This window comes from Sturnira hondurensis, unplaced genomic scaffold (assembly GCF_014824575.4).
Source record: "Sturnira hondurensis isolate 20B ecotype Veracruz unplaced genomic scaffold, ASM1482457v3 Scaffold0021214, whole genome shotgun sequence".
NCBI classification, from domain to species: domain Eukaryota; kingdom Metazoa; phylum Chordata; class Mammalia; order Chiroptera; family Phyllostomidae; genus Sturnira; species Sturnira hondurensis.
Window position 1 is genome coordinate 3,196,150 of NW_028093845.1, and position 144,179 is coordinate 3,340,328.

The 144,179-nt window shown below is 42.2% G+C and overlaps 2 protein-coding genes across 5 annotated transcripts; one reads left to right on the forward strand and one right to left on the reverse strand.

Annotated features, from left to right (window-relative positions):
* The first annotated feature begins 8,818 nt into the window (after positions 1 to 8,818).
* Positions 8,819 to 88,494, forward strand: LARP4B (La ribonucleoprotein 4B). Of its 4 annotated transcripts, none has more exons than XM_037031952.1 (19): positions 8,819 to 9,092; positions 24,722 to 24,851; positions 40,475 to 40,609; positions 41,454 to 41,513; positions 53,799 to 53,949; positions 54,247 to 54,387; positions 61,465 to 61,543; positions 62,711 to 62,847; positions 64,648 to 64,751; positions 66,290 to 66,400; positions 67,403 to 67,456; positions 67,540 to 67,749; positions 70,260 to 70,366; positions 71,054 to 71,305; positions 75,644 to 75,689; positions 80,514 to 80,675; positions 83,357 to 83,481; positions 83,564 to 83,663; positions 84,769 to 88,494. In XM_037031952.1, exons 2-19 carry the CDS (start codon positions 24,774 to 24,776, stop codon positions 85,039 to 85,041), a joined length of 2,325 nt encoding a protein of 774 aa, XP_036887847.1. In that variant the 5' UTR covers positions 8,819 to 9,092; positions 24,722 to 24,773; the 3' UTR covers positions 85,042 to 88,494. The 4 variants fall into 4 exon arrangements, with proteins under 4 accessions (XP_036887847.1, XP_036887851.1, XP_036887849.1 ...); XM_037031953.1 differs by lacking the exon at positions 8,819 to 9,092 and adding an exon at positions 25,221 to 25,370 and having other exon boundaries at positions 24,774 to 24,851; XM_037031956.1 differs by lacking the exon at positions 71,054 to 71,305.
* Positions 35,326 to 36,082, reverse strand: LOC118977171 (COMM domain-containing protein 6-like). Its single transcript, XM_037031957.1, has one exon. It carries the CDS (start codon positions 35,581 to 35,583, stop codon positions 35,326 to 35,328), a length of 258 nt encoding a protein of 85 aa, XP_036887852.1. The 5' UTR covers positions 35,584 to 36,082.
* Positions 88,495 to 144,179: the final 55,685 nt, after the last annotated feature.

Below are 144,179 nucleotides of genomic sequence, written 5' to 3' on the forward strand. Positions count from 1 at the left end.
TATCAATTAATGTAATCTACCACATTAACAGGTTAAAGAAGAAAGAGCATAGCAGCTGATGCAGAAAAAGCATTTAATAAAATTAACACACATTCATGATAAAAAGAAAACAGAGAACTCTCAGAAAAATAGGAATAGAGTAGATCTTCCTCAACCTAATTAAATGCACGAACCTGTAGCTAACAGTATATTTACTGGTAAAGACAATGCTTTCCCCCTTAGATCAGGAACAAGGTAAGGAGGTCTGCTCTATTCTTTTCAACATGGTGCTGGAAGTCCTATCCAGTGCAATAAGCAAAGAAAAGGAAAGAAAAGTAAATAAAAGAAAGGAAACTGTTATTTGTAGATAACATGATTCTCTGTATAGGAAATCCCAAGTCATCAACCAAAAAACTTCTAGAATGAGTTCAGCAGGATCACAGGATACACAGTAAACATACAAAATTAACTTTACAGTATTTGTATATAGACACCAAAATAAAAAAATACAATGTAATTTATAATCACCACAAAAATGAAATACTTAGGTGTAAATACAATAAATCATGTATGAAATTTGTGTGCTAACAAATACAAAATACCAATGAGAGATATCAAAAGGATTGAAACACCTGGTTGCTGTAGTTCAGTGGATTGAGCATGGGCCTGCAAACCAAAGGGTGGCTGGTTCAATTCCCAGTCAGGGCACATGCCTGGGTTGTGCGCCAGGTCCCCAGTAGGGGGTATGCAAGAAGCAAACACGCATTGATGTGTCTCTCCCTCTCTTTCTCCTTCCCTTCCCCTTGCTCTAGAAATAAATAAATAAAATCATTTTTTAAAAAAGACCAAAATAAATGGAGAAATATAGAGATTTCATGGATTGGAAGACTAAACATAGTAAAGATCTAATTCTCCCTTCATAGATATAATACAGATTCAATGTAATTCTTGTCAAAATGCCAAGAAGACATTTTATAGATATAAAAAAATCTTAGAATATATATAGAAAGGCAAGGAATCTAGAATTGCTAAACCAATTTTGAAAATGAAGAATAAAGTGAAGAAATCAGTCTACCTCATTTCAAGATGGATCACAGACTTAAATGTAAAATAGAAAGCCATAAACCTTTCAGAAAAAAAAGAAAATATTTGAGATCTATGATTAAACAAAGAGTTCTTAGATACCACACAATCAACATGACACATAAAAGAATAAACTAATTAATTGGTATTCATAAAAATAAAACCTTTTGCATGGTTTTACAAAAAAAAACATGTTTGGAAGGTGGAAGACATATTACAAAATGGGATAAAATGTTTAAAAAAACACATTACCAACAAAGGACTAGTATCTCAACTATATTATAAACTTTCAAAATTCAACTCGATGGTAAGAAACAAATAATCCAAGTAGAAAATGGATAAAATATCTGAAAAGACATTTCACCAAAGAGGATATACAGATAGCAAATAAGCTAATGAAAACATGATCAACATAATGACACTCCACATAATGAGCCATTAGGGAAATGCAAATTAAAACAACAGTGGCCAGCCCAGATGGAGGTGTAGGCAGATACGCTTTGTTGCTTCCTCACACAACCAAAAGAAGGACAACAATAAATTTGAAAACAAAAAACAACCAGAACTGCCAGGAAATGTAACTGTGTGGAAGTCTGACAACCAAGGAGTTGAAGAAGAAACATTCATCCAGACTGGTAGGAGGGGCAGAGATGGGTAGCTGTGGTGGAGAAGTGTACTGCAAGGCACCAGCTGGTGGACCAGGCAGGTGAGGCAGTGGCTGGTGGACCAGATGGTCCCACATTCACATTCAGATAAGCTGGGGGGAACAACGGGGGAACGAGACAGACCATGCAACCCAGGGTTCCAGTGTGGAGAAATGAAGCCTCAAAACTTTTGACTGTAAAAACCTGTGGATGTTACAATGGCAGGAGAAATTCCCGGCCTCACAGGAGAGTTTGTTGGAGAGATCCACAGGGTCCTAGAACATACATAAACCCACCCATCTGGGAATCAGCACCAAAGGGCCCAATTTGCTTGTGAGTAGCATGAGAAGTGACTGAAAGGGGGTGAGAGCCAAGCAAGAGGCATTGTTCCCTCTCTCTCCCCTCCCCCATACACAGCACCACAACACAGGGAAGTGGGCTGCCCCACCCCGGCGAATACCTAAGGCTCTGCCCCTGATAATGTAACAGGCACATCGAGACAAACAAATATGGCCCAAATGAAATAACAGATCAAAACTCCAGAAAAAATACTAAGTCTTGAGATGATAGCCAACCTATCAGATGTGGAATTCAAAATACTAGTAATCAGGATGCTCACAGAAATGATTGAATACACATGCAAAGTAGAGAAAGAAGTGAAGACTATGCAAAATGAAATAAAGAAACGTATACAGGGAACCAACAGTGAAATAAAGGAAATGGGGACTCAAATCAATGATTTGGAACAGAAGAAAGAAATAAACATTTAACCAGAACAAAATGAAGAAACAAGAATTCAAAAAAAAAAAAAAAAAGAGGAGAGGCTTAGAAACCTCTGGGACAATTTTAAACATTCCAACACCCAAATCATAGGGATTCTAAAAGGAGAAGAGAAAGAGAAATAAATTGAAAACTTATTTGAAAAAACAATGAAAGAAAACTTCCCCAATCTGGCAAAGAAAATAGACTTCCAGGAAATCCATGAAGCTGAGAGAGTCCCAAAGAAATTGGACCCAAGGAGGAACACACCAAGACACATCATAACAACATTACCAAAGATTAAAGATAAGGAGAGTATGTTAAAAGCAGCAAGAGAAAAGGAGACACTTACCTACAAAGGAGTTCCGTAAGATTATCAGCTGCTTTCTCAAAAGAAACCTTGCTGGCAAGAAGGGTCTGGGAAGAAGTATTCCAAGTCATGAAAAGCAAGGACCTCCATCCAAGATAACTCTATCCAGCAAAAATCTCATTTATACTGAAGGACAAATAAAGTGCTTTCCAGACAAGGTAAAACTAAAGGAGTTCATCATCACCAAGCCCTTATTATATGAAGTGTTAAAGGAACTTATCTAAGAAATAAGAAGATCAAAACTATGAACAGTAAAATGTCAACAAACTCCCAACTATCAACAACTGAACCTGAACCTCCCCCAACCCCCGATCCCCCGCCAAAACCCCCCAAAACAAACTAAGGAAACAACTAGAACAGGAACAGAATCACAGAAATGGAGATCACATGGATCAGCGGGGAGGGGGATGGGGAGAGAGAGAATGGGGGAAAATGTACAGGGAATAAGAAGCGTAATTGGTAGGCATGAAATAGAGGGAAGTTAAGAATAATATAGGGGCCCTGGCTGGCGTAGCTCAGTGGATTGAACGCGGGCCTGCGAACCGGACGATCGAGGTTCGATTCCCAGTCAGGGCACATGCCTGGGTTGCAGGCTGGTTCCTTGCAGGCTAACTCCCAGCAGGGGACGCACGAAAGGCAACCATACATTGATGTTTCTCTCCCTCTCTAAAGATAAATAAATAAATAAAATCTTTAAAAAAAAGAATAATATAGGAATGGAGAAGCTAAAGAAATTGTATGTGCAATCCAGGGACATGAAGTAAGAGGGGGCAGGAGGAATGCTGGAGGGTGGGGGGTTGCAGGGCAGAGGGGGCTAGAGGGGAGGAAAAATTGGGACAACTGTAATAGCATAATCAATAACATATACTTTAAAAAACAAAAACAGATTATTTCAACCTTTTTCTGCATAAAGTTACCAAAATATCTCTTGTGCACAATTCCTTTTTTTTGTATAACTTCGATTACTTGAAATAAATTAAAAAGCTGAAAAAGGAGAATGACCTATGGATAAACATGCACAACCTGAGTTACTCTCAAGAGAATTGTGCTGAAGAAGCCAAAGGAGAGATGAGATATCGGGAAGGAGACAGTGTGTAACAAAATACTAAATCAGAAGACAAAATGTGTTACTCTGAAACTAAGTTCTCTGGCCACAGGGGTAGGGAGGCAACTCAGCTAGCAGTGTTGGAGCTTCAGGGACTGATGAATTTCTGCCCTTCTCAGATGGAGGCAGGAGAAGGACTCCCATCAATCAGATATGTGACAACCAACAACCTTAGAGAGGAGAGAAAAGCGGGCTGAGACCCTAAATTCCGTAAAAGTGACTTAGCAGTAAAGAGGCCATCTCCATCACTCATTTTCTCCCGAGTACATTCCTTCCAGCCACTTTTACAGACTTTGTCACTTCTCCAACCTGCTAAGCAACCTCATTTTTAGCAAAGGACCTGACCTGAAAGTCCAGGGTCTGAGCTCCCTTCACCTTAGAGGAATAGGGTTCCGCTCCTCTGCCCCCACTAACCTCACCACCCGAGCCAATGATTTTCTCTATTTAAGATCTCAAGGCCCAACTTTTCACCCAACATTAATACTTTATAGTATTTAAAGCAACCTCTAGTTTCACCTGAACTAAACAACTTCTGCGTGAAACTTTATCTTTTCAAAGTTTTCTACTTCCGTACAGGATGCAGTCAAATCTTGATCTGGTGCCAATACTGACAACCTGGGGCTAGCCTGCACTTCTTGTTTCTCATATTGCCTCTCGCTACCTTCCCATCATGCATTCTCTGATACACACTCCAGTTTTCTCACTGTTCACCGTAAAAGTGAAGCTCATACTGTCTTCTCAGTCCAGAAATTCATCAGTCCTTGAAGCTCCAACACTGCTAGCTAAGTTGCCTCCCTACCCCTGTGGCCAGAGAACTTAGTTTCAGAGTAACACATTTTGTCTTCTGATTTAGTATTTTGTTATACATTGTCTCGTTCCCGATATCTCATATCTCCTCAAACATTGTAATATCTTTGAGAACACAGCCTATATCATATGTAGCACTTCTTTAGTACACTTATGAAAGAAAATAAGCACTTTGTTGCCTACCCCTTAGCAAATAACATGATGCTCAAGATCGAAACAGGGACTTTACAGTGTTCACTGAGGAATCCTGTTTTGGGGGGTGTTAGAGGAGTATACGAAGCAGAGCCACGCACACCTACATTTCGGCAAACACACTAGGATATGGTAATAGGATCAAGACCTCAAGACAGAAAGAATTCTAATTTCAGGTAGACTTAAAATAACTCCTATCTTCATTCAGATACATTATATAACCAGAGCTGAACCCATAGAACACACTGATGTCTTCAGGGATAATTGAAGCTGTTCTTTTCTGAGCACAAATGTCAGTCTTACTGGATTTTATCAGAGAGCAATAGATTAAATCTGGTTAAATCTTTATATAGAAGGCTATTTGTTTTCCACTTTGCTATGTTAAGCAACATGTAGCAAAAAAATTTCCACTGAGTGAAGTGTGAGGTTTCCACAAAGGGACTTCCATTCTGCTGACAGAAAATGGAAAACATTATGGTACAGTGGGAAGCGCACCCTATCTGGCGTTCTAGTCTGGCTTTTTACTCACTAGCTTGGAAATCTTGGGCAGATTGTTGTTTTATATGTCTGAAGTTCACTTTGCTAATATATAAAATGGAAATGATGATAACTTATATGTATCATTTGCCCTTTTTATATTTATATTTCTTAGTATGGACTGATGTACTCTTTTTTTTAAAGTGTTCTAATATTTACTGTCACTATCCACTTCAATATTTTCACCTAATTTTGACTAAGCCAGTTCCATATTGTATTTCTATTTGGGTGGCTTTTGAGGGCCAGAGATCCTCCAGAGTTTATAACTTTTTATGAATCCCTTCTTACCTTGTCACAAAGTCTTGAATCATTATCAAGTTCAAACATTTGAAGTGACTCACAAGCACCTTGGGGTTCTTGCCTTATTTACCCCTCTGAGTTGCTGTGCCCACCCACATTCTCATCAACTTCACTTTATGCTTTGCCATGTTCAAACCCTTCTGTTCCCTGACCAGGACTGGTCCCTCCCTCCTTGCTGGGAGGTTTGCTGGCAACCCCTTCACTCCTGTCTCTCCAGACTTGGCTTAGTTATCACTTTCCCTGATTCCTTGCCAAGCTGGCTTCAGCACCTGCCTTGTGTTTGCTACCTGGGCACTCTGTGCACACTCCATAGTCATCCTTATTCTTCATGATCCCTCTCTACTCCCCTTCTTCTGGTCTGTGCTGCTGTGTGTCTCCCCAGCACTTAGCACGGCTCCCTGGGGCAGAGTAGGGACTTGCTGAGTATTGAAATCATGGGGAAATGGATAGTTCTAGATCATTAGGAATATAGTTTGAGTGCTGCAAATGAGTTTGCTAATATATAGGTAAACTAATTTCCAATGATGATACACACATGGAGAAAAGGTGTTTTTTTAAAGAGGAAATCAAAGAATGTTCTCACACACTAGCTGAAATTTAGGCTTTTACTAAGAGAATAATATTTTGCTTTTTTCATTGGTTAAGTCAACAGTCATTTTTAAGGAGGTCCTACGTCCCTACCTTCCACCTGGTGCTAGATATCACACTTACTGGTCTCTTCCCTTGTTCTACAGACTGTCATGTAAATATCATTATAATATTTTTAACAGAGCTATGAACAGACTGCTAAGAGCACCCAGAAGGGAAATGGACTATGTAAAAGCAAAAGATTTATGGTTGACATTTGAGCTGAAGCTTCAGAAATTAGCCAGATTTTAGCAGAAGTGGAAGCAGAGGAAGGATGCTTCCGGCAGAGGGAAAAGCACCAGTGAAGGACACTAAAGGATCACAGTGCTCAGGAATGAAAAGACACCCTATGCTCAACTTCAGGAGCAGCAAACATCTGGGAACCCACAATCCTGTTTTGTTCTGGTCTTTAATAGGATTCACCACACACTATGGCTATTGTCAGTTGATATGCCCTTCAGTAACCAGTAAGGTCCCATAGTGTAAATGGGACCTGCGTGTTGATCCCATTTGCACCCAATAATTACAGCACTGGCTTTGAAATGCTTGTTGCTTGAGTGTGATCGCAAGGTTAGGGTGTCTGACCCAAGCACTGAAAAGAAGATGGACAGGACAGGCTGAAGTAGGCTAGGACCTTCTAGTTTGTGGAACACAGTGTGGACTTTGCCCTTTGGGGCACACAACAGGTCTTGACTCTCAGGTGGATAATGAGGAAGCTTTGAAAGGAAATCTCTGTTGGCATGGTGAGTGATAGGGTGAGAAGACCAGGAAGCAGAGACCAGCCGCCATGCTATGAAAACAATTGGGAGAGAGTAAATTCACCCTTAGGGGGAGAAGTAAAGAGTTTTTAGATAGAATAGGTGGGTAGGAGTTGTAACTGCTTGCTGTAGTTTGATAAGTTCATGTTAAAATGGTTTTTCAAACTTGATCCTATTTTTTAAGTAGAAATGCCATAAAATGTGTTTTATGTTATATCTGCACATCTCAAGGTGAAAACAGATGTTTGATTTGAAACATAGGTAAAAAAAAAAGTCATAGGGGAACAAAAACCCCAGTGTCAATTGTTCAGGAAGGATCACATGACATGGACAGAAAGTAAGAGATACCATTAAAATATAATGTATACTCCTATCATTTGGGTTTTTGGTCTTTTTCATAATTGAGGAACTTGTCTGTATAGCAAATGACAAAAATCTGATTTACCAACTTTGGAGAATTACTGATATTTCACGGGTAGACCACATCACTGGGCCCAGGGATGATGTCAGGGCCCCACAGTGGAGGCCCTGGTTTGAAAGGTTACAAGTGGACATAAGTATAAATGAGGAACCTGAGACGGGCTGTGCAACATATCCAACAGGTAGGTTCTCTTGGAAAGTGAGTTTCAATGCTGTTTTTTCCTCCCTCTAAAATATGTACATGATTTCAGTACATATCTTAGTTAGAGATGTACTAAGTTAGAAGAAATCTTAGTCTTACGTGATTATTCTCCTTAAGGACAGTGTTATGAATGTCATTATTTAACTTACACGTTAAGTCTTAGAGCCAGGATGTGACAATATATCACAAAGCAGGGAGCACCCACACTGAGGACAATATTGTGACCCTACGGATAGGAACACGGAAGTCCGGAATGCAGAATACATTAGGAGGAACAAATAAGAAGTACAGGTGCACCATAAGTCTGGACTGAGTGACCCAGAAAACCTTTATAACAGTGGTTAAATCCTGCAATTTGGCCTGATTCATATATATATACATGTCTATACCATCAACAATCGATTAGGACAGGTATACAGGGAGTCGGGCAGCAAGCTTAAGGAGGTGTACCTGCTTTTCTTTTGTTTCTTTCTCCCCATACAATGAGTCAGAGGTGGGCGAAGTATTGTTGTGTTTGGGAAGATACCCGAATTTTCAGCACTCCCCCTGAAATCTTTGAGAAAGTTGCTGACCGGCGGAGGAGCGAGAGGCTGAAGGTACTTGCGACCCGACCGCCTTCTCCTTAGCACGCTCATGGGGCGCCCAGACCTCCACCAGACTTTCAGACCGCCAGGACAAGTCTAGGGGAGGAGGGGCACGGGGGTACGGTGCCATGGTTATAAGGCCAAGGTTTGTGGTCTCTCGAACCACATCTACTCAGCTGGGAACGGCGGGGCGGGGTCGGGAAATGTGCAAGGGGCGGGGCCTGGCTGCTTGCTCTCAGGTGCCAATCACAGGCGCCGGGACGGTGCGCGGGGGGAGGGGGGCGGTACGCGCGCGTGGAGGACGGGAGGAGGGGGCGGGTTGAACTTCGCGCGCGGCCAATTGGACCGCCGCGCTTCCCTGACAAGAGGCTTTCCTGGGTTCAGAGCGCCAGTGGAGCCCCGGCGGGAGAGTGCGCGAGCGCGCGGGCGCGCGGGCGCTCGGGGCGGGATTTCCGCCGAGTCCCGGAAGCGGGAGCTGTGTGTTCTCATGCGAACGGGAAGGAGCGTTGGGGCGCCGGAGTCGCGAGGTTGAGGCATTTTTGGGCCCGAAACGGGAAGTAGCTGCCGCCGCCCGCCGCCAGCCCGTGCCGCGCCGACCCCCGCCGCTCGCCCGGGCCGGCCGCGCCCCTGCTCCCGCCCCTCCCTCACGGCCCGTCCGCGTGTGGCGCGGTCACCGGGCACCGGGGCTGCGGCGGTCGGCGGCCGGGCGGCGGCGGCGCTGACAGGTGAGCGCGGCGGCCGTGCTGGTCTCGGGCCCCATCTCTCCCTCCGCTCCACCCCCTCCGCGACCCGCCGTCTCGGACCCGCGCCGCGCCCGCCTGTCACGGGCCGCCATCTTCCCGGAGGACGCGGCCGGCAGGGCGGCGGGCAGGACCGGGCCGGACAGAGCACGGTGGCGGGCAGGGCGGCGGCGGCTTGCAGGGCCAGAGTCCAGACTGGGGTCGGGGTCTGTGCATGGTCCGGGCAGGGCAGGGGTCTGGGAAGGTCTGGGGTCCAGGTAGAACCTGGACGGGGGCCGTCAAGGCTGGGGCTGGGCAGGGGCAGGGCCGGGATCGCAGCTCGGGGGCCCTGCAAGTATGAAGTCACAACCTAGGGTCCGAGCGGGGCTGAGGCCCCGGCAGGAGCAGGTTATGGAGTCCGAGCAGGACAGGGTAGGGTCCGGGCCCTGCTGCGGGTCTGGCCCGCACTGCGACGGCCTCGCCCTGCCCTCCGCCCCGGAGCCCGGGGCCGCCGGCCTGCTGGGCGGGGAGGGGACAGGGTCATTCGGACCAGGAAGTGGGGATCCTGTTGCTTGGTGTGTTTGTTTGGGAAGCTTCCATTCTCTTGATAGGCCTGAGCAGAGGCAGATTTTGAAAGAATTACAAGAAAAAAGAAAATTCAAATCTGAGTATGTCTCGTGTTGGATATAGGGCCAGAGACAGTCGAGAGAAAAGGACAGGTCAGGAATCTCTTATCCACCTGCTTCTCGGTCGTGTCCAATCAGAACGTAAACTTGAGAGTTAAGACTTCAGTGTAACTTTGTATTGCAATCCTTTATGCACTTAATATTACTTTCCCCCTCTTTTTTTTGTTTAATAGTGTTTAATTTTGGCTGACCTGAAACTCGTGGAAATTATCTGTAGGGTGGGTCTTATGCTTTAGAGAGCCCCTCCCTGCAATGTCCTAATCTTAAGTGAAGTTTGAAGTTTCACATAACTGAAGGAACGGAAGGATTTCCCTGGACTGTGCTGGGAATTTAGTTTTTAAATGTGAGGGTTTGTAGACAAGATAATGCTAACTTGAAGGCGAATATGGTAAAGTAAGCCTACAAGTTATTTTTCCCTTTTAAAGGCCTTTTTAATCTTTTGGTATTTAGCTGGTCTCTTAAGTTGCATTAAGTATTTAAAACGCACTTGAAATAGGTGCTAAGTTGTAGTTTGCAAAGACCAAGGGGTGGGGTGGGGTAAGAGTGATGTTCACTTCTCTGTGGTAGTCAGATAGTATGTGCAATCTGCAATTTCCATGCTTCCCCACCTGCCTGGCTCCCTCTAATTTGCAGTCCTGGTAATTTACAGAAGTTGAATGGTTGTGACTCTTCAACTTCTCTCTGTGTTTAATATACTGAAAGGCAGTTTTATAATCAAGCTATAAGAATTTGCTTGACTGAAGTTTGCTTGAATTGCTTAAAGTGAAATAATTTCTGAAAGGCATCAGATTAGAAAGTTTATTCAACCATAAATTCGATTTGTGTACCTCCTTTGAAACTTATGTTTAGTTAGGAATAAGTTTCATCCTTCATTTTGAAAAGTTAGTGTGAGATGATTTATTTAAATGAAATAATGGCATGACTTCTTATTTACTAGAAATTATCCTCTTGGTGTTTCACTTTCTTCTTCTCTAAAAGGGAAATGGATAATAGCCTGATACAGCTGTTGTAACATGTTGATGTTGGCTGTTTTTACTATTTTTCTTAATTACTGAGACTCTTAATAAGAATTTTTTAAATGGTGCTTATTACTATTGTCAGTATTCTTTCTGTGATTGTCAGTTTTAAATTACTAACAGAGGTGTTTTTTTTCTCTTCCCATCACATGTATCTAGGTAGAGAAATCAGGTTCTGAGGATAGAATGTATATTTGGAGAAAAGAGTCACACTATATTTGAGTAGGAACCAGAGTGAAAATAGATGATAATATAGGTACAAAAGTATCTAGCACTCACTGTAACATGTTTTAGAGAACAGTAGCTGAAATTAAAGGGCGGTGCATTCGGGAAAAAAATTGATTTTATTAATTGTTCCTAGGGATTGAGTTTTTTAAGGTAAATTGAGATTTGGAGATTTTATTGAATTTAATGTGATTTCCACAAATAAGCACAAATCTTGACAATTACATAGTTAAACTTCATGGAAACAAATATTTACTTTGTAACTTGTTTTTATGAAGCAACTGAAACATTCTAAAATATTTATCTGCAAGTTGGCAACATCAAGTTGTTAATGGTAGTAACATTGTCTGCAAGTAGCCCTGCTACTCCATAGATTTGCAACAATATTTACAATTTTTGTAGTAGTACACCCTGGTTGATGTTACTAACTAAGAAGTGGCTAAAAAACTCCCTTCACTCTTATTTCAGAGTCATGCTGGAGTTTATACTTTTTGTATAATTATAATCTGGGTCTAATTTTAGTGACATGTTATCTTTATAATGCTCCCTTGAGATTGCAAAAAGTATATAGATATGTTATTTTAAATACATTTGCTGTTGTCCTATCGTTTAAGGCACAAGTTTTACATATGTTTTCATTAACACATGCTTGTACTCTTGCAGAGTTCTCATGTTTAAGGACTTCTTTTTTCCAGATTGATAATTGCAAGAAAATCTCTTGAGTATATTCTTGTAATTCTTGTAAGGCTATTGACTTAACCTTTTGCTAATAGAAGAAAACAAACAGTGATGTTGTGTTTATGAAAAATACATTGTTAAAAAGCACACTGCTGCAGAGGTTTTGTTGGTTATGCTCTTTGCGAAACTATTCCTGTAAAGAGTTCTCCTTTTTCTTTAAAGCTAATTTTAGAGTACACAGTGAATGAGGGCCTCCTGAAAGGGTTAAACTCAACAGAGTTGATGTTAGTTTAATTCAATTTGAACTTTTTGCTCCTAATGGTTGCACTGGCTGATGTCTTTGGAGCTCCTCTACTTCTGCAGTTATCCTGATTAGAAAATGAATTTCTTTATTGCAACCTGGAATTGTAAGGTAAAAAGCCACTAGGCTCTCTCATTAAAAGAAAATTGATAATTCCATCATGGACAGGTTTTTTTCCTAGTGTTCTAATGATTTATTTTTCCTGAGTGTAACATGTCTTCCTGAGGAACAGGGAAAATTAACTTATGTTTCCTTCTCCCTTCAACTCCTTAAGTCCCCATAACTTTTATCCTTTCAATGTCTTTATAGACACTCTCTTTTCATAATTTTTATGGTGAAGCTGTTGTGGCTCCTGTTTAATTAGGAAGGGTTACAGGTGGACGAAGCCACTACTTTTGCTTCTCTGTCAGGGTCTGGTTCCTTCTTTAGTGTCAGCCCTACATGCCTCGTAGTGAGACCTGGGCCACAGAGGGCACTGTGTAACATGGAGGACATTTGATATTTACTTGAGTTTGAAAGCATACAACTTAATTTGGGTGGGGGGGGGAGCGGGATTGATAATCATCAAGACAGACGACCTTCCATGAAAATGTTCTTTATGAAATCTGATATGCAAAAGTTTTGGATTGTAAACTGATAAATTATGATGGTATTTATTTGCATGATAAAGATAAAATGCTCTCTTTTATTTATGCACACCATGTTACTCAACTACAGCCAGAGGTTTCTTTAAAAGGTATATCCTGACTGTTAGGTTAAAAAACTTCTTAATGACTAGCCCCTGCCTGAATAAGAAGTGCCTAGGCTTAGCACAGCAGGCCTGGTCCCATGGGGCCTTTCATCTCTGTATCCTCCTTGCCCGCAGGGCCACCTTGGTCAACATACACTGACCACTGCCTCCTGCCACCCTGCCCCCCCCCCCCCCCCCCCCCCAGTTCATGGTGTTGCCTTTGGTCTCCATAGTTTCTTTGCCTGAAACTGAATGTCTTTCTTTAACCTATCTATAAAAGTATTTCAGCGGTCCTTTAGGAACCCTTTTCTTCATTTCTAAGGTGGTGCTGAGTGCTTCTCCACTTCCATAGTATCCTAGGCATGGCACCTAATTCGTTAATGGAAGTTCTTTGTGGGTAAGATCCTTTTATGTATATAATCTCTTTGCTCAGCCCAGAGCCAGGTACACTACAATGTTTAGTAAGCTTTGTTCAACTAGAGGGATCAAGGTGTATCTGAAGATACCTCCCACCTCAGTTTTAGAGAAATTATTTGCAGATCATGCATTTCCCTACTTCAGTAAACAAACATGAAGATCTTCACCAGAAAAGGGTGCAGTAGAAGGTGCATAAAAATCATATTTATAAGATGTAGCCCTGACTGGTGTAGCTCAGTGGATTGAGTGTGGGCTGCGAACCAGAGGGTCACCAGTTCGGTTCCCGGTCGGGGCACATGCCTGGATTGTGGGCCAGGTCCCCAGTATGGGGTGCTCAAGAGGCAACTACACATTGATATTTCTCTCCCTCTCTTCCCCTCTCTCTAAAAATGAATAAATAAAATCTTTAAAAAAAAAAAAGATGTAACTGACTTGATAGCTGCATGTAGTGCAAACAGCACTGTTTCAGGTGGAGTAATTTATGTGATCCAGATTATACTTTTTCAGTTTTAAAAAATGTACCCCCTTTTAATAACAAATATTTCTTTATTTTGCTTTAAGGTTAAAACAAATTTTATTAACCCCAAACAAAGCAACTCCAATAGTGAAAATGTAGTTTTAAACTTAAGTGGATCCCCTCTTGAGAATCATTGCTACAGGGCCTTATAGGAGGAGGGCCACTGACAAAAGAAAGGATTCATTCCTTCTTTGGGCAGATGTTTTTTATCAGACACTAGCAATACAGTGTTGAATGGTACCAGAACTTTTTTCCCTAAGGCTGTGGTCTAGAAGAAATTAGTAAAGTGAATTGTTTTATTTAAAGGAAGGTAAACTGGCATTTGGACTCTCAAAGCTTCCGTATGTGAAACTTCTTGATCACTTTCAGCTCCACACTTCCTTGAGCCAGCCCTATTATGACAGGCACATTTATTGTAGCATATCCTGTGGAAGGCACCCCACATCTCCCTTCCTTGCTTTATTTTTCTGTGTAGCACCTGTTACATTAAAACATGCCATGTAATTTCCATATTTTATGTATGTCTTCTCATACTTAATTGTAAACTTCAAAGTCAGGGGTTTCTGTTTTATTTACTGATAGGAAACCTGATCTTAATAGAATGGCACACAATATGAACTAAATACTTTATGAATAAATCTCAGGGTTATAATGGTGAACAAAAGGGATATATTTCCCACCTTTTGGGAGCATGCTGTCTACTGGGCCAGGTAGATAGTGAAACAATTGGATACTAGAGTAGACTGTGTCGAGATCATCCAGTAAGGCCTAAAGGGATCTGGAGCCTTCTTTCCCTGAGGAGGGATGGGGTGAGGTTGAAGAGAGAGCCTTCTAGGCAAAGAGGGTAAGTGTGCAAACACTCAGAGCCGAGGAGGGGCAGAGCAATTTGGAGGAACTAATTTAAGTAAGGCCGAGTCAGGGGGAAGGACTGGGAGAGGTTGCAGCTACATCCTACTGGGTCTGGGAGGTCCTGGCATAGATGAGAATTTTGCTCTCTATGTATCTCAAGAACCATTGGGAGAGTTTTAAACCAGAATTGCCCTTTTAAAGCGATCATTCTGCTTTGTGGAGAGTGGTGTGGAGGGGGAAGAACGGGCACACACAAGTATTACCTGGCCCCAAGGTGGAGAGCCCTCTTGTTTTCACTATGTTTATTATTACAGTGGAAAAGGCCAAGCCCTGCTTAATTTGAGGACTAGCTTGCTCAGAACCCCTTTCATTTGTATTACATGTAATAATGTATGTTTAAAAAAATACTTGAAAGTTATGCCTTAAATTTGCTAGCATTTTTCAGTTTTTAAAGTATATTGTTATTTCACCTTTTATTAAGGCAGACTAATTAACAAGATTCCTTTTTTGGAAACATCTTCAAAAAATGAGAACATTCTGTTTTAGGGATTCAAAAAGCTTTGTTTTGTTGTCAAAACTCAAGATACAGAGATAAAAACACAATGACCAATTTGATATAGGTTTACAAGTTGCATTAAACATTTCCTTGTAAAATATTTTTTCTGAATATATCAAATCTTAAAATCTGTTCTTTAAAGACTTTATACTTTCAGAACATAATTTTTCTTTTTGTTGATTATATTATAGTATCTCTGTTTTGTTGAGATTTTACCATCTGTATAATTTCTGCCTTATCATATACATATACTCCCCACACATACTGTATGTAATACTGTCATCCATTACTGCCTAGCTTATTGCAACTTTGTGTGGTCGGAGTATACCAGAAACCTTTAAAAGTAGACTTGAAGTTCCAGTGGAAAGTTACCTTTTAAAAATCCAGATATTTCGAAGTCAAAAGAATTTTCTCATGTTTTTAGTAAGTACACAAATACGTTCCAACAATTGATGGTATATGCTGCTGTCATTTAGTGTGGAAGCTTAATTTGAAAACCATTTTGGATACAACTTTCCCTGCCATTATTGTAAGGTCCATGTTCCTTTTTTATTAATATCTGAATTTTGAACGATACTTGTTATTGGACTAGAATCTGTTTCTAGTTTCCTTTCAGTGGGTCATTTGGAGTATAGATCATTGTACAAATGAGTAACTGATGAGTCAGCAGTATTTGCTTCCTCAAACCTTAGGTACATAGGGAAGGGAAGGGTGATCACTGAAGACCAAAGGGCAATGTGAATGAGGCAGTTGACAGAAGTTGCTCTCTACCTGTGTCTTTCACTGTTCCTCCTGTTTCTTTTATGCTTTGGAAGGAGAACATAGAGTTGCCAAGTAAAACTGCAGGGCATTCAGGCACATAGCATTTAAGTCTCTGTGACTTGTGGAATTCCAGTCACAGAGTGAAATGCTTTCTGGCAGAGAGTGCTTTGATCCTAAATGACCATCAGTTTTAGTGTTGAAGTCATGCCCACTTTGAGCACACTCTTCCTTTCGAGTTCAGAATATTGAGAGTGCATTTGCTTGTCATTGTGGGGGGTTTTAATTGTAATAGTACAAGTTTTTATGAAATCACAATATTACAGCTCAAGATAAAAACATAGATCAGATGTTTTCCAAAAGTCATTATATTGCCACAAATTATATTTATTACTAGGTAATTGTATGAGCAGGTGAATAAAAGCTGGATTATGAACTCCCGCTCTACAATTTGCTCTGTGGAGGTGAGATTAGAGAAGTTTATTGATAATTTGTAAAGAATATGTTTATCAGATGTTTAATAATAATAAACAGTACTTTTAATCAGTTTTAGTCCAGTAGTGTGGAGTGTTTTGTTTTTATCTGTGCCATTGCCATCTCTCTGGAATTATAGGACTGAGAGAGAAATCTTTAATTCTTTTTGAGTAGTCATGTAGTATTTAGTGCGAATAAAAAAACATGTTGAAGTAGGACAGTCTGAAACTTTGTGTTTTGGTCTGTATTATTTTAATTTTTTTAAAATTTTATTTATTTATTTTAAATTTTATTTATTTATTTATTTATCGATAGAGGGGAAGGGAAGGTGAGAGGAAGGAAACATCAATGTATGGTTGCTTCTGGTGCATCCCCTGCAGGGAACTGACCCCTGCCGGAAACTGGCCTGCAACCCAAGCATGTGCCCTGACTGGGAATCGAACCGCGATTGTCTGGTTCGCAGTAAAGATTTTATTTATTTTTTTTAGAGAGAGGGGGAGGGAGGGAGAAAGAGGGAGCGAAAGATCAGTGTGTGGTTGCCACTCTAATACCTTCAACTGGGGACCTGGCCTGGCAACCCAGGCATGTGCTCTGACTGGGAATCGGATCGTCGACCTTTGGCTTCGCAGACCCGTGCTCAGTTCACTGAGCCACACCAGCCAGGGCTGGTCTATATTATTTTATAACTGAGATTTGATAACTAGTTTCTGAAGATAACATCCAGAAAATACTGTAACATTGCAGTAGCAGTCTTAAGATTTTAGAACTCTGAAGACTCAGAAACTGAAGCCCACAGAGGTAAAATTAATTAGAAATACAGCTAGTTAGTTGGTAGCAGAGTAAAGATTATAATGTTGGTGTCTTCTCTAAGTTCAGTTTTCCATTGGACTATAATTATGGACCTCACATAAGATACTTCTCCAGGTATAGTCCTAACAATGCTATTTCAAAATAAAAATTGGAATTGGAGAAAGCATTAACTTTATACATATGCTGTAGGTTTTAGGTAGGCATTTTTTTAAAAGCAAATTCTTAAAGCAGCTCTTAAACTGTGATTTTTAAAACATTGAAATAAAGTATTTATTTCAGGAAAATTAAGGGTTTTGTTTGTCATTTTAGATAACCTATTAGCTTTAGTCCATTTAGGAAGGTGCTAATAGGTCTTCCAGTTTGTCTCATATATTCAAACTACAGTTTACATGTTTTCTTTGAGAAATAGTCTAAGAGACATTTATATAAATTCAGTGCTTTCTTTCCTGAAGGATTCAGACTGTTGTAAACCTTCATGTCCACACTGCTGGCTTAGGGCGCAGTGTTCAGGCTTTGGCGATGTTAGCACCTCTATCCTTACCATACCTGTCACCTCCCTGTAAAGAGAGAAGTGACTTGCTGCGGGCGCCATGTCACTTCTCTTCGTAAAGTTTACTATCCTCAAAAATCATTACTTAATAGCTGCTGATTTCAAATTTAACAGCCTGCAGCTCTCCTACAGAATTGAGGAATGAAGAAAGATTGCCCTAGTTCCCCCCAACCCCCAAACTATATTTGGTGATAATTCAAAGGATCCAGAGCCCTTATTTTTTTTTAATTCTCACCCAAGGTTATGTTTTTATTGATTTGAGAGAGAGAGGAAGGCGGGGGGAGAGAGAGAGAGGGAGAGAGAAACATCGCTGTGAGAAAGAAACATCTATTGGTTGCCTCCTGCATGCATCCTGACTGCGATTGAACACGCAACCTAGTTATGTGCCCTGACTGGGAATCAAACCAGCAACCATTTCGTATATGGAACACTGTTCCAATGAACTGAGCCGTCGTCCAGCGCCTAAGACCTTGCTTCCCACCCTACCCCACCCCATTTGTTTTTCAGAACATCTATTTTGCTATTTGGGAAATAGATCTGGAGACAGTTCACCAAATGAGGAAAGAGCAGAAAATGGGATCTGTCTAGCGTCTTCTAAGTCCACTACAGATTCCAACATTGAAAATGTGTGTCTGTCCTGTATAGTACTTTAGGTCCAAATAACTTGATAGAGGTGGGGGCTAGCCACACAGCACTAAGCATCAGATGTGTTGGCCTTGACTAGAAAGTTTTTTTTTACTTAAGAATATATTTTTTAGAGAAAGGGGATGGAAGAGAGAAAGAGGGAGAGAAACATTGATATGCAGGAGAAACATGATTGGTTGCCTCTCATATGCCCCTACCTGGGACCCAGCCCGCGACCCTGGCATATGCCGTGATTGGGAATTGAACTGGTGACCTTTCGGTTTGCAGGCCAGCACTCCATCTACTGAGCCACACCAGTCATGGTTAGAAGTTTTAATAGTAGTTTTTATAGTTACAATCATTGAGGTTAGGGGTATCCCACACCTTAAGGCTGAACAGTAATTCAGGATTATTGGACCTGATTCTGATATTTTCCTCAGAACTTTTATTGTGATGTTATTTGGTACATTGTTGAACTGTAATTGTAATTGGCGTAGGAATTGTGATCCAGTTATTCATAAGGTGGAAATGTATTATGACCTTAAAATATCAAACTGAGATTTTCAAAAGTTGCATATATTTTTGAATTTATTATTCTAGAACTTAAATTCGTTTTTTAAATGTATCGCTTTTGTAAGGAACATTTCACATTAGGGGTGTTCATTATATTTTGATGGTAACTGTTTTGCACTGTCATCTTGGACAAATGAAAGCATATTCAGTTGTCACTTCTAATATTTAAGGAATGGGGTTGGATTTGTTGCTTGGACAGAGCGGCTTCCTGCATACAGTGTGCTATTTCATAGCTGCCCGGGTCTGACCTCTGGCTCTCTAGTAACAGTAATGACTACTTTTTAAATTTTTATTTTATATTTAATTAATTAATTTGTTAAAGATTTTATTTATATACTTTTTTGGGAGGGAAGGGAAGGAGAAAGAGAGAGAGAAACATCAGTATGTTGTTGCCTTTCATGCGCCCCCTACTGGGGACCTGGCCTGCAACCCAGGCATGTGCTTTGGCTAGGAATCAAATCAGCCACCTTTTGGTTCACAGGCCTGTGCTCAATCCACTGATGCACACCAGCCAGGGCTATATTTTAGTTTTTTAAATTGAGTTTAGAGGAGGTAGGTGGAGAGAGAGAGAGAAAGAGAAAGAGAAGGAGAAACATTGATGTGAGAGAAAAACACTGCTCAATTACATCTTGTATGTTCCCCGACTGGTCATTGAACCCACAACCTAAGGTATGTTTTCTGACTGGAAATCAAACCACCATCCTTCTGTTGTATGGGACAGTGCTCCAACCAACTGAGTCATCTGGCTAGGAGGTACATGCATTTTTTTTTAAAAAGCATGTGCTCTGTGCTATACATGTCTTAAAAATGCTTACAGCAGGTAAAATGGGAGCACCTAGCATCACCACCTGCAGAGTGGGGAGTTTGGGTTAATTTCTTCCTCAGACGCTCAGCCTATCGTTCATAGATGGAGAGGGGAAATGTCCTTGTGCTTCTGAGTCTGTTTTTAACATATCTCTGTGTCTGTTTTTCTAGTGGGAGGGCTCATAGCTTTCAGCAGATTTCAGAAAAATCTTTGACCGCTTCCTTCAATACAAGTAACAATTTTAGTGTGTTTGCTACTTAGAAACCTCTTCAGTGATTTGTTATTTTGGTAATGTAATCTTTTATTATAACCTTTACTTTGTATTTAATTGTTCTATGTGTTTAGATCCCAAGTGCACAGTTACATATATACATACATGTATACATATACAAAATCTAGAGAATATCAAAAATAAGATGAAAATGAATTCAAGTAATTTTAATTTTACCCTAACCTAAAAATACTGCCTTTTTCCCAATTACCGCATCATTCGGAATATGTAGCAAAAGGGGCTTTCACCTGGATTTATCCCATTTTCTGAGCTTTATATTTTAAATACTAGGAATTTCTTCCCACAGGTTTATTGTACAAAAGATGAAACTACTGAATATGTGTTTCCTGAGAATCTGCTCTCTTAGGTACATGTCAGGAATACAACAGTTGAGAAAGTAGACATAGTCCTGCCCTCCAGTTCTGGAACAACAGGACTCATTTGATGTGCTGTGTCACTGTATATAAAGGGTTTTCGACTGATGGGGTGATGGGGAGTGACATCTCAGCTGGCCTTGCTTGTTTTCAGTGTAAGCTGAGAGGTGGGAGAGGAGTCTTATGTTCAGGAGGGTGGTTCTATAGAATTGGGGTTAGGGAAGACTTGAAAAGTTGGGATAGTAATTCGGAGATGACAGATATCTGAACTGTGTAGACAGTACAGATAGGGAGACATAGGCTTATCTGAGAGTAAGAGGTTAGAAATATATTTGTAGGTTTCTGTTTTGGGGCAGCTGGGTAGATGATATTCTGTCTTTCCTTGAGATTAAGGGATAATAGTCAGTTTTGGCTTGTTTATTTGTTTTAAATGGGGGGGGGCGTGGTTTGTGGGGTCTGTAGGTCAAAATAATTTTTGCAAGAAATTTGCTTACTTTCATTGAAATTCAGCATATTTTGTTAACTGAAGCCCTGGAAAGCTGAGAGTAGAAGAGCTGCACTGGGGCACAGTGAGGAAGGTAGGAGCTTCAGTGTGATGCTTTTCTGGTGAGACTATTTATCTGTGGGCAGCGAAGTGCTGGGGCTACCTGGCCACTCTCTACTTTGTCTGTTTCTCTCTTCCTACCCATTGAGTTGTGCTTACAAAGTCAGTTCTGCTTGTCCCTAAACTTCTGCTTGTCCCTAAACTTGTTTAGGGCTGTTGTACTCATTAGTGCAATTACACTATTAAACTAATATAAACTGATAAAAATAGTGCAAAAACAGTTACTCATAGGAAGAGTAATTTGATGAGTTTGGAGTGTCTCGATAACAAGAAAATCACTAAGAAGACTGCAGTTAAATTAAGTTTATGGATAAGACAACTATGAAAAATTGGGGAATGAGGGTGATGGAGGTGATGTGCAGGAGGGAAGATGGAAGACTACTGGGGGGCCCAAGAGACTCTCTCTTGTTGATGAAGGGATCACACTGTGAAAGGGGCCACAGAAACTGCAACTGGTGGCAATGCCTTGTCAGCACAGTGAAGTGAATCAGTGGTCACAAATTGTCACAAATGCAGTAGAGCAAACTTTAGGCCAACTCACCATGCTGGGGAAAACATTTAAATACACGGACCTTTGTAATTACTCAGAAGAATGGAGTGGGATTACACCCAGGAAGTTCTTGCTTCTGGGGCAACTCTGCTAGTGGGGAGCAAGACCATGTACTGCATTAGCAGCGCCTGTGGCCTAGCTATGTGACCTCTTTCTACAGCCTGCCATCTTTCTCCTTTTATCTCAACATTTTTCTTCCACCTTCTAACCACCAGTTCTGAACTCAGTGAACACCTTTCTCATTTTCTTTGTGTTTTTTTAGTGTGTTTTATTGATTATGCCAGGATACAGTTGTCCCACTTTTTGCATTCCTCTGTCCTCCTCCACCCTGTGCCCCCTTCCATCCAGCATTCCCCACCTTAGTTCATGTCCATGGGTTGTACATATAACTTCTTTGGCTTCTCCATTTCCTGTACTATTCTTAACCTCCCCCTGTCTATTTTGTGCCTCCCATTTATGCTTCTTATTCCCTGTACCTTATCCCCTATTCTTCCTGTTTCCTGTGATCTCCGTTTCTATGATTCTGTTCCTGTTCTAGTTTCCTTAATTTTTGTTTTAATTTTTTAGGATCGGTTGTTGATAGTTGTGAGTTTATTGTCATTTTAGTGTTCATATTTTTTGTCTTCTTTTTCTTAGATGAGCCCCTTTAACATTTCATATAATAAGGGCTTGGTGATGATGTACTCCTTTAACTTGACTTTATCTGGGAAACATTTTGCCTGCCTTTCCATTCTAAATGAGAGCTTTGCTGGATAGAGCATTCTTGGATGGAGGTCCTTGCTTTTCATGACTTTGAGTACTTCTTGCCAGCCTCTTCTTGCCTATAAGGTTTCTGTTGAGAAATCAGCTGATAGTCTTATGGGAACTCCTTTGTAGGAGAGTGTCTCCTATTCTCTTTCTGCTTTTAAGATTTTCTCCTTATCTTTAATCCTGGGTAATGTAATTATTGATGTGCCTTGTTGTGTTCCTTCTTGGGTCCAACTTCTTTGGTACTCTTGAGTCCCTTGGAGCTTCTTTGAAGCTTCTTTGAGTTTCCTGGACTTCCTGGAAGTCTATTTCCTTTGCCAGATTGGGGAAGTTCTCCTTTATTATTTGTTCAAATAAGTTTTCAATGTCTTGCTTTTCCTCTTTCCCTTCTGGCACCCCTATGATTTGAATATTGGAATGTTTAAAGTTGTCCCATAGGTTCCTAAGCCTCTCCTCACTATTTTGAATTCTTATTTCTGCATTCTGTTCTTGTTGAATGTTATTTCTTTTTTGTGTTCCAAACCGTTGATATGAGTTCACTGTTGGTTCCCTGTGCATTTTCCTTTAACACTTTTCACAGCCTTCACTCTTTCCTCTATTTTATGATCATACTCAGCTATTTCTGTGATCAGCCTGATTACCAGTGTTTTGAACTCTGCATTTTATAGGTTGGCTATCTTTTCATTGCTTAGTTGTATTTTTCTGGAGCTTTGATCTGTTCTTCCCTTTGGGCCATATTGGTTTTTTCTCAGTGTTCCTGTTGTGTAGTAAGGGGCAGAGTCTTAGGTATTCACCAGGGTGGGCAACCTGGGCAGGGCAACCCAGGTCACTGCTTTGTGGCACTGTATGTGGGGAGGGGTCAGGGTCAGAGAGGGGCTTGCTCTGCTCTTGGCTGGCTTTCAGTGACTACCTTTGTTATACACAAGCAAATTGGACTCTTCTGGTACTGATTCCCAGGTGGGTGGTTTTGTGTACTTTCTAGGACCTTGTGGGTCTCTCCAACAAACTCTCCTGTGAGCCTGGGAATTTTTTGTTTTTAGAGAGAGAGGAAAGGAGGGAGAAAGGGAGAGAAACAGCGATCGGTTGCCTTGCTCACACCCCGAACTAGGGACCTGGCTCGCAACCTATGTGTGTGCTCTGCCTGAGAATTGAACCAGCAACCTTTCAGTCTACAGGCTGGCAGCACTCAGTCCACTGAGTCACACCAGCCAGGGCATGAGGCATATTTTATCATCATTTATAAAGCTGTTCAATGGCTTTGAATTTTTTAGAAAGGTGGTTTACATGTTGATTATTAACAAGATCTTAGGAGCTCTGTGGGCTTTGGTCAGGACAGGAGGAAGACAGGTTGGGCGTTTCACAACCATGTGTTGCTTCAAACAGTTTACTCTGTCAGAACTCTGCAGATCCTTTGCAATTTCTCCATGACTTGCTGAATTTCATTGTCCTTTATTTGAGGAAATGTTACACATTCTTGCTGTTTGATTAACATAGATCAGAAGTACCTTTTCCCAACAGCAAAGTTCTTACTTCAGTGTACTTGAAAACTGTGTCTTGATAGTACTTTAGAAATTGCTTTAAAGAAAAAAAAAAGGAATTGCTTTGTTACAGGATGCAGTAAAATATTCTATCAGTATCAAGTGTGCACAGCTATCTGTCTGTCTATCTACATATGTGTTTAGAGGAGAAAGGGCGGGGGTAGAGAAATGTTGATGTGGGAGAGAAACAGCAATTGGTTGTTTCTTATATGTGCCCTGACTAGAGACTGAACCTGCAACCCTAGCAGGTACCTTGACTGAGAATTGAACCACTGATCTTTAGCCTTGTAGGACAATGCCCAACCAAGTCAGCCACACCAGTCAGGGTGGGGGCTTTTTTTGTATTTTTTTTTCTAAATCAATCTATATAGAGTTCTGGGATGTCACAGTTTTACCACCTCTACTTCTGGTTCTTCAGTGCCCTCCTAGGGGTAAGCATGTCCCAGTCTCAGCAGCACAGGGTTAAAACAGCTCCAAGTTGCTTTCCAGCTCTGACATTGTCATTCTTTAAACTGTTGAGGTCTAAGTAGGTTTGCCACCCTATGTTATTCTTTAAGTATTAGGTACTTTCAATTGAAAATCTGTAGTTATGTGGTAATAAATTATAAAGTGTAGTAGAATGTGACTAGTAGTCTTTGAAGAAAAGCAGAATTCTTTAGAAGGTTGAGGTGAATGAGACTGAGATATTCCATTGAAGAGCTGAATAAGGCACTATCCAGAATTCATTTAAAAAAAATTCTTCACTTGACATTTTTTTTCACCGTTCTTAGAGGAAACAGGGAAGGGGGGAGAGAAACATCAATTAGTTGCCCCCTCATATGCACCCCAAGTGGGGATTGAACCTATAATCTTTTGGTCTACATATAGGACAATGCTCCAACCGACTAAGCCACACTGGCCAGAGCCAGTGTTCATTTTTAAAGAGGATTTCAGGTCTCTTTAGACTTTTGTGGTACTGATTCTGACTTTTCCTTGATATAGGTGAATACTAATGGTAGATTTGGCCATCAGTATTTTTTGTTTTCAAACATGAATGAAAGAAAGTGAAGCTCCTGAACCAGGCAGTTCTGCTCATTGTCTAAAAGGTGATACTACATCTGAAATATCAGCAGTAAGTTGTTTTTTTCCCTTCTCTGGACTCTAGATACATTTTGTTTGCCATTGAGGAAGGTTAGTGTGTGAGGCTAATAAAAGAGAAACAGAGAAGTTCAGTGGAAAGTGCCTGGACAGCCAATGAGAAAACTTGGGGGTGGGAGTGAGGGGACCTGAATAAGGCAAGAAAAATGGGACTCTCAGTGCAGTATGCTGCAAATCTGGTGTGGCAGGCATTATTATTTTCAAATGGGAAATAGTTTTAAATGAACAGTTTAGGATTAGAATGTATCCTAAACAGACTGGACAGAGGACACTTAGCTTTTCACCTATGGAATTGAACATTTTTGTTAAAAGTATTTCTTATATTTTACTCCTTCCATTTTAGGATAAATGAATTAGATGTGCTGCATTGTATCCCTGATAAAGAGCAAGAAATTATACTTTGAGGGCAGAAAGACTGTGTCTCTAAGGATGTGATTCCCTACATCAACTTTACACTTAGTTTCACAGAATAACCGTTACAACCACAAGCAAAGTAAGAGATAGGATTTTTTTTTTAAATTAAAAAAAATTTATTTGTGCCTTGGCTGGTGTAGCTCAGTGGATTGAGTGCGGGCCTGCAAACTAGATGATCACGGTTCGATTCCCAGTCGGGGCACATGCCTGGGTTGCAGGCCAAGTTCCCAGCAGGAGACACACGAGAGGCAACCATACATTGAGGTTTCTCTTCCTCTTTCCTTCCCTTCCCCTCTAAAGATAAATAAAATATTTTTAAAAATTATTTGTTATTCAACTACATTTTTCCCGCCCGCTCGTTCTTTTTTTTTAGATTTTATTTATTTATCTTTAGAGGGGAAGGGAAGGAGAGAAGGAGAGAAATATCAATGTATGGTTGCCTCTCGTGTGTCCCCTGCTGGGAACTTGGCCTGCAACCCAGGCATATGCCCTGACTGGGAATCGAACCCTGATAGTGTGGTTCGCAGGCCTGTGCTCAATCCATTGAGCTACATCAGCCAGGGCCCATCTGTTCTTTATACTTGTTCCTGTAAATCCTTCGCCATTTCCTCTGCAATTCACTCCCCTCTGCTCACTGTCCGCCTGTTCTCTATTTCAATGTTTTTGGTTATATTTTGCTTGCTTGTTTGTTTTGTTGTTTAGCTTCCTGTTAAAGGTGAGATCATACAGTATTTGTCTTTCACCACCTGGCTTATTTCACTCAGCATAATGCTTTCCAGTTCCATCCGTGCTGTTGTAAGGGGTAGGAGCTCCTTCTTTCTTTCTGCTGCATAGAATTCCATTGTGTATATGTACCATCATTTTTGGATCCATTCATTTATCGATGGGCACCTAGGTTGCTTCCAACTCTTGGCTATTGTAAATTATGCTGCTGTGAACATTGGGGTGCATAAGTTCGTTGGGATTGGTGTTTTAGGGTTCTTAGGATATAATCCTAGCAGTGGAATTGCTGGGTGAAAAGGCAAGTCCATTTTTAGTTTTCTGAGAAAAATTCTGTACTGTTTTCCATAGTGGTTGCACCAGTTCACATTCCCACCAACAGTGCACTAGGGTCCCTTTTTCTCCACAACCTCTCCAGCACTTGTTTGTTGCTTTGTTTATGATGGCCATTTTGACCAGTGTAAAGTGGTATCTCATTGTGGTTTTAATTTGCAAGAGATAGGATTTTTAATCTTTATATTGTTACACCTAAAATTTTATTTAGGCTTCTTTAGAACCAAGTATTGGAGTGGCTGTTTCAAGTTCTCAGAGACTTAATGGATGAAATACTAATTTCCTAGAAGAGGGTTAATGAGGTGATGTAAACTCTTTGTTTTGTTTGGGATTTTAATAAGAATCCTAACTAAAAAGACCTTTTTCTTTTTTTGTTTTTTTTTGCTGTAGAATTTCTAGGTAAGTTCTGAATTAAAATTAATTAGTGGAAAAGTATATTTGACAAGTAAGTTTTTCATCTTGTGCCTGATTTATACCCTCCCTAGGAGCAGAACCAGATCAAGGTATAAAAATAAATTCCCCTTACCCACTACTATCCTTTTCAGTAGAAGAACAGGTGAACATGTATAAAAGGCAATTAAAAAATAATCTTGAAATTTATTGGCAGCATCTGCTTAGGAGTATTTCCATTCAGGGTGCCAATTAAACGTGTAAATAAACAACACCTCTACTGAGATTGAATTCATTTCTTTCATTTGTCAGTGTCTTTGAGTGATACATTTACTGTGAAACGAGACAAGAAAGAAAGGACTGTTGTAAAGATATTGCATTAAAAAAAACACAAAAAGCTAAAATGATACCTATTAGAAACAGCCATCTGTTGCTGTATAAATTTGTAGCTTACAAATTCAGTTGAGTATACAGGTGACTCTTGAACAAGGTTTGAACTATATGAGTCTACTTATGCATAGAATTTTTCAATAAACACAGCCCTTTACCTAAACTTGATAAATACAGTCATCAAGTTTAAACATCCTTGGATCAAAAACAGTATTTTCACATTCCCAACAGCAACAGCCACTGATGGAAAATATTGTTTTTGATTCTCGGTTGAGTGTGCAGGTGTGAAGGGCTGACTGTAGAGTTAAGAATTACGCTTGAGTTTAAGAACCCAGGGGTCTGTGCTCCTCACCCCAGCATTGTTTAAGGCTCAATTTGTGTAATCTGTGGAAGGTGTAACACCTAAGATACAAATTATTTGGCTGTAAAACAGGAACATGCAGTTTAGATATTTTACTAATGCCAGCGGCTGTGAGATACACAGTATAACCCAACCAGCAGCACAAGGCAGATGAACAAGGAACTATAATTCCTATTTCGGTATTTTATTTTCTTATGCTCCTCTAGCGATAGGCATACCATATTCAGTAAAGAAAGTTAACAAATATCTTTCCAATCCAAAAATGCTATCATTGTGCTTTAATGATTTGATTTTGCCTCTTTGATCATTTTTTTTTTTTCTAATAGATTTAGTTAGTTTCAAAGGTTTAGAAGGTAAACTGCTTTTTACAGAGTTATGTTTATACATCGAAAGTAACAAAATTTGACTTTTCTAATTGATTCTCAAAGGAGATCATGCAGTACTTAATTAGGGCAGTCTGTAAAGTTTCTAAACTCATTTTCCCTCTTTAGTCAAATAGTGTTTACTTATCTAGCTGACTGTTTGTTCGTTTACTGTTTTTTTTATGTTTGTGTTTGTTTTTGTAAAGTGATCCTAGTAGTTATACTGGAGTTCTTATGCTGTGTAGTGGTGTCTCATACTACCCATCTCTTCCATCTCCTTTGCTTATGCTCTCTTCTGTAACTCAAAGATCTAATTTTGATCTTTTCTGATTCAGAGACAAATCATGTTTCCACATCACCCTTATGTGCAAAAAGAAAGAATTTTATGTTCTTTAGGAGAATACCTTTTTGTTTTAGAAATCATCAGGTTCTCAAACTATGAGTCTGTCACTGTTATTTGAAAATTCACTGAAGTAAACTAGGCACATGTATGAAAATAAAGCTCCTAAATTCTAGTAACCTCTAATAGTTTATAGTCCTGTATGACAGGGATACATTGTTCTGAGAAGTGCAGTGACATATGGAGTACAAGGTTTAGCCTACTACATACATAGACTGTGTGACATAGCCTATTATACTATACTGGATAATGTAGGCTGTTGTAACCCAATGGTAAGTGTGTGTATCTAAACATAGAAAAGATTCAGTGAAAATACAGCATAAAAAAATAACAGTGTGTGTGTGCTTGAGTTAGACTGAGAGACAAGCTGTGGAGGTAAGCACCCTTGGAGGGAGAATAGATGTCAGGGACAATAGATGTCAGAGGAGTGAGGGAAGGTAGAGAAAGGGAGAAAAAGGAGCTCAGAGACCAGAAGAGACCCAGAGAGATAAACCTTGAGATGAGAAATAATAAAAGGGAGAGAGAGAGTGTGCGTTGGAGGGAGAGGGGAAGAGGAGAGGGAGAGAGAAAGAGTTGGACTGGGAGGGAAGGAAAGTGAGTATGTGCACCCCAGTGTATATGTTCAGGAGTAGGAGTGGGCGGGCTCCTCGTTCCTCTTCTCCCCAGTCTCTCCCTTCACTCCCTTGACACCTCTGGGCCCCAGCCAGTGGGTGGGCACAGGATGAGTAGGCACTATGCTGAGCTTCCTTGTCTAGATAAATATTTTGAAACTGTTTACCAAAATGGCTATGCCATTTTACACTCCCACGGGCAATGTAAGAAGGCTCCAATTTCTCTACATTGTTGCCAACACTTGTTCTTACTGTGTTTTTGATTGTAGCCATCTCAGTGAGTGTGAAGATACCATCTCAGTGGTATCTTGTGTTTTGATTTACATTTCCCCTATGATGATGAGCATCATTTCATGTGTTTATCTACCATTTTTAACTTGTCTCTTATACTGAGTTTGAGGAATTCTTTATTCTAGATGTATAGGGTCTGTCACAAATATCCTTTTTTTGTTTTAAAGTCATAAGCATGCATATTCTGTAACTTAACAATATCATACTCAAGCATACCATATGACATTTTAGGCGAAATGTTCAAATTAAAACTATAAATTACTACACCCATGTTATTACTCTACCAAGCACACTCAAGCAGGCCTTACTTCTGCCAGACCCTGTATGCTCCTTATCAGATATATAATTTGAAGATATTTTCTCTCATTCTATTGGTTATTTTTTCCCTTTCTTGATGGTGTACTTTGAAGCACAAAAGTTACTAATTTTGATGAAGACCAATTAATTTTTTTCTTTTGCTACTTGAGTTTTTGGTGTCCCAAGAAACCATTGCTTGATTCAACTCACAAAGATTAACTCCAGTGTCTTCTGAGTTTTGTAGTTTTAGCTGTTAAATATATATTTTTAATTGATTTTGCTATTACAGTTGTCCCAGTATTTCCCTCTTTGTCCCCATGCACCCAGTATCCACCACTCCCTCAAGCCTTCCACACACCATTGTTCATGCCCATGGGTCATGCATATAACTTCTTTAGCTAATCCATTTCCTATCTGTACTATACATCCTCATGGCTATTCTGTAACTACCTATTTGTGCTTCTTAATCACTTCACATCTTCACCCATTTCTCCATACCCCCTTATGTCTGGCAACCATCAAAACGCTCTCCATATCCATGACTGTCTCTGTTCTTGTTTGCTTAGTTTGTTTTTTAGATTAAATTTTTGATAGATACACCATTGCCATTTTATTGTTCATAGTTTTAACTTTCTTTTTCTTAAATAAGTCCCTTTAACATTCGTATAACAATGGTTTGTGATGATGAACCCCTTCTTTATTTTTCTTGTCTGGGAAGTACTTTATCTGCCCTTCAATTCTAAATGGTAGCTTTGCTGGGTAGAGCAATCTTGGCTTTAGGTCCCTGCTTTTCATGACTTTGAATATTTGTCAATCCCTTCTAGCCTACAAAGTTCCTTTTGAGAAATCAGCTGACAGTCGTATGGAAATTCCCTTGTAGGTAACTAACTTTTCTCTTAATGCATTTAAGATTCTCTCTTTATCTTACCTATGGCATTTCGATTATGATGTGTCTTGGAGAGGGCCTCTTTGCATACCTCTTGTTTGGGATTCTCTGTGCTTCCTGGACTTGCATGTGTGTTTCCTTCACCAAATTAGGGAAGTTTTTCTTCACTATTTTTCCAGATAGGTATCCAATTTCTTGGTCTTTCTCTTCTTCTGGCATCCCTATGATGTGAATGTTGGACTTCTTCAAGTTGTCCCAGAGGCTGTTTATTATTACTTATTTTTTTAAGTTCTTTTTTCTTCTTGTTCTGATTGATTGTTTTGTTTTGGTTTTTTTTGTTTGTTTGTTTTTGCTTCCTTGTGTTCCCAATTATTGATGTGATTCTTGGCTTCATCCACTCCACTGGTGTTTACCTATACATTGTTTTTTATTTCAATTAATGAATCCTTTGTTTCTGACTAGATCTTTTTTATAATGTTGAGGTTCTTACTAAGTTTCTCATTCTTTTTTAAAAATAATTTTAAAAATAATTTTATTTATTTTTTTATATTTTATTTATTTATCTTTAGAGGGGAAGGGAAGGAGAGAGGGAGAGATACCAGTGTGTGGTTGCTTCTTGTGTGTCCCCTGCTGGGAACTGGCCTGCAACCCAGGCATGTGCCCCGACTGGGAATCCAACCGCAATTCTTTGGTTTACAGGCCTGAGCTCAATCCACTGAGTTATACCAGCCAGGGCAATTCCTCATTCTTTTGCATGTTGTGGCACCATTTGTTTGAAAAGAGTATTCTTTCCCCATTGAATGGTCTTGGCAGTCTTTTGAAAATTAATTGACCATAAAGGTAAGGGTTTATTTCTGAATTCTCAATTCTATTCCATTGATCTGTGTGTCTGTACCATTACCACACCACTGATTGCTGTAGTTTTGTGGTAGTTTTGAAATTAGAAGCTAGACTTTTCCAACTTTGTTCTTTTCAAGATTATTTTGGCTGTTCTGGGTACCCTGTGCTTCCATAGGTCTTTTGGATTAATTTCCATCAATTTTTGCAAAAAGGGCAGGTGGGATTTTGGTAGGGATTGCATTGACTCTGTAGATTGCTTTGGAGAGTGTTGCTGTTTTAAGAGCAGCATGTTTTCCTATATGTGAACATGAGATGTCTTCCATCCATGAACACCAGGTTTCTGTCCAATAGAGCTACTTTCTTTTTTTTTTTTTTAAAGATTTTTATATATTTATCTTTAGAGGGGAAGGAGAGAGGGAGAGAAACATCAATGTATGGTTGCCTTTCATGCATCCCCTGCTGGGAACTGGCCTGCAGGGAACCGGCCTGCAACCTAGGCATGTGCCCTGACTGGAAATCAAACCGCGATCCTCTGGTTTGCAGGCTCGTGCTCAATCCACTGAGCTACACCAGCCAGGGCCCAACAGAGCTACTTTCTTATGGCAGTGGTTCTCAAACATTTTGATCTCAGGGCCTTTTATACTTTTCAACATTGAAGATCTCTCTCTCTCAAAGTTAAGGCTAACAAATTTTAAAAATATCTTTTTTTTATTATAATAAAAACCCCATTATATATAAATGGCATTGCTTATGAAAAGATAGAAATCCTTTCCAAAACAGACACTGTTTTAATAGGGAGAGTGGCGTTGTTTTTGTAAGTCTTCTTAATGTCTGATTTAATAGAATCTCAGTTGGATTCTGATCTGCCTCTGCATTTGTTCTCTTACAATGTGCTATTTTGATTGAAATATGAGAAGGAAATCTGGCTTCACACAAATGCATAGTTGGGAAAGTGAATAGAATTTTAAATGTCTTTTTATATAACTTTGAATATTGTTTGATACTACACCAAAACTCTGCGGCACTTTTGTGAGGAGAGAATGAAATAGGTAAATGAAAGTCGTTTTAACTTTGTGGAGCCACAGAAAGAGTCTTTTGGATCCCCAACAGCCCAAGACACACTTTGAGATCCGCTGCCTTAAAGAACAAAACTGAATAGTGCACTTTCACAACAAAATGGCATGATGATTGAATACCAGTTTTTTGTTTTGTTTTGTTTTTTAAGATTGTATTTATTCATTTTTAGAGAGAGGGGTAGAGGAGAAAGAAAGAGAAATTTCAATGTATGGTTGACTCTCATGCACCCCATACTGGGGACCTGGCCTGCAACCCAGGCCTGTGCCCTGACTGGGAATCGAACCTGCAACCCTTTAGTTCATAGCCCATGCTCAGTCCACTGAGGTACGCCAGCCAGGCCTGAATAACAGTTTTTTAAAAATGATTTTATTTGTTTATTTTTAGAGAGAGGGGAAGGGATTAAGAAGGAGAGGGAGAGAAACCTCAATGCGTAGTTGCTTCTTGTCTGCCACTAGTGGGGCCTGGCCTGCAACCCAGGCTTGTGCCCTGACTGGGAATTGAACCAGTGACCCTTTGGTCTGCAGATCGACACTCAGTCCACTAAGCCACACCAGTCAGGTCTGAATGACAGTTTTATTATGTGTATTGACAAACAGTTAGGAAGGGATTTTGATACATTTCCTCCTAGGTCAGTACTTGCTCTTCTCTATGAAAGACACTGCTAGACCTAAAGGGTAAACACGGACTCAGGAAGCTGGATGAGTTTTTTTTAAGTATTTGTGATTATAAAAATAAGTATTGTAAAAATTGAAACTACAGGAATGCAACCAAGTAAAACACTGTTTTTTGAGTTTTCACACTTATATATTGTTAGTTGTCTGGTGTATTTCCTTCAAGTTTCATTTGCTTTTTAAAAAAGATTCAGTTTTAGTTTGGTGAATTTTTTAAACATTGTTGTAATTATGTTGTCTACCATTTTATATCCAGCTTTTTAAATTTTATATTATTTTTGTGAATATTTTAAATAATTTAATATAAATGCATTAGTTTCTGCTTTTCTGTAGTTTTCCTTTTTGTGTGTGCTAGAGCTGCTCTGAACATTGTTTATAAAATGGTTTACGTGGTTTTCAATTATTTATTCAGATTTTAAATAGATGTAAATATATGAAGTTTTAGAAGTATATTCATACTGTATCCTAGTGGGATTTTATTTTTTATTATGGAAGATTTTAACAAAAAAAGAGAAACTAGTACAGCAGTTCTCAATGTACCCACCATTTAGTTTCAGCTATTGTCAACTTACTGCATTCTTGTATTTTTGTTTTTTCTTTTCTTAAATTTACAAAAAATTATTAGCACATTTTAAAGCAAATTCCAGATGTATAATTTTACCTGTGGTCTTTTAGTTTGTATCTCTCACAGGTAATACCATTTAAAACAAATAGCCACAGCACCTTGATTGCACTCAATGAAATTGATAATTATTCCATAATATCCTTTATTACCTAGGCAACATTCCATTTTTCTGGTCAAAGACTTCATTTTAATTTATTTGATTTTGAATGCAGGTACAGTTCTCATTACATAAGGTTATTGTGATTAAATCTTTTGTATTTCGTAGCAATACAAATCTCCCATTTTTTTATGTCTTAAATTTGCTATAGAAATGAGGTCATCTGATTTGTAGCATGCCCTACATTTTGGATTTAGCTAATGTCTTTCTGTTGGTATTATTTAACATGTGTTGCCCCAGAATTTCCTTTAAGTTGGGAGTCAGATCTAGAGGTTTGATTAAATAAGGCTTTTTTATTGTTGTTGTTGCAAGAATACTTTATAGATGGTGTTCTTTCACAACATCAAGAAGAATGTAATATTTCATTTGATTTTTAGTGAGAAGATTGAAAAGTAGCTTCAGTCAACGTCCATCTGATCCACCCATTATAAAATTCCTTGTCAGCCCCTCACTTAGTTTTAGCAGATGTTAATGATCAGTGCCTTGGTTATTTCATTAGATGTTGCAGTGTTTTGATTTTCCAATTCTCTCATTCACTCTCTACTTACTAATTGTGGTTCCTGTATAGGGAGCAACTTGCCCTGATCAGCTATTTGGTTATGCTGAAACAGTCATCCAGGAAAAGGCAGGCTACTCATTGTTTCCCTTTAGTAATACTTAGAAAAATGATATGGTGTCATAACAGCCTCCAGAGGTGACCAGTGTGGTGGTAGAGCTTTGAACTATCATGGATTTTTATGTTTGTCCATTGATGCTTTCTGATCCCCATATTGTCCATCTGTTATTATCAGGAGTCCTCCTTTATTGTTGCTCCCGTGACGTGACCACAGGAGTCTTTCTTTAACAGCTTCCTTGCTTTCATGGTAAGGTGTCCCAAGTATTCACCTCAAATCATGCAACATTCTACAAAATAATTAACCAGAACTCTTATAAAGTGTAAAGTGTAGATGAAAGATGAAGGAATCTGGAGGAACTGTCACAATGTGAAGGAAATGGAAGAGAAGTGACAACCTAATGCAGTGTGGGAGGCTAAATTGGATCCTGAAGTACAAAGAGGACATTAGTAAAAAAAATGGTGAAAGCTAAAGAAAGAGGAATCTGTAGCTTAGTTAAAAAGTTATATATCCTGTTTCCCAAAAAAACTTCTAAATAACAGATTACATATATTCTATCTACTCAGTTTATTTAAGTTTGTATCTCTTTTTTTTGCTGATAATCTAAGTACTTAAAATTAATGGAATTTGTACTTTATCCTATGATACTATGTATAATATATAAAATAAACTAGTTTCAAGATAATACCAACATTTACCCCAAGGAAAGAGCCAGTTGAGTGCTTTTTAAGATTTCTTGGTGAATTTTTAGGCTCTTGTGTTCAAATACCATCTTTTTTTTTCTAGCTTTTGTCTGACTTATGTTTTTATTGAGATATAATTCACATACCACTGAGTTCACCCTTTAAAGTGTCAATTCAGTGGCTTTTAGTATTCCCAAACTTGTGCATTGATCACCACTTATCTAATTCCTGTTTGTTTGATTTTTTAATTTAATAATGGAAAAGCAAAAATGTAATTTTGTTACAGAAAATGGATGGTGGCAATTTATTAACCAAGTAATCAATATTCACACAGGCTTAGTAATTATAGCAATTTTCTTGAACTGTCTGTGGAAATTCAGAAGCTGTAGAATTGTCATTTCAAAAGACTTGTTCTTTATGTGGCCTGAATGAACTGCCATTTTTTGCGTTACTGCAACATAAGGATATTTAAGTGATCTGCAGCTGTCTGACTTCACAGCCATACCCAGTTTCCATTGAATATCTAGAAGCTTGTTGGTGACCTTGGCCTTACCTTTCCACCTTGACTCCATAGACTTCTCCATAGCAATTGTCCAGGGCTTGTACCACCAACTCAGGTGGATGCTTCCTGGGCCACCTGTCTTAAAATCACTTAGAATAATGCTCTGAATGGTTATACCACCAACTCGATATTTGGTAAAATTTGAGATTGATTTATTGCTTTGAGTGTTTTATGAAACAGGTGTTTCTGGTATATGTGAAAGGAATTTAGAAACAGAGCTAAGAGAACTATATTCTCCCAAGAATTTAATAAGGTTGATAAAACTTTTCCAGTGTAGCTTTGACACTGAGATGAAAAATGTATTGCTAGGATAGAGTCCACCAAATGGGAGGAGGGCCCTTTGCTTTGTCTCTGCTTTTTCTTGTACAGAGTGTGAAATAAAATCAGAGAAATAACCCCTCTTGTTCAATTCATTAAGGCTATGTTGAGGCTGTCTCTGAACACTCATGGTTCCAGACTACTGCGTCTTCAGCCAGAAAGTACTTTGGTTTGGCGGTAGGTTTTCCCTCTTGCATATTTCTCTTTACAACGTAGAGACCTGCTTTTTAGCCATACCAGGAGCAGTAGTTATAGTCTGTCTTAAAATGGTTTTGCTTTCTTGAACAAGTAAAAGTTACTGTTACTTATTGGAGGGGTTCTCAGTACTTGCATCATCATTGTATTTTAAATCTTATTCTAGATTCAGACATTTGATAGTAAAATCTAATTTTAATGCTTTGTATCTGTTGTAATGCTTAAAGATGTCCCTATTAATAACACCTTCTATTGGCAAACTTGGTAGGGTAGTAGTTGGACTTTTAAAAACCTGTATGCATGTCAGGTCAGGAATTGAGAGCCATAGTGGCATGATGTGAAGATTATTTGTTTATGGGTAGAATGCAGGGGTTAAATCAGGACCACTGCTTTTGTTGGGCCGAGATGCTACCCTGTTTACTTTGTATTAAAGAACAAACATACCAAAGTAGACAGTACCATAACATGAATCCTATACCCTTCCTTCTCCAGGAGAAGTAATGGTGAAGCCCCATATCTCTGCCACACGTACTACTTTAAGGAAAATTCTAGACATTGTGTTATTTCCCCAGTAAATATTTCAACATGCTTCTCAAAAAGGCAGGGTCTCTTCCCCCCCCCCCCNCTGGGTTTTTTCCCCCCCCCCCCCCCCCAATTTTTAGATTTTATTTATTTACTTTTAGAGAGAAGGAAAGGGAGTGAGGAAGACAGGAGAGAAACATTTGAGAGATACATCAATCGGTTGCCTCTCACGTGCCCCCAGCTGGAGACCTGGCCCACAACCCAGGCATGTGCCCTGACTGAAAATCGAACCAACAACCTTTCCATTCGCAGGCTGTTGCTCAGTCCACTAAACCACACCAGCCAGAGCAGGATTTCTTTATTAAACATAACTATAACATCATAATCACATCTAAGAAAATAGAGTAATTCTTGTAATAACATGAAATATCCCATCAGGATTACATCCCTGGTTGTTTTTTAAGTATATTTTATTGATTATACTATTACAGTGGTCTCATTCCTTTTTCTTCCCTTTATCCTCCTCTGCCCAGTGCCCCCATTCCCTCCAGCACTATCCCCCCCTTAGTTCATCTCCATGGGTCACATATATAAGGTCTTTAGTTTCTCCATTTCTATACTATTCTTACCCTTCCTGTCTATTTTGTACCTACCAATTATGCTTCTTTTTAAAATAATAATTTATTGATTATGCTATTACAGGTATCCCACTTTTTTTCTCCCCTATATTACCCTCTGTCCTACAACCCTCCTCCCACTAGCATTCCTCCCCTCAGTTCACATCCATGGGTTGTACATAAAACTTTTTTGGCTTGTCCATTTCCTATACTTTTCTTAACTTCTCCCCATTAGTACTTACCATTAATGCTTTTTATTTCCTGTACCTAGTCCCCCATTCTCTGCTCCTCCTCCCCGCTGATAATCTTCCATGTGATGTCCATTTCTGTGATTCTGTTCCTGTTCTAGTTGTTTCCTTAGTTTTTGTTTTTATTTTTTTAGGATTGATTGTTGATAGTTGTAAGTTTGTTGTCATTTTAGTGTTCATATTTTTTCTTTTTCTTAGATAAGTCCTTTTAACATTTCATATAATAAGGGCTGGGTAATGATGAACTCCTTTAACTTGACCTTATCTGGGAAGCATTTTATCTGCCCTTTCATTCTAAATGAGAGCTTTGCTGGATAGAGTAATCTTGGGTGGAAGTTCTTGCTTTTCATGATTTTGAATATTTCTTGCCAGCCCCTTCTTGCCTATAAGGTTTCGTATGAGAAATCAGCTGATAGTCTTATGAGAACTCCTTTGTAAGAGAGTGTCTCCTTTTCTTTTTCTGCTTTTAAGATTTTCTTATCTTTAATCTTGGGTAATGTTGTTATGTTGTGCCTTGATATGTGCTTCCTTGGGTCCAACTTTTTTAGGACTGTCTGAACATCCTGGACTTGTATGTCTCTTTCCTTAGCCAGATTGGGGAAGTAAGAAATTGAAAACTTTCAAATAAGTTTTCAATTTCTTACTCTTCCTCTTATTATTCTGGCACCCCTATGATTTGGATGTTGTAGCATTTAAAGTTGTCCTGGAGGTTCCTAAGCCTATCCTCACTTTTTGAATTCTTGTTTCTTCATTCTGTTCTGGTTGAACGTTTATTTTTTCCTTCTGTCTAAATCATTGGCTCATGTCCCATTTTCCTTCCCTTCACTGTTGGTTCCCTGTATACTTTTCTTTATTTCACTTTATATAATCTTCACTTCTGCCTTTATTTTTCGGCTATACTCAGTCATTCCTGTGAGCATCCTTATTAGCAGTGTTTTGAATTCTGCATCTGATAGGTTGGCTGTCCCCTCATCACTTAGTTCTTTCTGGAGTTTTGATCTTTTATTTCATTTGGGCCATATTTCTTTGTCTCAGCTCACCTATTATGTTGTGAGTGGTGGAGCCTTTGGTATTCCCTAGATTGGGGCAACCCACTTCACTTGTGTGGAGCTGTATGTGGGGGAGGGGTCTGAAGGGGAATAGTGCTGGTTGCTTTCTCCTGCTGCCACAACCCCCACAGCTTTTTATAGCCAGAGGTTCTGAGTCTTTATTTTGTCCACACTGGCATCTTGGGCCATGAGGTCTGTTTCACTCCCCAGTTGTTTCTCTTGCTTTATCCTCATGCAAATGTGGGACCACCTGGTCTGCCAGCTGCTGCCTTGCCACACATCCTCTCCATTCCAGCTGCCCGCCTCCACCCCTCCTGCCAGGCAGGAGTTTGTTTCTTCTTCAACTCCTTGGTTGTTGGGCTTCCATACAGTTCGATTTTTCTGGCAGTTCTGGTTGTTTTTGTTCTTATCTTGGTTGTTGTTTTTGTTTTGGTTGTGTGAGGAGGTGACGCATTTACCTACGTCTCCATCTTGGCCAGAACTTTTTATTCCCTCTTGCTTTTTGTTTTAATAAATAAAGCCATAGTTTGGCCAATGTGTGCCTTGTCTCCTTTTGTGTGGAAGAAAGCAGGCTGCTTGTCCAGTAATTGCCAACTTTGTGAAAACTTTTCTACTTCTTTTTTTCCCTTTCTGCTATAATATATTGTGTTCAGCCAAATATTTTTTTTTCCTTTGAGAAGCTTAAAAGTCTAGAATTTAATAGTGGTAACAGCATCTATAGTACCACCTTCTGTGACCTGTCATTCTGAGTGCCAATCTACATCTTTGTGAGAATTAATGTCAGTTTCTATTACAATTTAACATACTAGTCATTTGTCTTACATTTTGGAAAACACTGACCTCTTGTTACTGATTTAATATGTCTTATGCATTTCTTTATGCATAAGAAGAGTCGTTTCCATTTCTAAATCTATCTTACAGCATTTAAGGGATTTTTTTGTATGTGTGATTGATGATACTCATGGCAATTGGATGAGATTGCCTTTGATCATCAGATTATTTCATTAACCAGAGTTTTGAGCATTAATCGTGAGCAGGTTATTAAGAATAAGGAGCACCATCATGAACAAAAAGCTACATGACTAACCGGGGATACAAAAATTAGTTTTTAAATTTCTTTATCAAGTACTCAGAAGAGCCCAAAAAGATAATGTGTGTTAAATCAAGGTGTTTATCTTGTGAAGCAGTGTAGCCTGAAGTCAGGCCTGGGTGTCCAAGAATCCTGGTTCTGATGCTCATAATAGGAAGTCAAGAAAACTCTCATCCCTTTGGAACCACAGTTGTTTTATAAGCCATGTGGGAAAATCAGAGGCATTATATATGAAGTTAAGCGAATACTTTGTAGCAAAGGCACCTTTGCAGTCCTGTAGTTCAGAATTATGAGGGGTTCTTTTTAACTCATTACTGCTTATTTCTTCTGACAACTTGTCTTGGAATAAAGGAAATTAATGAAGCTATTCAAAAGTACTATATATATATGTGTATATGTGTGTGTGTATATATATATATATATGTGGGTGTGTCTTATATATATGTATATATGTGTATATATGTGTGTGTGTGTATGTGGGTGTGTATTATATATATATGTATATGTGTGTGTGTGTGTGTTAGGGTTAGGGGAATTTAACAAATTCCAGCTTGGAGTTTTATTAATTTTGTAATTTTTCTGTTTTTAAAATATGAGTTACGAGCATGAATGAGTTTAGTTTCTAAGTCTTAGAACATTATCATGGTCACCAAATTATTGTGAAGAAGAAGCTTATTTTTTTAAAAAGCCAAGTTATTTCTTAAGTAAGTAAGGTGCAATTTAATATACAGATTTCTCCGAACTACTTAAACTCCAGGGGGATAAACATGTATTGGACAACTTGAGGATTTTAAAATTTCTTAGTAATTTCATTTCAAGAATCAATTCTGCTCTGCACTTCAAGTTAGAATTTACTGTTTTTGTCATTTTACAGTATCCTACAGTTAACATTAGACTTCTCCCAGTGGAGCCTCAAAGTAAACAGCTCATGACTTCTGATCAGGACGCTAAGGTCGTGGCTGAACCGCAGGGCCAGCGAGTCCAGGAAGGGAAAGACAGCGATCATCTGGTGAGTGCGTGCCCCAGGCCGAGATGGCCATGTGCATCTCCCTTTTTTCTGGTAACAGATTTTATATGGATTTCATGTGTAAATCAAAACAGTAACACTGGCATGTCTTACTACCTAAATGTAGGTGTTACATTCTGAATAAATGTATGAGTAGCTTAGTAGAGGCAACTTAACCACTAGGAAATAGGAAAAACAAATAGCAATTAATAGCGCCAGGTACTTAAATCTTTGGGTTTTTAAAAATTTATTTATTGATTTTAGAGAAAGAGAAACATCAGTATCAATTTATTGTTTCACTTATTTATGCGTATATCAGTTGCTTCTTGTACGTGCTCTTACCCAGAATTGAACCCACAATCTTGGCATACTGAGATGGTGCTCTAACCAAATGAGCTGTCCAGCCAGGGCAAAGCCTTAGATTTTAAATCACCAAGAAAACACAGTGATTTAGAAATACTTTTATAACATAGCCATTGCACTGGTATGTTGTGAAAGAATTAATTAAGATTGTAATATAAACTTTTTTTGACTGCCTTCATTTATTGTAAGATATTATCATGTGAAGTAGTAATATTTAAGGTTTCTGAATGGCTTTGGGAAAAGTAGAATTTAAAATTTGTTCCTCATTGAAACTACAAAGAATTTTACTTATAGTGTTCAGTCAGAATTTCAACATACTTTAAATTTCAAGGCTCCTACGTTGCTCTGAATATCTCACTGCATTTCCTTTGTTACATAAAAATGTGCTTTTCTCAGTGGGTTTTGTTTTGCTCAATTATTGTGGTTTGAAAATATGTTTCTTTACATTGTAGTGATGGTGTGTTTGATGTTTTCAATTTTACAGATGAATGGTCCCATACCTCAAACCACTTCTCAGACAAGCTCCATCCCAGCTTTGAGTCAGGTAATTCAGTCTTGAGATATGAGGGGAATCAAAAAAAACCCAGGAATTTATTTATGAAAAATTATGTATTCTTACATGTTTAAACTGCAGTCACCTTCAAAGTACTCTCAATTTGATGTCGAATACCTATTAAGAGGTTTTTTTTTACACTGCCTGAAAGAGGTTTTTGAACTTGTCGATTTTGGTGCTTTTTAGTGCTTCTGCCATTTTTTGTTTCACCTCTTCCACCTTGGCAAAATGTTTCCCTTTGAGGACTTTCTCCATTGGGGAAACAAAAAAAAGTCACTCAGGGCAAGATCAGATGAATGGGGATGGTGGGGCACATGGTTATGCCATTTTTGCTCAAAAACTGCTGAGCACTCAGGTGTGGGGCAGACAGGTGTGCTCGTAAATCACCTATCATGAAATGGGCAAATGCACTGAACAAGTCTTCCAAAAAAATTCCCTGAAGTCGAACACAACCTCTCACAAACAACGCCAGCTGGTACACTGATACAGATAGGTTTCTAAAACACTCGCCTAGTGGGCGAAGTCTGTACTACAAGGGCCTGTCCTCCCAAAGATAATCCCATGTTTTGGGAGTCCTCCCTCAGATATCACAGTGGAGGCTCACAGATATTTCCTTATAACAAATATTTATTGTAAAATAACTAGAAAATGTTGATGTTTTCCCAAAAGGGTAGAGAAGACCCAGATGGGTATAGTAGATGTCAATATTTTATATTCTCTTCTGGCTTCTTTGTGTATTATGTATATAGTTCTACTGTGCCTTGTGTATTAATTTGATATCATGATATTTATTATGATGTTTTTAATGGATCACGGATAACCTATTGTATAGATATGATTACTTTACATATTGATATCCTGTGTTTTTAAAGCATACAAGTCATAGAAAGGTTGTACTGTAAGAAAAGTGGTCCACATTTCAGCTGTGATTAATCAGAGGTTGTGGAAATGGACTTCTCTTGTTGTTTAAATCCTGCTTTGTGCCATTTGCATCTGCACATNCTTTGTGTGTTATGTATATAGTTCTACTGTGCCTTGTGTATTAATTTGATATCATGATATTTATTATGATGTTTTTAATGGATCACGGATAACCTATTGTATAGATATGATTACTTTACATATTGATATCCTGTGTTTTTAAAGCATACAAGTCATAGAAAGGTTGTACTCTAAGAAAAGTGGTCCACATTTCAGCTGTGATTAATCAGAGGTTGTGGAAATGGACTTCTTTTGTTGTTTAAATCCTGCTTTGTGCCATTTGCATCTGCACATATCAGGTACATTTGGACCAGTTCCAGATTGAGCTTGGTAATCTCGTAAATGATCTTAATACATCTTATACAGAATTGAACAAGTAATTCTTTTATTAAAAGTAAAAAATTTAAAAGTAATCTCGCAAAATTTATAGTAAACCGTCTCTATTTCTCCATATTATAAGTAATTCATGTAGAAATTAGAGATTACATTGTTTATCTTCTTTTAATAAGGAAGACTTAAAAAATAGAGGACCACCCCCATCTAAACTATTGTATTTCACTGTTGTTGTTGTTCCATGATGTGTGTAGGATTTTTTTGCATATTATATTTTACATTGATTTTATTAAAAATGAATTTTGTAATATTTTAAGTAATTGAAAACCCAAATGTAAGTCTTCTAGTGGTGTAAGAGGGAAATTATACAGGAATCATTGAAGGATTTAAATTTTTTTTCCTTTTTTTTTTTTTAAGAACAAATCTTCTTCCCAGTGGTTGATTTGAAGTACAGCTTAATATTCACATGTCTTTAAAACCTGTTGCTGGACATAAAACCAGATTTTGGATTCTGTGAGGGCATTTGTTTGCTTCTTTTGTTTCTTTAAATTACTTGTGGGTGAGAACTGTTGAAATAAGACCTCTCTAGAACAGAATTTAATATTTCATTTTTGTGGAGAAATAATTTGCAACTAGTAGTACTTGCAGTGCTTTCTTTGTTATTTTTAAGAGTTAATGGCCATAACAGAATATCATGTGGTGAGTTCTTGGTCCAGTCCCGCTACCCAGCACCCCTGGCATTCCTTGCGTAGATCATATCTCTGACACCAGATTTGGTAAATTGCACATATACTATTTACCAGTTTTAGAGTGTGGTACACACTTCAGGTTTTCATAGGATTGTTAAATACTTAAGTTGGAAGGTACCCTAAGAGACCATCCTGGTTCACAGCATGTGTGTCCTTTAAAACATTATAACAAACTTAAGCATCTTTACAGAAAATAAAAGTCTTATTAAAGTATACACCCATTTTTAAAAGATTTGTAATCAGTACATATATACTTCACCTCATTTTTCCCACATAGCATGAGTTCATTTATGTATCTCTTTGTACTTGGCCTACAGTGCTTTCTTTATATCAACAAGCCTTCATTTCTTTAGCCATTTGTTTTGGGGGACATTTGCATTGTTTATTTTTTCTTGCTATTATCAATGGCATTACTCTGACCATTTTTCTAAATGGCGTTACTTATGGCACACTGAATCTGTAGACATCTTAGTTCGTGTTGTGGCTCTGAGTATTGATGCTCAGTAGTATGCAATTATGATTGGCAATGAGTATGCTTAGCATTCCTGAAGACTGATTTAAGAACCAGTCTTTAAGATTTAGTTTTTCCCTGAATTGAATGTGGTGTGAGTCAGAGGAGAATCACCATAGTGATGGCCAAATAAATGCGTAATTCAGGACCAGATATGCATTTATTTGGTGGTAGTATCAATCATATTGATCATACTGCCCTCTGTTCTCTTCCCCCCTCCCCAAATTTTTGAGTAATAACTGTAATCGTAGCCAATTAGTGAGCACCAAAAAGTGATCCTAACTAGAGGAACTGAGACCTGAGGATGCTTAAGTAATTTCCTCAAGATTACTCAGCTAGAACTTGGCAGAACCAGGGTCTGATCCTAGGTAACCTGGCTTCAGAATCCAAAACTCAAGATAAGATACTTCCTCTTTGGCATCTGATATTTCATTGAAAAGCAGAAACAAGTAGAAAGCAATACCAAAAACAAAACCCAGCTCTTGTCATCTGTTTGGCAACTATTTGCATTGTCTAAGTGTTGAAATTAATTTGGAGTAAAGCTGGAGGATGTTAGGGGGGGAGTAGTATGAGATACTATAAGAACATTATTTTGACCTCATTATATTAAGAAAATGGATTATAGTGAGTCAAGAATGGAAGCAAAGAAACCAAATTTAAAAACTAGTATGTCATGAAGTTGAGAGAAATGGTGGTGGCTTAGACTAAGAATGAATGGAGTTCAGATTTACTTTGGAGGTAGATTCAACCAAACTACTTCGTGGATTGGATGTTGGAGATGTTGGGGTTGGGGGGGAAGATAAATAAGGTTAGTGAAGCAATTTGATGGATAATGGTTTCATTTATTATAAGATGGAAAAAACTGGAGAAGTAAAGGTGTGTGAAGGGAAAATCTACCTGGCAGAAATTCAAGCGAACAATGAAGTGGGCAGGTGAGGCCAGTTGGACTGCAGTAGAGAAGTTGGAGCCTGAGATGTAAATTTGAAATAAACAAATAGATGTTTCACTATATTTTTGATATAGAAAAAAACTATTATATATATGTTTATATATATGTTTATATATATATATAAACATATATATATATGTTTTGCTACTTTGTTACATCTTTTTCTCCCATCTACAAACATACTTCAAAAAAGTTATGTATTTACTTCTTGAAATAAAGTAAATCCTAGAAAACATGCCATTTACCATAAACACTTCAACATCCACCTCTGACAGACACCATTACAATTTTGTGCCTAGCAGTTTTATTTCTTAATACCTACAGCTGTTATTTCTTGCAGAAAATTAGGTATAAGTACCTCTAACTTTTAAAGAGCAAATTTTTATTTTTGTTTTCCCTTGTGTACTATATAAGCTAACCAAGCTTCTTTGGTTGCTTTCATCTCATGAAATTCAGTTCAGAGAATGCTGAAACACTAGAAAAAGCAGAGTTCTGAACTTCCTTCTTCAGGCTGGGATAATAATATAAATTACTTTTTAATTGAGTTTATGAGAGTAAGAAGAATAATATGAAAATTTTTGTTGCTGTTAAGAGTCTTTGGGTTCCATGTATTGTTTGCGTTTTAGTGCATGGAGTAAGTAGGATTGTGTTAGGCAGGGACTGTTGTAATTAGGATTTTGGATTTGAGTGGCGGGGACATGTGACTGCTGTGCAAGGGGCTATTTTTGGTGTCTGGGTGTTGGCATCTCATCAGAAACCATGGAGAGTTAGTATGAGGCGCACTTGTGGAGTTAGACAGTGACAGGCATTGTGATGTGAGTGTTTGAACTTTTGAACATGGGCTGTTGTTTCAGCAAAGAATTAAGTGGTGACAATGACAATGAAAAAACTGGCCTGTTACAAAAATCTGTGGAAGAGAAGGAACCGGAGAATAAGATAAGTAATACTTTATCTGCATTATTTGATACGTTGGGAGGTGAGGAGCTGTACAGTGTTGAACATGGAGCCAGCAGGGCAGCTGCTCAGACTGATACGTGGCCGAGGGTATTTGTGAGATCTGGGCACAAACGGGCTCACAGGCCGAGACAGTTGTTCAACTCTATTTCTTCTTTAATGTATAAGTTTCTAGCTAGGTATGAAAATTTGGATGAGACTGACAAGAATTCAGGTACTGCTGCCGTTGAGCAGGCCTGTGAGACTGTCTGCAAGGGTATGCGTGTGGACACCGCCGATAGCACATGGGGTTTCTCTGCAGGTGTTGGCTCTAAAGAGGACGGGTGTCTTTCACATGTCCTGGAGACTTCTGACCAGGGTGTTCAGGACGGAGCCCTTGTAAATAATCATCTGTGCCATCACTTCACCACTTGTAAAAGCTCTGTTGTAGAGAAAGAAATTGCAGAAAATGTTCACATCAGTTGTGATAGTGAGAATAATGCTTTAGGTGTGTTTGGTAGGGAGATGAAGGGTGCTAACCCCATTTGTGTGGATCAAAAGCAATGCTGGAATTCGAGAGAGAACGAGTTTTACAGTATCTCTGTTGTAGATCCTGGCAGTCTGGAGAGTAACGGCAGGCCGTGTGCACGCAGGTGTGGAGCAGCTGCAACAGAAGAGAGCCGCTCAGCTGTCACTTTTGAGGGGGTTTGCAGAGGGGCCTGGCCTTCAGATAACATTGCCCAAGGTCTGGGCAACTTAGAGACACCGCAGGAAAAGCTATCTTCTCATGGCCTGCAGGGTCCTACTGAAATGAAGGAAGTCTCTAATGAGAAAATGAAGCCTAGTTCTGAACTTTCAACTGACAGTGACCTATCATGTAAAGTAGACACTGGTGACATGCAGGCTGAGTCGTTAAGGGCAGACACTTACACTGGCTTCTCTAAAGATTACGCAGAAAGTGGTGCCTCACTTAATGTTGGCAGAATACCTGAATCAAATACTAACATAGACACTGACTCACTAGAATGCATGTGTGCCATCCCTGAAGAAGAGAGCCATCGCTCAGCACTAGTCAGTCCAATAGGTGACTTACATGTTAATTTAATTAATGACACTTCCAATGTTGAACAAAATGGTGAATTTGGGACTGTAAAAGCTAGTGTAGATCAGAGTTTAAGCTCTGAAAAAGTAGGAGAAAAGAACTTTATAAAATCTGTGAAAGACAGTGATTGTTCCAATTTAGATGTTAACAGATCAGACAACTCAAAAAGATGTATCACTTCAGTGAGCTTTGGAAATGAGTGTCTTCCTGTTCACCCAATTTTCCAAGAAGCAGCAGCTAACAGATGTGGTGATCCCAAACCTGAACACCTGGGGCCAGCGATGATGGAGAGGCAGTACAGTGGTGATCAAAACCTAAGAACTAGGAGCACCCAGCTTGTGAGTGAAGGAGAATTGGCTTTGCAGCCTGAAAATAGTTCATCTTACCAAGATGAGGATCATGGTACAAGGGTTTTTGAAAGGAGATCTTTGAGTCAAGAGGATCAGTGTGCAGATACTGGGGCCAGCATGGCCCATGCTCAGATCTGTGATTTAACCTGTGCAGTGCGAACAACAAACGTGGAGGGCTTATGTCAAAGAACAAACACCTCAGACCTCAGGAGTTCACAGGAAATGCCCCTGAACAGTGAGACTTTGGATGGCCCCAAATGTATTCAGAGTAACTTTATGTCCTCTGCATTTATTTTCACCTTCAGTGAAGAAGAAGAGAGTGAAACAGGCCTGAATCATAAAATGGAAGATGAACTGTGTGTGAAGAGTTTAGGACATGGCCCTCACAAAGTAGGAAATGGTGAAAAACAACCGCTAAAGGCTAATCAGAGAGAGACAAGTAAAAATGATACAGAAAATGTCAAGTTAGACTCTAAAACAATCTTTTACTGGGAAACAAATAAATTAAAGTGCAAAGTAGTGCCCCATCAGGGTGTATTGGCTTGTGTTAGTTCTAGTATAACAACCCCCCCTGATTTTGAAACAAATCAAATAGACAAACATGAAACCTGCAGAGTGAATAACTGCAGACATGAAGATCTTCATCTTGTACCATCTGCAAGTTCAGGTACGCAGTTGTCAGGAGCAGAGGAGACTAGCTCTTGTGAATGTGATGAAGGTCCAGAACAGGAGCAGGTTTCCTGCACATCCACTGAAGTCTCTGATGCCTTAGGTACTGGTGCAGTGACAGGGCACAAACCAAAACTCATAGGGAAGGAGGTGGAGGAGGGGCCTTACAGGGAAAGAGACAACAGTGACTCCAGCAGTAGCTACTGCAGAAGTCCATGTGGGACAAGCATATGTGCACAAAGGAATGCCACAGCTGCAGTTAATAGACCTACATTAAACAGTGAAGTGGTTTTTGTGGGAAGTTCGAGGGCAAATTTTGGAGAAATGGAATTATGTGACACTCCTGCTGGTTATTCTTGCTTGGCTGTTGTGGATCCTGCCCAAGTGGACAGACATACAGCTATTCCTCATGAAGTACTGCAGGCAGTTCCTGTCAACCCAGGTGACAGCAAAGAAATAGTAGTACCAACTAGTGAGGACCATGTTTTATCATTCTCAGAAGACCCTATAAATATATTTGAAAATCCCTTAAAGGGGGATTTGCAGAGCTTCCCAGAGGAACTGTACTCCCCGTTTTTGAATGAATTTTCCTATTACCCTGTAGGAGGGTTGGCAAATCAGATGTTTTCTGAAAGCCTGGCAGGTGGTTGTAGATATCCGGTGGGCTGTCTGTGGACTAACACAGTTGTGAACGGTGCACTAGAAGATGAACAAATACTTAGTGGGGACCTGCACAGTCAGCCACAAGACTTTGAGATCTCTTCCTTTTGGATGGAAAAGCTCCCTTATCAGCTACCAGTGGCAGAAGATGGTATTATTTGGGGATGGCAAAATAGAGGTGCACAGTTAGTAAGTATGAGTTTTTATCAGTTTTTATTATTGTGCTGTGATACACTAATTTTTTTATTGCTTTTAACTTAAAATTAACAAAGATTTGTTCTAAACAATGGGCAGTTGTTTGAATCTTTATGTAAAGCTTTGGTTGTATTTTCGTATTGGAGACTGTGAATTCAGTTCAGTGTTTGGTGTGTTATAGTCAGACTTTGTGTCAACTCTTGTTAGCACTAACGCTGGACTGCTGGTGGTCAGATGCAGCTTTGTGCAGATCATCTTTTGTTTGTGGACTTTGCATGTGTGTACTTGTGAAGGCTGACATGCCCAGTCCTTCCTTGTCACCAGCCTCTTGCTGGAACAACAAGCATTTGACCCAGTGGATGTTTAAAGTTGTTTGCACTTACAGTGTGTATATGAATTAAATCTGTGCTTTCTGCTACTTTGTATGGTAACTGTTTAACTCGGGTATAATTTGCTCTGGAATCTTGCTCTGTCTCCCTTCTGTCAGAAACATCTGCAGTGCTCTTCAGGCCAAGGTGCTCAGGCTCTGCTCATTTGGAAGAACCTTCACAGATGATTCTGCAATAGGTAGCTAATTGGATCACCTTTGTAGAAATTCTGTAATAAATGCAAAATCAATAAATGGAAAGTTAGTCTTGCTTTTAAAGCAGTCCTTTTTTGGACATGTATGATTGAAAGGGCGTACTTGTAACAAAATCTCATTTATGTAAACAATAGTTTATTATTAGTGTTTTTGTTGCATTAGGCAATAAAAATGTTTGGTAATAGGCACTGTAATGTTAAAGAGTGTAAATGTTAATGCCTATTATAGGGAAATAAACATGCAGAAATTAAGTCCTATAATTTAGATAATTATCCATTAACCTCCTTTTTTTCCTTTTTCATGCCCATATATTTGGGAGTTTTACCAGAGTTATGTTCCAGTTAGTTTTGTTTCTTAAATAATTATAGAGTCAAACACTATAAAACTAGGCCTTTAGCCCTGGCTGGTGTAGCTCAGTGGAGTGAGCGCGGCCTGTGAACCAAAGGATTGCTGGTTCAATTCCCAGTCAGGGCACATGCCAGGGTTGCAGGCCAGGTCCTAAGTAGGGGGCACACTGGAGGCAACCACACATTGATGTTTCTCTCACTCTCTTTCTCCTTTCCTTCCCCTCTGTCTAAAAATAAATAAATAAATAAAATCTAAAAAAAAACCCACTAGGCCTTTAAATTATATGCATGTAATTGTTTACATAAACTGGCATAATTAACAATTGGCTGCTAATTTCAGTGTTTGGAACATTAATGTAGAATGCACATGGGTCCTGTTGCTGTCCTGCTCTTCTACCTCTAAGTGAGGTACATGTGGACTGTTCTGAATCAGCTTTTCCATTATGAGGTACACCCAAAGAACATTCTAATTTAACATACTACATTTAAGGGTAGTTACTTGTTTTTCAGAGCTACAGTTTTCATAGTGCTTGTACTGATATTTTTTAATAGTAATCTATATATATAGCAGTTGTTACTCCATTTTATAAATCAAGAACCAGAGGTACAGGGGCTGCATGACTCTAATGCCAGTGAATTGCTTTGAATTATTAAGCCTACTTAATGGCAAATCCAGGAAATCTGAGCTAATTTGAAATAAATGTACATGTTTTTCTTTCCTCTTATTATCTTACTTATCTTATGTTTTCCACCTGCCTTTCCCTTCCTCTGATACTAGTTAGTCTGATTTCTACTTGGTAATTTGTGAATGGGACCATTCTGTCTCCTGTTGAGAAAAAAACTAATTTATGAACTGCTAGGTTATTTTTTTAATGGAGCATTGTTTTTAGGGGGTAAAAGAAATTTTTTAGTATCAGATTTAGGGATGCTGTACTCTCCAAGGAATAACATTGGTCATTTATGTGAAATTCTTCAAAACATGCTTTTTAAGGTCACCTCACTTCTGGTTGTAATGATCATTGCTTAGCCATGATTTTCAGTGGAAAAATAAGAGTCAGGTGGCTAAGTCTTAGTTGGCCAAGCAGGTGAAACTTGAGTTGTCGATAATCACTTGGCATTCCATTGATTGTAAGAGAATTGTAAGAGAATAACCACATTTCAAAGAAATAAGTTCAATAAGTTATTTCTTATGTAAATGACAGAAAGTTAATGAATTCTTGGTAGGTGTTTTCTTTTTTTTTTTTGCTAATATTACACCACTGTTTTCTGATTACCATCATTTTGGGGGTCAGGTTACTTAACCTGTCTCTGCCTTGGTTTTCTTATTTGTGAATTGGAGGTAGTGGTTGCTACTACCTGATAGGTTTGTCATGATTAAATACAGGTAAATACATAGAATATCTTGGCACCTAGCACACTCTCCAGCGTTAGTTGTCATGTCATTAGGTCTTAATTATAAGTCTCCCTCTTTTCATTCTTTGTCACATCTCAGAGTATCTTTGGAATACTGATTAATTGCTTATAATTGTGAAGTCCCTAATAATTGATTTGGATTTGCATGTCTACTACTTATAAAGTAGTCAGTTACATGAGGGTATATGGTTCTATTTGGATGTGGCAAAAAAAACTTGCACAGATTGTCAAATAGTGGAAAATATAATTTTCTATATTATTACTTTATTAAACATTCAACATATTTCTCAAGCACCTGTGTACTGAATTCAGAACTGCTAGGTGTTAGCAATGCATTGGTGAACCAAATGGACATCGCAGAATTTGTGGGCTTGTGGAAAAGACGGACCAGGCACATTCTAGCAGTGCGAGCTCTGTGGGAGACAAGCCTCCCGTGGGCCTGAGGCTCTCAGAGTGTTGTTCACCTCTAGAATAAAGTGATCTGTACTGGGGAACTTCAAAATGTACATTGGTGATGTAGTACAGGCAGCTGCAAAAAGTGCTAAAAATGGAAAAGACCTGCGTTGGTTGGTATTAGGAGTTAAGAGAATATATAGTATGTGCCAGAGGTCAGGGGAGTCAGCTCCTTGAATGGAAGAGTACTCACCTAGGGGAACTTGGTGTGTGTTGTTGCATGGTGGAAAGAGAGCAGTTATAATTAGAAAGAGGGGTATACACAAGTGCTAGAAAAGGAAAGAGTAGAGGAATGAGTTATTTGAAAGAGCAAATGGTAAAGGTGTGAATGCTGATGCAGGTAGTACTGGTGTCTTAGATGCGAATACCTGCTACATTGCTCTTTGCTTATGAAGGCTGTGTCTGCTTTGTTCCATCCTGTTGGCTTCCTGCTATACCTGGCACTTATTGAGCATTTGGAAGTGTTTATTGGAGACATAGGGGGATGAGAGAGACAAATAGAAAAATACCCTGTACAGAAGCAGAGGCCAACATGAACTGAAAGTTGTAGGCACCGTGTAAGAAAGGGGATTAAAGACTTAGTGCTTCTTGAGTATAGAATGCTTAAAGGAAAGGGGAGGCCCAGTTCTTTGCGCTTTCACCAATACCTAAAACATAAAAAAGAGTTCCAGGTAGGCACTCACTGAGGCATCTGGTTTTGTGGGCATGATGTTCATTGTCCTTGCCTCCTATGTATGAATAAAATAGATATCATGGTTTTAACCACATCAGCCTCTGCTATCAATTTCCAAAATACTTGTGTTTCACTGCAAACTTTAATTACCTTAGTCAGAATAAATTTGTTTTGTCTTTTTAAGATTGTTAATTCAGCACTGGCTGGTGTGGCTCAGTGGATTGAGTGCCAGCCTGCAAACCAAAGAGTCATTGGTTCAATTCCCAGTCAGGGTACATGCCTAAGTTGTGGGCCAGGTCCCCAGAAGGGGGTTGTCGAGAGGCCACCACACATTGATGTTTCCCTCATTCTCCCTCCCTTCCCCTCTCTAAAAATAAATTTTAAAAATCTTTAAAAAATTGTTAATTCACATGTGGTTTCTTTGATTGCTTATCTTGACCATGTGCACACTAGGAGAACTCGTTGGGTGATATGTGTACCTCTATGGGCCTGTGCAGTGAGGCTACATCCAGCTCAGAGCTCTTGCTAGGGCACTGTTTGAAGGCTCCTAGGACCAGGACCCTGGTCCTCCCTTTAGAAGCTCTGACCCCTATACAGTGGGGTCACCTCTGGTAGCTGGGAAAAGGTGTATAATTTGGCTGGGATTCCTGAGTGATTGTGGCAGCAGAACTGCAGTTAGTTTGGGGAACAGCTGTCCTTGAGATGACATTAACTTTTCCTTTTCCTTAGACTTGTGGAGCTGCTCAAGGTTTGTGAGCAGAAGAAAAGTTAGGGTGGTTATAGGTTTGATAAGGTGCCCTGGAAAAGGTCTCACCAGTCCCTAAAGGAGGTGAAGGTGGGAGGCATGTGAGTATCAGGGGGAGTGTTCTGGACAAATGGAGTGGAAGTGTCGGGTGTGTCTGGACAGTAGGAGGCCAGTGATCCTGGGAATGAGCAGGGTCCCAGAGGTGCCACATTAGGCCCCCCTCTGACAGACCTTTGTTTATGGAGGAACTTTCATTTTCTACATCCTTTGCTTATGTGAACTTTATCTTCAAATTTTATCCATCTGTGTTCTGTTTAAATTTGCAATTCTGGAAATTGTGTTGGGTAGTCTAGGGCAGAGATGATAACTGGATCAGCAGTTATTTTTCTGTTACATGTCTCTAGAGAGCCTTGCACAGTAGGAACTTAGACTGTAATGATAAATTGAGTTGAGTTCTGAGTGCATCCACTTCTGTTACTGTTACCCCTGATTTCATCCCCCAAGTATGTGTAGATAGGCTCAGCCTTTTCAGCATAAATTCTCTTACATAGATATGTTTTAACTCTGAATAAGTACAATTGTGTTTTATTAGAATTTGGATAGAAATGTATGTATCAATTTTTTTCTTAGGTACCAACAGCCAAGGTTTCGGAACTAAACCCCAATGCAAAAGTATGGGGGACGCCAGTGTTACATTTGGAGGCAGGTAGCTCAGCGGATGGTAGTGTGAGTGCAGCCTGGGAGGACACGCCTGACCAGTGCCCCAGCTATGGCCAGGAGGGTGAGTGGTGAGCCCAACGCCATGAGAAGCAGCTTTGCTCTTTAGGCTTGGTCTTTGTTTTCCTTTTAATCCATCTTGAAGAAATTGTATTTGAACAACAACTAAAATAAAATAAAATTTAAAAAAAGAAATTGTTAATTACATTTGTATCCTGGTTTGTGACACTATTTAAGAGCCGTGTGATCTTTCACCACCAACTTAAAAAATTGAAGTAACTGCAAATATAAATTTTTGTTTTGTTTTAAGAGAAGGTTACTCTTTTAACCTTTCCTTTTGGGGTAAAATTCCTAATTACAGAATTGGATGTCAGTGGTGATGGTGACAAAAGTCATGAGAATGCAGCACTGTCAGAGTTACAGGAGCCGGATCAAACAGCCATGAACACTTTGGCTTTGGATCACTCAGAATATGAACCTCTGCCTGAAAACAGCGAGACAGGTAAAGATACTTTATGAAATCATTGTCATCTAGAGTAAGGGCTTATTTTATGTTGCTTTTTTTTTTTAAATCTTCACTGGAGGGTTTTTTTCCCCCACTGCTTTTTTAGAGAGAGGAATGGGGGGGGGAGAAAGAAACATCAATGTGGGTAAGAAACATTAATTGGCTGCCTCTTGAACATGCCCCAACCAGGGATTGAACCCACGATCTGGGCGTGTGCCCTAACCAGGAGTCAAACCCACGACCTTTTGGTCTATAGGACAATGCTCCAACCACCTGGGCCGCCAGCTAGGGCTTATGTTGCTTTTAAAAATTCAGCTTGTTAAATATTTCTCTGCACAATATGCTTGTCATTACTTCCTTTGATCCTACTTTAAACTCATTCCATTGTGGACAGAGATGAGGTGTTTTGGTCGGGGAAGACATCACAGAAAGAGTGTGAGACCTGAGCACTTTCTATAATGCGAGTCCCATTGAACTGAGAGAAGCAGTAGATCTACCATGGGGCAAAATGTGAGAGCACAGACAGGGAATATTAATGTGAAATTGAGAGTCAAGTCCAAAAGAAGTTGTTTTTTTTAAAGGGCCATTTAAAGCTATTTTCGGAAGAAGAGAAGAACAAGGAGAAGAGCAATTCTCTTTTGGGGGCCTAGATGGGGACGGTATAGAAATGCCTGTAGATTATGGGGCACCAAAGTTCACCTCCAGGTTTGTCTCTGACATAATCTAAACCCCCCCGCCCCCGAACTAAGAGGTAGGCTGCATTCTCATTGACAGTTGAATGGGGCAACTTGAGTGAAAGGAATGACTCACCGAGGTTGGCTAGCCAGAGCTGATGCAGGTGAAGTGTGCTTAGTCTTTCAGGTGATTCTGTCTAAAGATACACTTAATTTAGACATGGTATGTGAATAGAAAGTACCCTCCCTTTCTGTGTGTTACATTTTCACCCCCAAATGTTATGTTACATACAAGAGGTACACAGTAAGCGCCATCTAAGTGTTTGGCATGACGTATTTGTTTGTTTTTCCCCTTAAAGGGTGACATTCATGAAGACTTTGCACTGTTGCTAATTTGGCTAGCACTGGCTGAATGCCTCCACTGACCACCTCTGTAATCTCCTATGGCCACTTTGTGCCTCATTTCCCTCCTCACTGTTCCTGATCACCCCAATTATAATTTAATTACTTCCTTCGTAGTTGCTTAGCAAATGCTTCAAACTTGTTTAAATATAATTCTCTACATACCGTGTTCCTATTCCTGAGTGAATAGATACGTGTGGCTGAGCAAAACTAATTAGCAGTATGCAGTGGTGTTGCTTTAAGTTGTGATCACAAACTTCCACTGGGTCCTTAGCATGGCCCACAGTTGCCCAGGGAAGTCACCCTTCTGGACATCTGTTTCACAACTTCTGGTCTCACCTCAGACCCAGTGCTCTCTTCTTTGTTATTTTTGGGTGTAGAGCCTCTTGAAACATAATGGTTATAAAATAAACATTATATAGTTAGAGTGTATCCCAGCTTCTGTATAAATTTTATTTTTCCTAGATTAAAGCAAAATATTCATTGCATTATAAAATTGATTTGTTAACTCTTCCATTCCTCATTGATTTTTCTATCAAATTTGATATATACCTGTAAAACAATTACCACCATCAAGACCAGTGCTTCTTTTACTTGGCTTGCTAACTTTAACGTTCATGATATAATGCTTACAAATTGTTCGTTTTTTTGTTGCTGAAGAGTATTCCATTATTAACCAGTATTTTTTTCCATTTATCTGTTGATGAATATTTGGATTTGTGTCCAGGTTGTGGCTATTGCAAATAAAGCTACTGTGCATATTTATAAGCAAGACTTTGTATGAACACATGTTTCTGTTTCTCTTGGGTAAATATGTAGACATGGAATAGATGGTCATCTAGTAGGGATATATTTATCTGCTTAGGGAATGGTGAAGCTGCCCTGACCAGGTGGCTCAGTAGGTTGGAGCATCGTCATGCACACAAGTGGTCCCCAACCCTTTTGTCACCAGGGACTGATTTTATAGAAGATAATTTTTCCACAGACTGGTTTGGGGAGGGGCATGATGGTTTTGGGTGATTCGAGTGTATTACATTCAAGCTCACCTCCTGCTTTGTGGCCCAGTTCCTAACAGGCTACAGACCTGTACTGGTCCATGGCCTGGAGGTTGGGGACCTCTGCAAAAGAAATGGTGAAGCTGTGTCCCATAGTGGCTCCCTTTGTGTTCCTACCAGCAATGGATCAGAGATCCAGCTGCTCCATACCCTCGCCAACACTTATATGGTCATTCTTTTTAATTTTAGCCATTCTAAAAGGTAGGTAATAAAGCCCTGGCTGATGTAGCTCAGGCCTGGATTGAGTACAGGCCTGTGAACCAAACAACTGCGGTTCGATTCCCAGTCAGGGCACATGCCTGGGTTGCAGGCCAGTTCCCAGCAGGGGACGCACAAGAGGCAACCATACATTGATATTTCTTTCCCTCTCTCCTTCCCTTCCCCTCTAAAGATAAATAAATAAATAAAATAAAAATAAAAGGCAGGTCTTACTGTGTTCTTAATTTGTATTTTCCTTTTGCCCAGTGGTGAAAAGCACACTCTCATAAGCATCTGTCTTTTAGTGAAGGGCCCATTCAAGTCTTACCCATTCTCTCTCTTTTTTTTTTAAGAAGCTTTTTTTTTAAAGATTTTATTTATTTGTCTTTTAGAGAGGAAGGGAAGGAGAGAAGGAGAGAAATATCAATGTGTGGTTGCTTCTTGTGAGTCCCCTGCTGGGAACTGGCCTGCAACCCAGGCATGTGGCCTGACTGGGAATCAAACCATGATCGTGTGGTTCGCAGGCCCATGCTCATTCCACTGAGCTAAACTAACCAGGCCAAGTCTTACCCATTCTCTTATTGGGCCTCTTTATTACTGCATTTTGAGAATTTTTTATATGTTTTGGACACAAGTCCTTATCAGATATATGATTTGCAAATACAGTCTCCTAGTCTGTTGCTTGCCTTTTTGTTTTCCTAATAGTTTCAGCTTTTGAAAAGCAGAAGTTTGTGATTTTTTAATATAGTCCAGTGTATCAGTTTTTTTCTTTCATGGAACTTGCTTTTGGTGTTGTACCTAAGAAATCTTTGCTTAATGCTAGTCACAGAGGTTTTCTCCTAGAAGTCGTGTGACTTTAAGTTTTATATTTTTTTAGGCCTATGGACAATTTCAAGTTAATTTTTGTGTATATTGTGAAGTATGGAGCAAAGTTTTTTTTCCCCCACATGTGGAAATGCACCATTTGCCAGAAAGGTTCTCCTTTCTTCACTGCTCTACATTTGTACCATTGTCAGAACCATCTGTCCACACATGTGTGGGTTTATCTCTAGCCTGTCTCTTCTGTTCCATTGATCTGTTAGTCTGTTTTGACAGCAGTGCCGCAGTGTTTTGATTACTGTAAGTAACTCTTAAAAACACGTAGTGTTAGCCTTCTCATTTTGTTCATTTTCAGAGTTATTTTGGCTTTTCTAGTTCCTTTCCATTTTCATACAAATTAGAATAAGCTGGTAACTGTCTGTAAAATACTGAGATTTTTATTGAGAGTGCATTAAACTTCTAGCAAAATTGCAGAAAATCAACATCTTTAAATATAGTATTCATGAGCAAGGCTTCCACTTGTTTAGGTCTTCTTTGATTTCTCTTGGCTGTGGTTTTTTTTGTTTATTTGTTTTTTTAGTCTTTCACATCTTTATTCTTAAGTATTTGTATATTTTTGGTGCTATTGTGATTTTTAAAAGTTTAATTTGCAATTGTTTGTTATCAGTAGATAGAAATATAATTTTTACAAATACATATTATATTTGCAAACTTGCTAAATTGACTTCTTTGTTTTAGGAACTTTTTGTAGATTATACTGACTGGATTTTCAACATAGATGTGAATTTTATCTGTGAATAAATTCAGTGTAATTCCCTATCCAGTCTGGTATCTTTTATTCTTTACCTTGCATGATGTACTGGATAGATCCTTCATTAAAAGGGGAGCAAATCTAGTGAGTGCAAACATATCACTGATCTTAGTGGGAAAACAGTCTTCATGTTGAGTGTAATGTTAGTTATTTTTTTAAAGATTTTATTTGTTTATTTTAGACAGAGGGGAAGGGCGGGAGAAAGAGAGGGAAAGAAACATCAGTATGTAGTTGCCTCTCATGTGCCCTCACTGGGGACCTGACTTGGCCCGCAACCCAGGCATGTGTCCATACAGGGAATCAAGCCAGTGACCTTTGGTTCACAGGCCAGTGCTCCGCCCACTAAGCCACACCAGCCCAGGCAATGTTAGTTATTTTTACATGCATGTTAATGAGGTATCTTTTGTTACTATTTGCTGGGCAGTTTTATGATAAATGGTTCTTGCAATGTGTCTTTTTTCCCTCCATCTGTGGCGATGGTCATATATTTTTTCTTTCTTAGTGTGTTAAAGGTGAATTTTACTGATTGGTTTTTCAAACGTTTAACCAAATTTAAATTCCTGGGATAAGCCTCACTAGGTCATGATGTAATACGCTTGATAGATTATTGGATTAGATTACAAAACTATGCTTAGAATTTTTACATCTGTGTTCATGAGTAATATTGGTCGATAGTTTTCTTTTTGAGATATTCTTTCCTGTTCAGTTTTTGGATGATTTTATTATTTTTTCCTTAAATTAAAAAATGAAGTCACATGGGCCTAGAATTTTATTAGTAGGAAACTTTTAAGCTACAACTTTTGGGGGTGTATTTATTTACTTATTTATTTACATAGGGCTTCTCCAGTTATCTATTTCTTTTTCAAGGGGCTTTGGTTACTTATATCTACCAAAGATTTGGACCAGTTCATTTACTTGCCCAAGTTATTGCATATGAGCTGCTCACATTACTCTGTTTATCTTTTTAATCTGTAGAATCTATCACATCACTCATTTCTGTTATTGGTCATTTGTGTCTCCTCTTTTTCCCCCTTAAACTAGTAGAGGTTTGTCAATTTTGTTGATCTTCTCAAAAAAAATCAGTGTTTGGTTTCATTAATTTTCCTCAAGTGTTTCATTTTCTTCATTTCTTTGATTCTCTCCCCCCCCCCCAATTTTTATGATATACTTTATTCTGGTAACTTTGGGTTTAATTTGTTCTCTTTTTCTTTAGTATCTGATAAGACAAAAGCCATTTTTTATTTAGTAATACATAGCCATCTAGTTCTATAAATTTCCTCTTCAGTACTACTTTAGCACAATCTTACAGATTGTGATATGTCTTTCTTTTAAAATTCAGTTGCAAATTCTTAATTTTTTTTCATTCTGCAGGTACTTTAGAAGTATTTTGTTTAGTTTCTAAATATTGGGATTTTCCAGTGAACTTTCTTTTTTTGATTTCTAATTTAATCTCATTGTGGTCAAAGGACATACTTTGTATGACTTGAATCTCTTTGAATTTAGTTAAATATTCTGTGGTCCAAAGTATAGGCAATCTAAATGTTCCTTTTGCACTAAAGAAGAATGCATTTTGCTGTTGTTATGGGGGTGCTCTGTAAGTATCAATCAGGTCTAGTTGGGTGATGGTGTTGTTCAAGTCTACTATATTTCTAGTTTCTATGTACTTGTTGTATCAGTTACTAAGAGAGGTAGATATTCCATCAGTTCTTAGATTTGTCTGTTTATCCTTTTAGTTATTCCAGTTTTTGCTTCATGTATTTAGGAACCCTGTTTTAAGATTACTATGGCCTCTTGATAAGTTGACGCCTCTGTCATTATGAAATGATCTTCTTTATCCCTGGTAATGGTATATCTTTTTCCATCCTTTTACTTTTAACCTATTTGGGTATTTATATTTAGTAAAGTACATTTCTTGTAGGTAATGTAACAGTTGATCTTGTGTTCTTTTTATTTCACAGGCCAGCGTTCAATCCATTAAGCCACACCAACCAGGGCTCTTGTGTTCTTCTTTTTAATAAAAAGTCATATATAGTGATCTCTGCCTTTAATTCCAGTGTTTAGAACATTAACATTTACTGTGGTAATTGATATAGTTCGGTTTGAGTCTCTCATCTTGCTATTTGTTTTAGAACAGTTTTAAACTTACAGAAAATTTGAGAAAATTGAGTACAGAGTGTTCCCATAGACCAGGCATTCAGTTCCTTATATTCTTAACATCTTACATTATTAGTATGATACATTTGCCACACTATTGGTATATATTACCTATTTCAAGATACCACATTACATTTAGTTTTCATGTCTTCTTAGGTTCCTCTTGGCTGTAACAGTTTCTTAGACTTCACTTGTGTTTGATGACCTTGATAGTCTAGAGGAGGACTGGTCAATTATTGTATATGCTACTCTTCTGTTCTACTGGAACCTGTTTAATGTTTTTCTGTGATCAGGGGCAGGAAGACCACTGAGGTCTTGTGGTCCTTATCCTATCGTGTTAAGGTTACATAGTATCAGTATGATTTGTTACTGTGATGTTGACCATGACCACCTGGCTGAAGTAGGTTTATTAGGTTTCTCAATTGTAAAGTTCCCTCTTGAGGATCTGTATATTTATTGTTCTCAGTAGCATTCCTGTGACTCCGCAATTTCTTACTTGTGACTTTACGTCTCTGGAACTTCAAAGGCTTGTTTATAAGGCTCTTGTGTAGAAATTGTGGTCCTTACAGTGTGTGTGTTTATTATCCCCATCCTTGATTTTGTGGCCTGTGTTTATCTTTTCCTTATTCTGATTCTTTCCTTTGTATTTTATCATTGCTTTGGTATCTGTGTTTTTGTACACTACCTGAAATTCTTTTTGGAATTAAGACAAAGCATTAAATAAACTTGTACATATTGTATGATAAAAAGCACCTGCTAATCTTATACTCTGATTATTTTTCAAAACTGTGTTTCTGTTTGGGGGAGAGGGGATTTTTTTTGTAGGTAGAATGGCATTGTTCTTATAATCTATACACTAGATGAATTAATATATACCGAAAACATTAGAATTGCTGTACTGAATCATCTGTCTGGTAAATTTTAAGACATTTTTCCTGAGTTGATTATTACTTTTATGTAGGAGGAAATGATTCTCAACCAGAAAACCAGGAAGACCCCCGAGAAGTACTTAAAAAAACATTGGAATTCTGCTTATCCAGGTAAGGATGATGGTGGTTTTCCTAGTACCTAATACCTGTGATGTTGTCCATTGATTATTATATACGGATGTGACATTTTACATAGAAGGAGTATATATCTGTTATTGTCCATGTCTGTGTAGTAGGAAATCTAGAATAATGAGTAAGTAACCCTTGACCTATTGGAGAACTGAACATAATTTCTAGGTCAGAGTTCCCCAGAGTTGTCCACAAATTCATCTTGATGGTCATTATCCGAGTTGCTTTTTGAAATTTGGATTCCTAGGCCCTGCCCATGCCTTAGGTTTTCAGCACATTAAAGTTTGAGAACAAATTCCTGATACTAGTTCTCAAAATATGCCAAACATTGCTATAGTAGATTGTTTTATTTATATAGCAGTCATATTTTTAGGTGTATTTTTTCTCCCCTGGATAATACCTTTTCCATTCAAAAGTAGATTAGGACCTTTAGAGTTCAAATGAAAGAACTGGACAAATAAGAAGATGGGATTAACTGTAATTTTTTTTTTTTTTGAGTGAGAAGATAACCAGTTGGCACATGTAAAATTTTCTGTCAGTATGGGTGATTTTTCAGGTTTTTCTCTGGGCCTGCTTTAATACTTGAAAGTGTTCACCATAGGCCAAAATACCAGGAAGTAGCTCATCTTCACTCAGACTTACTGGTAATCTGTGACTTACTTTGTGACCTGTAGGTCATGCTATGATCAAGTTTCCTTCTTTTTAATCCTGGTTGCTAGAAAGTGCTGGGAAGCCAGAATTGGATCTGCTGCTTTTCTGGCAAGTGTTCTAGACTGAGCAGCAAACACTCTGGGCACCCACCTTTCCTAGTCTTTTCATATTTTTCTTATTTTATTGTCCTTTCAGGTATATTTCCTTACTTCAAGAAATCGTATTTTGAATAAGCTACTTAAAACTCTTTAGAACAGATAAAGTGTAAATACATTTTGTAAAGATTTACTTTCTCATTAGTTTTGACTCTATAAAGTGCAGTATACTTTTAGTTTTGCTCTTTCTGCCTCCCCAAATATCTCTGACCCAAGGCAAATAAGAGGTGGGATTAGAACTCAGATTTAACTAGCTCTGAAGCAACATCATGCCACAATCATATTCTTGCAAGGCTTCCACTTAAAAAAGTGTTAATTAAGAGAGACTGTCTTCTTTCTGCAGGGAGAACCTTGCTAGTGACATGTACCTTATATCACAGATGGACAGTGATCAGTACGTGCCAATCACCACAGTGGCTAATCTGGACCACATCAAGAAGCTCAGCACTGACTTGGACTTGATTGTTGAAGTGCTGAGATGTAAGTGAACAACAATCTAGGCAGCATTGTACCTGGTCTTCGCAGCGTTTTTCTCACCGGTGTGACAGTTACATCTACAGCCATTCAGTGCTAAGGTCTTTCATGGCAAGTGGAGTCTTCCCTGCCATCTGGGCCTTTCTGACGAGCCCCCAGGTTTGGTGGAGTGCCCGTGGCACTGGGTGTTGATAGGCTCCATAACTGATCATAAGTCCAGGGTGTGGAAAAGGCCAGGGGAAAGATAACAGAAGCTGTGACATGAATGAGAAGTTAAATAATGGTATTTAGGGTAAAGGAATACCACTAAAATAGTTACTTACAAATTTTACCTTGCTGCTTAAGTTTTGCTGAAAGTTTTTTTTTTTTTTCATAAAAGGATTTTGTGAATGAGGTTGTTACCTAGGCATTTGGCAACATCAAAGGAGGGTTTAAACAGGTACATCAGAGACCCACAGTGATTCAGGAAATGTGGATATTTAAAGAGTCATCTACCGTGTCACAGGTGTAGTTTGCTGGTGCCCTGGTTTGCTTTGCATATCAAATTTTGTACAACCTAACCATTTTATATATTTCTAAAAACCATTTTCCTGAAGTACAATTTACATAGCAAACTGTGTGTATTTAAATTGTGCAGTTGGATCAGTTTAGACATACGTATGCATCAGTGAAACCTTTACTGTGGTCAAGATTACAAACACGTCCACCACTATCCAAAGTTTCCTTTTGCCCTTTGTAACATTTTTGTCCCTTCCCTGCTACTCAGCATGGCTTCAGCGGGAATTAGTTTCATATTAAATGTATGATATTTTAGATTTTTTAAGTGGGATTATTTTTAGTTATACAAGTTTACTTGTTATAATATGGTTTACAAGTACCAGATGAATAATTTCTGTCTCCCTCCTCAGGACTGCACTACTGAGCAGTTCCCATGCTATTCTTCACAAAGAACACAGTGTGATGTATGCCCTCTGCCCCACCTAAATATTTCTTAATGATAAGACATCACCATGCCCATTTCTCTAGGTTACTGCCATGACTTTTCGTCTGAATCTTCAGCAAAAGTGTTTTCATTTTCTCCCTGACTAAGTTATACTGCAGGCAATCAGTGAAGGTTTTTTTCTTGTATTTGACCTAATAGTAGTAGCAAAAGATGAGTATCTCACCTTGCAAACAGAGTTGGGTTTTCTATTTGCAAATTGAAAGTTTTCCTCTTATTTTTCTTTTCCTCTTATTTCTCTGTTCATAAGATCATTAAATTATTGAAACACATAATGAAGAAACTGGCAAACATAATCCATGAAGTTTGAATTCTAAAAACTATGCCACTCTTTCTTGAGTTGTGCTTTCCAGTGTTTTTTGAGGGGTGGAGGGTGTGGTTGACTTACAACAGAAACGTATTTTATGTGTTAGTTGAGTTTCGTTCCATCTGACCTACTTGCATCTTAATCTAAAACCACTTTGCTTCTTGTGAATTCAAGATGAAAAGTTATAGTAAGAAAATTATTTTATTTTGGGGACTTGCAGAAAAGCCATTAACCCTGAATTGTAAAATTGTAATTGTTAGTTACTTGAGCTCTTTAGAACCTTATATGACTTTTGAAATTCCCATCTTCTGTAGTTTTGAGAAATGTAACATGCAAGATTAGCTTAAAACCTTTTACTAGTTTACAGTTGTATACAGGTTTCTTTGATGTGTTTAGTTACATAGTATAACATTTCATTGGAGTATTTATATTTTAATAGAATGTAAATGATTGGTTTGTTTTAATATTTTTTTACTATTCATTTTTCTTCTCTTTGTAGCTTTACCTTTAGTTCAAGTGGATGAGAAGGGAGAAAAAGTAAGGCCAAATCAAAATCGTTGCATAGTAATATTACGTGAAATCTCTGAATCCACCCCTGTAGAAGTAAGTCATTCCTCCCCAGAAAGCTACTTGGATTTTTATTGTGGGTTCTTTGTTTACTTCTGTGTTTTTTGTAGAGTTTATTTTAAAGAACACGTATGTGCAGTAGCACTTCTTTTCTAGGATTTACACACTGATAGTTATAGTGTGATTCATATATGAGAGTGGTTCTCAAAAGTTTTGGTCTCAGAACTCTACTACACGCTTTATAGACATTTTAAGAAATACTGGTGATTTTAGTATTTAGCAATGAAAAGATTTAAATATTCATTTATTTAAAAAGAATAATAATAAACCACAGTGAGGATAAAGATTATAACTTTTCAAAGCAAGTATTTTCATGACAAGAGGGACACTGAAAAGAGTGCAGTGAACACTAGAGTAGCTTGTTCTTCATCTGAGCTGATAGGACTGCATCAGTGCAGATGTTGTCATAGTAAAATGGTAAAGGCACCTTTTATGTAAATGGAGTCTGTGGATCATAATTTGAAAACTATTAACTTAGGCAATAATTTTAGGAAACCACAGTATTTGATAGTTTGAGTTGTGAAAAGTAACAGAATTGCTCTAAAATATGTGACTTGTCCAATTGTTTGAACCGAGTTGCATTGTGTAGTAGAACACACTGATGGTCATGCCTTGAGAGAATGAAGAAAAGTCTTCCTATAGAGCATTGTAAGAATCTTTTTATTTGATTGTTTGAGTTTTCTCATTATAGGTCACTTTGGGTGGGGGGCATTCCTGGTAAACTTTGAATGAATGCCAGGCATTTGGGACTTTATTGGGTGCTGAATATTTCGTAGTCTTTCCTCTGAATATTCTTGAGCTTTGTTCAGAGGTTCAGTTGATGGACTTGGAAGCAGTTTGATCCTTAGTGTTTGTTAGCTGGGAGCAAAGCCGCTTTTTCACTGGAGCTGATTTCCCTTTGCAAACTGAGGCACGGCCCTCTGCTTGCCTTGCAGAAGGCCCTGGAGGGGCTGGGCTGCTCTGGTCTTGCCTTGTCTTGGTTCTTGGCTCTGCTCACCCTCCTAGCACTGCCACCTAGAAACTCCAGGTGTGAGGTTTGTTCTCCCAAGCTCACCTGTGCTGGACAGCCTGAGGTCCCCTGAGAACTGTTATTCCATGTGTTTTGTCTTTTGTTTTTAATTGTTTCATGTTGGAAGGTAAATCTGGCTAATCTTGGCCAGAAGCAAAAGTCCGGCTAATTTTTAAATTTCTTAAATTACAACTACCCCTCCACCATCCTATCCCTGTCTGTGCTCACCCCCCCACTCCACCCCCGCCCACAGCTATTAGCCTATTGGTAAAATGAGATGGTATTTTCACATTAATGTATCTTGGTAGTAGAGAAAGCTGTCAGTAAGTTGTGGACTTATTTTCCTGAAAGCCACACTGAGCCATTTTCAAGAAAAGATTTACTGGATATCAATATGTTAGACTTTGTCTAAGAATCTATCTTAAAAGCATGCAACATTTTTATTTGTTGAGGACCAAGGGTGGCATGGTTGAGAATTAATTCCTAACTTTTCTGTTTCCTGTAGGAAGTAGAAGCACTATTTAAAGGAGATAATTTACCAAAATTTATAAACTGTGAATTTGCCTATAATGATAATTGGTTTATTACATTTGAAACTGAAGCTGATGCGCAACAGGTAAGCTCCTCTCCTCCAAGAAGTACAGTGTACCAGTACTTAACAATTAGCACATAGTGGGACTAAATTTTGGAATTGAGATTACTATTACATCACAGGATTAAGTTTGAGTATAAAGTGCAGAGGAAATCAAGTTGTAGAAACTTAATTAGGTATGTGTGTGTGGACAGTTTTTCTAGCAATATTAAAAGCATGTGACATGATAGTCTAAGGACATATAAGCACAGGTACCCTAGGACAGTTAGTTCTGTTCTTGTATTGGGGCAGAGAAAGGTTTTAACCTGAATTTAATTTTCACTTGGCATCACATGTGTTACAAGATACTTGAAAGGGCACCAATGCTCTGGGAGAAGACATAGGAGTTAGGATCATCTCTCTACCCTTAAAGGAAGGCTTTTCTCTGCAGAAACAGTAGCGTGTGTGAAGGAGACCTGCAGATTGTTCAGTGTTAAATGGTGTGGATGCAGGGTAAAAAGAGAATCTGAAAGATGGGTTTTAATTGGATGGGGGCACTACTCAGCAGGTAGTTAGGTGGGTCAAAGCCTCTAGTGTTATGGAGAGGGGTGCGGAGAAGAATAAGGACTTTGGAACATTGAGATTCTAGTCTTTTCCTTTCCTAAACTATAATCTGAGTTTCAAATTAGGGTTAACACTAGTAACTCAACTCCTGTTTTTTTTTTCCCTATGTCAAAATTCTTAGCCTGTGGTCTCTGGTAGGCTTTTATGGTTACCTATTAATACTTATAAAATATATACAGATGTTGTCTATGAGAATTTTAGGTAGAGAATCCATACCTCTTAGCAGGGTTTTTTTGTTTGTTTGTTTTTGTTTTTTAAGGAATCTGTAACCCAGAGAAGGTTAAGAATCACAGTTCTGGGTCTTGTCCAATCAAAGTACTAGTATAGTATTTTAACTATATAATTCCTTATTTGATGTATTAACTGTCAGTTCATCTTGTTTATAAGATTGACACAATGGTACTTGGGATGATTTTTCCTCAGGCTTACAAATATCTGCGAGAAGAAGTCAAAACTTTTCAAGGAAAACCAATTAAGGTAAGCAAGACCACTGGTAATACTTTATTTGTATATCAGTATTCTAAAGTATTCTAATAGATACTTACTATATTTTCACACAGGCACGGATAAAAGCAAAGGCAATAGCTATAAACACATTTTTGCCAAAGAATGGATTTAGGCCCCTGGACATGAGCCTTTATACACAGCACCGTTACACAGCATCCTTTTACTTACCTCCCATCTATAGCCCCCAGCAGCAGTTCCCTCTGTACAGCCTGATTGCTCCCCAGACATGGTCAGCAACACACGGCTATCTCGATCCACCCTTGGTGAGTCCTGTCTTGTCTTGTCTTGTCCCTTTTGTAACAGAAAGTTGTGTTATGGACACTGTACTAGATGCTTTGAAGGATAAAGATCTTCATCTGATATGTGGACCAGATAGGTCTACAGTTTACTGTAGAAAAACAGACCTTCTGGTTCTGTGGTAGGTTTTTAATTTAATTGAGAGATAAATAAGGAGCCATGTTCATTAAAAAGCCTTGAAGCACTATACTCTCAGTCCTTTGCCCAGTTCGCCTGCCCTCCTATCTAACATATCCTTTTCTAAATGTAAGGATATGTATCCCTAACAAAACAAAGTGTGATGCAAGTTCTGGGGTAGGTAGCAGGGGAACTGTGAGTACGGGGTGGTAGGGTGGGGGTGATGCCTTTAAGGAAAACAGTGTTCTAATAGGCTTCTAACAGTCAAGAATGAGTAGAAGATGTGCCATCTTATAAGTTTTATTTCTCACACCAGTCTTATAGTTGGTTGGCATGAATAATTTTTGTATATTTTGGGCTCAGTTAATGCCTGTGGTTGGAATCTATAGATTTGTAATGGATTCAGTCCTTTTTCTCCAACTCTGCTGGTGTAGATGTTAGAAAGATTGGGTAGGCCCTGGGCGTGAGTTAGATGCAATGGATGTATCAGCGCTGATCAATGGCAGGAAAAGAAGTGATCCTTTGGCTCCCGGCTGGGAGTGAGGTGGGTTGATTTGTATGGGAGGTTTATATTGGGTTGCCAGCAGGACTCATTGGAACTGTAGCAGTGGAAGGGTGGAGTATGCAGAAGGCTGTGGTTAGAAAACAGGGATCAAGTTAGAAATTTTGAAAATATGTCTGTGGACCACATCAGGGAAAGTTGGGGTGGTCCATCAGCTGTGTGGGAAATGAGAGACATGAGCTGAGTCCCATCATTGGGGGGGGCGTGTCACCCGAGGCTCTTGTTACCACTGATGGGTATAGAGAGGATGGTAACTGAAGAGGGTGAGCCTGAGAGAAGTGGTGTTCAGCTGGGTGGTGGATGCCTGTTACCTACCAGAATGTAAAGATGTCCATGAAAAAAATGGTGGAAAAAACAAGTGTGACAAGTAAGTGGTTATTGCAAAAATGGGACACGAAATTACTTAGAATTTATCAGGTAATGTATCACTTTCCAAGTGGAGCATATCAGAAGTGCTGGAAGGGAAGGAAGCTATATGAGAGTGGCATGCACAGAAGTGCCTGGAGTGGTTGTGGTGTGTCCAGTGTTTCTGAGCAAAGGCACAGCTGAGATCGGGACTGTACAGGTTCTTAACTGTGTGTTGAGATGTGTGGACTTCATCTGTGGCGTATGGGACGTGAGAAGGGTGGATGGGGGGAGAGATGCATCAGGAGAGGTCCTCATGGGCACAGAGCCCCGCAAGTGTAGAGCCACTCAGTGAAGGATGGTAGCAGACAAGTGCTCACATGCAGAATTGTGTCTCTTTCTTTTGAGTGAATCCTAATGATTTGCTCAAAATATATTACTTTTTTGATGTATGTACTACATTCTGTAAAAGTGTACTGATAGCCATATAGTTAGTATAGCACAGGAGAAATGTAAAAGGAAAGAGAATCTGTAAACTCCTGTGTTGAATAATTTCTCCAAAGGAGGCCACTGCCATGCTTGTGCTGTCATTGAATTAGTTTGCTCTTCTAATTTCTCTAATCATGCATACCCCTGCTCAGAGTGGGGTACTTTGGGACTCTGCATCAGTTGTCTGGCCATTTTGCATGGTTCCTGGTCTGGTGTGTGAGGCTCTTTGCTTGCTCTAAAACACACTGCATTTTTGAGCAAAAGTGAAGAGATGGTGCCTATTCTCAGCAAGTTGTATTATTATGTTAGTAACTAACTTATTTTTAAACTCTTGAGTAAAATTACTCAGATATCAGAGTTCTACATGTGAAAGTGCATACATGAAACTATGCCTCTTGATGAGCCTTCCCATGATAAACGGTTGTCAGAATCTAGTTCTGGGGTGATTGACATAATTTTACATAGTGTGACCCTTTCAGATTATGGGATATCTCATTAGTGCATTGGGGATTCTAACAAAATTTCAAGTCCATCTCTCTCCCCTAGTATTTTAAGCAATTCCTTTTCAGTCATCAGGAATAAGAAGAAATTGCTGACTTATTACCAGTCTGGAGGTTGTGGTACAGTACATTAGGTTGAGAGCATTGGGACTTTACAGACGAGCATGTGGGGTCTTGGAGGCACTTCCCTCTCTTGTCAATTTCCACGTGTGGGAATCCGCATCCTCATGGGTTTGCTGGGAGGATCATCTGAAATAGCCCAGGAATAAGTCTTAGCCACAGCTTGACTTTTAGCAATAATCTTATACAATGCTCTTCCAAAATCCATGAATATTTTAAGTATGAAATGGAACATAGCCTCCTTGACACATCGAGAAATGACTCAGGTTACCAAAAGGGGCAGTGTTAACCAAGTTGAAGTCTGGTTATGGTTTGTTGACTTGTTTGTTTTTAACGAATCTAGGTAACTCCATTTCCAAATACTGGATTTATAAATGGGTTTACGTCTCCAACCTTCAAACCCACAGCATCTCCTCTGACTTCACTCAGACAGTACCCTCCGAGAAGCAGGCAAGTAGTTCCATGAGTGAATAAAATGGTGTTTTTCCATGGTTTGTAAATAAGAGGTCACTTCCACATCATATGCTTTAAAAGTAAAGCAAAAAAAAAATGTGTTAAACCTTGTGTGCATGAATTCTATTTCCTAAGTGAAGAGGCTATTCCTGATCATTGCTAATGAGGTACTTGACCACTAGTAGTGTTCATCCAAGATAAAACTACTTGAAGCATAGAATTACCAAAAGTGGTGCTAGGGATGCCTACATATAGGGGTCATCTCTTTAGAAAAAGTCTTCTGGGGCAGCTTGCAGCCATGCATGCCTGTTTTTCATTTGCAGATTGGTACTGTAGTTACAGGTTTGCACTGTCAGCACTATCAGACATGTACATTAACTATTCTTACCATTTTTATATATCTTTTTGAAATGTGAGCACATTTTACCTTCCAGGAGTGTCCAATCTTTTGGCATCTCTGGGCCACACTGGAAGAAGACGAGTTGTCTTGGGCCACACATTAAATACACAAACACTAATGAAAACTGATGAGCAAAAAAGTTTTAAGTAAATTTATGATTTTGTGTTGGGCCATATGTGGCCTGTGGGCTGCAGGTTGCACACCCTTTCCTAGTCATTGCTTTGTGAGCATGCTCATTTCATCATGTGATCATTCATAACTGAGCCTTTACATTTTATTTGCAGGAATCCTAGTAAATCCCATCTGCGCCACACCATTCCTACTGCAGAGAGAGGGCCTGGGCTGTTAGAAAGTCCATCCATATTTAACTTCACTGCGGATCGATTAATTAATGGTGTGCGGAGCCCACAAGCAAGGCAGACAGGCCAACCTAGAACCCGCATACAGAACCCTCCAGCTTATGCCAAGAGAGATGCTGGGACCGGGCGGGTGGAGCAGAGTAGTCTTGAATCCTCTCCTGGCCTAGGCAGAGGCAGGTGAGTTACTCAGAAGAGTTGTTGGATGGGTACTGTGCATTTATAAACTATTAATATTTTCAGATTCCATTAATTGAGATATGTTTTTTATAATCATTATTTTCAGATATGTCACAGAACATCAAATTGAAGGCTGTACCATCCCAGGTTTTATATAATGATACAGAGGGGTTACTTTTTTAGAGCAGGGATCTAACTATTCTCATCTTCATTATAGACTGTGGGTGGAATGGAACTGTATTAGGTCACAGTTATTATCTGTGGAGATGTTCAGGTGGACTAGATACCAGACTCCATAATCTGTGAGCTTCTGGTCTTCTCCCATTCCTGCCCGTACAGAGAGCCCGTGTTTTCAGTTCCCATCTTCCCAGCCTTGCTTCTTTTCTAGCCAGCAGGGTCATAGAATAGATAGATACTGAGTTGTGTAGCCAGACAGACTACACCAGTTTAAACCAGCCAAGAATTTAAATTCCATTAGTACTACATTTATTTATAAACAAAAGCTGTTACGGTTAAGTAGGTTGCCTGTTGGTCACATTTAGGGGAAGATTTACATCGCTGGGTGTTCAGTCTAATACAGTTGGTTTTGCAATGCCCGTGGTCGTTACTTGGGTCATTACTGTATCCTAACAATGGGCTGTGTCCAATGTCTTTTTCCTTTTCCTTTGACGCAGTTTGCTGCAGCTTGCTGCCTTGCCTTCTGCCACTTACACTTGATTAGAGAGGTGAGATTAAGAAGGTGGAAGTGAGTCCCAGGTTTGCATTTAGTCACTGCTCTCCTGTCTGGGGTTGACAGATTGCAGCTGGCTTTATTCAGTTGGTTCTTTTAGTGGTTCATTCAATGTATGCTATCATGAAGGAAGTCCTCTCTGGTGGATAACTAATTCAACCTGCATAAGCTTTTTTCGTTTCTTTTTTTTAATCTACTTTGAGAACTTTAGATGAACCTATTTCTAAGTGTTTCATACAAAGTGTACAGCACAGTGTCTGACATGCAGAGATTCCAGTAACATTGTTACCTCTTCTTCCTGGCTCAGCATGTGCCTCCAGTGCAAATTGGGCGTGTGAAGGGCCACAGGCAGGCCATTGTACTCATGGTGGTTAGTCCACAGGGCCAGACCTTGGAGGGGTTGTAAGATAGTTAGAATGACTAAAGACAGCATGCTGCAGGTGAACTGGCACAGAACTGCATATTAGAAATTTGATTTAAAAAGTTGGTTCAGCAGATGTTGGAAGGCTGAAAGGCAAAGGGGAACACTGAGGAAATGCAGAGGCAGTTACTTAAGGAGGGAGCCGCTACCGATAGGGCGGGGAACATTGGGAGGCTTGGAGCCAGGCTTATGAAATTGAGGCCACACCTAAGGAAGGGCCAGGCCTGCTATGCTGCTAGCGAGACAAAGCAGAAAAAGCACCACCAGGAAGGCAGTTTCCCATGTCCTCCCCTCACTTCTCCATCTCGCACTAGCACTTCCTGTTGGGAAAAACTTAACAAGATGTGTCATGGTCATGAAAAGACAGGGCCTCAAGAACACCTGCCTATTGTCACACAAGAGGGGAAGGCTCCACACGAAGCTGAGAAGCATCTGGTTGACCAACACTGTGCACCTCTGGCCACATGGATACAATCTTCCCACAGCACTTAAACTTCCAAGCTATAGCAGTGATGAATTAATGCCTTTGCCCCCAAAATGGAGACTTTCACATAGTCTTACCCTGAGGACTGAAACCACCACTAGCAAGAGTTGAGGTGACATGCAGCAGTGTACATGACACACAAGGAAAAGCTGGTCAGGAAGCCCTGGTTGATACTGATAGGTGATTCCTTCCCCCTTCCTCACATTTCCTTTGTTTTTAGACAAGGTATCGGGCTCTCAGGGCTCTTCAGCCAGAGGGTGACCCTGGAGGACCTGAGCCACAGTGGCTGTACTCACTGCCAGCACTCCTTTTTTCTGGGTTTTGTTTTGTTTTCCATTAACTTTATGTGTTGTGCATAAGGAGCAGTATGAGGCAGCCTAGAGAATCCCCTTGGACACACGTGGTTCTCTAACCCCTCTGTAGCAGCAGCCTGCACAGCAGTCACCTAGCCAGGTTCAGTGGCAGGAGGAGCTTCAGCTGAGCAAATGCTCAGGTATGTCACCTGGTGAGTGCGTTCTGCTCTAGGGACCAAGGCAGCCAAACCACTAGAATTCAGAGTTGTTCGCACAGTAAGCAGAAATTGTGCCGGTAAAATACTGGGTGTGTCCCAGTAGTCTACTGGCACCATGGAGCACACGATATCCTGTGTTCCATGGTGCTTGGACCTATGCACTGCCATAGCCCAAGCTCTGGCCATGTGTGAAACATATGCTGCATCTCCTGAGTTAGGGCCATCCTTTGAGGGTACGGCTGGCCCTCGCCTTGCATCTGTGTTCACTCAGCTGGTCTGTTTACCACTTCTGCTGCTGTGGGATTGGCCTCTGGGTCTGACCTGCACAGGCACCATGGGGCCAAGGTGGCTTCCCCTTAGGTCTGCTGAGTGGTGCTGATGAAGGATTGGCAGCTACAAGTTCTGCCTCCTCCAGGATGGGTAAAGGCTGGCACCACTAGGGTGGTGATCAGCGGCTAGCCTTGGCACTAGGGGTTCAAGTGTGACTACCGTGCACCTGGGGTGACCAGGAAGAGGCTAACTGGTCACCACATCTTTTCTTCCTGCTGTCAGGGGTCTCTTCTAAAGTGAATTGCCTCAACACAGATGCTTTCGCACCATTCCTTCCATAAGACTTCCAAAGTCTTTTGTCCCCATACTTTGAGTCCTACTCTTTGTGAGTCTGTCATCCAGCCAGACCCTTAGCTCCCCTGCTTGAAAACCAGTGTAAATCTGTACTTTCGACTATTTCTGCCTCCAGGCACAGTGGATAGCAAATGTGTTCCTTGAATGAAGTTCTGCCACCTGGGATGATCCCCCCGCCCCTAGCTTTTGGAGGCACTCCTAAATGGGGTTTAAGTTAATGTGGTCTGCTACTACATGGCCATCAGTAATCCAGGTCTGGAACTCCTCCCTTGTCCTTGTGCTGAGAGACTTCCCACAAGGCTGTAGATTTGGATTGAGAGGAAGGGGTGATGCACAGGACTGGAGCCCTGGCTCTATTGTGCTACTTCTGCTGCTGGTGGGTGCTGGTGTTTGTGCCTGTCTCTGTGGTTTAGTACCCCGATGATGGTGGGCAGCTCAAGTCCATGGTCACTGATGTTTAGAGTGAGGCATTTAGGCTATACTAGGGGCCATTTGAAAGCAAGGAGCTATTCTGGAATTGATTTTGTAGTAGAGGGTGTGGCTTTGGTCCAGAATCCTAGGGGTTTGCACTGTTTCTGGAGGCGTAAACCAGAGGCTCCACATGTATCCTACTTGGGATAGTCGAGGCTGTAAGCTCATTATTTTAATTAGTTAGGCTACTTTGGGCAAGTCTGTTTGTAGATTTTCTGTAAAATAAAGGAACTAGTCAAGACTATTTCTAAACTCCTCCCTGGCTTATGTAATACAAATGTCCCCAGAATCTTCGTATTTATGTGAGGTGATAAAGGGTTAAATAAATAGAGATGGAATTATAAATTGGAATAATACATGAATTCTTAGGCCACATAGCTGATATAGGGCAGTGATGAAAGTGTCTTAGTATCCTCAGGACCTGCTTTGGTCTCTTAAGTTATGCACTGTGGTGCATGGCCCAGTTTTGCTGCCTCTGGAGTCTGGCTGGGTGTGAGTTGTAGACTGTAGAACACTTCATGCAGCCAGCAGCCAGGTAGAGATGATGCTTGAGGTTTAGAAATGGTTGTGTGTTTAATGATTGGTAAAGGGTAGGCCATTGACTTGGCAGTCTGAAGGCTGAGGAGGCAGCTGATCAGGCTATTGGAGTTTTTGCATGTTGATGATAAATCTGATACATTTCATCACCATTCTCTAACAATTTACCTGTGTAGTTTAGTGTTAGATTTTACACATCCTGTTGTTCAAGTGTTGATATCATGATAAAAATTCTGAATACCTACTAGGAATATTCTTTCAATATTTTGGCTTACCTATCTAGACATTAGTTTCAGTCTTTTACTATGCAATTTATGTTTTTTATAGATTTTTTTCTTACTTTTTCTTTTTCTCTTTTTTTTCTTAGTTTTTTTTTTGTTTTGTTTTGTTTTGCTTACACTTCTTAAGTCTAAGTTGGGATTTCAACCTGGAAGTCATTGTGAAAGATTGCAAAGTCATAAAGATTAAATATGTTGCTGTTAAAGATTAAATATGTATGCCCAATGAAAAGTGTTCTAAGTAGGGAAAAAATTAAGTCTTTTGCTTTTTCCCTCCTCCAGGAAGAATTCCTTTGGTTACCGGAAGAAAAGGGAGGAGAAGTTTACAGTGAGTACATCAAACTTGTATCATTTCTGGAAGACATTTAATTTCTATGAAGAAAGCATGAGATGTAATTATAATTGAGTAAAAGTTAAGGTGTAATAAGGAGCATTTCACAAGAAGTTTTCATTTCATGTGATAGCTGATATTTTTGATTCTCTAATGGGGAGAAAACGTGGTGGCTAGTTTTCTGAGTTACTACATGGTGCACACGTGTGCCTGTGTTAAGCAGTAGGTATAGCCAGGAGCGTACTCTGTACATGATGTAGTTGATCTGCTGGTGTCCACATGAGTCCTTGCTGTGTAGTTAACCTCAGAGTATAATTTAAAATAACTGGGTTCGTTAGGTTCGGCAAGCAGAATAAACTTCTCCCACATAGGAAATATTGTATCAGTCTTTTTCCTTCAAAACATTGTGCCTACTATGCAGAAAGCATTGTTGCCTCTGCTGTAACTTGTGGTAGATTTATGTGAGTGGTAGGCACGTGAGGTAGGGTCCCATCTTCTTGAGTGATGCCAGTACAGTTCAGCCAGTACTCGGCTGGGCTTTGATGAGTGCTGATAAAGGTGCATTCCCACAGAAAGTGGTGGAGAACATCCTGGCAGTACACGGAAAGATACGAAGGAAGGAAGGGTGTTTACTGGACTTGCAGGTATAAAAATTAACTCCACACTTGGAGGACTGGCAAGGACAAGAAAATTTGTAGTCCAGTCGCCTGAGCTATCAAGTATGCATTTTTCCATTACAGAGAACATATCTTCTTTGTCTGAAACTTATCAAGTGCCAATTATATATAACACCCATAATTCTATGTTACTGGCCAGTTTAGTCTAGTTTTTGGTAAACCCCTTGGTAAGGCAATTTATATCGGCTGATTTAAGTTGGAATTAATCATTGCTGTGATGGTTGGACTAACAAGACTACCATCTGAATCTCTTCAGAGCCTAGTTATCTGACATGAGTTACTCTCATTGCTCACTCACTACATCACCTAAAGAGGTGAAATTTTCTCTCAGCCATGTTTGTTTCATTTTGCTTCATATACCTGATTCATGTGTTAATACCGTGGAACCATTTAGAAACCCAGGCACGTGACACAGTTATTACAGAGAGTATACCGTTGTTGTACTGGGACATTCTGATGACTTCAGAAACCTAGAGTCATCAGACTTCTGACCAAGATGGAGGTGTAGGTAGATAACATTTTGCCTCCTCACACAACCAAAAGAAGGACAACAACAAATTTTAAAACAAAAAACAGAACTGCCAGAAAATCAAACTGTATGGAAGTCTGAGATCCAAGGAGTTAAAGAAGAAACGTTCATCCAGACTGATAGGAGGGGCAGAGATGGGCAGCCAGGGCAGAGGGGACTCCTAGCAAGGTGGCAGCTGGAGGACTGGGTGGTCCCACGTTTTGTGCAGATAAACTGGGAGGAACAACTGGGGAATCAGACAGACTGCACAACCCAGGATTCCAACACAGAAAAATAAAGCCTCAAACCTCTGGCTGAAAAAACTGGGGTTTGTGGCAGTGGAAGAAACTCCTAGCCTCATAGGAGAGTTCATTGGAGAGACCCACAGGGTCCTAGAAGGTACACAAACCCACCCACCTGGGAATTAGCACCAGAAGAGCCCAGTTTGCTTGTTGGTAGCATGGGAAGTGACTGAAAGCCAGTGGAGAGCTGAGCAAGTGGCATTATCCCTCTCGGACCCCTCCCCCACACTCAGCACTATAACACAGGAATGTGGGTTGCCCTGCCCTGGGAAATACGTAAGGCTCTGCCCCTTGCTACATAACAGGTGTGCCAAGACGAAAAAATGGCTCAAATGAAAGAACAGATCAAAGCTCCAGAAAAAATACAAGTAAGCGATGAAGAGATAGCCAACCCATCAGATGCACAGTTCAAAATACTGGTAATCAGGATCCTCACAGAACTGGTTGAATATGGTAGCAAAATAGAGGAAAAAGTGAGGCTATACAAAGTGAAATAAAGGAAAATGTGCAGGGAACCACAGTGACAGGAAGGAAACCGGGACTCAAATCAACCATTTGGACCAGAAGGAAGAAATAAACATTCAGCCAGAACAGAGTGAAGAAACAAGAATTCAAAAAAAATGAGAGGCTTAGGGACCTCCAGGGCATCTTTAAACATTCCAACATCTGAATTACAGGGGTACCAGAGGAGAAGAGGAAGAGCAAGAAATTAAAAACTTATTGAAAACATAGTGAAGGAAAATTTCCCCAATCTGGCAAAGGAAATAGACGTCCAGGAAGCTCAGAGTCCCAAAGAAGTTGGACCCAAGGCAGCACACACCAAGGCACATCATAATTCCATTACTCAAGATTAAAGACAAGGAGAGAATCCTAAAAGCAGCAAGCGAAAAGGAGACAGTTACCTCCAAAGGAGTGCCCATAAGACTGTCAGCTGATTTCTCAAAAGAAACCTTACAGGCAAGAAGGGGCTGGAAAGAAGTATTCCAAGTCATGAAAGGCAAGGACCTACATCCAAGATTACTCTATCCAGCAAAGCCATCATTTAGAATGGAAGGGCAGATAAAGTGCTTTCCACACAAGGTCAAGTTAAAGGAATTCATCACCACCAAGCCCTTACTACGTGAAATGTTAAAGGAACTTATCTAAGAAAAAGAAGATCAAAACTATGAACAGTAAATTAACAACAAACTCGCAACTATCAACAACTAAACCTAAAAAAAGAAAAGTAAAGTAAGCAAACAACTAGAATAGGAACAGATTCACAGAAATGGAGATCACATGGAGGGTTATCAGTGGGGAGGAGGAATGAGGGTAAAGGGACAGGGAATAAGAAGCATAGATGGTAGGTACAAAATTGATAGGGGAAGGTTAAGAATAGTATGAGAGATGGAGAAACCAAAGAACTTATATGTGTGACCCATGGACATAAACTAAGTTGGGGGTGGGTACAGGGTGGAGGGGAATAAAGGGGAGAAAAAAATGGGACAACTGTAATAGCATAATCAGTAAAACATATTTTAGAAAAAATTTTAAAAAGAAGTACAAATAGGTAGTTACAGAATATCCATGGGGATATATATGAAGTGCAGTATAGGAAATGGAGTAGCCAAAGAACTTATACCCATGTCCCATGAATAGTGGTGGGGAGAGTGCCTGAGGGAGTGTGTGTTGCTGGATGGAGGGGGGCCAAGGGGAAAATCAGGGTAACTGTTACAGCTTAGCTTAAGCCATAAAATATAATTTAAAAATGGGGGAACAGTAAAGAAACCTAGAGACATCAAAGCATGTGAGCATTGGCCCAACCAAGCCCATAGGACCGGTGTAGCATTCATACCTCACCTAAAGCCCATCAGATTCTCAGAAATGTTAAACACTGCCTTCAAGGTCAAACTTCATCTGTAAGTGCTGTCATTTTGTAACTCCTGTGTGTGAACAATTGTTACTTGCCTATTTTGTCCCTAAAAACCAAGAGAAGGTTTTACGAAGTCTCTCTTCTTAGAATTGCTTATCTTCTGAAAATATACAGATGTCCAAAATAGAAACTGAAAATTGCTTTGAGTTCATGATGCCTATGCATAACCTCTAGGTTCGCCGAGTTACAGAGACTACCATGGCTGCAGTTAGTAAGTGTAAGCTTTGTTCTGAGGGCTTGTGGCTGAGCAGAGTGAGGCTTGACTTAGCACCTACTCCGTAATGAAGAAGGGCAGGCAGGCTGCCCAGAGAGGTGTGGAATTGCCGCCATCTCGGGTCCATGTCGTCTTCCCCCTGCTCTCACTTGAGTTCTAACAGATTTTCTCTAGATTCTACTTCTGGAGTGAATGATCTTCCTATTGGTATACGTTTCTGGAAAGTATCAGGCCTTCCAAGTTAAATGAGCCCCATGAGAACATTGTGTCCACTCAGAGTGGCCGACATTTAGCAAAAATACAACCTAAGTAGAGACCCATCTCCCTTTCTGTTCCTTGTATCCTTCAACCAAGGGACTGGACACCTACAAAATGATACCTAGCATATTAAAACAGATTGATTATAGTTTTTCAATAAAATTATATCACTGGCTTTCTCCTGAGAGCTTGGATTTATGATTTACACTTGGATATTATTCTGCTGAAATTACTTTCTTAAAGTCAGAAATATGATAATATCTAATACCACATGTTTACATAGTGATTTAAAAATAGAAAGTGTTTCCATAACTTAGTTTTCAGATAACGGAAGCTCCCCCTTTTTTTTGTTAAATTGTTTTTTTCCCCTCCCCTTGGTAGGTAATCTGTAAAATTTCTTACTTATGTTGTAGAGAATTAAAAGAGTGGCCTTCTATTTTTTCTCTTACTATTTCCTTTATGACTTGGATTACACACTATTTTATAATAACATAAAACTTGTCTGGAGATGAATAGGTTAATGTCTAGACCCAGGCTACTCTGAATTTTGACAGTGGGGTCCAGTTGTTCCACAGTGTCTTCTTCGTTCGTAGCTATCACTTTGCTGCCTACCCGTGTCCTCCCCAGTCTGTGTCACCTGACTGTACCAGGAGCCAGAGGGTCTTGGTCATAGGGAAGCAGCTCCACACAGCATGTACAATCATGCCCAGTAGCAGCCTTGAGGGCTGAGCTTTACAGCTCTGCTCCCCGAGGGGAAGTTGCCTATTAAGTGACCTTTGATTAGGTGACAAAGTGTTGCTATGGTCAGATTATCTCTTCGTTGTTGTTTTTTTCAGACAGATACAGAAATCAAAAGATTAGAGAAAGGATTATTGCTTTACTCTTTTGCTGTGTTTCTTAGCACTGTACCTTCTACACTTGTGCGACTTTGTGGTATTGTTCTCTTTCAGAGGAGTCAGACTCAATCTCCAACGCCACCAAAACCTCCATCCCCGAACTTCGAATTGGGGCTGTCTAACTTCCCCCCGCTGCCTGGAGCGGCAGGCCACTTGAAGACTGAGGACTTGTTTGAAAACAGGCTGTCTAGCTTGTTATTAGGATCAAAAGAAAGGGTAAGATACATGTCACAAGCCCAGTGGTTGCTAACATTTACCGTGCACTGATTTCCTGCCAGGCACTTGGCTGAGCTCATTTTCGTGTAGATTCAGAGGGTAAATGATTGGCAGAGGCCATACAGATTTTCAGTGGTAGGTCAAAGTAGAATCCGGGACTGAAGCCTTTAGTTCCCAGTCCTCCAAGGTCAAGGGAGAAACCTGTGCCAAGGTATACAGTACAGATGTTTTCGCTCATCCAGAAACTCAGATGACATTTTTATTGTTGATATTCAGGACCTGTCTTTACAAGTCAGAAGAATAAAACAGAAAAACCTGAATAATACCAGAAATATTACAATTTTTAGTGAACTACGTGGATAAGAAGAAGCCCAGAGTAACTTTAATTCTAGTGAGCTCTGTAGGCTCCAGACTAGCTGCTTTCACTCCTCTGTGTGATAACAATACCAGTGATCAGATTAAGCTACTGAAGTCATGGGAGATTCATTTCCAACACTCCTTCTGGGCCTGCTGTTAGTTAACAAGGAACAGAGAGAATTGTGCTGCTACCAAGTGTAATCCCCCTGTGTATTTTTCTTTCTTTCTTCCTTCCTTCCTGCCTTTCTTTTTTTAGGGAGATTTTATTTATTTATTTTTATACAGAGGGGAAGGAAGGGAGAAAGAGAGGGAGGGAAACATCACTGTGTGGTTACCTCTTGTGCACCCCCTACTGGGGACCTGGCCTGCAACTCAGGCATGTGCCCTGACTGGGATTCAAACCAGTAACCCTTTCGTTTGCAGGCTGGTGCTCAATCCACTGAGCCACACCTGCCAGGGTGAGATTTTATTTCTTTTTAGAGAGAGAGGGAGAGAAACTTATCGATGTGAGAGAAGCACAACTTATTGATGGATCAGTTGTCTCTCACATGCCCCCAACCAGGAACCTGGCCCACAACCCACGCATGTGCCCTGGCCTTTCAGTTCACAGGATGACACCCAAGTCCATGAGCCACACCAGTCAGGAATCCACCCTCCCTTTCTCCCACCATGTCTTTTTCCAAAGGGAGTCTATTCCCTACCACCCCCAAATGTCAGGAATCAGAACTTTTTGGCTTTTGGGTGAAGAAAGGCTACATCCAGGTTGTCAGTAGGGCCACCATGAAGCCCCTCGGTCACCAAGTCAGGGCTTACATGGGATTTGTAACCATTTTTCAGTCCTTTTCATGCTGCATGTAGTTACTGTTACTGTTTTTAACCTTCAAGGTTATAATAACAATCATATATTAAACTTGGAATGTCTTCTGCATTATTCTAAACTTTTAAACAGTAATTTCTAAGTTATAAGTGTCTCAGAAAGCAAAGTGCATTTTAAAAATTGTGAATTCTAGTTTACAGACTGACTTTATTCCCCACTGGTGGTGGGCAGAGCAAGCTGGCCTTCACCTACTTCGAAAATAACAATACTGTGTCTTACATTTTGAGTTATATAAAGTTTTTTTGAAGAAACGATTGCTACTTTTAAAAAGTCAGAGCCTGATTCCATGGCCAGGTGAGAGCCTGTGTCCCTGCTTATTGAGGTTGCACCACAGTAGCTTTTTCTGTCTCAGTGACACTCGAGTTTTGGAGCTGGTGGGGAGGCTTTAGGGAGGGCTTTAGAGATTGAAGGTGCTCGTCACGTCCTGAGTCCTCGCGTTCCAGCGTGTCAGGATTGGACAGATCCTGGGTAACCGAGGTTTTACAGAGTGGAGGCATTTTCCCTTCCCACATTAGCGCCAACCTTGAGCACGGAGCTGTAAAAGATGATTCTTAGGGAGGCTGCATGTCTCTGGTCACCCTGCTGGGATCACAGGGGTGTAAGATGGTGCTGTTCCATTCGTCTCCCTCAGTATTTCTCCATTCAGTTTACTTCTGAACCTTTTGTCTCCTTTGAAAAGTTAAATTTTAAGAAAATGTTGTCTTTTGACACTTAATCTCACTTTCAATTACTTGTTTACTCCCCTGCCTTTCTGGCTAATTGTACATCATGAAGAAGATCTGTGCGTGTGTGAGCTGTCACTGCACGAGGTGGGGAAGGGTGGTCAGTAGCTGGAGTAAGAACATCGATGTCAGGTCTTTCACTCATGACAGTGAATGATTGACTTAAAAGTTTTGAGTTCAGTTTCTTCCTGTGTTAAATTGGGAGAGGTAACACATCACTCCCCCTGGCGTTGTTCATGAATTCAGGTGGGGACAACTGTCAGCACCTGCCACTCACCTCAGGACACTCCAAATTCAAATTACATTGGTATGGAGGTGTTGGCATTTTTGGTTTTTATTGGTTTTATTTAACTGTACTAAGAATTCCACGTTTAACAGATATCTGCATTTGTTATGTACCAAGCTATGCTAGGCTACAGGATTGTTGGAGATGAATAGGTATTTTTGATATTTGTTTATTTGGGAAAACAAACTTGCAGATAATATAGTGGAAGCACAGAAGAGGGCCCCGAGACTATGAGTGAGTTGTTAGGAGGACAGGCTTGGGCTGTGTTTCATTTTCTGATTCTGCACACTCTTTGTGACAGCACCTAGCCAGTGCCCTGGGAGGAGGGCGGGCAGCCATGTGCGTCATTCGGGCTGGTACTCCTGTTGGTGTGTTGTAGATTATTATAAGATGTGACCCGTGCTTCTCTACCTGACTGTAAACTCTCAACGGTTTTCAGAGTCACAGCGCGGATGCAGGCACGAGCACTCTTCCTGCAGCGACCCCCAGAGAGCCCCCAGGTCCAGCCCCCTGCACCCTGTCCATGGCCCACGAGTGCACCCCTTCCCCTGCCCACCTGCCCGAGTAAGTACTATCTTGCTGCCTCCTCCTAATCCACCGGGAATGTTGTCATGCGGGACTCACCTGTTGGATGGCCATTTCACAGGGACCCCAAGGTGGCAGAGAAGCCGAGGGAAGCCCTGAGTGCAGACAGACTTACTTCCACTACCGCCAGTAAATCGGTGCAGGTGAACGGCACCACCACGGTAGGTTCCAGGGGCACTTGGCAGGAGGAAAACAGCTCCTCCTCCTCAAATTAGCTCATTGTCAGTACAGCCCAATTTGATGGGCTTTTACTGCTCTGTGTGGTATGCGCTTCCTGTGCAGGATGTCCTGGATATGTGCTAACGATGTCAGCCAACTGTTTATTTCTTGTCCCCACTGCCGTGGGCTCTCTACTTCAGTGTCAGCTGAGTGAAGTAGTCCTCTTGAGTAATCCCAAGACTCCAGCTCCTGTTTCCCATAGGGTACATGCTCATCTGAGCGTGCCTGTTCCTCGACAGCACTGTGACCATGGTCTCCTGGCTCAGACTGTAGGGGACAATGTGCATTCTGTACCCCTTGTTCCCTTCCCCTTCTGTTCTGATTTGTGTTGTCCTCAGTTTGATCTTGGGTGAGTTTGTGCCATTCAAATCAAGGAGTTAAACCCTTACTGTCCACTAGGGAGACTCTAAAGAAAAATATTTTTTTAGGTTAAAATTATTTCTAAGTTAACAAATTATTTATAAAAGTCAGATAGTTTTAACTGTTCTCATGTCACTTAGCCTTAATGTTCCCACTTAACCTGAAAACCCTGCTATTTTCAAAGTTGTTTTGACTATGTTTCTTTTCTGAACCCATACCAGAGCCCTCTGTAGTTAGAGATGAATATATAATTTTTAAAGACAATTTTGAAGTTCACTTGTAAGGTGGGCTGCACTGGGCTGCATGGCAGTGTATTTGGAGAAAGTGAGGACAGAGAAAGTTGGTGCCTGTCTTCTTGGGGTGCCTGGTTTTCTTACGCCTCCTTTTGGGCCTCATGTGGCTCAGGAAGGCTTCAAGTTGCAGGGATTTCATTCAACACTTTACACACCAATACCTTTTCTAGTTTTACCCATTTTTATAAGATATATCTAGACTTTCTTAGAGAAAAGCTGTGCCGCAGGGGAAACTGCATTGTGGAAATGTATGGAGTCTTTAAAAATATACTTTTGAATGTGGAAGTTTGGTTTCAGTTGAAAAGTTCTTTACCTTAAGAGGGCAATATTTCCATCTGTTGCCCCTGCAGACGTCATGTAGTGCGTGTAATCCCAGAATTGTGTCTTTTTCCAGGAACTGCGAAAACCCAGCTACGCCGAGATTTGCCAGAGGACGAGTAGAGAGCCTTCGTCCTCCCCGTTGCCACCCCCAAAAGAACAAAAGCCAAACACTGTTGGTTGTGGGAAGGAAGAAAGGAAGCTCACAGAGAAAGAGCCCTCTGCCCCCAAGTCCAACCCAGGACCACCCAGGGACCAGAGGAGGCCGCCGGGCCGCAGGCCCTCCCCTCCCGCTACAGGGAAGCGTCCACACAGAGAACAGAGTACCCCTCCCAGGTCCCCTCAGTGAGCGCCCGGGTCAGGGAGGGCTGTGAGGAGCTGAGGTCGCCACAACTAAGCACTGTCGCACTCGGTACCAAGAATGAGCCACTGGTTAGGAGCTTGCAGTGTAGACAAGGCCCGTGAGATGCCTGCAAGTTATTTTTCTTCTATGAGTCGGATTTTCCCCCTCTTGAAAAAAAATCTATTTTTCAGGATTTAATTAATATAAACCTTATTTTAGGTTGGTGCTTAACTGGAGGTGATGCATAAGTCTGATTTTTTTCAGGATAGAAAATGCATTTATCCTAACAAATTGATATTTTTTATTAAGCCTCCATGTGGCTATGAATGCAAGCTATAAATAGTGAGTTTTTCTAAATTAAGTGGAACTGTGCTACTTCATTTTTTAAAATAACTGGTTAGCAAGTGCATATCGCTAAGGATATCAGACGGATGGGCAAAGCTGAAGACAGTGGTTGGGGGCACAAAAGGCCATGCTGTGGGTGTAGCCTGGAGGAGAGAGGGGTCAGATGGTGCCACACACTGGCCAGGGCCAAGCACTCATTTAGATCCTAGCTTTTTGTAAAAAGTACAGTCTGTTTTTGATCTGCTGGGCAAAATGAACCTGCAAAGAGCCCCCAAGAGCTTAAAACCTTGAGTTTTGATGCATTGCGAAGCAAGTAACCAGCTCCTCACTCCAGTCTCAGTGGCTATTATGTAAGATAAATTCAAAGCACATTGTGAATAGAACTTAAATGAAAACATAAACTGTTGCCCACTGACATGTTACCATGACATTGTAGCCTGGTGGTGTTTTGTTCCCATGAGCTGGTGGGAGGCCAGGTCTCCCTCACATTAGTTGGCTTCTGTGGGCGCCTCCTTGTACCTCCCCAACGGCACATGGACTGAATGTTATTTAATCGTGGGAGAATGTGTTGGCAGTGCCCTGTGGGATGGAGGATGAGAATTCTCACTCTCTTTACCTCCAAGATGAGGGTCTCACTGATTCCCTTCCAAAAGTGCTGCACTCTGAACCCGCATGCACTAAAGCTAGCAGTTTATAATAAAGTTAAATATAAATTATTTTCTTTTTAAACGCCTAAATTTTTCTTTAAGTATTCTAAGCAGCAGACATTAAAATAAGAGTATTTCCTGCTAAATGTAACCATACAAGTTTATTCCACAAAATGTTATTTAACAAGACTGAGGGTTTTTTTAAAAAAAATTATTTCCATCCAATATTTAAAGACTTGAATTTTATTTAAACTTGAAAATGACTTTGCCTTAACTTTTGTATAAGACAGCGTAGAGTTCCTGGAGACCGGCCCCTGGGTTGGCATGAGTGGATCGCAGTTACTCAGTGATGCGGGCTCTACTGGCGCTAGTTTTACTGAGTAAGCGCACTGGAGTACAAGGACTAGCTGCCGTGTTTGTAACATACCTTGGAGATCTTACACAGTTGATCTTTTTTCAGATTGTTTAAAAATCCTGTAAATGCAAATAGTCGATACTGTATTAAATATGTGCACTTGGGAGTGTGTGCTTTGCTTGTACAGTTGTAAATAATCAGAACATATTAAAAGGGTACCCTTAAGAGAAAAATCTGATAAAAATTATTGATATATTATAAATGTTGCTATTGAGCTGGATGTAGATAAACTAAATGTTGTGGTTTGAATATTATTTTAATTTGTTGAAGTTTTTTTTCCCCTCTTAAACTGATGTGTTGAGCTGATTCTGCCTCTTTGCTACTGCAAAGGGAAGTGGACAGTCTCGTGAAAGCCTTTGGATGTGTCCATACTCTTCCTAAAAGTATGTAAATATGTGCTAATCATAGCTGGTGTGAAAGGGTTTTTGAAGTGTAATGTAGAAAGCAGAAACTGGCAGTATCTTCAAGGGAAGTGAAAAATAATCTACTGAAAATCACCAATAGCCCAGCATGATTTACCTTGCCAGAGGGAGGTGCCCTCCTCAGAGCAGCCAGCATCATTTACACACTGAGAAGTACACCACAGTGCTAGTATTTTGCAAATGCCTGTAAAAGGAACATGGGAATTATTTCTTTGTGGTTGTCAGATAGCCTGTGGAAAAAAATCATAAATAAGTGCCCAACTAATGAGTCCCGTAGAGAGTTGAAAAGGCAAGCTCCAAACCTAGGAGTTCCTTAGTGTTGTGGTCACTGCTGGAAGAGGTAGTCGTGGTCGTCCTGAAGCCCCATAACAAAAAAGCCTTTTTTCCCCTGAGGTGGTGCCTGCTGGAGCCCGTGGAGCCCTCGCCTGTAGCTGGTCAGTGCGCAGCGCAGCGGCTGCCTACAGGGTGGAGGTGGTCGCCATGACCACAGCAGGCCAGGCAGTGGGTATGGTGAGGCATGCACTGCAGTGACTGCTCCCATAGCCACGGCGCGTGGCATCCAGGGGTGAAACATTGCTGTGATGGATTTTTATAGCATCCTTTTTAATTAAGCAAAGGTGATATGCCAAATATCTGTATAATGTCCCCAAAAAACACACCTTTCTGATACTACTCTTGAGATTTTCCACTCACAGAAAAGAATGGGAGTTGGCACAACTGGAAGCTGTGATGCAGGTGACAGCTGTAACATACATCTGGTAGTATATAGCTTTTGTACATTTTTAAAAATGTAACTCTTTGTTTTTCCCCAGCAGTATTTTGAGGTATAGAATCAGAGATACAACAATCACAAATGACATTTTAACTTGTACAATTGTGTGATGATACTTTGGAAATAAAAGAATTCTGCCCTATTTCTCCAGACATGAATTTCAAGTATTGTAGTTGCTTCTTAAAGAGTTAGTGTCACGATGTTTCGTATCAGGCCCTCCTGTAGTCTCACCACCGGCTGTCACTAGCGGTAGTGGCTGTCACTAGCGGTAGTCAGGAGCGCGGCAGGTTCCATTTCTCCCCATGTCAGCAGGTGAGGGGGGTGTGAGCTGTCGGTAGGGGTTACACAGAAAGCAGCAGACAATCGAAGACTGAAGGAGAGCCAACAGCTGCCAGTTCACAAAACAGGAGTGTAATGTGGAAGCTTTCTTGAGGGTTTTTGTTTTTGTTCTATTCTTTTCATTAAGACTGGAATCAAGCTTATGTGTAACTATTGGTAATTTAAGTTTCCTTTTTGTGTCATTCAGTGTAAAACTGTCTAATTTGGAAAAATTGTAGGTTATGAAAAATAAAGATTTAGGCACTGTTCAATTTTTCTTTTGATTTTTTTAAATTAAAATATTCTTTAAGAATGTACCTTTTTAAAAATAATTTTTTGTGTATTCCTATCAGTGTACGTGAGAATGAAATACCCATTTCCTCCAACTTGTGTTTGGATTATTAAAGACTTCTTAGCACACGTGTGAATTACCTGTAGCATGAGGGTTCTCTCCAGTTGGCTTAATGTTTTAAGATACTCAGACCGACCATTAAAATCAAGTATTTATGAGGAAAGTGTTCATTAAACCCAAGATTTACCGCGAAAGTAAATAGCCCTGTGTCAGGATCTTTTGTTTCTTGTGTGAAAGGGCCATGTCTCTTGAGATGTCTCTGTCAAGTCCCTCAAGGCCGATGTTGGGGTCATGTGGTCTTTGGACCATAAGAGAGCCTCAAAAACAAAGCAGTCTGGCTTTATACAGTGGTGAGGCCAACACTAGCAAAAGGCTGAAGGTCTATGGAACTACTGTTAATTTAGTAGACAGGTGGCCCAATTAGATGTTAAATGAACATTTTTCTTAGATGAATTACCATTCATATCCTTTTTTATTTTTCTATTAGGCTTTTTTCTTATTGACTGGTATTCTTTATCAGTTCTGGCTGTTAATGATCTATTATATGTGTTACAAATACTTTCTCAATCTCTACCAGTTGTCTTAACTTCTTTTCCATTTTTCCATTCCCATTTAGTCCCCTTATACCCCCTTGGAATCACCACACTATTGCCCATGCCCGTGACTCTTTTCTCCTTTGTGCTCAATCCCTCCACCCCCTCAGTTGTCTTAACTTTATTCAGAGTATTTCCTATCTTAAAGTTTTTAATTATCATGTAAATTTTATCAGTCTTCTCCTTTAGGTTCAAGCATCTCAGTCTTGTTGATGAAGTCTTTCCCTACTCCAGAGTCACACTGTGTGTGTGTGTGTATCCTCAGTCCATCTGGAGTTCATTCTTCTGTATGTGTGTGTCTGTGGTCTGAGGTAAAACCCAACCTTACTTTTCCATCACATGGAAAGTTTTTCCCGTACCACTGATTAGTCCCTTACCTCCCCACTGGTGTGCAATGCCACTCTTGCCACAGAGTTCCCACATACCCATGCACCTTTATTTGGCTCTCATTTTCCACCATCTGCGGTGGTTTCCTGGCTGACACCACAGAATGCCATTCGCCTGTTGTTCTGTGTTTCTAAGAATTCCCTTGGTAAAACTCATCCCAATGATAACTAAATGTGCTCCATGAAGGCAGGAATTAAGTCCATCTGGATCGCCATTATATCCTCTTTTCTTTGTACACAGTGATGTAGTAGATGCTCAATAAATATTTGTCACGTTAATGAAATATTTATTGAGTATGTATTCTCTGTGTGCAGCACTGGCCTAGGAAATTTGGGGAGAAACAGTAATGTATTAACTGGTATTTCTGCGTAACCACCCAAAACTCAGTGGCCTAAAATGACAGTCATACATGGGGATTAGGCTGATGAATGAAGGCTAAACTGGACTGCACTTGCTCACAGATGCGTGTGTTGGTTGGTCTGAGCCTTTTCGGGGGGGCTAGGGATTGGGGTCACGCACAACTCGTCACCTCGTGCATCTCACTGGGCCAGCAGGCAGGTGTGTCTTGTCTGCATCTGCACCTTCTTACTGGGCAGTCTCCTGCAGGTCCATGGCTTCATCAAAATGCAGGTGATTCCACAGCACCTGAAATCCAAGCCTGTCGAGTTCAGCACCGAAAAATTATGTCGATGAGTGAATAGGAAGCTCAAGATGTCCCTGGGGAGCAGGATGTTGCCAGAGCCATGTTAATATCCAGGGGAGGAAAGGGAGATTCTGTGTGGCATTTAGGAATTATGTCAAACTGGCATTAAGTTTCACATCTCATTGGTCAGAGTGGAGAACCTCTGTCCATTGAACCAGTGACAGCTTTCAGACCGTTGAGGTCTAGGGTGGGGCCAGGGAGGGCAGGGCCCCAGACCGGCTGGGACTGTTAGGGAAGGGGAGGCAGCCACCGACCGGCCCACACTCAAGGTAGATCCTTTGTTTCCTGCAAAAACACCCTCTCAGCTGGTACCAAACCCAACCGACCCACTTACTCAACTCAAAACAGCCCGACCATCCCTGATTTCTTATTCCTTCATCCATATCTGATACATCAACGTTCCTGTCACCTCTACTTTTATAAGAGCCTTCCATCACCCAACTGAGCTATGGTCGCCTCTTACAAGCCTCCTCCAGTCACACCCCAGGCCCCTTCATGCCAATGGGAGGGCCCCTCAAGTTGTTCCATGGCTTAAAGTCTGTGATTGTTCCCAAGATGTGGAATGAAGTTCAAACACAGCCTAGCCAGCCAGTCCCTCGCTCATGAGCTGCCCAGTGTTGTGCTGCCGCTGCTTGGCCCCTGGTCCGTGCCCTCTGCCTCCGTCTGCTCACCACACCCAGCCGGGTGCCTCCCCTCCTCAGTGTTTCCTCACCTTGGAGCCCTCCCTCCTCATGCCTGACGGCTCTTCCTGTCACTCGAGTTTGAGTCCACTCGTCGGCCCTTCACAGAGCCTATCCCTGAGCCCACCCATCCCAAGTCACCTCTATCTCATTCCCATCTTAGTTTTATCTGTATTTCATCTAATTTACTTGCTTTTGTCTCAAATTCTCTCTGTCTTCCCAGTGTCCAGAGAGTGGCCCAACCCACTACAGGCATCCCATAAATCCATTCTTGTGTTGATTTAGCAACCCGATGACAAGACCTGCGTTTTAAACAGACACCTGCAGACTCAAGGCCGGTACGGTTTCTTCTGCCCCAGAACTTCTCCTTGAACTGTCAGCCCACCGTCACTGTGTGGACATCGAAAAGGCCACATGGCTGAGTTTACGACGCTGCCTCGACAGTCTGCTCCCTCCTGGCAGTGACAGTCCCATCAGCCCACGCCTCAGTCAGGTCCCAAACCTGGCACTTACCCGTGACTGCTTTCTCTCCTGTCCCACCTCAGGAGGTCCCGTTACCCCAAGCTGTCATGGATGTCCTTCTCCAGGACACGGACCTGCCTCCTCTGGACCAATGCAGTTACTGCAGCTTTTGTGCTCGGCCCTCCTGTCCTTTCCTCACCTGCCACCGTAGTGATCGTGTTAACCTCAGTCCTCCTCAGGACCACCCAAGGGCCCACCCACCTCCCAGCGTGACCTGGATGACTGACCGGTCCTCAGACTCAGTGGGCCCTGCACCCCTCGAACTAGCCTCTAGTTACTGTGACAATCAAGGCTCACTTGCGTCCAGCCTCCGTGCCCTCCCTCCCTGCTCTGTATTCCAGACGGTCCCTACTGCCGTCTAGCAGAATGTTTCTGTGTGTCTTGTTTGCTGTTTGCTGGCCTCCCCCTCAAAGGCACACTTTGTTGGGGCAGAATGGATTTTGGGAGAGGGGCGTTGCATATTTTGTTGAGAGCCGTTTCTCCGGGCCTGGAAAGGTTTCAAAGTCCTTAAAAATAGTTTTCGAATAACCGTTGAATGAAGCGATTTATTTTTTAGAGAAGGCCCTATTTGCTGCCTTGTGGGAAACGGAGTGGAGGGAGAGGTCAGGAGTGGAGACACTGGGCCAGCCATGCAGGGTCGCTCAAGGGTCGCCTTTGGCAACAGGCACCTAGGGAGGAGAGGGAGGGACATCATCAAGGGTGAATTCAGTTTGTTGATGGAAGAAATGTCCAAATCTGTAGAGAATGTTTATGAGTGTATTCGAGACAATTGCCAGGAAGCAAAATCTCAATGGATTTGGAAAATGCTCCTGAGAGTGGCAGTTTTGTAGTTTCTTTCATGTGTTTAAAATCAAAGGAGAAAATGTAAGGAAGGTGCATGAAATTCACTCACTGGTGGCAAATTAAGGGGGTGGGAGAAAGCAAAGCAGGGAAACCTCTGCAGTTAGATAAAAAGTAAAAAGAAGAGACACAGACTTACTCTACATTGCTGGGTACAGGACAACGAGTAATTACCCTAGAGGTGGCATGCAGTCAGCAAGACAACAATGACGGGTTCTGTGGTCTCCCATCCTGTGCTGAGAGCAGCCCGAAAAGAAAATGACTGACATTTCAAAGGTGTGTTATCTGAAGGACAGGGCTCCTTAAAGTGAAGAATGTTTTTTTTGCTAAGGAAGCTACAGGCATGTGACATGACTATGCCCTATGACCTACCCAGTGAGTCGTCTGTGATCAGGCCACCATGTGTGGTTAGCTTTGGTTGCTCAGCTTGCCAGGCCCGTCATGTGGCCCCCAAGCTTGCCAGGTGGATTGCACCGTCCCTGTTTTGTTCACAAGTTCCTGGCTTTAGAACTTTGGTGCTAGATGGTGAAGCCTTCCCGAGATGAGGAAGGATGAAATGGGTTGGAGAGAAGGGGAATCAAGAGTTCTAGTTTGGACCCTTTAACTCTGTGAGGCCCCTGAGCCCATGGAGTGGAATACGGGGTTCAACAAACAAGAGGTGCCTTAGCCTGGAACTCTGAGTGGGGAGGAGTGGGGACGGAGGGAAGATCCAGAGAAAGACCCGAAGGCAAGGCCAGTGGGGAAGCAGGAGGGAGCATCGCGGCTGCCGAGGCCCTGAGAGGCTGGGGCAGCGTGTGGCCCTCTGGTTTGGTAGCCTAGAGTGTCAAGGTGTCCTTGACAATGAGGCAGGCCAGGAAGCCAGGATAACTGGAATAGGGAAACACAGCTGAACAAACTGGCCGAGCAACTTATAGCCAGATACAGAAGTTTGCCTCCCTGGAGATAACGTCTAGGCCTCAGCTGGGTGATGGTTCAGCTCCAGGCCCAGGTGGGTGATGCTGGGACCAGCTGCTGTGACTGATGACACTCTGCCCTGTCACTGACCAATCAGTGGAGGCCATGACCCTGAAAAGGCCCACATGGAAAACTGATGAATATTCTGTTGAAACCTCCTGAGAACTCCCCTAAGATTCCCACCTGTAAGAGGGGAGAAAAAAGCCCCAAGAAAGAGGACCCAGTGCATGCACCCACACTCTCCCTCTAGGGAGCAGTCCCTGCCATTCCCTTCCCCCACAGGCACACATCCAAACTCTAAAGGGCCCCAGGAGACTTGCAACCAAGGGAAAAATGGGTAGCTGTCAGTTTGTCCCAGGCTCATCTCCTGAACCTATCCCTAAGGCCCTGCCCCCTTTTCTCTGACTTCCCAGTGAGCTAAGGCAGCCCAGCCGAGGCTCTCTCCGTACTTCTTCTACTCTAGGCCCATCGCTGTGTTACTGTCCCCAGCTTCAATCAACACATCCTCACAGTCACCCGGACTCCTGTTGTGAAATCTTCCCTGCACAAAGTCAAGAACCCACGCGCTACTGGCCAGCCTTAGGCGGGCCTGCTCAGGGCCAGGCCCCTGTCCGGTAACAAGATCAATTCTTGATATGCCCAGTATTTCCTCTGAGAAAAGAGGCATCAGGGTTAGAAGGGAGATTTGCAGGTCCCTGGCTATCGCTCAGTCCTCTGAAATCTGGCACCACCCCTAGTGTGTGAAGTCATGAGGTTGCAGCCTGAAAAATGGGGGTGCGCTGTGTCCAGGGCACAACAGAGGGGCCTTTCCTGAGCCTGCTCAGGAACCCCTCTTCCTGAACTCCTCTTTCTTTTTAAACATCAGCCTGTGTCCTTGGGGAAGGTTGAATAGCCACTGAGGACAGCCCAGCCAGAGGTGGGCGCTTGATGGGCTGGTGGCTCTGCTTCCCTCACAGTTCCTGCGTCCCGTCCAAGTTCTGGGCGGCGTCTGCTTCTGACACACACAACTCCAGTGGCCACAGTGCAGGTGTGGGCTGTGCTGCAGCTCACACTGTCATTTACACAAAACAGCCGGGCAGGGCCAGGCAAAGCTGAACTCCCCTGCAGCAGGGCTTCTGGGTGGAGGGAGTTTCTGCAGGCGCTTCCGGCAGGAATCTGGTATCAACAGGGATGTCCCCAAGTGCCTGCCTGGGCTGCTCAACTCCAGCAGTCACTCCTTCGTGGAGGTTTTACGAGCTTCTTGCACTTGGCTCAGGATTGCTGCTCTAAGTAATAGAGGCTCAGCACTCTTAGTCTCTCTTACCCGGCTAGTCAGTTTCACCCCAAAAAGCTTTATGTTGTTCTTGATATGGAAAGATCTTGATTGGCTTACTTAGAGAGACCAGTGGGCTTGTTTGGATATAACCCGAGGCCCGTGGCCTCCTGCCTCTCCGCCAGGCCGGCCTCTTGCCAAACCCTGTGGTTAACTGGGTCACGGGGCCGGGTAAAACCCAGTGTCAGGTAATCAGCCTCTTGGTGTTCACCTTACCTCCTTTTTCTCAGCTACTAATGCAGAATAGTTACAGTGCAGCTTGCGCTTTCCAGCTCTCACATGTCCACATGCTCAAATCCTAGCCACATCTGGACATCTGTTACTTTAGGTTGCATTTACTTAAACCATCTGAGATAGCAATTTTTGGAGGTAGGAAAAATGGTCGAATATCAGCAGTTTTATATGGTTCACCTCATGTCAGGGAGACCTGCTCCTCGTGGCCCATGCTCTCGTGGGCTTGGGGCCTGTGGCCAGGCTCGAGCGGGCCTGAGTTCATCGGCCCAGGGTCCCTGGCCGCTGGGGGAGAGCTGCATTGTTTTAGTCTCCCGACCCTTTTTTGAGGCCTCCTTAATTTCCCTCAGTGAGGTTTTGTAGCTTTAATGCACAGGTCCTGCATATTTCTTGTTAAATTTATTCCTAAAATACTTCTTATTTTGGTGCTATTATCAAAGGCATTTTTCAATTTCTTATTGTTCATTGCCAGCATATGGAAACACAATGAATTGGCTTTTGCATCTTAAACGTATTTTGCCTCTGCCATCGTTGCTCGTTCCAACTCCTGCCCCGCCGCCCACTGTGGCCCATTGCTCATTAACACTTGGGACAAGTCTAGTCTCATCAAGCCCTTGTGACTTTGCCTTTAACCTGAACCCAAGCAGCTACCCCTGCCCATTGTACAGGATCAAGTACGCCTGGCGGAAAGTGGAAAGCTCTCCACAGACGGGTGCAGCAACTCCTCCAGACAGACAGCTGGTGGCGCCGCCCGGCTGCGAGCCGCCCGGCACGTGTTTCCACCCGGTTGTCCCTGTGTCCTCTTCTTCAGGAGCTTTAAGCATTAAAAATGTTCAAAACCACATTCGGGTGTGAAAAGCGTGGCTTTGCCCTGGTTTTTCCATCAGACTCTTTTACTTTAAGGGAATGAAACTATAGAAAGCTAGTGGGGTCAAGCAAACACTGGATAGGAAATCGTGATTTTAGCTCAGTTTCTGAGCAAGAGTCGCACCATTTCCCTCCTGTTTTTCAGCTGCGTCTCCTCCCATTCATGCGTTTCTCTGGAGTGTTTGCTACACCAGAAATCCATGGAAATACAGGTTGTCATCGTGCAGTTACAGTCACTTAACTTGTCAGAGCGACCTGGAGCTTGGGTCTTTGGTGCAGCCGCCATCGATAACCATAAAAAGAATCCACAAAGAGGTTTTAAACTTTTTTAATAAGATTTTATTTATTTATCTTTAGAGAGAGGGGAAGGGAGGTGGAAAGAGAAAACATCGATGTGCAAGAGATGCACCCATCGGTGTGTCTCACACGCTCCCTGCTGGGGACCTGGCCCGCAACCCAGGCATGTGCTCTGACTGGGAATCAAACTGGTGACCTTTTGGTTGGTAGGCTGACACTCAATCCACTGAGCCACATCAGCCAGGGCGGTTTTAAACTTTTTAAAGTTAATGTTTAAATATTCAAAACATACTTTAATTTTTCATACTTATGCCAGTGGGTAGGACTGTGACCCGAAGTTGCTGCAGCTGCAACCACAGCTGCAGCCACCTGCCAGGGAGCTGCTTGCCGCGTTCCTGCCCCGCCCACCCGAGGACCATGTGTTTCCACTCTCTCAGTGGGGCTGTGGGGGCAGCACTGGGTGTCACATCTGAGGTTTCCACCATGTGCTCTGAAACTTCAGCCTTGTGGGAACCACCTGGAGCTCCTGTGGGAGCTTAGTTCCCTGGGCCTCACCTCGTTCTGACAGTGAGAACTCAGTTCCAATGAAGACAGGTGTTCAGGTTTATTGTCTAACACAGGGTCATTCACTGATGGCAGGTGTGACCATAGATGGCTATGGTGTCTGCACTTGTGCACACACATGCGCGCACTTTCACACATACAGGATTCCTGCACCATCCCTCAGTAGCACCATCCCTCAGTAGCATCTCCTAATTCAAAGCAGCTCCTGTTTTTTTTTAAATTTTATTTATTTATTTATTTAGAGAGAGGGGACGGGAAGGGACAGGAAGGAGGAGAAAGAGTGGGAGAGAAACATCAATGTGTGGTTGCCTCTCGTGCGTCCCCTGCTGGGAACTGGCCTGCAACCCAGGCATGTGCCCTGATTGGGAATCAAACCACGATCAGCTGGTTCGCAGGCCCACGCTCAATCCACTGAGCTACACCAGCCAGGGCAAGAGCAGCTCCTGTTGTTGGAAGCACCAGGATCACGGTGACACTGGGCTGCCCAGGAGCCTGGTGCACTCAGCCTGGGGCCGCCAGGCCCTGCATAGGCCCCTCTGTGAGGTTGCTCCCCTCTGTGCCTGCACCTCTGCTGACAGAGCTCGTTGTCCTCACCCTTCCCTTCCCTGCATGAAGGCTCAACATTGTATCCAGTCCTCTCACAGCAGATCCCCAGGCCAGCTCCCCAGGAGCTTGGAGCTCCCAGACCTGCCGAGTGGAACCGTCAATGAGGTAAACAGCTCCCCACAGATGGGTGGACCATGGGCCTCCCTGTCCAGAACAATCCCTGAGCCTTGTGCATCTTGTGAGACCTGGAATCCTGGCTCCCAGTGCCCTGCTCGCCCGAGTCGTGTCCCCTGACAGAAGATGCAGACACCTCTGGCAGCAGGCAAGGGGCAGCGGGGCAGCAGGCAAGGGGCCATCTTTGGGCAAACGCCGCTTCTTTTTTTTTTTTTTTTAATATTTTATTTATTTATCTTTAGAGGGGAAGGGAAGGAGATAGGAAGAGAAACATCGATGTATGGTTGCTTCTTGTGCATCCCCTGCTGGGAACTGGCCCCTGCTGGGACCTGGCCTGCAACCCAGGAATGTGCCCTGACTGGGAATTGAACCGCGATCGCTTGGTTCACAGGCTCGTGCTCAATCCATTGAGCTACACCAGCCAGGGCTCAAACGCTGCTTCTGACGACTTGGTGAGCCGCACCCTGGCTGGCCCAGAGCAGTTACCCAGCACTCCCTGGTGGCAGCCTGGCCTCACGGACAGAAGATGCAGGGTGGCATGATCCCAGGAGTCCTAGGGATGAGGGCAGCAGCTGGGGAAGGTCCAGCCCAGGACCCTCAGAAGTGAGTTAGCCTGAAAAGGAGAGAAGTAAAGAGGAAAGTATAGGGAGCTGGCACCATATTTGAGGTGGACATGTGCCTGTCCATGTCAGGGTGTCCCTCTGAGACTATGTTCCCTGGGAGGTGGAACTAAAGGGTTCCTTTTTTTTTAGTTGAGATAAAGTTGATATTAACAATGATATTTAGATATATTGTGAGGCAGTCACCACAGTAAGTCTAGCTAACCTCCATCACCTGACATAGTTAACACATTTTGGGGTGTGTGATGATTAAGATTTACTTGCTTAGCAACTTTCAAATACAGCAGAACCTTAAATAACATTGTTTCATTCAACATGGTAACACTGTTTCATTGACGCTTCATTCAACATCCTTTTGGTGTAACACTGATGAGGAAAAGAGGCTGAATGCTGCTGGGGCCTGTCTGAAGAGTTTGCACGTTCTCCCCATGTCTGTATGGGTTGTCCAGGGCCCCCAGTTTCCTCCCATGTCTCAATGACGTGCACATGAGGTGACTGTCGTGTCTACATTGTCCCCATCTAAGTGTGGGTATGGGTGTGAATGGCCATGCAATGCAGCGTGTCCTGCCAGGGGCAGTCCAGCCTTGTGCCCTGACCTGCCAGGAGAGGTTCCAGCTACCCATGACCATGAACTGGAATTGGTGGGGTAGAAAATAATAATCTGATTTGTTTTAATTAATTTCTCTTAAATGTATGTATAGCTCACATTTACTTCAATGTTTAACATTAGAAGTGTTTGGGGTATTTGTTCAGAAGTTTGATGATCTTTTTGTGGTTAGAAATTTGCCATTGGAGCTTAACTCTTGTCTTAACTCCTATGTCAATTCCCTGAGGGTAGAACTGGTACCCTGATCCATCGTTGCACTTAAAGTCACTGTTTCCAAGAACCTACTGACAATGTGAAGTGAGGACTTACTGTATACAATACAAAAGCGTCCCCATTCCCACAGGAGGTTTCACTTTCTGTGGTTTCAGTTGTCTGTGGTTTACTAGAACCCAAAAATATTCAATGGTAAATTCTAGAAATAACCCATTTATAAGTTTTAAATTGTGCACCATTTTGAGCAGCATGATGAAATTTTGCAGCTTCCTGCTCTGTGCCCCACAGTATGTGAATTATTCATGTGTCCAGTGCATCCACGCTATATGAGTGGGGACTTCAAAAAAACTGGAATTGCCTTCTGAAGGGGGGCTCTTGTACAGGCTTCCCCTGCTAGGTGAGTGTTCTAGGAACCCATCTGTGCCAGTGTACCAGCTGGCTGTGTTGTGAGAGGCTGTGTTCGGCTTCAATGAATATTTTTCTGAACATTCTTTCAATGCATTTGCCCATTTCATGATGGCTGATTTATGAGTGCACCTACCCACACCACACTGAGTGTTCAGCAGTTTTGACCCAAAAAGCATGGCCCCTGAGCCCCACCCTCCCTATTCACCCAATTTCTCCCCGAGTGACTTTTTTTTTTTGTTTCCTGGGTAAAAACTGTCCTCAAAAGAAAATGTTTTGCCAATGTGGAAGAGCTGAAACAAACAAACAAAAAAGGCAAAAGCTCTAAAAGGAATCAAAATCAACAAGGAATCAAAATCAACAAAATCAACAATGAGCAGTGGAAAAAACATCTTGGTAGGTGTAGTGCATGAAATGGAGAGCACTTTGAAGGTGACTGAAGTTTAAACTTGTAAGAATAAATACACATTTTTTACAAATAAATTCCATTTTGGGGTCCCCTCTTGTGTGTTCCCTGGCACTTAGTCACTTAGTAGCCATCTTAGTCATGAAATCAGTTGCTGTGGTATCTCAGTGCTTGTGTTTAAGTCATCCCAATCCAGCCCCAAAGTACAAGAGCTGGCAGGTCGGATGTGCATGCACAGGAAAGACCAATGTACATGAGCTGAGAACTACTGTGGTCTCAGACATCCACTGGGGGTCTTGGAATGTGGGTGGAGGGGGACTACTATAGAGTATTGTCGACTATAATCTCCATGTTTGATGTTACGTCTCCAGGACCTATTTTTTTTACCTTCACCCATTTGCCTATCCTATACTCTGCCTGCCTCTGGTGACCACCAATCTGTTCTCTATAAGTTTAGTTCTATTTTTATAAATATATTTTATTGATTATGCCACTACAGTTGTCCCATTCCCCCTCTTCACTCCCCTCCACCCTGCACACCCTTTCCCCACCATTCCTCCCTTTCGTTCATGTCCATGTATCACAAGTTCTTTAGATTCTGTATTTCCCATAGTATTCCTGCTCTTCCCCTGTCTATATTCTACCTACCGTCTATGCTACTTATTCTCTGTACCTTCTCCCCCCTTCTCCTCCTCCCACTCCCCCGTTGCTAATCCTCCAACTGATCTCCATTTCTATGGTTTCGCTCCCGATCTAGCTGTCCTCTTAGTTTGCTATTCTTTTAGGTGTGGTTGTTAATAACTTTGAGTTTGCTATCCTTTCACTGTTCATATTTTTATCTTCTTTTTCTTAGATAAGTCCCTTTAACATTTCATATAACAAGGGCTTGGTGATGATGAACACCTTGAATTTCACATTATCTGAGAAGCACTTTATCTGTCCTTCCATTCTAAATGAAAACTTTGCTGGATAGAGCAATCTTGGCTGTAGGTCTTTGGATTTCATGACTTGGAATACTTCTGTTCAGCCCCTTCTCGCCTGTAAAGTCTCTTTTGAGAAATCCACTGACAGTCTGATGGGTACTCCTTTGTAGGTGACTGTCACCTTATCTCTTGCTGCTTCTAGGATTCTCTCCTTTATTTTATTTTATTTTTTTGTTTTTTTAAAATATAGTTTATTGATTATACCATTACAGTTGTTCTATCCCCCCCTTCATTCCCCTCCACCCACACACTCCCTCCCCCACCCTTCTCCCCCCTTAGTTTATAACCACGTGTCTCAACTTCTTTAGATTCTATATTTCCCCCACTATTCTCACCCTCCCCCCTATCTATTTTCTACCTACCATCTATGCTATTTTCTGTGCCTTCTCCCCCCTTCTCCTCCTCCCACCCCCCTGTTTCTAACCCTCCATGTGTTCTTCATTTCTATGGTTCCACTCCTGATCTAGCTGTCCTCTTGGTTTGCTTTTGTTTTAGGTGTGGTTGTTAATAACTGTGTGTTTGCTGTCCTTTCACTGTTCATATTTTTCATCTTCTTTTTCTTATATAAGTCCCTTTAGCATTTCATATAATAAGGGCTTGGTGATGATGAACTCCTTGAACTTGACCTTATCTGAGAAGCACTTTATCTGTCCTTCCATTCTAAATGAAAGTTTTGCTGGATAAAGCAATCTTGGCTGTAGGTCTTTGGATTTCATGACTTGGAATACTTCTTTCCAGCCCCTTCTTGCCTGTAAGGTCTCTTTTGAGAAATCCGCTGACAGTCTGATGGGTACTCCTTTGTAGGTGACTGTCCCCTTATCCCTTGCTGCTTCTAGGATTCTCTCCTTCATTTTAGTCTTGGCTAATGTAATTATGATGTGCCTTGGTGTGTTCCTTCTTGGGTCCAACTTCTTTGGGACTCTCTGAGCTTCCTGGATTTCCTGGAAGTCTATTTCCTTTGCCAGACTGGGGAAGTTCTCCTTTATTATTTGTTCAAATAAGTTTTCCACTCGTGGCTGTTTCTTTCCCCCTTCTGGTACCCCTATAATCCGGATGTTGGAACGTTTAAAGATGTCCTGGAGGTTCCTAAGCCTCTCCTCATTTTTTTGAATTCTTGTTTCTTTACTATTTTCTGGTTGGATGTTTCGTTCTTCCTTCTGGTCCACTCCCTTGATTTGAGTCCCATTTTCCTTTCCATCGCTATTGGTTTCCTGGACATCTCCCTTCATTTCAATTAGTTTAGCCTTCATATGTTCCTCTAATTTGTGACTGTACTCTACCAATTCTGTGAGCATCCTGATAAATAGTGTTTTAAATTGGGCTCTGAGAGGCTGGCAATCTGTTGGTCGCTTAGAGTTATTGGCTCTGGGACTTTGAGTTCTTGCACCATCTTTTGGGCTGTTCATGCCGGTTAAGTAGCAGGAACGGAGCCCTAGGTTTTCACCAGAGCAGGGCAACTAAGTCGCTGGGTTGTGACATTGTATGTGGGGGCGGGGTCATAGAGGGACAATGGCTTCCCTCCGGCGCCCGCCTCCGCAATCCCCACCAGCACCGCAGCCACCACCGTCACCGGGGCCACGCACCCCACTCCACAGCACGCGGGTGTGCCACCGCTGTCAGCCCTCCACCACTGGGTTCGCCCCCTGGGGCCTGTGTGGTCCGTCTCACTGCGTGTGAATGTGCGACCTTGGTCAGTCTGCCCCGCACCCCGACTGGCGTTGGGCTGCCTGCGCTCCTAGGTCTGTCCTTCCCGACCCTGCTCCGCTGCTGGCTCTGCCTCTCTTACCGTCCCCGTTGAATGGTTCGTAGCTGTCGGACTTCCGTATAATTCGGTTTTCTGGTCTCTGGGTGTGTCTTAGTTCTCCAAAACTTTTGTTGTATCCAAACTTGGTTGTGGGAAAAGGCACAGTGTTTCCACCTATGCCTCCATCTTGGCGGAAGTCCTTCTCCTTTATTTTAATGTTGGCTAATGTAATTATGATGTGCCTTGGTGTGTTCCTTCTTGGGTCCAACTTTTTTGGGACTCTGAGCTTCCTGAATTTCCTGGAAGTCTATTTCCTTTGCCAGATTGGGGAAGTTCTCCTTTATTATTTGTTCAAATAAGTTTTCCACTCATGGCTGTTCCTCTTCCCCTTCTGGTACCCCTATAATTTGAATGTTGGGATGTTTAAAGATGTCCTGGAGGTTCCTAAGCCTCTCCTCATTTTACTGAATTCTTGTTTCTTCATTGTTTTCTGTTTGGTCATTTTTTCTTCCTTCTGGTCCACTCCCTTGATTTGAGTCCCAGTTTCCTTTCCATCATTATTGGTTTCCTGTGTATTTCCCTTCATTTCAATTACTTTAGCCTTCATTTGTTCTTCTAATTTGTGACTAAAATTAACCAATTCTGTGAGCATCCTGATCACCAGTGGTTTGAACTGTGCATCTGAAAGGTTGGCTATTTCTTGGTCGCTTAGAATTATAGGCTCTGGGGCTTTGAGCTGTTCTTGAGTCGTAATGTTTTGGTCTGTTCGCACCTGTTATGTATGAGGGGCGGAGCCCTAGGTGTTAACCAGGGCGGGGTGACCGGGTTGCTGGGTTGTGACGTTGTATGTGGGGGCGGGGTCAGAGATGGAAAAAAATGGCACTTTGCTCCGCTCTTCTCTCTCTCAGATTTCTGTCCCCTCTGCGGCTTCCCACAAGCAAATTGGGCCCCTCTGGTGCTGGTTCCCAGGTGTGTGGGCCCGTGTACCCTTCGGGACCCTGTGGGTCTCTCTAACGAACTCTCTGTGAGCCTGGGAGCCTCTTCTGGCCCCTCAACCCCCAAAGTCCAGTTGGTGCTTTCAGGCTTTAATTGCCATCACTGGGGCCCTAGCCTGAGTGGTCTGTCTCACTGCTCGCTCCTTCGCTTGGTTTATCTGCATGCGAATGTGACCACAGTCAGCCAGCTGCCCTGCACCCTCACTGGGTCCACCGCCGTTGCCACCCCACACCTGGGATCTGCCAACAGCCTATGCTCCTAGGTCGCCTGACCGAATGATCTTTCCTGCCCGACCCAGCTTTGCCGCTGACTCCGCCCCTCTTACCGGTCTGGCTGAATGGTTCGTTGTTATCAGACTTCCGTACAGTTCAATTTTCTGTGTTTTGGCCGTGTTTTTGTTACTAGAACTTCGTTGTCTTTGAACTTAGTTGTGGGAAGGGGCACAGTGTTTCCACCTACGCCTCCATCTTGGCCGGAAGTCCCAGTTTAGTTCTGTTTTTTAAGAGTCCACATGTAAGTGAGACCACACTATCTCTCTTTTTCTGTCTGATTTACTTCACTTAGCATAATGCCCTCAAGGTCCTCATGGACCTGCTTACTGCTAAATAATATTATGTTTATACATCATACATTTTTTATCCATTGATAGACACCCAAGTTACTTCCAGAGCTTGGCTCTTGTAATAACGCTGCATTGAACATAGGAATGCATATATCTTTTCAAATTAGTGTTTTGGATTTCTTCAGATAAACACCCAGAAGTGGAATTGATGGGTCATAAGATTGCTCCATTTTAACCTTTTGAGGAACCTCCACACTGTCTCCCACAGTGGCTGCACCAATTTGCAATTCCACCAACAGTGCACTAGAGTTTCATTCTGTCTACATTCTCACCCAAATTTGTTGTCTCTTGTCTCTTTTGTAATAGCTGTTCTGAGAGTGTGAGGAGCTATCTCACTGTGGTGTGAATTTGCATTTTCCTGATGAGTAGTGCTGTTGACCATCTTTTCATGTGTCTGTTAATCATTTTTTTTCTCTTTGGAAAAAACATCTATTCAGTTCCTCTGCCTATTTTAAATAATTTTTCTTGTTATTGAGTCGTATGAGTTCTTCCTGTATTTTTTACTTTAAGCCCTCATCAGATAAATAATTGGCAAATACTTTCTCCTGTTCCACAGGCTGCCTTTCCGAGGCATTCCAACCTTTCCATCCCATTGGTGGTGCCCTCAGCTGTGCAGGGCTGTTCAGTTCAAGGCAGTCCTCCTGGTTTATGTTTGGTTTTGTTGCCTTTGCTGCTGGTATGAGATCCAAAAAATCACTGCCAAGATCAATGTCAACGAGTTTACTATTTACGGTTTCTTCTAGGATATTCTGGTTTCAGGTCTTACTTTCAAGTCCTTGATCCATTTTGAGTGAATTTTTGTGTGCGGTGTCAGACTATGGTCTAGTTGCTTTCTTGAACATTTGGCTCTCCAGTTTCTCAACACCATTTACTGTTTTTTTCCCCATTGTGTTGGGTTGGCCAAAAAGTTCATTTAGTTTTTCCCATATAATGGCTCTAGTAGTGCTTAGTTGTCTTTAACTGCATTCAAAACAGTTGTGTTCAATTGCATTGGGATGGCTGTCATATCAGCATGCATTTAAAAAATTTATCAACATTGGTGAATTTTTGTGCAGCCATTTCAATATTGAAGATGGAAGAAAATGGACATATTCTGCTTTATTGTTTCAAAAAAAGGTAAAAATGCAACTGAAATGTAAAGAAGATTTGTGCAGAGAAGAATTGTTGTGTGGAGAAGGTGCTGTGACTGATCAAATGTGGCAAAAGTAGTTTGTGAAGGTTCTTGGCACTGTTGACATTTTTGCCAAACGATTCTTTGCTGTGGGGCTGTCCTATGCATTGGAAGATGTTTAGCAGCACCCCTGGCCTCTACCCACTATAAGTCAAGAGTGGGAGAAAGCCAGTATACTCAAAATATTCAAGTCATAAAGTTATTGGTGACAATGAAAAATGTGTTTTTTATTTTACAGAAAAAAACTAAATGGGCTTTTTTGGCCAACTCAATATATGCTTGGCTCTGGGCTCTCTCTTCTGCTGCATTGATCTGTGTGTCTGTTTTATGTCAATCCCATGTTGTTTCAATTACTATAGCTTTATAATAAAGTTTTAAATTAGGGAGTGTGATGCCTACTCTTTTGTTCTTTCTCAACATTGCTTTTGCTATGAAAAACTTCCATTGGAATTTTGATAGAGATTGCATGGAATCTATAGATTGCTTTGAGTAGTATGGACATTTAAAGAATATTAATTATTCCAATTAATGAGCATGAGATGTCTTCACTTATTTGTATCTTCAGTTTTTTCATCAATGTCACATAACTTTCAGTGTACAGATCTTTCACCTACTTGGATAAATTTGTTCCTAGGTATTCTTGTTGATGCATTTATAAATGAAATTCTTTTCTTAATTTCTATTTACAATAGTTTTTTGTTAGTGTGTAGAGGCATAATTGATCTTTGTGTTTTGATTTTGTGTCCTGCAACTTTACTAAATTCATTTATTAGTTCTAACAGTTTTTTGGTGGGGTCTTTAAGAGTGTATATATAGTATCAGGTTATCTGTAAGTAAAAAGTTTTGCCCCTTTTCATTCCAATTTGGACAACTTTTCATTCTCTTGGTTAGGACTTCCAGTACTATGTTTTCTCTGCATGAAGCAGCAAAAGTGGAAATCCATGTCTTTTTCCAGCTTTTACAAGAAAAGCTGTTAGCTTTTCAATGGGGAGTGTGATGTTAGCTCTGGGCCTGTCATATATGGCCTTTACTGTGTTGAAGTACATTCCCTGAATGCCCACTTGGTCGAGAATTTTTATTGTGAATGGATGCTGGATTTTGTCAAATGCTTCTTCTGAATCTCTTGAGATGATTATATAATTTTTAATCCTCCATCCTGTTAATGTGGTATATCAAATTTATTGATTTGCATATGTTGAAATATTCTTGCACCCCAGAAATAAATCCTACTTGATTGTGGTGTATACTCTTTTTAGTGTGTTGCTGAATTCAGTTGGCTAATATTTTGTTGAGGATTTTTCATGTGTAAGCACTAGGGAGATTCGCTTATGATTGCTTAGTGGCATTCCTGTCCCATTTGGTATGGGGTAATGCTGGTCTGGTCAGTGTGTTTTTAAGTGCTCTCTCCTCTGCTGGTTTTTGGGGGGGGGTGTTTGAGAAGGATTAGTGTTATTTCTTCTTTAAATATTTTTTAAATTTTTTTATAAATGTGTAGTTGTCATATGAACTTCTTCTTTAAATGTTTGGCAGGATTTACCAGTGAAGCCGTCTTGTCCTGGATTTTTGTTTGTTGGGCAGTTTTTGGTAACTGCTCCAATCTCCTTACTACTAAGTGGTCTGTTCAGAGTTTTCATCTATGCATGTGTCAGTCTTCTAACTGATTTTTAAGGTTCACGCACATACTGACAGTCTAAGATTATCTGGATTTCTCCAGGCTCTGAGCCGGGTCCCTCTAGCGGCCGGGTCTGGGACCGTGGGAAAGGTTTGGAGGCCAGGGCAACGAGCTCCTGAGGACTGAACGGTGTGCTGGAGAGAAGGACCCCGAGAGAGGTGCAGGGTGGGCAGGCAGCCCCAATTTAGTCTCTGCAAAGGGCAAGGGAATGTCAGATGGAAGGGAAGTCCGTAAAAGAAGGAGCAGCAGGACTCACGGCCTTCCAGGCAGTTTACCTAAACAGTCCCTAATTTTAGACTCAAGTTGACATTCATTCCTGGCACATGGACTAATCAATATTTGCTCTTGTGCTGGCCTGGATGAAGGGAAGTGGTCACACTTCTGCGTCCACACTTGTCCTCCCGGGCTCAGTCCATCGTGCCCTTACGCCTTTTATGACGGCAGCACCTGCTGGACCCAGTCAACCCGATCAGTCTTCACCCCTTAAAAGGGAAAGTGTTTGCTCCGAGTCCTTACCCCTGCTCTGCCACCAGAGAGCAGCAGAGAGACTCCGAAGAATGCAGCCGACTGTTCCCAAGGCGACAAAATCAAATCTCTTAGCTTTGTCCTTAAGGGACCCGGGGTGTGGGCTCCGTCAGTGCTCAGGCCGCTACGCGGAAGGCTCCTCCGCGCTTCTGTGTACTTGGCCCAGGCGCTCCCTATCCTGTTTCGAGAGCACCTTCTGGGATGTACGTGGTTTCTAACCAGGACTGGTCTGGCTACCCAAGGTCTTGAGGTGGCCCCAGGGGAGCAGCTACGGTCAGCGATGGGTCTGGGGACACCCTGGAGGGCTGGGCTTGTCAGCATTCAGACTCTTCCCTTCTCCTTAGCTAGCCAAACCTGAAGAGTTTGCCTGGAAATGTAGACTACACGTTTTTGTTTAAACCTTTATTTCTACGTTTTCCTCTCCTAAAACAAATGCTTCTTTTCTTATAACCAATAGGGGTCAGACCAGACCAGACTTCCTCCCGTTTCCCTTTCAGAGCAGACTCCTGGTCTTCCTCCGCAGGGCCAATGAAGGGCTCAACCCGCAGCGACAGTGGAACAGGGAAGCTACGTGCTGGTTGTGGGCCTGCAGCGGTGGTGGTGGGGGGGGGGGGGGGGGGATGGAGCCACGCCTGGGAATGTATGTGTCTCTGGGAAGGACAGGCGAGGGCACAGGGAGACTGCCCAGGGCAGCAGGGCGCGCCAAGTGAGTTAGCAGAGCCACCTCCCTTCCTTGCCCCCCTTTGCTCTTTCCCTGGTACCTGCCATTCCAGGTCGGCACCCGCGTTTCCCAGAGCACACACCCACAGCCCAGCCACCGAGGTGCTGAGGCCCAGGGTGCCCACTGCTCTCCGCCATCTGTGTTTTGTTCTCCATTTGTTAAGATGTCAAAGTTCACACCTAAGTTCAATTCCAATGCATGTCGGGGGGAGGGCGGGCAGGAGAAGGGGGATGAGCATCCCTATGAGCTGGGTCACCTGCTCCAGCATTGTGGTTCTGCGATGAGCCTCAGCAGAGACCCGGGCAGCAGGTGCAGGCTCGTTTTATGTGGGAAGGAAGGAGGGAAAAGTTCAGCATCGGCGAACACACACTGACAGCGCACAGTGGTCTTTGTGTCTGAGGCTTATCAGAGACTCAGGCGCTTGGGCTTCCTTACCATGAGAGCTCACTCAGACGCGACGCTCCTGGTGGGGAAGGAGAGAGGGCCAGGGCATGGAAATGACTACGTTCCTGCCTCTCACTACGGAAGTGCTGGGGCTGGGGCTGTGACAGCTGTTGTAAACTTTGCTCTTGAGAGCCTATAGAAACACTCTTCAGTTAGGCTCTGCGGGAGACTTTAAACAATTTTTTTATTGATTGATTTTAGAGAGAGAAAGGGAAAGAGGAAGAGAAACATCGATTTGTTGCTCCACTTATTTATGCATTCATTGATTGATTCCTGTGTGTGCCCTGAACGGGGAACAAACCTACAACCTTGGTATATTAGGACGATGCTCTAACCAACTGAGCTACCCAGCCAGGGCTCTGAAGGACTCTTTAGATGGCAGGAATGATGACCCAGGCAGGTGCTACAGTGAAGAGAGCAAATGAATGCCTCACCCTGCAGCAGCTTCCTCATGGATTTCTGAAATGGGAAGAAAGCAGAAGCGGATGGGAAACACGCTGCCTTGGAGTGACAGGTGTGCACATGCCATCCGGCCTCATCGGGCGCACTGTGCGCCGGATGCATCAGGTGCGTTTCCTGCAGGAGTGCTTTCAAGCATGAACAGTGCCTTTTCCCTATCTATTGGGTTATAAATTCCTCTAGTGTTTTGCCAGTTACTCTCTGGAGGCTCATTAAAGCTAATCATCTGAGTAAATGACATAGAACAAAGAGAAAAAAGATCAGAAATGAAATACTAAGAAATAAAACTGCCTTGGTACCCTGTTATATCCTGGTGGTTCTTTGCTCTTCACATGTGAGCTGTGGGGGAAGAAAACACCCTCCTTCTTTAAGTCAAGCAATTGCAATGGAAAAGATTCAGGATTAAAATCTAAAAGAGTAAAAGAAACACACCGCATACAATATTGTGCCTAGATGCCAGTGATTCCCCCCAGCCCCTCACCCTGCAGCAGTAACTAGCAAATGAAACTCAGAAACACACTCTTGTGATTCTGGAAGCTGCAGCGCACAGTCAGGAACATGGCACAGGACGGAGGCACAGCGCGGTGCTCACAAGGAGCTGGGGGGAGACAAGGGCTGAATTCTCCCTCACTGCAGGAGCTGTGGCAGACAGGTGCAGGCGCTTCTGACACGGTGGCTGCTTCTGGCTTCCTTGTGCTCCAGTCCGTTCTCTGCAGCGTGGGTTGCGGGCATGAGTGACTAATGGAGGTGACGCTGAGCCCCGGAAGTCGTAGGGGAGCCAGGATGACTCAGCTCCTTCCCTTAGGCATCAGGCCCAGGAGGTGGTTTGCTGCTGGGCATAGCATCCTTGGTGTGACACACACCTGTGGGCACAGGGCTCTGTTCGGGCGCCTGGTGATGGAGGAGACATAATAGGCTGGCTTTCAGGGGTGGTGAGGGCAGCAGCAGCTGTCTCCCCACTTGCTGAGGGACACCTCTACCAGACTCCTGGTGTTTCTGCATAAAGGGGGGTGGGCCCCGCTGGCCTGGCTCCAGGGTCAACAGTAATCCTGTGAGTCTAGTCTGAGAATCAAGGATGGGCTAACCCAGCATGGGGCCTGCCACCTCCACTCTGGAGAATATTAAAGGCAGTGGATTGATGCCCACTGTGGATTTGTGCAGTGGATGGTCAGGGAGGGCCATAAAGTGTGTGAGCTGCCCTGCCCTGGTCTGCCTCCTGCACAAAACCTCCCGACAGCACTTCCCTCTTGTCAACACGGGGACTGTGTGGAGAGGAGCGGACTTCACTTCCCCAAAGTCTGGACCAGCAACGTCCAGTGGGAACATAATGTGAAGCACTGATACAATTTCAAATTTCCTAGTAGCCCCATCTCTAAAAAAGTAAAATGAAGCAGTCTATACTAATTTTAACATGTATTATTTACCCAATACGTCCAAAGTACTGCCACTTCAACAGATAATGAATGTGAAGATTACCAATGGAACCTGTCATGTCCCTCCTTCCCCCCCCCGGCCCCCCGCCCAGAGGGCCAGCACGCTGTTGTGCCTGCAGCCCAGGGCCAGGGACCAGGCCCTCTCCACACAGCGCAGGCCTCGGGCTGGCCCGTGTTGTCCAAGTTACTTTTAAAGGTCCTACGCTGGTCTAAACCCACAGGCCCCAGGCTAACAAAGGTGTGCCCTTGCCAAGCAAAGCATGGCTCCACCCAGAATGTGGCTGAGGCAGCGTGGTACACAGGTGGGGTCAAACTGCACAGAGGTGCCTCGTGGGAAATAAAGAAGAACTGCATGGTGAGGGGGTGGTTTGGGGGCAGAAAGTTTTCTCTTTAGGGAAAGCAGTATGTCTACATGCATATGGGTATTTGTGTGTGTGTGTGTGAGCATGCACACATAGGCTTGAATACTGCATATGTGCGTGCATGTGTGCATGTACATGTGCATATGTATGTGCATGCACACATGTGCACATGAACTTATGTTTATGTGTACAACTGTGTGTGTATGTGAGTGCATTTTTGTATGAGAGTGCATGTTTTTGTGTGTACACTTGTGTGCCTGTCATATGAGAGAGAAAAAGATGAAATGTGTAGGGAATCCCCATCTATAGTACTTCTATTTATTTCTCCAATAGAACATTTTGGGGAAATGGCATTGCACTGAATGAGGCTACTTTGAGAGAGAGTTGCTAGAGTGACTATTAACAGCCAGGGCACCTGTGTACTTCACACTTGAGGATCCCTGTTGCTCCATCTGGGCAGGAAGACCCCTTTGTTCTCTGTGGGTCAATGTCAAACTGCTGTGATGCACAGACCTGGACTGGAGGCTTGGGAGAGGGCAGCTCCTTTCAGGACAGCCCAAGGCGTTGAGGGTGTTCCCAGTGCCTGGGAGCTGCTTTCCCTCCACGAACTGCTCTGGGACTCCCATATGGGCGGTGCTCAAGCTTGCTGCATGAAGGGGAGAAGTCTTGGACAATGGCCTGGGGCTGGGGGCACGGGTCCTGTCAGGCTCCTGGTTGGCTGTGGGAGGCCAAGGGGATGCAGTGGGGATCAGAGTTTTGCTCTGCCATTTAATAGCTGTGTGACCTTGGACATGCCGCCTGATCTCTCTGAGCCTCAGTTGACTCAGATGACAAATCAGGAAAATCGAGGCTACTTGTTGGGTCTTTGGAAAGAGCTGAAATTGTGCCCGAAAATGCAGAGGCTGGGACTAGGGAGCTTGATCCATTGGCTCCCCCACCCTGTCTGGTGTGTATATGTGGGGGCCACAGGAGGGGCCCCCCTCATCTCAGCATGGGGAGCTCAGTACCACAACAGGCTTATTTCCCCTGCAGGACCTCCAAAGCCAAGCCCAGCTGCCCCTCCTAACTCAGTCCTATCCCAAGAGTCAGCCTACCCAACTCACACAAAGGACTGATTCTGAGGGAAAGATGCCATTAGCCCACCACACACACCCTCCTCTTATCTGAGCATTGCCCCCTCCCCAGCTCTCAGGCTGTGCCAAAGTGGCCATGTTTGATTACATGTCACCTGAGGCAGACAGACGGAGACAGGAAATGGAGATAGGGAGGCAGAGAGACAGAGAAGCAGTGAGAGGCAGAGACAGAGAGAAGCAGAGACAAAAAGACAGAGACAGAGAGAGGCAGAAACAGACAGAGATACACAGAGACAGAGTCACGCGGACTGATCATGTATACCTGGGCCTGCCGCGTGCAGCCCCCCAGGGTCAGTTGCAGGCCACAGGGTCTGACCTGCTCTCCGAGGGGCTGGCTGTGGGGCCTGTGTGGAGGTCTCATCCCATCACGTGGGCTCCTTCCTTTCCTTTCTGCCTCCTGGGAAATAGACCTTCTGCAAATTGATTTCAATAGCAGAATTTCTGATTCACTGGCAACGAACCCTCAGCGAGGTGCTAAAAATGGCATTTCTGGGCACTGACTCAGTGGTTAGGAAGCATTTGGTAGGTTTGTTTCTGCAGTGGAGGAAAGAGTGACTCATCCTCCTATACTGGAGAATGGAAAGGTCCTTCGACTGAACCCGGAGTCTGATGCCACATCTGGGCTTCTCCCAACCCAGAGTCCCTAGGAGGGGAAATCCCACTGCGGACTGGACTCGAGTGCAGGCGAGTGTCCTGCCTCCCAGGAGGGAGTCATTTGCTCACCTTTCCCCGGCAGGAGTGGACCATCCCCATTGGCCAGAAGGGTCTGCGAAGCCTCCCGCCCTTCACTGGGTGCAGCCTCTCCATCGATGCTGCAGAGACGGCACCCTGCCTTCAACCGAAGGGTCAGGGCAAAGCCTAGGCTCTTGAAACAGCTTGCTTTTATTGGGAGCCCACAGGAGGCATGTCATGGGCTGGGACTGCCCCTCCAAGAACAGCTGTGGTCAGCGTTGAGGGCAAGTAGTTGATTTGGGAGGTGGTCCTGGAATAGCTGGTCCAAGAGGAGGGAGGGAGGGAGACCATAGACCCCAGGAGCCTTGTCCAGCACTGGACAGTGTGGACAGGTCTGGGGTTCTCTGGGAGAGGCATCTGGGGTGTTACCCACACCTTTATGCAGGGTTGCCCCCTGCAGTCCCAGGACTGATCTCAGGTGACCAGAGAGAGATGCTAGAGCAGGCATGACCCAGGTAGCCACAGGCATCCAGTCTGTGCCATTCAGCAGTCTCAACAGTCTCGGGTCACACCAGCATCGTTTCTCATCTGGGCCACGAGAAGAGGTTGTGCACTGCCACAGTCTGCAGAACGCACAGGGATGGCGATGCTTGGGGAACACCAGGGGCTAGTCGCTGGGAGAGTAAGTAAAAGGGCCAAATGTCAGGGGACAATGACAGGCAGGAAGAGTATGTGATCAGAACTGCGTGCCACGTGGTGCGGGGTGGCCAGGTTCCATGGGGCACACAGTGCCCAGCCTGGCACCCACCTTCCACAGCCAGAAAGAGCTCCTTGGCCTCTGCCCTCCCGGCAGCCCTGGATGGTGGACAGAGCAGGCTCTGAGTGCACCCCTGGCTGCCTGCCAGGCCTGGAGAGCAACTGCTGATGGCTGAGACGGGTCAGACCACACCTTGCTCATCAATAATCCAGGGACTGAGCTGTCTCTTCCAGGCTGCGCCTGCCATGGGCCTCGCCAAGGGACTCGGGTGAGCTTGGCAGGGTCAGTGAGCTTTGATTTCTCAGAGAACAGGGCGAGCCTTTCTGAACCATTCTGGCTGCAGGACACCTGGACGAGTCTTGGGGCCTGTGCCTGGGATTGACAGCTGCTGACTTGGAATGAAGTCAAAGGCAGAAAGCTCAGCCCAGGCCAGGCCTTCTCATTGATGGCACATTGAATTCTCCTGCAGAGCTCACTGAAATGCAGGTTCCCAGGCTGCTTGCAGAAGGCCTGGCTCTGTGGATGAGCAACAGCCCAGGGTGCCTGGAGCTAGGAACACAGGCCATCCCTCTGAGAAGCAAAGTACTAGTGAGACCTTTCAACCCGATGAGCTGCTCTAGGAAGAGGCCAAACATCAAAGACAGGGTCCACGTTCAGAAGTCAGGGCTCCTGGTCAGAGCTGGAAGGGTGTGCCCTGTGCTTCTGCCTGGCTCTTGGGGTGGTCTCACAGGTGGACTTTGCCCCACCCCCCCCCTACCTCCACCCCGGAGCTGCACCTGTAGCATTGCCTCACCTCCCACAGGCTCTCAAGGACTGAGTGTGGGTGTCCCTCCCAGTGCAGGAGGCCTAAGGCCCACTGGGACAAGCAGATGGGGAGGACGGGGGGTGGGGGGGTGGGAGGGGCTCACAGAGCAGCTGAGGCAGTAACTGCCTGGCCGGGCTGGCTGCTGGCCCTGCTGCACACACACAGTGGCCATCGAGGGGCTTGCCCACATCTGCTGTCTTCAAGGTGCTTAAGATATTGGCTAAACTAATGAGTAAATGTATGCACAGATGAGACTAAGACTTGCGAGATTGCCAAAATGATAGATCCCTGGAGAAGAAGGAAAATGAATGTCTAGTGTCTACAGCCCCCGTAAAGGCACAAGTGCTCTGCCCCATGTGACCTGGCCTCACTTCATGTTTCCTGTGGAACCTGGGGCCACACCAGGCTCCCCTGGCCACTGCAGACACTGGGGAAGTTGAGTTTAGAGGATAATTCAGAAACTGGGATCCCACTGCTGACGCCCACTCTCTAAGGGAAAGCTGTAGCAGGGCTAGCAGCCAACAGTGGATAGAGGACCCTGGAACTGCAGACGCATTCAGAGGTTCTGAAAGTGCGGCAGAGCGTTTCTGTGCTGTGCTTCCAACATGCCCCGTCATACTTTTCTCGGCAAATCTTCCAGCTGATCCTGTTGGTAGAGTGTTTTATTATGATTTTGGAATGGAAGTCAACTGGAAAGTGGGGTTTGCATAGGGATTTTAAAGTCCCTCATTGGAGAACAAGTGCTTCCCGATGGGATGAGAGACATCGCAGGTGCTGGGACTGTGTGGGAGGTGGAGCCCCATGGCCTGGCTCTGGCCGGCCAGGTGGGGCCCGCAGGCCTCACCACTGGCCATGAGGCTCTTCTCACCTCGGTCTCTGAGCGGGCGCTGACACTTCAGTCCTCCTGGGTGAAGCTCATGACTTGATTTCCATCAATTCTTTTGCAAATGGAAATGAGAAAATTCAACAGACTAAATAGTTACTGTGTGTGAATCGCGTGGGTTACTGTTAACTTTAAATATGCAGAGGATTGTTGTTCTGGCCCGTGGACCAGGCTCGACGATGTGGGAGAGTGAGGTGATGAGGCGCTGACCAGGAAAGCAGCGCTCGTCCACCTCCGGTCCACTCCTGCCACCCTCCCCAGCTGTGGCATACATTTAAATTTGGAGCAAACATTTCAGAAAGAACTTCCTGTCACTTAAAATCCACCCAAACCTGCCATTGAGCCAGAATTAGGGTGGGTGCCTGGAGTCTGCTTCAGGGCACCGAAGCATCCTGAGAGAAATAAAAATAATCTTAAAAGATGATGCAGAATTTCCAGCCTCCTCGCTGTTCACAAACATTCACGGCAGCTAGAGGACACCGAGGTGACGTTAGTCTTCAATGCTCAGAGTGTGATCCCTCTGCGGGGGCCCGCATCACCCCGGGCCTTGTGAGAAATGCAGCCTCTCAGGCCCCGCCCATGACCAGGTAAGAATCTGCAGAGTGGCCAGGTGTGCTAGTGATTCCTAAGCCCAGAAGGTGACAGGAGTGCTGGTGGGCGGGGCTGGCTCGTCTCCTCCCACTCCTTCCTTTCCACCCCTCTTCCCTCCCCGCCTTCCCCTGTCCCCCAATCTCACACAATTTGAGCAGCCTGGAGCTGTGCCTTCTATTTTAGGTAAGAGAGCCCACATCCCGTAACAGCTCTCCTCACGCACTGCCCCTGCCATCTGTACCAGAAGCAACTTGGGTAGCAATATTTTCTCTTCCATTTCTTGGGGACACCTCCATTCATTTTGTTTTTCTTGTCCTTGGAGCTTGGGTATTCACACGCTGATGCCGTGGGGCCATCCCTGTTCTACTTTCAACAAACAAATAATTTATCCCTGGAGGAGAAAGCAATCTTCTTAAATAAAGGGATGGCCTTCCCAAACCACATCCAGCTGCAAGCCAGAGGTGCTCCCTGGTCCCTGCTCTGTGGCCACAGGCAAAGAGAGCAGAGGTCATGAGCAGAGGTCATGAGCAAAGGTCATGACAGAATCTCTGGTGCTTCTCCTGTGAATCACACCTTTCTCCTGAGTGCAGGACTCCCCTGAGCTTTCCGACCTGGGTGCCACCAGCCAGTGCGGACATCCTGAGGTCCAAGGTCAGCTTCTCTGCAGACACGCATCTCGACCCCCCAGGGACGGGACTGGCCTCGCTTTGTCTAGGCCTCCTCTGATGGAAGTTACTCTTCTGTGATCTGTTCTGAGGGGACTGGGGCAGGACCAGGGACTCAGATCTCCAGAGCTCTGACTGCCTGCCACCTGGAAGCCCCTTAGGACCCCAAACCTTAGATGATCCAGACCCGTCCCTGGTGCCCGAGTGAGAGCAGTGCCGTGACTGGGGTAGACACACTCTGGGGTGAGGCCACTCACCAAAAGAGAGATGATCTGGATGGCCTGTCTACCTAGGCCCCTGAAAAGGGACCAGCTCTTCCAGCGGTCACAGAGATTGGGTTGTGAGGGGCTGTGAGGGCCAGCTTGTCACTAGGGGATGGATGGCTGATACACTTACCCAAGAGAGACAGGAAAGTTGGAATAGGGAACAAAGGTCTCAAGTTCTCCCCGCTCCTCTTTCTGTCTTTTTTGGGACATCGCAGGTGTGACCTTCACTGACCACCTGCTCTCCTGTCTCCCCTCCCTAGTTCCCTGTAATTGAGAGGACCCCCACACGACAGAGCAATTGCTATCTGGAGAGAAGGGACAAGCAAGGACAGGCCATGTTGGTGTCACTCCACCAGTGTCGGAAGCCGAGGCCCCCCATATTCTACTCCCCATTGCCCAGTTTAATAAAAATCTTCCACCCAGACCCCATTGGCAGTCTTGTTCTCCAGGGCTGCTTTCTCTTACTTCTCGGGTATGTACTATTGCTTTAATGAATTTACTGTGCTTTGTTAAATCTTTCTGTCATGCTTTCAGATTTCTTCTTTTTTTTTTTATTCTTACCTGAGGACATTTTTGTCCCCACTGCTTTTAGAGAGAGAGGAAAGGAGAGAGGGACACAATGATTGGTTGCCTTCTGTATGCGCTCTGACGGAGATCGAACCTGCAACCCAGGTATGTGACCTGACTGGGAATCAAACCTGTAACTTTTTAGTTACAGGAGGATACTCCAACCAACTGAGCCATACCAGCCAGGTGGCACAAGAAGGGTGGAATCCCTTCTTGTTCTGTGACAAGGACCTGGATGGGTCGGGGCCTCCTTTGGCCTTCCTGGGTGCCACCTGGCATCACAGGGAGGCCCGTCTTCTCAGAAACGCTGACTTTCAGGGCCTGGAAGGGGCCATCGGGGCTAAATTGTACCTGTCAGCTCAATCCTCCTGCTCCTTCCACTTTCAAGCAGCTCAGAGACAGAGGACACTGCAGAGCCAGGGCCACATCCCCTCTCCTAAGAACTGCTTGTCTCCGCCTCCAGGCTCCTCACACTGTCTCAGTTCTGTCCCCCACTGTTTCCTGCCCTTGAACTGTCCCTGTTTACCTACTTCTTTCTTTTCTTTTTGAAGTATAGTTGGTATCCAACGTTATATTCGTTGTATTAGTTTCAGGTGTCCACTGTAGTGGCTTGACATTTTTATACCATATAATATGATTCCCTTACTAATTATAGTAATTATCTGTCCCTGTGCAAACTTATCACAATATTACTGACTATGTTCCCGTTCCCCTTCTCACCCATCCCCCGACCCCTCCCATCTGGTAACCATCTCTTTGGTCTCTGTTTCTGTCTTGTTTGTGCATTTATTTGTCTGTTTAGATTCTTCATATAAGTGAAGCCATATGGTGTTTGTCTTTTTGTATCTGACTTATTTCACTTAGCGTAATACCCTCTTGGTCCATCCATGTTGCAAATGGCAAGACTTCACCCTTTTTGTGGCCAAATAATATTCCCGGGGGCTGGAGACCAGGAGGTTACCGAAGGAGGGGCAAACCAGCCCAGGTCGGAAACAGAGCAGGCCAAACCCCCGTGCTGACGAGCTTCCCTGTGTTCTGTACAGGATGCCCTGGGCCAGGCAGATGCTGGGACTCGTGCTGACCTGGAAGGAGCCCGGCAAGAGGTCGCCCCTCCTGCAGCTCTACCCAAACCCCACCCCTCTCCTGATGCTGCTGCAAACCCTGAGTTCCCAGGGCAGCCATTTCTTCAGAATGTGAATCAACCACATCACTCCCTGACTCTTAGACTAAACCCCAAGTTCTCAGTATGTCTACAAGGTTCTCGAGAGTCTGGTACCTGGGCCGCCGGGACCTCCCCCACCTCAGCTCTGACCATGGTCCACCTCCTCCCTCTGTCCTCCCAGCCCAGCCCAGCCCAGCCAGTCCCACGGCTCTTCCTCGCCTTCAGACAGCACCTCTGAAAATGCCCCTGCCCCCCAACACTGTTCTCAGCCCCTCTTCTGCCTCCCCCGCTTACTGTCTGCGCGTGTGCCAGGACCCTGTGCAGTCACTCCTGCATCCCAGGCACCAGGTGGGCACTCTGCAGTTCGTGCTCCTGTGAATGGGTGGATGGCAGAAAGTACACTTCAGTTACTGCCGAGGTAACTGGACTCTGGGTTCTGAGTGACCTTCCCCCTGCATAGTAAGAACCCCCCGGTCTTATCTGCCACCAGGAGGCACACGCCTCTTAGCCCTCATGTGTGCAGTTGCGGGAAGCTCAGGGCAGAAACCTACCTGTGTCTCTCTTAGTTAAATCTCACCAGATTCAGTCTCTTCAGCTCATGAGGCTCTTTTCAAAGATCGTGTCAACCTCAGCCATCTGACACCACCTCAGTTTCTGCTGAGAAGGGCTCCAGGGAATGTTCCCCTGTCACCTGGCCCAGACACAGTTACCTGAGTGCACTTGGCGCATGTCCCAGGGCCACCTGAAGTGACTGCAGCCTTTAATCAACAGTCAGCCGGCTAATCAGCCCTTGTCCTCATGCCCTGGTGAGTGGATGTAGACAGAACGTGCACTCCTCAGGCGATTCTGGATTTCCTAGTGGCCTTGGGGAGTACAAAAAAACAGGGAAAATTAACTCCAATAAAATATTTTGTGTAAACACCACATCCATGGTGCCATTTCAACATGGAATCCACATAAAATTATCAATGAGACAGTTCATGTCGTTTTCATTCCAAGTCTTGGAAACCTGGTGTTATATGCTGACAGCCAGATGGCGTATGCTCACTTGGGCTCACTGCATTTTCGTCTAATCTTTCTTCAGCCTTGACCAATCCCCCGTGTCTGGTCCCAGAGTCTGTCTACCTGTGTGTGTGGACAGGCGTCAGGTGAGGACCGCCAGAGCCCATGAGAGGGGGTCTGATGGGGACCCGGCCTGACAGGGGGTCAGGCAGTGGGGAGCTGAGTGACAGTGGCTGGGTCAGTCCTCCTGTGAGTGGCACAGCCCAGGGGCTCCTGCTCACCGGGCACCCAGCCAGAGTGTGGAAGAGGGGCCGACGACCATCCAGGAGCTCTTGGTTCAGGTGCCCAGTGAGCCATGGGAGGAGAAGGAGGCCAGGCAGTACCTTGGCCTCCACTCCTTCCTTTTGCAGCTGATGGGCCCCTGAGTGCGCCAGCCAGTGACTGTTTAAAATGTGCAGGCACGTTGCAAATGATGCCTTCCATGCTGGGAAAAAGTTTGATTTTCAAATGTTCTCGAATTATCATAAGAAATGCCAACAGTTTGCACCCCCACCCCCACCCCAGTGTGTACAGGGCTCCAGTCTCTCCACATGTCGTACGTACAGTACAGGGCTGTGCACTTCAATCTGTTAAGGGGGTAGGTTTCATGGTATGTGTTTTTACCACAATAATTTTTTTAAATTAAAAAGAAATTACAGGAAAGGGGAGGAAGATACAAAAATCTTAGGAAAAAATTCTAACTTCACTTTTAAATGGCTGTAAAAGTGGCTCTCAATTCTTTTGTCCTCTCTTGGTGCCCTTTCTCACCACAAAAAGGGTTTCAGGAGTTGAAAGCGCATTGCAAGAAAGTCTTACAGCGAATGAATCGTAATGGGAATTGTAAGTCTTGGGAATGAATGATGTGTGGCCACTTCAAGGCTAAATGCTGACATAAGGAGGTTATGTTTTCTCAAGCAAGTTTCACAGTGAGATCTTTTGAAAAGATTTTATTCAGAAGTTTTGTGCAAAATTAGCATTCTTGTTGTCGTGGCTACATAATGATAAAGAAAATGCGAGCCCCATACCATGCACCCGACGCCCCCATTCGGTCAGCCCCCCGAGCAGCCAGGTGTGCCCGTGGCCCTGGGAGAGCCCCTGGGCAGGGCTTTGGTTTGCTCTGCTTCTCATGGAATAGCCCTGCGGGTGTGCAGTGTTACTCCCCTGCCTGCTGGGGGCGGGGAGGGGCGAGAAGAGGGGTGCTGCGATGGCCGCCCCACCTTCTCTTTCACAGCAGAGTCTGTTTCTGAGGTGGTACTCTGAGAGGTAAGCACATCGCCTTGGGTTCGACTGTCCGGGGCTCACTGAGATGACGTGGCACTCCCAGTGTTTCGGGGGGAGCGGGGGCGGGGGACAGTGAGGGGGCAGCTGCGCGGGAATCACTCAGGCCAGAGTTTGTTCACTATCTCACTCCACATACGAACACAACGTGAAATGTAAAATACATAAACACAAAAAGAAAACAAAGTAAAGTGAAAGTGAACGTCTGGGTATAAAAATAGGAAAAACGTTAGGGGTTGGATGTGCTCTGTAAGCCGCCAGGGTAGTTTCACTACGAATACTCCCAAACGGTTAGCGGCAGTTTCTCCCCCTGTCAATCCGAACAGAGAGGTTTGACCAGTATTGACGTTGTACAGAAAGCAATTTCCCTTTTGCAATATTTTCGGAGAGATTACTGTTAAAACTTTGAGTTAGAAGACAGTGCTGGGGTGGTTCCAGGTACTCAGGGCAAGCAGCTGCTTCAACCCCTTTTTTGGAAGGAGGCAGAGGATAAATTTAGGAAGCACAGGACACACACAGGGCAGTCACAGATGAGAGGGGACTTGGACTGGCTGGAGCCAGAGCTCAACCAATCTCACTTGGCACTTGAATCCAATCGTGGAGCACGTGGATCACGAGGAAGATTCTTGGGGCTCCCTGCAGTCTGATGCTTGGCAGAGGCAGGGGCTGTGCAGGCCAATGGCCCTGGAGCCTCTTGTGCAGAAGGAGCACAGAACTGAAAGAGGCAGTGACCCCTGCCTGACTCAGCTGACAGGACCCAGGCTCCCCTGCAGATGGCAAAGAGGGTCTGGATGAGGTCTGGGAGAGAGGTGTGGGTCAAGGGCAAGACCCCTGCTGTTGGGCAGAGGCTGCCAGACAAGCGGTACAGCAGAGGGGGAGCTGTCTGCATGAGGCCTGGCCATCCACTGGCTGCCGCATCACTGAGCCAGAACTCAAGCTGCAGAGCCTGAGCTGGAGTTGCCCCACCCACATCCTCAATCCATCTGTCCCCTATTTGTGTTTGTAAAGTTCAATGGGGCAGTGCAGTACTGTCTGGTCCTCGGCTCCACCCTCCGCCTTCTAGAGGCACCATCCGGGTGGAGCCAGCAAACAAACCATTGTGTCATTTCAGTGATTCTGCATTCAAATTAAATGCTCTGATATTTGCATTTAAAACTGCATTGCACCCTGGATGGTGTGGCTCAAATGATTGAGCACCAGGCTGCGAACTGAGAGGTTGCTGGTTCAATTACAGGTCGCTGGTTCAATTCCCAGTCAGGGTACATGCCTGGGTTGGGCAGGTGCCCAGTTGGGGAAGAGCAAGACTCAATCACATTGATGTTTCTCTTCCTCTCTTTCTCCCTCCCTACCCCTCTCTCTAAATAAATAAAATCTTTTTTAAAAACTGCATTGTGCAATATAAAGATGAATGGTAAAATACATGCTCACAATTGGAATATTTAGATTTTCTTATAGCAGTGATAAATAGCAAATAAAAATATGACACGTTGACAAAGAATGGTGAAAAAAGAAAAGCATTAAATATAGCTTTTATAGTTTTTCCTGCCTTTGAGCAAAGGGCTGGTTCCCACAGTGGATGGAGACATTACTGTGTAGAGTTCGTGGATGGAGACACAGGACAGCCCACACTCCTGTGCACGTGGGAGAGGGACTGAAGCCTGCTTTCCAGGGCATACTGCTAGCACACATGCACTATCCACACTCTCCCAGGGTGTCATCTTAATGGTCCTGGCACCGACCTGAGGACCCAGAGCATTTCAGAGGCAACACTTGACCTGAATCTCTATCAGTGCAGAAGGAGCCTCTGAAAGACGAGCTTCACAGAACAAGAGCCATCAGGCTTCCTTGGCCCCAGAGTCTCAGGAAGGGCACTGGGGGCTGCAGGAGATGCTGCTCCTACAGCAGGGAGAGTCTCCCATGATGTGGCTCAAGAGTCACCATTCAGGGAAAACCCACATAATTCTGGGTGTGCACAGACATGGGCAGCGGATATTCTCACTCACACTGAAGTGTAAGTATACAGATCACTAAAAAACCTGAACAAAGACCTGCCTCCAGGATTCAGCTTTCCCAAAAGCAATTTCCTCCCAGCCTCTCTTTGGAAGGCAGCTTCCAGAGGACTTTGAAATTACAGAGAAACAAGGGTCTTTAGAGAATAAGAGATAAACACGACTAAGATGTTATGCCATGGCAGCTCCCACTCCTCCTTGGGTCTCACATGTTTACCTTTATGCAAAACTGTCAGATGATTTCCAAAGCACATGGTGCACTTAACACAAGTAGTATATGAGCTTCCAGTTGCTCCACATTCCCATCAACACTTGGTATTGTCAGCCATTATAATTTAAGCCTTAGAGGGTATGTAGTAGTATCTCGCTGTGGTTTTCATTTGCATGTCTGTAATTTGCATAAAGTTAAGCATGTTTTTTGGTACTTACTGGAAAGTTGCACACTTTATTTTATAAAATTTGCCCCAAATATTTTTCCCATTTAAAAAATTGAGTTGTCTTATTACTGCATTGTAAAAGTTGTTTACGTATTCTAGGTGCAAATCCACTGTCAGATACATGTATTAGATAATTTCTTCCAGTCTAAGGCTTGCTTTCTCACTTTCTTCATGGAGTCTACCAAAGTGCAGAAGCTTTTATTTTCTTCTATTTTAAAGTCCAATTCACTTTTTTGTTTTCAAATTAGGCTTTCTATATCTATATTTTTGGTTACTTTTGAGATTTTGTTTCTTATCACTGGTTTTAATTATTTTCACTATGATAGGTCTTGTTGTGTTTTCTTTGTGTTACTCTTTCTTGGGAGTTTATTGAGTTTTTTGGATCCAAAGATTTATACATTTTACCAAATATAGAAGATTATATCATTAGCTGTAATATTTTTCTGCAGGTCCCCATCTTTTCACTGGACTTCTCAGTACACCTCTGTTAGACCACTGGGTGTTGCTCCTTGGTGCACTAAGCTTCTGCTCATTGTTTTTCAGTGTTTTCCTCTCGGTCCTTCATATTGGATAGTTTCTTTTGCTATATCTTCAAGTTCATTGATCTTACCTTTAGTGTCTAATCTTCTATTAATACCATTTAATAACATTTTTATTTTAGCTATTGTGTTTTTCATCCCTAGAATTTCCACTTGATCCTTTATTTTTTATGCTTCCCATTTATCTTCTCATTAGGTTTATATGTTCCATTACATTCTTGAGTATATTTAACATATAATAACATTTATGCTTTTGTGTGATAAATTTATCATCTCTGTCCTTTCTTGGCTTAGTGCATGTGTAGTAATATTTTTTATTGGATGCCAGTCAATGTGAGTTTTAGATAGCCATTTATCAGATTGTGTTGTATTCCTTTAAAAATATTAAAGCTATTTTTAGTCATGCTTGAGTCTTTCAAGGTTTTTAAAAGATATTTCATGGCAGGTCTAGGTTAGTGTTGCCTATCACTACTAAGGCAGTCTGCTGATTAGCCATGTGTTCAACAAGGTCTCTCCAGCCTGACCTTGGGGGACATGAACCATTCCTAGCACTGTGTAAACTCTAGAAGTTGCTCTGCTTACAGCTCCTCAGGCATCTGCTTTCTCTGGAATATGCTCTTTAGCAAACGAAGAAGTTTTACCTTGATCACGAGCAAATGGTTTCCAACTGGATACTCAAGAGAACACATATGCAGTTTTTTGAGCTCTTTGCTTATATAACTTCTTTCTCTTCTGTACTCTGCCTCACAAATTTTAGCTGCATAAGCTTCCCCAGGCTGCAGTCTCTACCTCCTCAACTCAATGAAACCCCCTGGCTCTGTTTTTCCTACCTGTGCCAAGATCACAGTTTGCTCTCAGACTGAATCTAGGTTGCTTGAAGGACTCATCTACATCGTTTCCCTTCTCTTATAAAGCACAGTCCTGGATTGTCTGTTGTTCAATATCTAAAAACAATTTTATGTGCTGTGGCTATTTTGTGCATGGTTTGTTTAAGATACTGTCTAATTTTTTAACTGTTGCCGCAGAAAAACTAGTCTGGACACTTACTCTCTTACAGCTAGAAGTGGAAAACTCAGTTTTATTTTTTAAAATATTTTTCTTAATTATAAATAAATAACACATGTTCATTTTAGAAAACTTAGAAATTACAAGTAGATACATACAATAAAGATCATACATACCACAAGAATAACCACTAACCTTATGGTGTGTATGTATCTATGTATGTATATGTGTGTGAGCATGTATATGTATATATACTGTGTTTTTAATGAACTATGGAAATGATCCCTGAAAGTATAGTCTTACATAGTGTGTTTTTAAAACAAAAATAAACTATTGCACATACCATTTCATCTTCTGATTTTTACTTAATAATATATCATAAATAGGTTTCCATGTTACTAAAACCCTGAGACCATCTCTCTGACTTCTTTACTTATATATAGCCCTCTCCATTTACCTTCCTCCCCTATTTCTGCCTTTTCCTCCTACTATAAACCTTCCTCAAATCTTCTCTGTAGAGCTCTGACCAGTGTGGCTTAGTTGGTTGGGTGTCATCCTGCAAAGTGAAAGGTCACCAGTTCAATTCCCAGTCAGGGCACATGCCTTCAGTCCCCAGTTGGGGCTTTTACACGACACAACCTATTGATGTCTCTCCCTCATATTAATGTCTCTCCCTCATATTAATGTTTCTCTCCCTCTTTTTATTTTTTAAAATATTTTATTTACTTATTCTTAGGCAGAGGGGGAGGGAGAGAGAAAGAGAGAGAGAGAGAGAAACATCAATGTGTGGTTGCCTCTCGCATGTCCCCCACTGGGAACCTGGCCTGCAACCCAGGCATGTGTCCTGACTGGGAATCAAACCAGAAACCTTTTGGTTCACAGGCCCGTGTTCAATCCACTGATCTACACCAGTCAGGGCTCTCTCCCTCTCTTAAAAAAAAAACAACAAAAAAAAACTTCTCTGTAGAGTCTATTCCACCCCCAGTGCTATCCTGGACATTGTAATGAACAGAGAAAATAGAGGTCATGATCTCTTGATGAATTTAATATCACACCAGGGAGAGTGGCATAAGTACCATGCCTGTTTGGAGAACAACGGCGGAGAATGTAGACACAAGTACCTTGTAGAGTGGGGTTGGCTCTGTAAGTGTAGAATAGATATGAAAGTGTAAAGCCTTATTTAAAAAATAGTCACAGACCCCCCCCCCCCAAATTAACTCTGAGATCTCTCAAAATTTACCTCTTTAGAGATTTTACAGCATTGGAGTCACATAATAAGTTGTCATTTTTGTGGGATTTTCAAAGCTTTGAATGATTTGCTGGATAGGTTTCCTCTCTCTTCATAGGAAAAATTGATGTGCTTAGCTTGAGCTTCCATATCTGCCATGATCCTGCTGCTAAGGATAGCCAAAACAAATCCATACTCCTACTAGTAATTTGTCCACTTAAAATGCAAAGCAGACCACAGTCTGTTCTGTATGCTATAGTATTTTGATTATACACAATTATTAGGGTCTCTAAAAGTGTTAATGTGAGCTGTTGTGTGAGGGATGGTAATCGCAGAGGGTGAGTTAACTATGTAGAAATCTACCTCTCAATTATGTGTGAGGTAAAGTAAGGGGAAGGGCTAATACTTAGACATCTTCCTTTCTTGGGGTACACTCAATTAAATTAAACTACATTTTTATGATGAATAATTTCACATTTTTAGCTCAATAGATATTCATATTTACAATGTACAAAAACTAGAAGAATTACATTTACAAATATGTACAGGTCTGCTTCCGAGCTCTCTTTTCTCTTCCACTGATTCATCTGCGAAGCAGTATCTCAACACTGGGAGAATTATTATAACTTTGTAAGTCTTGATATTGGGCAAGTCTTCCACTGTGTCTTCCTTCAGGAGTGTCTTAGCTATTCTTGGCTCTTTGCTCTCCACAGAAATGTTATAATTAACTCATCAGATTCCGTAAAAATTCCTCTTTGGATTTTGATTAAAATTATGTTGGATCTAGCCCTGGCTGGTGGATTGAGCGTGGGCTGCAAACCAGAGTCGCCTGTTCGATTCCCAGTCCAGGGCACATGCCTGGGTTGCGGGCCAGGTCCCCCAGTGGGGGCCATGTGACAGGCAACCACACACTGATGTTTCTCTCCCTTTCTCCCTCCCTTCCTCTCTCTCTCTAAAAATAAATAAATAAAATAAAAAAATTTATGTTGGCTCTATATATCAATTTGGGGAAGAATAACATCTTTTTGATCTTTAGCATTCCTAGTCGTGAATATACTGCTCTATTTTAAGGCATTCTTTAATGGCTCTCAAATGATTAAAAAATGTTCTCCATGATGGTCTTGCAAACATGTTTACATATATTTGGAGTTAATAATGGTGCATCAAATACAGTTTTACTAAATATCAAATAACCAAGTGTCAAAAGAGATATTTGGCCAATGTCATGGCCAAAAGTGAATATCAGAAAACTAAATATATCTCTGAAATACACATGAAAACGTAAAACATTATCATACATTTTATTTTATGAACAATTTTAATTTTTACATTCGAAGTTTAGTACCAGAAATTTAAGTGTGATACTATACTGCAGAAACAATTGGTTCTCAGAACTGATAGCTGTCCGTGCTCCTGCAGCTGCCGAGCTTCACGTTTGCGATGCCCTCCCTTTCACATGAGGTGAAGGGAGAAGCCGGATGCTTTTGAGGTGTGTCATTTTCTTCTCTAAAACTTCCACCTTCATCTTTTTTAATGTATTTACTGACTAGATCTTTTCTACCCAGAGAAATTTTGAAGTGCCCAACATCACAAAATACTTTTAATGTTATCTCCATGGGCTATGAAGGATTCCCAAACAATGATTTTTTTCAAGGCCCTCATGCTTCAGATAAAATTAACTGAAAATTAAATGCAGATTTAAAAGATCATTTTGTTTAGTGTAATGAGTGCTAGTATGCCAAACGATTCTATGATGACTAAAATAATTGCATAATCTAATTCTTCGTATTGTGCTTCTATAATTACATAAAGTTTTAGGGATGTTTCTTGGTTCTAAATGGCAATGTTATTCCTATATTTATCTAGCTAATGCATTCTCTTAACATTCATACTAACTTGAAGTCATTTCCCTTATTTATTCAGTTATTTGGAAGCTCTTAATCACTGTTTGCCTGCTGAAATCAACTGTTTTTACAACCACCATTAATCACTGCAAAATTTTATTTCTGCAATAATGTATCTACTACAACTAACACTTTAACATGAAAAGAACCTAAGATTTTTTCTCCAAGTGACCTATAAAATGCATACCTCTATTCATTAAGTAAATACTTAGATATTAGCAATAAAATCTAATAACTTGCTTTTCCTTATTACTAATGGTAAACAACACTGGCATATGACTGTACATAGATTCAGGGGGACAAGAGATGACACTGACGTGGACATTTGACTTCCCCACACCCGAGACAAAGCCAAACGGCAGATTGTGCCCCAAAACAGGGTTGAATAGTAACATGAGTGAGTGCCAGGTGCTAGACAACTTGTCCTTAATTGCTGTGATGACATTTTCTACATATTGTTGGGATATAGAAATCGAGTTTTGAATACTGATTTCATATCTAACAATGTTGCCAACCTTGCTCCTACATTTTAATACTGTACCTATTATTTTCGGGGCCATTGTGAAGACCACCGTAACAGCTGTGAATAATGACAGTTTGTCTTTGTTTTGCAATGGTTTTCTTTGTATTGCTTTTTCCTTAGGGCAAGGGCCTCAACAACGTTGGATAGAAGCAGAGCTAGGAGTCATCTGTCTTGTTTCTGATTTTAAAAGAAAATGCTTTGAACATTACCTCATTCATTATGAAGTTAGCTGAGTTTTTCAGAGATACTATGGAAACAAAAATGTAAACCCCATGTCTTTTGATTCAACAAGTCGCATTTTCAACCAGTCCCATACCCTCAGGTCAAGCCTGGCTCATAAAAAGCAAGTGCATACCAGAGATTAGGAGGCCCTTACTAGTGTTTGTTAATAGGAACCTTAGGAGGATAAGGACTATTGGCTCAGTAGGAGAAAAAACACAGATACAGACTGCAAATATTTATGAGGCATTTGAAGATGCCAAGAATGTAAATCTTTACTTTTATTTTTCAAAAATTGTGGTGAAATACAAATAACATGAAGTTTGCTATATCCAAGAAATCACTGCCAAATCCAATAGCATGCACCTTTTCCCCTAGGTTTTCTTCTAAGAATGTTATAGTTTTAACTCTTCCACTTAGGTTTTTGACCTATTTTGAGTTATTTTTGTGTGTGTGATATGTTAGGATCCTACTTCATTCCTTTGTTTATAGATATCCAGTTGTCCCCGAACCACTTGTTGAAAAAACTGCCCTTTCCTCCACTGAATGGTCTTGACACCCTTGTTGAAATCATTCAGCCATATGCAAGGGTCTATTTTGAGGCCCTCTATTCAATTGTTTTATCTGTCTGTCTTTTTGCCAGTGTCACACTGTTTTGATTACTATAGCTTTGTAGCAAGTTTCGACATTAGGAAGTATGAGACCCTCAACTTTGTTCTGCTTTTTCAAGATTGTTTTGGCTATTTGGCATCCCCTGACAGTCCATATAAATTTTAGAATAAATTTTTCTATTTTTGCAAAAAGCATCACTGGGATTTTGATGTTGATTGTATTGAATGTGAAAGATAATGTAAATCTTGAGTTGGAATCAAGGCCCTTTTGAGACTAGATCGTATGCTAGTGACTTGGAGAATTTATTCTCTAGAAATTCCTTTTTGTGTCATGTAGATTTCAAATACTTATTTTCAGATGCTTAATCTATGTGGAACATAATAACTTGGTTCCATGTACACTTATTGCTTGTTTGGAGAAACTGCATTTTCTGTAATCTCTCTTATCTTTAAGGAGATTTGTAGTCTTTTGATAATGACAAAGTTTCAAGACATTTGCCTGGCTTTCTCACTTCGAGTTTGATTGCAAAAAAATTGATAATTTGTGTAGATTCAGTTCTTAAAACACATGTGACAAATTTCTTTTTTCTTTTTAATTTTTTTTAGATTTTATTTATTTATCTTTAGAGGGGAAGGGAAGGAGAGAGGGAGAGAAATATCAATGTATGGTTGCCTCTCATGCGTCCCCTCTCGGGAACGAGGAACTGGCCTGCAACCTAGGCATGTGCCCTGACTGGGAATCGAACCGCGATCGTGTGGTTCTCAGGCCCGTGCTCAATCCACTGAGCTATACCAGCCAGGGCCAGATTTCTAATTATATCCTTTACCACATAATGGAAGCTCTCACATATTCCAAGTTTGCTAAGAGTTTTTATCATAAGTGGGTTTGAGTTTTATCAAATACTTTTTGTTGCATTTATTGATACAATCATGAGATTTCTCATTTAACTTTAATGGTGGTAAATTACATTAATTGATTTCCTATGTAAAACCAATTTGCAGTGCTAAAATTCATCTAACTCGTCCATGATAGGTTACCTTTCTTTTATAATGCTAGGTTCTGTTGTTACGATTTTGTTCAGGTTTTTGCCTCTGTGTTCATAAGTGATGAGGTTGCTAGTCCTCAAAGACAAATCATGTCTCCTAGAGTTCACTCCCTTGTGTGGGTCCAGCAACTCAGTCCAAACAGTGGAAAGCCACAGAATTAATGCTGTGCTAGCTGTGGGCATACATCTAAGAAAAACCTGGTATGTTCAACATTCTCATTTCTGACAGCCCTAGGATGCTGTATGCATCTTGTTAACATGCTTGTGAAACCACATAGAGAGGCCACATGGTCCGGCAGAAGCTCAGAGACCATTTAAGAGACAGGCCCAGTCACATGTGCATCCCTGTTGAGTGTAACTTCTCAGCTGTCACTAGCCAGGCACCACAGCTCTGGTGAAATCATCTGGTACATGCCAGCCCAGCTGAGCCCCATAACCTTACATGGAATAGAAGAGCCCTGTGAACCACAGATGAATGCAAGAGGATAAATGTTTGGTTTTTAAGCCATTAAGTTCTGGAGTAGTTTGTATGCATCAATATTCAACCCAAACATTCTTTTTTGTCTATTTTTTGTATTAAAATTAAATTAACTTTGTAAAATAAGTTGGAACTATCCCCCTTTTAAAAGTATTTCCTGAAAGGATTTATATAAGGTTAGAACGAATTGTTTCTCATGTGATAAGTAGAGTCTGTTAATAAATGTTTGTGGCTCTGATGTTTACATTGTGGGAAAAATTTTAAACATTTTGTTCTATTTGTTTATTGATCGAATCTGTGGTTTTCAAGACTCCCTGATGTGCTTCAGTAAAGTCACTGGGTGCAGCTATATTTTTCACTTTCAGAAGGAAATACATTGGCACCTGACGTCTGTCGGGCACTGCACACACTTCTAACAAGGCCGTTCACAGTTTCAACATCAGGTCACACTGCATTCCTATCAGTGACACATCTTTGTTAAGCTAGTTTAAATGTGGAGGTTCTGATAAAAAATGTGGAAATTAATGTGGAACAGAAAATGAAGATGATGATGTTCAATCTGATTCCGTGGTTCGAGAAGCTATGTTATGCCCTGTGGGTGCCTGCATCTGAATAGTAAGGAATTATGGTTAAAAATATATGTACATACTTCTCACCCAGTGAGTAAGTTGTTAGGATATAATATATGCTTTCTCTCTGTGGTCTTTGTCCATCTGCTGGAGTTTTGCAAATTTTATTGATTATTTCAAGGAACTAGCTTTTGATTTCATTGATAGTCCACCTTCACTTTCCATTTTCAGCTCATTGGTTTCTGCCATTTTTATTTTCTTTTTAAAAAAATTTTATTTATTGATTTGAGAGAGGGAGAGGAAGGGGGTGGATAGAGAGAGAGAGAGAAATAGAGAGACATCGACCTGTTGTTAACTTTATCTACGCATTTAGTGGTTGATTCCTGCACGTGCCCTGACTGGGGATGGAACCTACAACCCAGCCAGGGATGCTTTCTTTTACATCCTTTTGGTTATTTTTGCTCTTCTTTTTCTTTAAAAAAATTTTATTGTTTAAGCTTTGATTATTTATTTGAGATATTTATTTCTAACATAAGCTTCTAATGCCTTTCTCATTACTCGTAAGTGTATTCTGTCTGGCTTTTGGAAGTTTGACTATGATGTGTGCCTTTTTGTAGCTGTCCAATTCAGTGCATATGATCATCTTGAATCTGTCAAGTTATGTCTTTCATAAGATGGAGAATTTAAACCATTATTCCTTCGAACACTTTTTAAAATCCCACTTGCTCTTCGATTACACATGTGTGAAGGTTGTTTGATGTTACCCAATAGGTTCCTCAAGTTTTAATCTTTTCTTAGCCTTATGTTCTCAGTACTTCTCATTAAGTCACATCTATTTATTAATCTTCAAGTTTAAGTATTCTTTCTTTTGTCATTCCATTTGGCTATTAAGTCTACCCAGTGAATTTTTATTTCAGATATCAAATCTTGGGCTTCTTTCATCATTTCTCTTTGAATGTATTTTGTTTAATTTTACTGAGTATAGTTAAAACAGCCCATTTAAAAGCTATGACTCTTAGTTCCAACAACTGGGTCATTTCAGGTTTTCTACCTGTTTTTTTTCCCCCTCTGAAGGATGGGTTCCATTATCCCAGGGTTGGTTTGTGTGTATATGAGTTGATTTTTCACATCCTGGACATTTGAAATGTTAAGTTGTCAAGACTCAGGATTCTGTTCATTTTCTCTGGTAGGCATCATTTCTGGGTTTTAGCAGGTAATGATCTTGGTGAGCTGAAGAAACGGTCTCAGTTCAGATCATCTCTGTTCAGCAGATGTTCTCAGTCATTCCCACACACGTGTGGTTCAGAGACAGACACTCAGCATTTGGGGTTTCCCTCTGTGGGTTTCCCTTCTGAGATTCCTTCCTTCTGGTAATGCTGTGGCTTCCCTGGATTCTGTTGTCTTCTCCAAACCCTGAAGAGTGGAGTTTTCCCACCCACACCCATAGAGCCCAATGCACTGCACTCATCATGTCTGGCCCTTTCTAAAGGCTACAGAGACAAGCACTGGCTCATACAAGTGTCCTCCTCCAGGGTGGACTCCCCCAGACTCTACATGCTTCCCATCTCAGGTCTCTCAGGCAGCTGCTTTTATTTGAAGCCTGATGTTATATTTGTTTCTTGCAGGCATGCGGTCTGCTGGATCTTATCAGTCATTATTAGAAACAGAACACCTTCCTTATCTCATAAAAATGCTTTGTAGTTTCCATTACATATGTTATTGGTCTTTTTCTTTAAAATCTTCAAAGACACTTTATATTTTCAGGTTCTATCAAGAATGGTAGCATGCTTCTGAATCCTTCCTCTCTTTTTCCCTTTCTTTCTGTATTAGCTAATTAGTTATTGTTGCTAGTATATAGGTAAGCTATTGAATTTATTTTTAAACATATTTTATTGACTATGCTATTACAGTTGTCCCATTCTTTTTCTCCCCTTTAATCCCCTCCACTCCACACCCCCTCTCCCACCAGCACTCCCGACCTTGGTTCATGTCCATGGGTCATACATATAAGTTCTTTGGCTTCTGCATTTCCCATACTATCCTTAACCTCCCCTGTCTATTTGTACCTACCAATTATGCTTCTTATTCTCTGTACCTTTTCCCCCATCCCCTACTCCTCTTCACCACTGATAACCCTCCGTGTGATATCCATTTATGCGATTCTGTTCCTGTTCCAGTTGTTTGCTTAGTTGTTTTTGTTTTATGTTCAATTATTGATAGTTGTGAGTTTGCTGTCCTTTCACTGTTCATAGTTTTGATCATCTTCTTTGTCTTAGATAAGTCCCTTTAACATTTCATATAATAAGGGCTTGATGATGGTGAACTCCTTTAACTTGACCCTATCTGGGAAGCACTTTATCTCCCCTCTCGTTCTAAATGATAGCTTTGCTGGATAGAGTAATCTTGGATATAGGTCCTTGTCTTTCATGACTTTGAACACTTCTCTCCAGCCCCTTCTTGCCTGCAAGGTTTCTTATGAGAAATCAGCTGACAGTCTTATGGGAACTCCTTTGTAGGTAACTATCTCCTTTTCTCTTGCTTTTTTAAAGATTCTCTCCTTGTCTTTAATCTTGGGTAATGTAATTACGATGTGCCTTAGTGTGTGCTTCCTTGGGTCCAACTTCTTTGGGACTCTCTGAGCTTCCTGGACTTCCTGGAGGTCTATTTCCTTTGCCAGCTTGGGGCAAGTTCTCCTTCATTATTTATCCAAAGAAATTTTCAATTTCTTGCTCTTCCTCTTCTCCTTCTGGTACCCCCATGATTTGGCTATTGGAACATTGAAAGTTGTCCCACGGGTTCCTAAGCCTCTCCTCATTGTTTTGAATTATTATTTCTGCATTCTATTCTGGTTGAATGTTTCTATCTTCCTTCTGGTCTAAACCATTGATTTGAGTCCTGGTTTCCTTCCTGTCACTGTTGGTTCCCTGTATATTTTCCTTTATTTCAATTGGCATAGCCTTCATTTCTCTTCTATTTTGTGACCATACTCAACCATTTCTATGAGCATCCTGATTACCAGTGTTTTGAACTGTGCATCTGATAGGTTGGCTATTTCTTCATTCCTTGATCTATACTTAGAGATTTGATCTGCTCTTTCCTTTGGGCCATGTTTTTTTTGTTATTGTGGGGGGTTTTTTTGTTTTTGTTTTTGTTTTTTGTCTCAGTATGCCTCTTATGTAGTAATGGGAAGAGCCTTTGGTGTTTTCCAGGGTGGGGCAACCACATCACCACATCATGGCACTGTGTGGGGAAGAGGGGTCTGAGAGGGAACAATACCATTTGCTGGGCTCTCTGCTGGTTTTCAGTCACTTCTCTGGCTACCTACAAGCAAATTGGGCCTTTCTGGTGCTTATTCCCAGGTGGCGGTTTTGTGCATATTCTAGGATCCCGTGGATCCCTCCAATGAACTCTTCTGTGAGGCTGGGAGTTTCTCCTGCTGCCTCAACTCCCACAGAATTTTCTACTCAGAGGTTTTGAGGCTTTATTTCCTCACCCTGGAATCCTGGGTTGTGTAGTGTGTCTTGCTCCACAGTTGTTCCTCTTGTCTTATTTGCACATAGGTGTGGGACTGCCTGATCCACTAGCCTCTGCCTCCCCTGACCCCATCCTCCAGCCCAGCCACTGCCTTACCTCGAGTCCTCTCTGCCCTGGTTGCCTGTCTCCGCCCCTCCTCCCGGTCTGGATGAATGTTTCTTTTTTAACTCCTTGGTTGTCAGACTTCCACACAGTTTGATTTTCTGGCAGTCCTGGTTATTTTTTGTTTTTAAATTTGTTGTTGTCCTTTTGGTTGTGTAAGGAGGAAAAATGTATCTACCTACTCCTCCATCTTGGCTGGAAGTCCTGGCACGCTATTGAATGAAAAAATTGTCTCACATACACTTTCTCCCAAAATTTATTTTAATTTAATTTCTTTTCATTTCTAGAGGAAAAATGTAGCCTCTGTAAATAAGGATTATACTCTTTATTATTTTTATTTCCATTCTTACTGGAATATGCTTTCTTTTTGCTTCTTACCCTTCACTGACCCCTCACACCTGGCTCCACAGTCCTCTCCCAAGGCTGTGATTGATCTCTGGACAGAGAGACGATAGTACAGTGGAGCTATCTGAAATAGTTGAACTGAGACTCATTTTTCCTTCTCCAACTTGACTCATTAGTTCAGCCAAAATAGTGAAAAAGAATGGGCTTAATACAAAGCCTTCAAATATTTTGGGTGAAAACAGTGAGAAAGTCTTGACAGAAACACCCACTGGAAATAGGGAGGTGGAATTCTGTTAGATTTTGGCTTTGTTAAAGACTATGTGGAATGGTATTTTGGCTCTAAATTCTTCAAAGGACAATGGGAATAATCTAACTTCTCTTGGCTGAAGCTGCAAAGTAAAGCAGAGAAGTAAAGAAATTATAAAGCTAAATCATATCAAAATTTGCCCTTGGAATGACCAGATAATTGAGAGCAAAGTGATGACTTTATTTACTCAAATTACCTGAAAATTTTTTTTATATTGCATCTTGCCCCCATGAATAAAACATTGGTCTAAGGAAGGAAAATCAAGCCTTTCCTTCTTTGAAAAAAACATTTAAACATTCTTTAAAAAAAGAGAAATAGAAAAAAGTATATGAAGAGGCAATTCCCTGAAGAATACAAATAACCAATGTACATATGGAAATAAGATATACCTCACTAGTAGTGTGGGAAAAGAAAATTAAAGCAATGGTTAATATGATTTTTTTGCCTACTAGATTAGCAAAAATTTAAAATTTTGCCCTGGCTGGTGTAGCTCAGTGGATTGAGTGCAGACCTGTGAACCACATGATCATGGTTCGATTCCCAGTCAGGGCACATGCCTGGGTTGCAGGCCAATTCCCAGCAGGGGACTCACGAGAGGCAACCATACATTGGTATTTCTCTCCTTCTCTCCTTCCCTTCCCCTCTAAAGATAAATAAATCTAAAAAATCTAAAAAAAAATTACAATTTTGATGGTATACAATGTTAATAGCCCGTGGTGAGATAAATGTTTGTGTCTGACATTGGAATGACTATAATTAGCTCACACTATTTGCAGAGTGTGGCAGACAGCACCAGGCCTGGGCCTTCCCAGCTGGGGGCAAGGTGACACATCAAATTAACCATGGCTTGGCCAGACCTCTTCATGAGCTCCTGGACAGCTCAGAAGCCACTTCCCCACACAGTTGGGCTAGGCACTGCCCCACACCTGTGCTTTCTGTACCTGTAGCTGCACCAACCACCTTGAAGCATCTTATCAGCTGGCGGACCAGAGGATAGACTTCAGGAGAGCAGGACTCGTGTGGTTCATTCTTGTACAGTGAATCTTCACTTACTTCCATAGCTTCTCGGAACTGCAGCTAAATGACAAGGAAACCAATCTCACCACAGGTGAGTTGGTACAAACAAGAGTAAAGTTGCTGTGGCATTTCATCAATGTGATGATGAAATGGCATTGAATAAAACAATGTTATTAGAGGGCCTGGTGATGGCAAGGGGATGTTGCCCGTGGATTTAAGGTATGGGATGAGAGGGAGCCCAAAAGAAAATCTCTGTACCCTGAAGTAAGCCCAACCCTCAAAGCTGCACCTGGAATACAGCAAGTGTCTTTGGGTTTCCAGCCAGCTGGCCTACATCCAGTTGTCCAGCCACAGTCCGATCTTCTAGAAATCACCTACAGACGAGCAGCTTCACATCAAGTGGCAGCATCCAGGGCCTGCATTGTCATCTAGAGGCCCATCCCCTCTGGTGAGCCCACCGCCAAGTCCCTGTGTCCAGCAGGATCAGGACAGCAGCTGGTGGAAGCTGAGATCCTAATGCACATCATATAAGTATTGCGACATAAGGGACTGTGTAAAACAAGCTCTAATGTCTTAAACCTGCAGTATGTTAAGAAAACACCCTTTCTTCCAAACCGATACAGTCATGCTGTGCATAATAACATTTCAGTCAGTAATGGATTACATATATGATGGTGGTCCTGCAACACTTTTATTATGGAGCTAGAAAGTGGACATTTCAACACAGACACACGGAGGAAAAAAACAGTGTGACAACAGAGGCAGAGATGGAGTGACAAGCTCAGGGACCCAGCAACCCCAGCAGCTAGGAGAGAGGCCTGGGGCAGAGCCTCCCTCAGAGTCCCAGAGGGAACAGCTCTGACAGCACCTTGATCTCAGACTTTCAGCCTCCAGGACGGAGAGAGGATAAACCTCTGTTGTTTAGGCAGCCTGTTTGGTGGTACTTGGTTCCAGCTGCCGGGGGAAAGCAGCACAGGGCTGTAGACATGTAACAAACACAGAACGCTGTTCATGCGACATCCACGCAGGAGAGCATGTTAGAAAGGGGGGTGGCTGTCTAGGGTGGGAGGCAGAGCCTCTGCTAATGGGGAAAGACGGGGCAGTGGTGCTCTCATGGGCGTCTGAGAGAGGCCACCCCAGGCTGAAGGACTATGGAGTGCAGAGGCACTCTGAGAGAGGGAAGCTCCGCATGTGGGGGGGGGGGGGGGTGTGCTGGCGGGACGTCACACAGGCCAGCACATTGTCCCTGCCTACAGTGTTCAGTACAGTAACCTGCTGTATAAGCTCCTAGTCCAGGAGGAATAAGCTCTGACAGGGCACGCGTCCCTGTAGGTTTGTGTAAGTGCATGCAATGATGTTCACACAACAAAATTGCCTAACAACACATTTCTCAGAATGTATCCCTGTGATTAAGTGGTATGTGACTAGACTCAAAGACTGTGCAAAGGCAGGAACATGCCAGAGGATCTCACATCAGATAAAGGAATGTGGTTGTCTGAGAAAACCCAATAAATCTCTTCACAATTTGCCAGTGGAAAATTATCTGAAGAGCAAGGCATAATAGTCTTTTAAAATTGTCTCAGTCAAATTACATAACTGCCTCTTGTCAGGCTTGCAAGGTGTTTCACAAGGAGTAATTTTAGCCCTAACAGCACGTTAATGCAGGTATTTGACAAATCTGAACCAAATGCATTTCTTGCTTGGTGCTCTTGAATGAGAAAGAGAGGGAGGGGGAAAAATCACCCTAAGACTGCCACTCCTACCTACTTAATTATAAAAGAAATAATATTTCACCCAAGAATTTTATTTGGCTTGGCTTCAGAAAAGGAGGTTTCAAACTCATCTTTGAACATAGTCCATCTGCCAGGTTTCTTGGGACAGAAAGTTTGAGCTGCTGGATTCCAAGGAGTGTGGTTTGGGTGTGTGATTCCAACCACAGGAAGAAACCAGAGGTTACTGATAAAGAGAGTCAGAGGGGGCATCAGTTACAGAATTGATAATACACTTCTGATGGAAATCATTTCTAAAGTTCCATGTACATATGTGGAAGGAGCTTTAGAAGGAATACATGTCAATGATGTGTTCAAGGCATGACATGCTGCCGTCTCCAGGCAAGGCCCCCAGTGTGGCAGACAGGTGTTCCTGTGCTCTTGTCCCTGCTCTGACATGGGGAAGCTGCTTACTACGTGGCCCTCGTGTTCTCCATGGTAGAACACCTGCACCTGGCTGAGTGGTGGGGTCACCAGGAAGACTCGCCATTTGCCATCATGTGGTTAGTGTGCAGAGCAGCCAGAAATGATCGTGAGTAATCTTAGACCTGGTGTAGAAGTCCCTGATTCAGTGGTTTTCAAACTACAACCCACGGAGACTTACAGGGTGTTTGGGCTGTGCCTCGGGTGGTCTGCAAAAGGAGGCTGCAAAGCTGGGTTCTCAACCAGAGCTGACCTTGGCAGGCCCCCAAGTAGGTCACGCAGCTGTGTCTGTCACAGTCCCATGGGCCCCATCACCATATAGATATCACCAGCCGGGGCTCATTTTATGACACTTTCCTAGAATATGACAGTGAAGAGCCTTGTTCTGATCAAAGCTGTACATTGCAAACCTTCTCTGAATTAACACAGGTAGTCTCTTTAGAAAAAGGCCCCCATCCTAGTGATCAACTATCCATCCCTGTGTCTGCACCCAGGTGGTCCCCTTTGACCCACGTGGGGACAGGACCAATGAGACAGAAACACATTTGACAGAGGCTGGGGCTCCCTCTCTCTCCCTCGGGACTTTTAGCATCCAGACCCCATGGGAAGAAGCCTGGCCGAGCCTTCTGGAGAGGGCCAGGGCCAATTTCAGGCACAGGAGCAAGGCCACCGGGATCATGCAGCCACATCTGTGCTCTGATGTCCAAATCACTGGTCCTGGAATCACGGACAATTAAGTAAGCCACCCAGCTTTGGGGTAGTTTGAGGTAGTTGCTATGTGGCACTACCCAGATAGAGATTTGGGGATCTTTTCCTAATTTGCACAGAGGGACTAATTGGGTTAGCATGTACATAGGGCTGCCACTTACAAGCCCTTTAAAAGTTTTGCAGCTAACAATACACTTGGAAAAACCTGTTCTGGTTAAATACTTTGCTTCACTGAAATTACTAGCATAAATACAAATGATCAACTCTTTTGGGAAGTTGACAGTTTATAATGTTCAAATGTAGTAACATATATGGTACTGTTACATACTAACATTCTCTGGCTCGATGTGATGTGGTCAGGCATGATTATTTGATTTGATCTTCGAGCTCACTAATTGGCTTTTAAAATGTTTTCATTCTAGACTGAGTACATTTTTTCTGCATCCTTTAAAAATGTCCCCCAACAGTTAAATACTTCAAATCCACCAGCTTTTTCCATAGCTGAATATGAAACATCAGATATGCACCTTGGTTTCTTTGAGGATATTAACCATATATTTTTTTAACTTCCTGCTCCAATGCTTATATTAACTTGTCTCCCTGTAAGTTTTCTCCCTGTTGAGTTGGCAGTTCCCCTTTGTGGCTGTCAGTCCTCGACTTCTGCTACTGCAGGCGCTGCTGGGGGCTCTGTGCCCTGGGAGAGTGGCGCCCTCCTCAGGAGCCATGCAGGAGTGCGGCAGCATCTGTGCTGCCCCTGTGAAGTCTCGCTGGTGTGGGCATCTTCAGGCCCGGCTCTGGTCTGTCTCTTCCGGCTGCCCTCCAAGAGCAGAAAGTGCAGGCTGCGGTCGCTGTTGCATGTTCGCCATTGATTAAATTTGCACACTTACATTAGTGTTGACCAGGCACACCCTGCCCCTGATGACATTGCTTTTTACTTTCAAGTTAAAATATGCCATTTTGACTAGAAGATTGCACTGGGTCAATATTTGCACTGCAGTAACCAAAGTGAGATAAAGGGCAAATGTCATGTAGCAAAGGCAGAGAAACAAAGGTGCAGCTCCGGGAGGCTATGTGGCCAAATGGGGTTCCAGGAGGGACCAGCAGGGCCTGGGGCTGGTAAGGACACAGGGGAGTACCTGTGAGCAGGGAGGATTGGTGTCTGCTGTCTATCACACCTTAAATCTCTTCGCTAACATTTTTCCTTTGGAGTAAGTGGCTGTCAAGAATGTTCTGTTAACATGCAAATGTCCCCAGAAGGAGAAGGATCCTTTCCCAGAAGTCTGCACGCAGAGCATCTGTACCCCCAGTGGCAGTGCCTTGCCAGGGCTTGGGCACAGACCCTGGTGGGCTTGAGGGCTTGAAGGGCCCCAAGGACTCCTGGGGCCAGTGCAGTGCTATTAAACACCACCACCAGGACAGAGAGGAGGGAAGACCCAGCGTGTGGCAGGATGGTGAGGAGACCACACTTTCTACCAGACTGTCACGAGTTCTAGAGAAAAATAGACCAGTTGTGTATCCAGAGGCTTTGTTTCAGTGACATATGCACAATTAAAGCTCTTATTTGGTGCTATCCATGATTTTTCCATTAAAATGTGCCTGCTGCCCTGGCCAAAGTGGCTCAGTTGGGTGTTGTCCTACAAAGTGGAAGGTTGTCAGTTCAATTCCCAGTCAGGGCACATGCCGGGGTTGCAGGTTCCATCATCCAGTGTTTTTCTCCTTCTTCCTCCTCCCATTCCCTTCTCTATAAAAGTAAATAAGTATTAAAAATAAATAAGTGAAACATGCCTGCCATCCTTGCCCCACCCCCCTCCAAATGGCCTTGTCCTGCAGAAGTGTCCAAAAGAAACAGCGATGCTTCTCTTTCTCCTCTGACGCCGTAGACTTCTCAGTTTGGGGAGACGCCAGTGAGTTTCTCTTAAAGCTTCTGAAACCCAGATTTCAAAAACAAGTAAGATTGAGGGTAATAATCCTCTTTACTTAACCTAAGGACAATTTGTATAAGAAACCTTTCGTTAAGATAGAATTTCAGGTACAAAATTTTGACTTGCCTTGTGTTTTAAAATGACATCCACACTTAACACATGTTGGGCCAAATCTCCTACACTGGTGAGAGGTGGGTGTTTTAACTCAGAATGGGACTGAGCACGGCCTGCCTGTCACTCCGAGCTTCATGCAGAGTCGCAGCCGGAGCCCAGCTGAGTCAGTTGGTGAGTCACTGCACTGCTGGTTTTGCAGCAAAATGTTGACACTTTCACCCTAAAGAGGAGACAGGAATGTTGTGGGTCGGAAGGCCCACGAGTGGTGGAGCTCTGACTTTCCATTGGTGTACTCCCAGGGCTGAGCGTAGTGGTTCCTAACAAGGAATAGGTACACAGTAAATATTTGCTGAACATGCAAATGAGTTCATGAGAATGAATAAATGAAAACTGGGCTGGGCAGTCCAGGGGTTTCATTCTGGCTGCTGAAATGTTACGGGTAAATTATCTGACCGCATGACCCTTGCTCCAAGGTGGTTGTGGGTCACCTGACATATTATACATAGGGATACACCTTACATAATACAGAACAAACTTATAGAACTTGAGATCCTGTTTCTGTCATCTGACTTTTCTTTTTAGATGCCACATGTAAGTTATACCATGTAGTATTTATCCTTCTCTGACTTATCTCACTTAGCATAATGCCCTCAGGGTCATTCATGTTGTCACAAACAACAGAATGTTGTTTTTTCATGGCTGAGTAATATTCCACTGTGTGTCGATACCACATTTTCTTTATCCAGTCATCCATCAACAGACTTCGGTTATTTCCATGTCTTGTCTGTTGTAATAATGCTGTGATGACTATGGGGTGCAACAGGAAAGTGGTTGCTGGGGGCTGGCGGGGTGAGGGAAGCAAGGAGAGGTTGGAAAAAGCAACAGACTGTCAGCTATGGGATGAATCGATCTGAGGATCTAATGTACGACACGTGGCTGTGGTTGGCCAGTGTGTTGTGTGATGTACTAAGAGAGTAGAACTTGAATATTTTCACCAATAAGAAGGTAAATATGTGAGGCAATGGGTGTGTTAACTAACTCAGTGGGCATAATCCTCTCACAATGTGTGCATATAGCAAGTCACCATGAGGTATACTCTAAATATCTTACAGTTTTATGTGTTAATTATACCTAAAAGAGTTGAAACTTTTTAAAGAAATCATTTGTTGTAAAAAACTAGGTAATAACATCAACAAATATTCACAATATATAATTTGGGGATTATTCAGGTTTGCATATGTTTAAATGTTGGTATTTGCTTGGAAAGCTAACTTGCTTTTTCTGCAAAACAAAAATATTTTTTAAAATATATTTTATTGATTATGCTCTTATAGTTGTCCAATTTTCCCCTCTTTGTTCCCCTCTGCCATGCACACCCTCCCCCTGACCTGCATTCTTGCCCTCAGTTCATGTCCACGGGTCATACATATAGTTCTTTGGCTTTCACATTTCCTATACTATTCTCAACCTCTCCTTGTTTATTTTCTACCTACCATTTGTGCTTCTTATTCCCTGTATCTATTCCACAACTCCCCTTCACCACTGATAACCCTCCGTGTGATCTCCATTTCTGTGATTCTGTTCCTGTTCTAGTTGTTTGCTTAGTTTATTTTTGTTTTTGTGTTTTTTTAGGTTCGGTTATTGATAGTTCTGAGTTTGTTGTCATTTTACAGTTCATATTTTTGATCTTCTTCTTTTACTTAGATAAGTTCCCTTAACATTTCATACAATAAGGGCTTGGTGATGATGAACTCCTTTAATTTGACCCTATCTGGGAAGCACTTTATCTGCCCTCCCATTCTAAATGATAGCTTTGCTGGATAGAGTAATCTTGGGTGTAGGTCTTCAGCTTTCACGACTTTGAATACTTCTTCCCAGCCCCTTCTTGCCTGCAAGGTTTCTTATGAGAAATCAGCTGACAGTCTTATGGGAACTCCTTTGTAGGTAACTATCTCCTTTTCTCTTGCTGCTTTTAAGATTCTCTCCTCGTCTTCAATCTTGGGCAATGTGATTAGGATGAGCCTTGGTGTGTGCTTCCTTGGGTCCAACTTCTTTGGGACTCTCTGAGCTTCCTGGACTTCCTGGAAGTCTATTTCCTTTGCCAGACTGGGGAAGTTCCCCTTCATTATTTTTTCAACTAGGCTTTCAATTTCTTGCTCTTCCCCTTCTCTTTCTGGCACCCTATAAGATTCAGATGTTGGAAGGTTTAAAGTTGTCCTGTAGGTTCCTAAATCTCTCCTCATTTTTTAAAAAAATTTTGTTTCTCCGTTCTGTTCTGGTTGAATGTTTCTTTCTTTCTTCTGGTCCAAACCATTGATTTGAGCCCTTGCTTCCTTCCTGTCACTGTTGGTTCTCTGTACATTTTTTTAAAATTTCACTTTGCATAGCCTTTACTTCTTACTCTATTTTTCAACCATAGTCAACCATTTCTGTGAGCATCCTGGTTACCAGTGTTGAATTGTGCATCAGATAAGTTGGCCATCTCTTCATCACTTACTTCTATTTTTGAAGCTTTGATCTATTCTTTCATTTGGGCCATATTTTGTTTGTTTGTTTGTTTGAGCACACCTGTTACTTAGTTAGGGGCAGAGCCTTAGGTATTTGACAGAGCAGGGTAACCCACACCACTGGGTTGTGGCATTGTATGTAGGGGAGGCATGTGAACAGGAACAATGCCACATGCTGGGCTCTCCACTGGCTATCAGTCACTTTCCCCACTACCCACAAGCAATTTAGGCCCTTGTGGTGCTGATTTCTGGGTGGGTGGATTTGTGCACATTCTAGGACCCTGTGGATCTCTCCAACGAACTCTCCTGTGAAGATGGGGGCTTCTCCCACCACCGTAACACTCACAGATTTTTACAGTCAGAGGTTTAGAGGCTTCATTTCCCTGTGTTGGAAGCCTGGGTTGCGTGGTCTGTCTTGCTCCCCAGTTGTTCCTCCCAGCTTATCTGCACACAAAGGTGGGACTGCCTAGTCTGCCAGCCACTGCTTTGCCTACCCCAGTTCTCCAGCTGCCGCCTTGCTGCATGTCCTCTCTCTCTGCCCACCTGCCTGTCTCCACTCCTCCTACCAGTCTGGATAAATGTTTCTACTTTAACTCCTTGGTTGTTGGACTTCCACACAGTTCGATTTTCTGTCAGTTCTGGTTGTTTTTTTGTTTTTAAATTTGTTGTGTGAGCAGGCACAGT

Bases quoted from the DNA above. Each gene is read 5' to 3' on its own strand.
- LARP4B (XM_037031952.1), top strand. From the start codon at position 24,774: ATGAAAGAAAGTGAAGCTCCTGAACCAGGCAGTTCTGCTCATTGTCTA. The intron at 41,514-53,798 runs GTAATTCAGTCT...TTTTTTTCTTAG, and splicing joins CCATCCCAGCTTTGAGTCAG to GTACCAACAGCCAAGGTTTC. The intron at 70,367-71,053 runs GCAAGTAGTTCC...TTTTATTTGCAG, and splicing joins CAGTACCCTCCGAGAAGCAG to GAATCCTAGTAAATCCCATC.
- LOC118977171 (XM_037031957.1), bottom strand. From the start codon at position 35,583: ATGGAGAAGTCTATGGAGTCAAGGTGGAAAGGTAAGGCCAAGGTCACC.